Consider the following 144179-nt stretch of genomic DNA (forward strand, 5'->3'; position numbering starts at 1 on the left):
GCCAAGATACAAACCAGAGGAGCTCAGCCCCAGTAACAGAGCCCAGCCAGCACCCGTGGGTGATATTGGAGTAGCAATCAATGATGTTCCTAACAACCGGGGGGCCACCAGGCCCCCCGGCCTTTGTTGTCACCACCACCATCACCCGGTGTGCACCATGGGCACTCACCAGTGATGAGAGGAGGATCCTCCAGCCCAGATGGGCTCAGCTTAGGGCTTCACCCTCCCCTGGCAGGGATTAAATAGGGGAGTGGGTGGGGAAAGCAAAGTGGCCACACCTGGCGTGGGAGGAGACTGCAACAGAGCCCAGGTGCTCTGGGTTTTGAGGGGAAAAAGGGGGAAAATGGGGTGGAAAAGGGGCAGACTGTGAGACCAGTGTTCTTGAGAAAGAATGGATATTAAAATAACATTCAAATAGGAATTATTGGCTTTTAGTAATGGCTAGAGGCTATGTTTCTATGATTGCTAGAGGCTAGTTTCAGGATGTTCCACTACTCTGGGATATTAGATAATTTATTGACAAACCCAAACATGATTTTGATGGGCCAACATTAAGTTCAATAAGCAAAAAAAGAAACCCACACACCTTCTGTTAGGGTAATTGTATAGCCTTATCATTTCAGTTAAACTCTTTATCTCAACCCAGAGGTCTCCTAGCATTCTTTCCTGCTTTCCTCTCTGTGGGTATACTTTGCTCCTGGCACAGAGAAGGTGATCCTTTAGTTGTCACAAAGAAGGGTGACAGACTGCTGACCTTATTCCTGCTCCTTGCCTGCACAAATCTCCAGGGTTTTGGATTGAAGGGCTGGTTTGGGACAAACTTCAGGGATTGCTGGATTTGATCATCACAGAATCAAAGAATCACAGTATTAACCAGGTTGGAAAAGACCTCAGAGATCATTGAGTCCAACCTATTACCCAACACCATCTAATCAACTAAACCATGGCACTAAGTTCCTTACCCAGTCTTATTTTAAACACCTCCAGGGACACTGATTCCACCACCTCCCTGGGCAGCACATTCCAATGGACAATCTCCCTTTCTGTGAAGAATTTCTTCCTAAAATCCTAACATCCAGCCTGGCACAGCTTGAGACTGTGTCCTCTTGTTCTGATGCTGCTTGCCTGGGAGAAGAGACCAACCCCCTCCTGGCTACAACCTCCCTTCAGGTAGTTGTACACAGCAATAAGGTCTCCCCTGAGCCTTCTCTTTGCCAGGCTAAACAACCTCAGTTCCCCCAGCCACTCCTCATAGGGATTGTGCTCCAGACATGACAGTGGATAGCTGCATGGCTACACTCCAAAGGAGTTCAGAGGATCTGGTTGATGGGTTGGACGCGGTGATCTTGAAGGTCTCTTCCAACCTGGTTTATTCTATGTATGTATTCTATGTATGTATCTCCCTCTGCTCATCTTGACCAGAAGGTAAGGTTCTCACCCTCTGTTCTGATGAGACCTGACCTGTAGTGCTGTGTCCAGCTCTGGAGTCCTCAGCACGGGAAAGACACACAGCTGTTGGAGAAGATCTAGAGGAGGCCACAAAAACAGAGGATTGGAACACCTCTGCAATGAGGACAGACTGAGACAGTTGGGGTTGTTCAGCTTGGAGAAAAGGCAGCTCCAGAGACACCTTACTGTGCCCTTTCAGGACCTGAAAGGGGCCTATAAGAAAGATGGGGGACAAACTTTTTAGCAGGACATGTTGTGACAGGACAAAAGGTGATGGTTGTAAGCTAAAAGATGGGAGATTCACATTAGCTAGAAGGAAGACATTTTTCATACTGAAGGTGGTGACACAGTGTCCCAGGTTGCCCAGAGGTGGGGTAGACCCCCCATCATTCCATGGAAAGGAATCATTCCATGTCAGGTTGGACAGGGCTCTGAGCAACCTGGTGTAGTTGAAGACGTCCCTGCTCACTGCAGGGGAATTGGACTAGATGACCTTTAAAGGGTCTCCTCCAATCCAAACCATTCTATGACATGAGTTGGATGTAGGTTTGTATGGGAAGTGCAGTGTTAACAAAGCCCCTCATGGATACAGGAGCTGTAGGAAGCATCATCTGGCTGGTGGAGCAGCAGCCACTGAGACCCTGTGGGCTGCTGCCTCCTACAGACTTGTATTCTCTTCCTGAGAGAGAGGATAATTGCTTTTAAAGGCAACATGAGTTTTTTGGTTGCTGGGGAGGAAACAAAAGAGGGAAAGGTCGTATCTTCACCGCTGTAACTAATGGAATCACAATATAACTAAGGTTGGAAGAGACCCCAAGGATCATCGAGTCTTTCATCCTCAGACCAAGCCCACTGAAGTCATGAAGTTTCTCCCAGACCTACACTACCTAAATGAGGTCAAAGTCCTGTGTCACCTATGGTTTGTTTAAGGAGGGATTTGACGCTGTCTAAGAGTACAAACAAGCAGTGGTTGGTATTGAGGCAAAGCCACAGAGTGTTAAAACAAATGAGCACCCAGGAAGGAGTCCAAGCAGGAAGAACTGGATGTTATTTACTGTAGACAAAACCCCAGGCAGTCAATGAACCATTTTTTCTCTAGTGAGGAATTGTTTGGAAGCCTCCTGGAGATTTTTAAATGACAGCAAATTAAAGCTTCAAACGTGATACACAGTTGGCTTGGCAGTTTCCTGCCCTGTTCCTGCTGCTGTGGCCTCCCTTCTGTGCCCAGCTGCGTGGAAGGGCTTCAATGCTGCTCACACCTCCTCAGCTCTCCCTACTCCTGCCCTGCTGTAGACAGGAATGGGGAAAACACTGGTAATTCACTTTTTATCCTTAGATTAAGATTATTCAGGAAGGGAAAAAAAAGTGATTGGAATGGTTTGATTGCATTAAAAGAAACAACACCACACTTTTTTTTTTTCAGGGGACAGAAACCTTTGCCCTGACCTCGTGGCTATGGGTCAGGGTTTTGCCTGGGGTGAGGTAGGGACCACGGCTGGTGCCACTAGATGGCAATGGAGACACAGCACGGTGGAGAGGGGTTTGTCCCAGCATCTGTGTGCTGGGGAAGAGCAAGTTCTTGGTGCTGTGCAGGGAGCACAGAAGCAGAATGGTGCACTGCATTCCAGATCCCCCTGATGTCTTTTATAAGATCCAAATAAGGGCCAAGGTAAACTTCTAGCATCTAGAAACTGATCTCTCCAGAGAGAAGACATGCCATCTGTGGTCAGGAATTGATGCAGCAGGGGAGAGTTTAAACAAACCTGCAGTTGGATGCTTACAAATATTGATAAATCCTTATTTGAAGCTTTCCCTGCCCAAGCAGGATGAAGAGCTCTGAGCTGTCACTCCAAAGGCAGTTTTGCTCTTTATGATTCCCCTGCTTGTTTTTCCTTTTTTCTTTTCCCCAGGTGTGATCACTGTGATCACTGTTAGTCTGAGCCTCTCACCTCACTCTGGGTGAGGTAAAGATAAATCCTTCAGCCCCACTTCCCAAAACGGCACCATGTCTTCTCTGTGGTACTCATCTTTGTGTTCCACTTCGGTTTGGAGGGTGACCCCTGCTGATCCCCCTTCTCCATCATGTACCATTGTTGCTGTGTTGTCACTCAGGTTTCAAATCAAAAGCAAGCATGAGAGAAATCTGGTCTGGTGGCTCGGGGGAGACCTTATTGCTGTCTACAACTACCTGAAGGGTGGCTGTAGCCAGGAGGGGGTTGGTCTCTTCTCCCAGTCAAGCAGCACCAGAACAAGAGGACACAGTCTCAAGCTGCACCAGGGGAAGTTTAGGCTTGAAGTGAGGAGAAAGTTCTTCCCAGAGAGAGTTGTTAGCCATTGGAATGTGCTGCCCAGGGAGGTGGTGGAGTCACCATCCCTGGAGGGGTTCAAGAGGGAATTGGATGTGACACTTGGTGCCATGGTTTAGTCACGAGGTCTGTGGAGACAGGTTGGACTCGATGATCTTTGAGGTCTCTTCCAACCTTGGTGATTCTGTGTGTGATTCTGTATGAAGGTGTCCCTGCCCATGGCAGGTGGGCTGGAACTAGGTCATCTTTAATGTCCCTTTTAACTCAAGCCATTCTATGATTCTATAATTTTGGGGTGGAGGGGCATGTCAGCACCCCCCCAGCACTGGAGCATGTCCTGAGTTAGAGATGGAGCTGTGTAGCTCTTTCCCTTTCACTGGCAATGTTTTGAGTGGTGGAGGTGCTGGGCTTATTGAAAAGCATGATGGGCAAAGAGCTAATAAGTGACCCTGAAAGGGAGGAAGGGCTGCAATGGGAAGCAATAAAGCTGCCTCTGCCTTGCACAAGCTGGCAGAGGGGTACTTGGCTGCACCAGAGCAATCTGGGCCATGCAAAGAGGGCTTCACAGGTGATTTTCTAGCTGCTTCTCCCCACAGCAAAATTTTTTCTTGACTAGTCAAGATCAAGTGGTGGTGTTTTGCCCATGCAGTGTCAGACTTTACAGGTCTGATTTTCCTCTAGGACAGAAAATGAATTGACTGAGGTCAACTGAGTGAGTTAAGTCGTCAGAGGGAGGAACAGAAGTGAAAAAATAATTAAGCTACAGGAGGACAAAATCTTTACATCCCCACAGGAGATCCTTGTTTGTGTTTGTTGTGCAGCAAAGCTTGCCTGGTTTCCCTGTGGCTATGAAGGATGCTGGGTTTGGAGCACAGCAATAACCCCAGGGTGCTCCGGGCCAGTGGAAAACCTTTTATTGAGCCCAGTGGGCTCTGAATCAGGCTCATAATTAATAACTCTTCTGGCTTGCTTTGAAATCAAACAGCAATAAAGACAGACTGGTGAATGAAAGGAAATGTGTCTGTTTGACCAGTCTGGCAGTCTCAAACCATTACAAGTGGTGATGCTGGTCAGGAGGTGGTGGGGTGGCTGTGGCTCTGCTGCAGCAGTAGTGCTGCTTTTCACAGATTGCATCAGATTGAAAGGAGCCCTCAAAGGTCATCTTGTGCAACTCCCCTGCAGTCAGCAGGGACACCTCCAACTAGATCAGGCTGCCCAGGGCCACATCAAATCTGATCTTGAATGCCTCCAGGGATGGGGCCTCAACCACATCACTGGGCAACCTCTTCCAGTATTTCTCATAGTAAAGAACATTGTTCTTCTGTCCAGCCTAAATCAGTTTCAAACCATTGTCCTTCATCCTATCCCCGCAGGCCCTTCTAAACAGTCCCTCCCTAGCCTTCCTGTAGGTCCCCTTCAGATACTGAAGTGTAGTCAGAAGGTCTCACTGAAGGTTTCTCTATGCTGAACAGCTCTAACTCTCTCAGCCTGTCTTCACAGAAGAGGTGCTCCAGTCCTCTGATCATCTTTGTGGCCCTCCTCTGGACCTGCTCCAGCAGGTCCATATCTCTCTGTTGCTGGGGGTCCCATACCTACCCGTGGTTCAAATTCTACCAACGGTTCAGGGAGGTTTGAGGGTGCAGAATGTGCTGGCATTTACTGTGACCAAATTATCCCCTCTGGAACAGAATAAATGCCAACATTTTCTTCTGTTCCCTTCAAGTTTTCATACTGACCTAGACAAAGCAATTTGAGAAGATGAAAATGAGACCATTCTGCTCCTTCTAATAAGGTGCTGCAATTCTCCAGCCAGGGACCTCCCATTCAATTCCCTGCAGGCATTTAGAAGTCTGTATCTCTCATGAAGGTACAATTTTCAGTGGTGCTACATTATGCCTACTTCATTACCAAGTAACATTCTGTCAGGAAATACAAGGTCCTGAGAAACCTCCTAAAAGTGTCTAGTACAGGATGAGTCCCCCCAAAAACTCTTCATTACATCCCAACCCTTCCACTGAGAGGGAAGCAGAGCTAGGGTAAAATTAATATTGCAGCAGTTCAGTGAAACACCAATGCACCAGTAACTATAGAAACTGGAGCTCCAGACAGGAATGCTCCACATACTAATGTGTCCTGGTTCAAACTAATATGAAAAATGTCATTTCTTACCGTTCTAGCAATTTGCTTTAAAGATACAAAATCTGCTCCAAGTGGAGCAAAGCTTTGAAAGTCAAAGAAATCACAGATAAGGCCTTCCCCCCCCCACCCCCCTCAGCTGAGGTCAGGATTAAAAATCAGGAGCTGTGAGAGAGACTTTAGGGCATTGGCAGATAAAATCTGCTGAGCATTTGTCATCTCAGGAGCATCTGAGAGAAATCTTTTTCATGGGAGAAATAAACTCCCCGTCATCTTCACATGCCTCTGTTCCTGAGGATGGATTGGTGGTGGATTTGCCTTGGGAGATGCAGACAACAGTATTTGTTTTACTTGAAGTGGGGGGAAGAAAGTGAGCCTGATGAACCAAAAGAAAAGGTGGATTATTAATTTTAGCATGAGCAACTTACTTCATTACCTGAACAGTAAGTCTGTAGCAACTCTGAACATGAGCCAGCAGTGTGCAAAGGTGGCCAAGAAGGCCAATGGCATCCTGGCCTGTATCAGGAATAGTGTGGCCAGCAGGAGCAGGGAAGACATTCTGCCCTGTGCTCAGCACTGGTTAGGCCACATCTTGAGTCCTGTGTCTAGTTCTGGGCTCCTCAATTTAAGAAGGACATTGAGACTCTTGAAGGTCTCCAGAGAAGGGCAACGGGGCTGGTGAGAAGCCTCGAGCACAGCCCTGTGAGGAGAGGCTGAGGGAGCTGGGTTTGTTTAGCCTAGAGAAGAGGAGGCTCAGGGGAGACCTTATTGCTCCCTACAACTTCCCCAAAGGAGGTTGTAGACAGGTGGGGATTGGTCTCTTCTCCCAGGCAAGCAGCACCAGAACAAGAGGACACAGTCTCAAGCTGCACCCGGAGAAGTTTAGGCTGGAGGTGAGGAGAAAGTTCTTCCCAGGAAGAGTAATTGGACACTGAAATGTGCTGCCCAGGGAGGTGGTGGAGTCACCATCCCTGGGGGTGTTCAAAAAGGATTGGATGTGGCACTTGAAGCCATGGTTTAGTTGTCATGAGGTGTTAGGTATTAGGTAATAGGTTGGACTTGATGATCTCTGAGGTCCTTTCCAACCTGGTTGATTCTATGATTCTATGAACTCAAGGGCAGGTTGTGGCACAAACCCTGCTGAAAGCAGTGGCTGCAGGAGTCAGCTGAAACTGTGCCCCTTTGCCATTGCTAGCAGTGAGCTGGCACTGCATGGAGATGTGCTAAGCTTCTCTGAAACATCTAAACTCAGAGGAAAAACAAACAAAAAAAAACCCTGCTTGTTGAGCACCATTAGGTTTGTGCTTTTTTACATCAGTCAGGCTCAGAGAGGGGTTGTCCAGCTGGCTTTCCAAAGACCCCATGCAGAAGAGCAACTTCTCCTGGGAAGCACCTCACAGAATCACAGAATCACCAAGGTTGGAAGAGACCTCAAAGATCATCAAGTCCAACCTGTCACCACAGACCTCATGACTAAACCATGGCACCAAGTGCCACGTCCAATCTCCAGCTGCTGAAGAAACCCCATCTGGGACTTTCTGATGCACAGTTCATACTTACATAACAGCATGCAAAAACTTTCTCCTGTTGGGTTTGCTTTGGGTTTTTTTTCAGATGATAATCCCCAGCTCCTAACCAGCAATCTGGGAAGATTCTTTGGGTTAGTGCAAGCCTTCTAATGCTTCCTTTAGCTCTGCTCTAGGGAGACAGAAGACAGAATTCACCAGGTTGGAATAGACCTTTGAGATCATCGAGTCCAATCTATCAGCCAGCACCATCTAATCAACTAAACCATGGCACCAAGTGCCCCATCCAGCCTTATTTTAAACAATTCCAGGGAGGGTGACTCCACCACCTCCCTGGGCAGCTCATTCCAATGGCCAATCGCTCTTTCCATGCAGAATTTCATCCTAACATCCAGCCTAAACCTCCCCTGGCACAGTAATACACTGCAGCCTCTCTCTTTCCTTTTCTCTCCGGGGCACTAAGCAGTGTGTAACCTGCATCTGCATAAATCAGATAAGCAGGAAGAAAACTGATGAAGAATCAGGACACTTTATCAGTGGTTTTCAGGTATCTCACACTTGGTAGGTCAGTAGTATTCTGGACTTGGGAGCATTTCCAGCATCTTATCTGCTTCTTGTCTTGCTCCCTATCAAATGATGCTCTTTTTTTTCTCTTGGAGATAAGTTTCATCTCATTTTTCCATCGCCCTGTTATTGCTATCACTGACATCTCAGTAGCTCTGTGTGAGATGGCTCACGGGAATGCCCAGTTGTGTTTTACATTCCTTGTGACTCCTGTGCATGCTCAAGAAGCAAGAGAGCATCTGGTCCTTCCCCACATTCACCCAAACAGCATGCTCCAGTTCTGAGGATGCTGGGGCTCAGGGGAGTCCCTGCTGCAGCCCAGAGCAGACTGCTGAGCTGCTCAGCCTCTGCCATCAGCCTCAACAAAAAGCAAAAGCCATAGGGAGAGCCACAAATCTTCCCACATCACTCCTGCAATGCTCTCCTGCCCACTCCCGAGGGTGGGCTGTGGATATAGGCAGAACCCAGCTGCTCTCAGCCCTGGGGATACCTGGGGAATCATCTCCCTTCAGAGCATCCCAGAGCCAGATGGGTGGTGATCTTAGGGAGGAACAAGCTGGAGAGCTGGAAGGAAGGAAGGCAATTAAAAGGGGAAAAAAAAAAGTCACTGTACTAGTGTTTTGCTAATCTAATTAGGCAAAAGAAACATCATTAATGCTCTGCATGTCTAATTGATTAACATTCACACTAAGCACACATTAGCTGAGCTTTGTAGCTGTGGATGCCTCTTTGCCTGAAGTTGCTGTGTATCTGGAAGATGCATCTCATTTCTGTCTCTGTGAAATGCTCAGCATCTTTGTGTGACTGTTGGTGAGGAGGGGAAAGAGAGGAGACAGCAGAAAAGCCCAAAGTACAGAATAAGCAGAGGGCCTTGGGAAGTGAGGGTTTGTTATTTCTCCAGCAGTGAAAAAGGAGCAAGGTTTGGTTGATTTATTTGTTTATCTTAATCCCATGACAATTGGAAAGGATTCTGGGTGGGGAAAATAATCTTTGAAGCTTTATTGAGCTGAAAACTTGGAATGGAACAGCTCATTTGCATCATTTGTGGTTAATTGGTCAGTTTCCTATCTACTCAAGAGAACATTTCCTTTGGCTTGCACCAGGAATTTACAGTTCATAAAATGGTAAATGTGAGAATTTTTACTTCTCTTGCTGAAATCCAAGCCATGGATACCTTCACCACCTTCCTGCTCTCCTCCACGCTGGCAGAGCCAAGAATATTCCTGGGACATGACTCATCCCTGGCAAAGGCTGACATCAACATGATTTTTTGCCATAGGATGGGATGATCCATGTCATGGGAATGCCTTTTTTTTTCTCATTGACTGTGGAGGCAACTGCTTCACATGAAGATTGCTACATGGCAGAGATCTGATTCTGATGTAAAATAAACCCAGCTGTTGCACAGTGTCAGCAGGTGCCTTTCCTGCCTTGGAATGGAGTGCATGGATGTCACCCCAGCCCAGCCTAGCCCATCCTATGGTTTATTGGAACTCTGTACCAGCAGTCTGCAGAAGCAGCATCCACAGCTCTCCCTGTTCTGCCCATCTCCTTGCTCTCAACCACAGCTGAGCCCCTCTAGCCAGGCAGATTTTATGAGGCAGCAGATTAATCAGACTGGTAGCACTGTTGTCTAGTAACAACCCCAGGTTTTCTCCCTTGATGTCATTTCCACCATCGCTTTCATGGACACCAAATGCACAGGCAATGGGGGAATTTGAAGCAGGTTTCCTGCCCATCCCAGGGCTGTGTTACACCCTGAAGCCTTTGCCACAGTCCAGCTGCCCCTTGTAGAGCCTGACACATGCCAGCCAGAGCCATTCCCCAGGCTTTAGCAGCTGCTCTTTGGTTTAGGAATAGAAATAAATATATATGACACAATTATTTCTTTGGCACCAAGATACAAATCCTGCTGCATTTCCTCCTTTCCTCATCCTACAAAAAGGATGAAAAATATTATAACTCCAAACTTCCTGAGAGAACTTACCTATAAAGAGTTTAATAGGAGATGGCCTTGATCAACCTGGTCTGGTAGAAGGTGTCCCTGCCAAAGCCAGAGGGGTTGCAATTTGATGCTCTTTAGGGTCCTTCCCAACCCAAACTATGAATCTACAGGTCTAAACTTGGGGGTGGGCAGCTCAGATGACTGTTTGTTTAATGATGGCTTTGCCCTGTTGCCCAGAGGACTGCAGCCAGATCTACCTGGCCCGGTCTTTCCCAGCAGCAGAAAACAGTCCATAAGTCACACATGGCTTATCTGATCCCAGACAGGGAAAAGAAAAGCCCAGAGCAAAGCCAGTGATAGAGTGGCACAGGCATTGCCTTCCCTGGTCATGTGTGGTCCTGTCCCCAGAAACAGTGACATGTGACTCTGGGTCATGCTGGGTCAGTGACAAGCAAGCAGCACAGGCTGTATGTGCCTCAGCTTTTGGTTGTGTCCAGCCCCTCTTCAGGTTGGGAAAAGTGGTTTTACTCTTCAGGAATGGACAGTGAAAAATTTGCAGCATAAATCAATGCAACCACTGGAGTTTTGTACTCACTTCCTAGGTAATCACTGAAGTTTGTTTCTGTTTCTTGGAGGGGGGGGCAGAAAAAAGTTACTTCCAAGAAGCACTTGCAGAAAATTGTGTTTGCAGGATTGTTTTGGCATTCCTGGGCACTCAGGGAAAGTGAAAGGCAAAGCCCCAGAACTGGGCACACTGTGATGTGACTCACAGATAAACTGCTCAATGGATCCATTTCCCAGGCTGCTGCTATTTTTGCTTGGCATTTGCTTATTTCTTTTCCTTTCTTTTTACACGCTTCCTCTTCACCACCCACCTTCCTGGCATCACCTGCTTTGCATTCCAGCAAGAGAGAGAAACCAAAGGCTCAACAGGTTAAAGAAAGATACAGCTGCAAGTGCTGCATTGTGCTGATAAAGTTTATTATTTCTTTGTTCTGGATCCTCGCTCCCAAAATGATGGAGCTCGCTGCAGCGAAAAGCCAGAGCTGAAGAAATAGTTTTCCTACCTGGATGAAGAGAGTAGTTAGGAGATGGGGATGAGTGGGTTTCAAGAAGAACCTTTGGGAACAGCTTTATTAACCCCCCACCTCTTCTGAGCCAGCTGTCCTAGGGGTCACTCTCATCCCCAGCCTTCTCCAGAGCTGCAAGGATCAGCCTGCAGCAGAACAATTCCCAACGGGTATTAAAATAAATTCCCTTCATGTCTCTGTGTCTCAGGAAAAGGCACAAAGCCCCAGACCTGAAGGCTTAGTTCTGTTAAGACACATCTTTTTTGGGGTGTTTTCAGCCTAAAACAGAGCTTCTCTGGATTTGGATGTTCCTGCTTATACTCTTTGATATTTTATGGCTGCCTTGGTTTTTAAAGCAACATCATCTTACCTTCTCCTGCCCAGGATCACAGCAAATCCTCTACCTCTTGAGAGCTTTAGTTACCAGCTTTTGTGGAATTCCTATACAAATCCTGTTAGCTGATTAAAACCAGGCCTGAGCAGCTTATGCCCTGCAGGCTGCAGGGCCAGTGCCCCTCCTTGCTGGTGTAGGGCATGCCCCATGTAGTCCAAGGTGGGGGATGACCCTCCCCAAGCATCTGCCACCCTCACACCGCAAAGGTGGCCACCAACTCTAGCCCTCACCTTCCTGTAATCCCTGAAAGAAATAAGGCAGACAGGAGGTTTTTCATTGTCCCCTGGATTTGCTTGACATCAGGACTAATTGCCATGACAACCTGATTTCTGTCTGCTCTATTAAGCCAGTCTTGGGGACAACGTTCCCCACGAGGGCTTGGGTGTCCCAAAGGTTTTCTGTCATGTCCTGCAGCCCTCCTGGGAACATCTCAGGTACCATGGGGAGGGGGTCCAAAGCAGCACATGTTGTATGTTCAGGCCTCTGAATCCTTCCTCAAATATCAGCCTCTTGTGGCAATTTCACGCTGCAACAATCCACCTTGATGTGCCTCTGGCTTTAAGCTTCTGCTTTGCATTTTGTACTGCAAGCACCGTGAGCAGGAATATACATGCACATGTATAGAGGAAGGGGGAAAAAAAAACCCACACTTCTAAGAGAAAGATCAAGTTATGAATTAAAGATAAGGGAAATGTAATGAGTGTAGAAACCAACTGAGAGCATGCAAATGCTGAAATGGATTGAAGAGGAAAGGCGCTCACGGAGCAGCGCTTGTATTTGTTTCTGCAATTCCCTGTTTACAGAGAAAACACCAAAACACAGTATGCCGTTGCAAAAGAGCAGCATTTAACCTCCCCCATGCCAAGTGGTTTGATGTAGGCTTCTTTTAATGTGCCAGGTGTAATTAAAACTCCTAACCAGCTGCTTGAAGCAGTGAAAACTCATCCTTCCCTACCTGCAGCCCAGCACAGGGTAGAATTGAAAGCAGGCAATTAATAAGACACAGGAGAGCGATCATTCCTGTTAACCTTTTCTCTGTGCACAGCTCTGACAACAGCAACATTATGTGCTTTCCTTACCTTGCTCTGTGCTGCAGCATTCCTCAGCTCACTGCCTGAAGCTTTTTTTCCTTTACACACATGGAGTTCAGTGAATATCTCTGTGGGTAAAGGTGTCTGGCCCAGGCCCATCCTAGCAGAGCCACTGGCAACAGGATAGGATAGGGTAGGGTAGGGTAGGGTAGGGTAGGGTAGGGTAGGGTAGGGTAGGGTAGGGTAGAATAGAATAGAATAGAATAGAATAGAATAGAATAGAATAGAATAGAATAGAATAGAATAGAATAGAATAGAATAGAATTGGATTGAATTGAATTGGATTGGATTGGATTGGATGGGATTGGATTGGATTGGATTGAATTGAATTGAATTGAATTGAATTGACCAGGCTGGAAAACGCCTTCAAGATCATCAAGACCAACCTATCACCCAACACCACCTAATCAACTAAACCATGGCACCAAGTGCCCCATCCAGGCTCTTAAACACCTCCAGTGATGGTGACTCCACCACCTCCCTGGGCAGCCCATTGATGAGCCTAAACCTGCATCCCTGTGCTGTCCCACTGGGTAATTAGGTATTAAAAACCTGGACAGTGCCATTAAATAGATCCAGACTGGAAGTTTTACCTTGGAAAAGGTCAAAGTGAGATCAAAGCTGAACTCAAGAAAACATGAAGACTGGGTATATTAAGTTAAAACTCTGTATCCCATTCAAATGTTATCAAGCCTTGGGAGGTTCAGTGTTGAATTCACATCTGACAATAGAAATCTGTGTTCATTTTCTTAGTTTTAGAAGCTTTAGGCCTGCATTGAAAGATAGGGAAAGGTTGATCTTAGCCCTCATTGCTCAGAACTTGTACAACCTGTCTGAGTTCAATCCTGCTTCCACATAAAGGCTCTTCTGGGTCTGGGCCTCAATATCCAGGCTCATCTCTGACCTCCTTCTATATTGCAATGTCTGCCTGAATCCCCATGGAACTGAAAGGTTTTCCTTGTCTTTGAAAACGTTAAAGTGCAGCATTCAGCACAAGCCATTCCTCCAGGCCAATAACACATGTTGAAAAGAGGGCTCAATTTGTACTGGCTTGGGGGTTTTAGGCATTGTTCCTGCTGAAGAAGGTGCTGGAAACCAGAAAATGAGTAATGAAACCAGTGTCTGAGAGATAAATGCTCTTGTCTCATTCTTACTCACTCATAGTCTTTAAGTTCCTATTGATCCAATGTTCATCAGCTGCTTTTCTCCTAATTAATCTTCTTTGGTGAGTAAACCTTCCTCCCACTGTCTCCCCTACACATGGACTCTTCAGAGGTGCTCTGAATTCTAAGCTGTGGTTAGATTATGATCCATGAAGATTAAAGCAAAAAGAATGTAGTTCAGGGATCCCATAGCTGATGAGACTGGAGGAGATGCCCCCAAATCCCACAAGTTACAGTCCCTTCTTTGTGGCTCTCTGTCTCCAGCAGCTCCAGTTCTGATGTGTGAAAGCCACATAGCATCCTGAAACTTGCTTTCAGGACGCCTTATAAAGGATTTGTCTTCCTGGTCTTTGGGGGCCTACAAGAAAGCTGGGGAGGGACTTTTTAGGATGTCAGGGAGTGATAGGACTAGGGGGAGTGGAAAAAAGAAATAGAAATGGGTAGATTCAGATTGGATGTCAGAAAGAAGTTCTTCCCCATGGGGGTGGTGAGAGACTGGCACAGGTTGCCCAGGGAGGTGGTGGAAGCCTCATTGCTGGAGGCTTTTAAGGCCAGGCTGGATGTGGCTCTGAGCAACCTGCTCTAGTGTGAGGTGTCCCTGCCCATGGCACAGGGGTTGGAACTAGATAATCCTTGAGGTCCCTTCCAACCCTGACAATTCTGTGATTCTAAATATCTGGTCATGGCATCTCAGTATGGTGTTCCATTTACACAGGGAAGCTTGAAGAACAGTGATGCCACTCAGCAGTAATTGGCAGATAATTTTGGAAGAGATCAATGATTAAGTGCAAGGTTAATTTCCTTTCAGTCACATCTGTTTTTCTCTGAGTCACAGGCAAAACATCTGAGAGTGATACAGTAGTGAAGGAAAGGCTGAGTATAGAGGTGCCTTGAACTTCTAGAGGTAGTAAGTAGGAATTGGTTAAGCATTGGAACAGGCTGCCCAGGTAGGTGGTAGAGTCACCATCAGATGAGATGCTCCAAAAGGCATGTGGACATGGCACTTAGGGACATGATTGAGTGGGCATCATGGTGTTAGGTTGATGGTTTGACTCTTTTCTAACTGAAATGGTTTTATTCTATGATTCTGTGTTTTGTCCTCCTGGCTGAGACAGCATCTCACCATTTCTTGGTGGCATTTGTCTTGCTGCCATCACACCTGGTTGTGCAAAGGTTTTCACATGTGTTGGCCTGCAGTGTGGTGAGCTGTGTTTCAGCTGCTGATTTGGATAACAACACCAGAGGGCTGGAGAACCTTCCCTATGGGAAGAGGCTGTCAGAGCTTGGGCTGCTCAGCCTGGAGAAAAGAAGGCTGGGAAGGCTGAGGGAGCTGGGGTTGCTTAGCCTGGAGAAGAGGAGGCTCAGGGGAGACCTGAAGGAAAGTTGTAGACAGGTGGGGGCTGGTCTCTTCTCCCAGGCAACCAGCACCAGAACAAGAGGACACAGCCTCAAGCTGCACCAGGGGAGGTTCAGACTGGATGTTACGAAGAAATTCTTCATAGAGAGAGTGATTGCCCATTGGAATGGGCTGCCTGGGGAGGTGGTAGAGTTGCCAACACTGGAAGTGTTTAGGAGGAGACTTGATGAGGTGCTTGGTGCCATGGTTTAGTTGATTAGATGGTGTTGGATGATAGGTTGGATTCGATGACCTTGAAGGTCTCTTCCAACCTGGTCTATTCTATTCCATTCTATTCTATTCCATTCTATTCTATTCTATTCTATTCTATTCTATTCTATTCTATTCACAAGGGCTTGTAGTGACAGGATGAGAGGGCATGGATTGGAGCTTTAGAAGGGGAGACTTAGTCTGGAGATAAGGAAGACATTTTTTACAGTGAGGGTGGTGAGACACTGGAACAGGTTGTCCATGGATGCCCCCTCCCTGGAGGTGTTCAAGGCCAGGTTGGATGACACCTTGAACAGCCTGGTCTAGTGGAAGGTGTCCCTACCCATGGCAGGGGGGTTGGAATAAGATGATCTTCAAGGTCCCTTTGCAACATAAACCATTCTATCCATCTATGAATCACTGTAATTAGAAGGGAGGAAAAAAGAAGAAGAACAAGAAAAAAAAAACAAAACACCAAACCAACAAAAAAAACCACAACAGCAACACAGTCCTGGGGTGTTCAGGGAAACTGATGAGGCTGGTTTGTGATTTCTCATTGCTGCCTTGATGGGCTCAGGGCTTGCAGTAAATAAACACACACGCACATAAATTCGCATAGTCTACGCTTTCCCCAAAGCTCAGTCTCCAGAGACAGGGTAGAGAAAACCATCATCATTTGATACTATAAGTGGCATAAAACTACTTGACATTTTTCATTGTGAACATCAAGATTGTTTTCTTGCCACTGCAAATCCCCAAGGAGACATCGTGCCTGGTTATCGCCATTCAACACATCTTACAAGGGGGAAAGGGGAGGGAGGCATGTTATAAGAGGGGGCATGTTGTAAGACTGACAAAAATAAAGCTTTCACATGAAGGTAGAAGGCAAATTTACTTCTTGTTTGGCAGGCTCTGGCAACTGACACTTCAACAGCTCTTCATGCATATCGGATGCACACACACACGACTCCAGCTGGGAAAAATAGCTGCCTTCCAGTCTGGAAGAGAACCAGGCACTTGGTGTTACCCGCCTGTTCATGGAGCAGCAGAGCTAAAGTTGCACAAAAGCTGCCTAACTGAGTGCCTTTTAGTCCCAGGAATTCAGAGCTGCCTTTGTGAACCTGAAGCACAGTTTGCATTCAAGTCAATTCATTGGAACATCCCACCCTTGCTGGGCTGGAGTATAGAACCACAGAGGCATAGAAGTGCTTTGGTTGGAAAATGTCGCCCTGCAAGCTGATGGTACAGGTTGGCAGAAGCACTGGGGATGGTGATATCACCTTCTCAATCCAGGAGTAAAGGCAGGGTGAAAGCTTTGTAAGTGGTGACATCATAGAATCATTAAGATTAGAAAAGACCCCTAAGGTCATCAAGTCCAGCTGTCAACCTAACACCACCATGCCCACTAAACCATGCCCACATGTTTTTTGAACACCTCCAGGGATGGTGCCTCCACCACCTCCCTGGGCAGCCTGTTCCAATGCCTGACCACTCCTGCAGCAAAGAACTTTTTCCTAATATCCAATCTAAACCTCCTCTGGCACAATTTCAGGCCATTTCCTCTCATTGTATCACCTGATGATCTCTGAGGTCTTTTCCAACCTTATTGAGTCTAATAGTAGGGAGAAGAGACCAACACCCACTTCACTCCAACCTCCTTTCAGGGAGCTGCAGAGCACAATGAGGTCTCCCCTCAGCCTCCTTTTCTCCAGGCTGAATAATCCAAGTTGCCTCAGCCACTGCACATAAGATCTGTTCTTATGCTCATGGCGTAAGGAGAGTGAGACCTGCTGGGTCAGCCTAGCAAAGCCACGCTGTTTTTGCACCATTACTAGGCACATTTACTGTCTGCCCTCACTAGGCCTGGGACCTAGAAGAGCTAAAACCCACTGTAGGACTTGAGATCTTTCAACTTATCTTGCCCAGTGCTTCATTCTGGTGGAGACTTGCCTTAAACAGGAAAGGAAAATCTAATGAAATTTGGGTAAGAGGATGTAGCTGGTGGGACAGGCTGAATGCTTCCAGAGAGGCTTTTATTTTCTGTGTTCTCTCTGAGGACTTCATCAGTCACTTCATCCCCTGAGCTGGCTGCAATGTCTGGCATTACAGAAGCTGGGGTGATGGTTGGGGTCACCCACCCACAGCCCTGGGTGGCTTGAAAGCAGCTGAATGCCACAGCGGTGGCAGCTAAAGACACTGAACAACCAGTATCTGAAATCATGGAAAATGGGCAGCAGACCTGGCTGACTCCCCTGGGGCTGACAGGCTGTAATCCCAAGGCTTTGCACTGAGTGAATCAGAGGAACAGAATGTGCTTCATTAGAAGATCACCTCATAAGTTATTAATTATTGTTTAGACACACTACCAGACAGTGAAATGTAATCAGCCAGCATTGTGAAACAGCAGCGAGGGAAAACGCGACTGAGCAGCAACAAATTACCAGAGGCATCATAAAACTGTCCCTGTGGCTTTAACTACTCATTTTGCCACATTCACGAGCAGTCCTGCTCTGCAGGGTATATTCCTGCTAAAGGAGAGGCTGCAAGAATCGCTCCTCTCCATCACCCCACCATGACAGCAGGAAGAGCTCCTTGCTGACCTGCTGTGCCTTGGGCCGGGATGAGACCTCCTGGATGGTGGCTCATGGGGAGAAGAGTAACCAAGAACTTTTTTAGTGAGGAATGGACCAATTGTGTTCACTCACAAAGCCAGAGAGTGGCTTTGAAAGTGACCTGCCCAAAAACACTGTTACATGGATTAAAAAACCAAGGAGAATACTCCCAGACCTTCCTTCTTTTGAGTTCCAACTGGCAGCAGAACTTCACTGTCATGAAGAAGATGAAGTTTTCCTCTCTTTCCACTTTATTTCTGTTTGGTTTAAGTCTGTTAACTTGTTCTCAAGGCTTCATTGACTTGACAATAACACTGTTGTGTTAAGATCATCCTTCACAGTTCCTCAGTTCTTCTCCTTAGTGCTGCTGTCATGGGTGAACGAGAGAGTCCTCTAAGTGAGATGATGATTAATGATCATCATTGCTGAGAGCTGTTGAATTTCCCAGTTGGAACTTCATGGCTAATTTGGTTTGGAAGAAGAGCACACAGGACCACCAGGGCTCCTCTCACTTGCATTTGGAAGGTGACCTTTTAATTAAAGGCACCAAAAGAGGATTACCCTGTCTGAGATGCCAGCTCTGAAGGGTGAGTGTGGCAGATGTACAGGCAGGAGGATAAACAGAAGACTGATGCTAAGCTGGCAGCAGAGAGCAGAGAGAGATCTGCAGGGATGGAGACACCCAACCAGACTGGCAAGGGAATGCTCTGCAGCCCCAGGCATTTCTTGCCACAGTCCTTCCTCAAGCAAAACCAGGGAAATCATGGGAAAAACTCAGCTTCTGGATCTCCCATGGAGCTCACCAGGGTTGCAATTGCTTGGGAAAAGCTTATCCTTTCTGATGTGCTCAGCAAAAGTGAAGCCCTGATGTGTTCAAACTTCCAGTGCTATTAAAGTAAATAGAAGTCATCACTACTACTGCTGGGACTCATCTGAAACCCCACCAAAAGAAAAGGCAAAATGTTCTAGTAATTGCTTTTACTGGCTTGTGGCTGTTCAGAGCACTTTTGGAGGCAACACTTAGTGTCTGAGAGCTTTGTGATCCTTTCTCTGAGTCCTCCCTGCACTTAAAATTCAAGATACTCCTTTCTCATTTGGCTGACCTCTTGAGCAGACAGCAAAACCATATACTTGTTAATACCTGTTGGTAATCCTGATAACAGAAGTTCCAAGCCCTTCAGAAGTCTGTTGTTTTCATTTATCATTTTTTTAATGAAGGGATGTGTTCATTACTCCCAGGACTCAGGGAGAAGCTCCATACACAGAGGCTCAGGGTTGGTTCTTAATGTCTCTGTCAAACCACGTTGCAGCTCTGTGCTATAAGGAAAGGAGGGTAGTAAATCCCCCAAGCCTGAAAGGCTGATGCATTAGCTTATTGCCTCCCTTACCCTCCCTTACTAGCACTGTAATCTGATGGAATTAGGAGAGATGGTCCAAAAACCAGGAGAGTGGATTTTTTTCTTCCAAATCCATCCATAGGTACCCATGGACCAATCCTGTACCTCTCCATCTTTGCTGAGGATCTTGTGTGAGAACTGATGCTACTGTATCCAAGCAGCTGCAGAGGAGCATTGCCATGTGTTGCAAAGGGTTATGGTTCCCCGGGGGTGGGGAGGTGTTACTGCAATCACCCTCCCGTGGGAAGCAGCCCCTGTGAAGAAAGATAACGCAGAGGCTGGGCCAAAGCATGTGTTTGGACAGGAGATGGTTTCACAGTTGTAAGAAAGGAGTGTTTAAGGTCTCTGTGACTGCCTGGAAGAGGTGTGAGAGTCCTCACCAGCTTGGTTCCTCTTCCTTTCTCCTATCAGCACTCAGAGTGACTCCATCCTGCAGCTTCATCTGCTTGGCTTCCTTCAGCGGGAGCTGGGCTGCGCTCGCGCCCGTTCACAGCCAGCCTTCTGCTCTGCTTGCTGCTCATGAAGTCACACAGCTTCTTCAGCAGCCAGCCACCTGGTGCCTTTGGAGAAAGAGGAGTAAACCTCAAACTGTTCTCATTTCATTTCTAAGGATAAAAACTGACAACTTTGCTTATGTGTAAAGTCATGAATACGCAGGAAAATCAGAGCCCCCATCAGATACCTGATCCTAACTTAACAAAGACATCGCTGCTCGAAAAGCACTTCTCCTGGACCCCAGCTGTAGTGCAGTCCGTGCCCTCTCCCATGTCCTTTGTTGTGCACTGAAGCTGTCACTTGAGTTCTCTACTAAATGAATGAGATCATACAGAATCACAGAACAAAAGGGCTTGGAAGGGACCTCTGGAGAGCACCTAGTCCAAACACACTGTCAGAGCAGGTTCACCTAGAGCAGATTGCTCTGGATGGCATCCAGGCAGGTTTGGAATGGCTCAAGAGGCAGAGACTCTCTCACATCTGTTCAAGAGGGGATTGGATGTGGCACTTGGAGCCATGGTTTAGTCATGAGGTCTGTGATGACAGGTTGGACTTGATAACCTTTGAGGTCTCTTCCAATCTTGGTGATACTGCGATTCTGTGTGATTCTGTGATCTCTGGGCAGCCTTTTGCAGTGCTCTACTACCCTCACAGTAAAGAAGTTCCTCCTCATGTTTAGATGGAACTTCCTATGTTCACGTTTGTGCCTTTCACCTCTTGTCCTGTCACTGGGCACCACTGAAAAAAAAACAGTGGCTCCATCCTCCTGACATCCACCCTTTAAGTGTTTATAAGAATTGAGAAGGTTCCCCTCAGCCTTCTCTTCTCCAAGCTAAAAGTCTCAAGTCCCTCAGTCTTTCTACCTGCTACTGCAAGCTGGGCAGGGCACCCTGTACCAGCTGGGGGGAGAGGCTTTGTGAGTATTTCCTCACATCCCAGCTGAGGTCCCTCAGAGGAAGAGTGGAAAATCACAAAGCAGGGACTGTTTCCATTTTCCCTTTTGCTATTTATTTTCATTTGCATTTAACAGAGTTTTGAATACTGATTCCAATGTAATGTGCTTCCTAAGTAGCATTAGTGCCGAGTCTAAACCAAACATTATCTGATTAAATCTTGACCCAGATGAGTTTGTCTCCTTTCTGTGTTTCTAAATACATATTTACCATATGTTGCCTCATATGCTGCTTTTCTTCTTTACTGATACTTTGATCCAAACGCTGCAGTCATCATATGTTGCTTTTAGTCACGAGTTAAACAAAGTTTCGAGTTTGTAACCACTTCTACAAGTCTGAAAATTAAATAGCATCAACATCCTGGTCAAGCCTGATGCTGTCACATCTTTCCATCTCCAGAAACAGTGGAGGAAGCCTCAGCAGACACATGCCGCGTTCCCAGCACTGGGTCTGCCCGAGCACGCAGCACCGGGGGCCCTGCAATGCCATGAAAACCAGACCACAGCAGCTCTCTCTCTGCCATGCCCCAGGTCTCCCTGATCCATTAATCCTTTGCACAGGACATGCTCAGGTGGACCACGACCCTGAGCTGCGTGATGGTGCTGCCACCATGGTCAAGGGACAGCCACTGGTGAGGGGCCAGAGGCAATGAATTCAGAGCGCAAATGCACCTTGGATTTCTTGGAGGGATGATACACATCTGCCCCAGGCTGAGGATGATACCTGCTCCTGTTCTGGATAGCTCACCCTGAGGTTTCACCTCCTTTCAAGAGGTAAGCAGCTCCTAGGGCTGCAGCCCCCAGGTCAGGAGACCCCCCCATGGGCTCCCCAAAGCCCCCAGCTCAGCAGTCACAGCACCACAAGCCTTTTAGCAGCTGCTGCACCTCCAGCAGCAGGTCACACTTGAATTCCCTACAGAATCAGCACAGAAATGTGTCAGAATGGAGTAAGGACTTTGGCTAAACTGAAACAGCCTGGCTGGTTTGGGGCTCCTCATCTCCACCTTCCTTTCAAGAAGAACATGGCTCATCTGCTGGGGAGGGCTCCAGTCTCCCACCTCTGCTTCATCACGTCAAATATTCCCATGTAGCTTCTCACCATGCAGCAAACAGCCTCTGCCTCAGAAATGCCTGGTTGCCTCCTTCCCTCTTCTAGTGCTGGAGGCAATGATCAGCAGCAGGGGGGAAATGGAGAGCCAGGAAAGCCCAGGCAGACCCCGGTACCAGAGTTGGAGAGATCCTAAACATGAATCTACAGCAGCAGCACTTCCACCAGCACCCAACTCCATCATCCCCAGCACTCTGGGCTGCTGTGCAAACAGGCTAAATCATTCCAGAGGCTCCATCGGTCAGTGGGAGCTGCAGAAGCAAGAAGACAACCCGGTACAGTTTTCCAGGATGCTAGATATAGCTCTGTCTGCATGCTGGGTCCAGACCAGGGTAGGAATGAGCCCAGGGAGATGTCTTGCTGTTCAAGCTGAGCCCTTCACTTGCTCAGCCATTCTCTCTGTTCTCCTCTTCAAGGCTGATTATAAACTCTTCATGTTAGCTTCAAATAAGTGTCAGTCAGCAGACAGCAGCAAAGCAAGAGCTCGGGGATGTTTTTATTCATTTACAAATGGCAAGCAGAGGGACACCATCTGTTATGCAGATTTACTTCCCCCCCCCTCTTTGTACCAATTGTGTCTGTGTCTGCATCGTGGACACTCCTCTAAGTCTATCTTGCTGTTATTCATCAAATTGATTTAAAAGCCCTAAAAAGAACAGAGGCATCACTGCTTTATCTGCATCTTCCTGAGGTGTTAGCAGCAAGTGCCAGTGAGCTGTGGGACTGGATGTAGCATGTTTCATCCCAGCTTTGTGTTTAGGTATCTGAGGTGCACAAAGGGGGAGTTCATGTCAATAATCCAGGGGCTATTGGAGGTCTGTGAGGGTGCAAACACACAGAGAAGTAGTGATGTTGGAGCTCATGTTTCCAGGTAAGGAAAAAAAACTTTGAGTTTCCACCCCTGGTTTAATTCAGATCAGATCTGTGTGGCTGAGGCTGCATCTCCTCACTCCACAGCTTTTTTTTGGCTCCTATCTGGAGATTTTCAGGCTGTTTGTTTATTCCCAAAGCAAAGCCTTCATCATGCAAGCAAATTACTCACACAGACATGGACAGGTTCCAGCTCTTTCCCCTGTATCAGTCAGCTCAAATCCTGCTGAGCTTCCTGAGGAACCTCTTTTTAGTTCAGGTTTTCAGAGCAAGCATGAGAGGCTTTTTCTGGCCCCCACTTCTAACCTCCTGCATCAAAGTGCCTCGCTTTTCAGACTGGACACAAGGTTTGCTAAGGTGCACGTGTACACATAATATTGCCACTTCTCCACTGATTCCAGTCACATCTGGCAGCCTCTGCAAAACCTTGGAGTAGCTGGAAAATTGAAATCTTTTGTGATGCACATCAATATTTGCACTTTTGAGGGGGAAATGAACAGAAATGCCAGGTTCATATCTATTCTGGCTTGGTGATGGAGTTTATTTTCTTCTGTGAGGATAACAGAAACAAAAGTTATTGCTGATTCAGGAGGTGTTGGGTTATAGGTTGGACTTGATGACCTTTGAGGTCTTTTCCAACCTTATAGATTCTATGATAACTATTCACACTGAATTCCTCTCTCCTACCCCTCTTCATGCTCGCACAAGTTGCCTTAGCTTCAGCTCATTCCTTTCTCCCCTGTTTCCCAGCAACTTAGAGGAGAAGTATTCTCAAGTTCAAGCCCAGTACCAGAAATTATGCAAACATAAGCAGGAGCAGGGAAGTCATTCTGCCCCTGAACTCCACACTGGTTAGGCCACACCTTGAGTACTGTGTCTAGTTCTGGGCCCCCCAATTTAAGAAGGACATTGAGACACTTGAATGTGTCCAGAGAAGGACAACAAGGCTGGGGAGGGGTCTGGAGCACAAGCTTTATGAGGAGAGGCTGAGGGAGCTGGGGTTGCTTAGCCTGGAGAACAGGAGGCTCAGGGGAAACCTTCTTGCTGACAACTACCTGAAGGGAGGTTGTAGCCAGGAAGGGGTTGGTCTCTTCTCTCAGGCAAGCAGCACCAGAACAAGAGGACACAGTCTCAAGCTGCACCAGGGGAAGTTTAGGCTGGAGGTGAGGAGAAATTTCTTCACAGAGAGAGTTGTTAGCCATTGGAATGTGCTGCCCAGGGAGGTGGTGGAGTCGCTGTCCCTGGAGGTGTTCAAGAGGGGATTGGATGTGGCACTTGGTGACATGGTTTAGTTGTCACGAGGTCTTGGGTGACAGGTTGGACTTGATGATCTTTGAGGTCTTTTCCAACCTTATTGATTCTATGATTCTAAAAGGAGCATGAAAATAGAGCAAATTACTTCAGAAGGTTTTAACCCCTATACCATGAAGCTGCCTTGGAGTTTCTGGGAATGGATGCTCAGCACCTCACCACAAGCTGAACTGGGACCTCAAACCATAACCTGTGGGCTAAGTCACTTCAGCTGCAGCTCCATGGTGGTGTTGTGGCAGGCTCAGAGCTGCTCTTGGCTGCTACAAAGATGGTGCCACTAAACACACCTACGAAAGAGCATCCCAAAGGAGTGGGATTCTGTCTCAATAGCAGAAGTTGCTGTGTTTAATTTAAACATTTAACATTTAACATGCTCTCACCCCACGCGAGGAACTGATTATAAACGTAGTGGTTTACGTCTCCTTTCTGCAGAAGAAAACCTTCAGTGGGCAGAAAGGGAGAAGGAAAATAAGTGCTGCTCTTCCTCTCATGCACCCAAATTCCTACATGTTGGCCAGACCATATTATTTATAGTATTTACATACATTATGCATGCCATCCATAATTCTATGCCTTATTGCACTGCTGGCACTGAGCCTGATGCTGGTAATGGCAGCTCTGAGCAGTAATAGCAGGTTCCCTGCAGGTTTATTGCAAACTGAGCTGCCAGATCTCTCCCCCTACTTTATCCCAAAGCAAGGTTGTTTCTTTGCATATCATCACACAAAATCTACCTCACTCCTCTGTGCCAGGGTAAAAATGGCAATCCAGAGTGGGGGTTGCTGCTGGAGGCATGGGAAAGGTGTCATAATACTATTAAAGTCATATAGGACCAAACATCACTGACAGGATGTCAGCAAACACAAGGGATGCAGGAACTGGACTGTTTCAAGGGAGGTTGTGTTTGAGGTGTTTGCTTGAAGCCAAAACCAAGCAGGAGGATTATGCTGCTATTTTCTAGGTTGGCAGTACCCACATAAACACAAGCTGGAATGATTAGCTTGAGATAGGGAGATATATGTACACCGAGTTAGAGGAAGGGGATGGATTTTGGCCCCGCTACTTCTCCACTCATTTTGATTTAGGTGGTGGCATGGGAAGGTGGTGACATCCAAACCCAACCTGCTCATTAGCTGGGATGTGGCAGAAATGAGAAATGTGTGATTTCTGGAGCAGGCCTGGGCAGTGACAGAGACAGCGTGATGGGGCTTGCCTGTGGAGCCTCATCACCAGTTCAGAGGAGACATGGTGCTCAGTGAGGCTGTGCCTCCAGCCCTTCTCTTCACAGCGTTCAATATTCAATATTGGCACTATTCAAACCTCATTTGTCTGGAGATGAGTTTCACATAATGTCTTTCAAGAACAACAGCAGAACCTGTGATTTCCTGAAGAGAAAATCAAAGATGCTGCAGAGAATTCTTGTTATTGTTGGCACATTCTGGGCTCTGTCTGCGTGATCCGAGACGATAACAAGAATGATCATGATTCCTGTTGTCACGAGCAGCACAATACAATGATGATCAATACCAGTGTTTCTGGACAAGTGGGCTCCCAGTGAACTCAAGTCAGGCACTGGGACAGAAGGACAAGGTGCTGTGGCAGGTTTGGATCTGTTCCTTCTTACTCTTCCTGGTGAGATACAGCACGGGTGGAACACTGCAGATCGCTGGGCATTGATTTTTGACAGAGGGCTGGGGACAGGAGTTCTGTATTCACCAGACACTGTTCCCCTTATTTTGGGGAACATTCCCCTGATCCTGCTGGAGGTGGCTAAGGCAAGAGGGGACCCTTCTGCTCAAGTTCATTTTCATAGCCCCCAAACCACCATTTCATATCCTTCTGTGTGCCCTGGACAGTGGATATTCAGGGATTTGGGAGCACATTTCTTTCATTCCAGCTCTACCAGCTTCTTGGAGGCAGCAGGATTGCTCCTCATGGCTCTCTGATGTGGGAGCTGTTGAAGCCCTACCCATGGTAACACCCTAGTCGCTTCAAGGTCTGGGAAGGACATCTCTATCAGCAGCTGATCTTTGCCAAGGAGCTGAGTGCAGCGCAGAAGAGGAAGAAAAGAATTCTCACTGTGAAATAAGTGGTCCCTGGAGGAGTTTTAATAGTAGGTTATCACATGGTGAGCCTGGTGGGAAGGTGGGCAGAGGCTTGTCAGTGAAGATGATTCACTGGGTAACTGTTTTACAGGAGAACTTGCAGCACTAATCACAACTTCTCAGTTGCTAATGGCTTAGAAGAGTTAAACGAAGAGTGAAAATAGCTCCTTGCCTTCTGAGACTTCCATGAGCATCACACTTGCGAGTAAGATGGCAATTAGGCAAATTAAGACTCTATAAAGAAATCTTCCTTCATCTTCTGTAATTGACTTTTACCACTAGAAGAAAGAACTCAACCTATGAGGAGCTGAACATGAGAGTATTGCACCTCCTGGATTAGGAGCATCATTTTCTCCTAAATCTTTTGTGATTAAATCCAGAAGTCAGAACTGGATTAAGATTCATCCCTCAAGCAAAAGTACCTACTTGTACCTCCTGTCCTCAGCTCCCTGCTTCTACCATTCTCTGAGGCTGGACAAAGCCAGGATAAAGCTGTGAGCTGCCACTACAGAATCTAAAGCAGTTATGTGCTGGATACCCTGAGCCAGGTCTCACCGTGGGCAGCAGGAGGGAAGGGACAAACTGTGACAGGACCATGCACTCAGATTTTGGTGTGGGTTTTTTGGTTAGTGGTGGTGGGGTTTTCACATCTGCTGTCTCTTTCTGCTGTCCAAAACTTGCTCTAAAGCAGTTTTACTTACTTTGCCTTTTATATATATATAATATAATCTTGAATATATATCTATATTTATATATATTTTATGTATACAATATAATCTTTGACCAATATGTTGCTTTTTGTACCATCTTACAGTTCAGCCTGAGCCATGTCATGCAGCTAACTCAATACCTACAAGTGCCCTTTCCTTCCAATAAAAGCTGAATGGATAAAGTGATCTCCTCATATTGCAGCAGGATGTGTATTTCATATCTCATAAGTCTCCCCTTTTTAAAGCATATTCTTAAACCTCTTCATATGTCAAACTATCAATTTCTTATTCTAACTGGTATATTAGGCTTGTAAGAGTCATAGAATCATAGAATGATTTGGGTTGGAAGGGACCTTTAAAGGTCACCTAGTCCAACCCCTCCGCAGTCAGCAGGGATATCTTCAGCTAGAGCAGGTTGCTCAGAGCCCCATCAAGCCTGAGCATCAGTGTTTCCATGGATGGGGCTTCCACCACCTCCCTGGGCAATCTGTCCCAGAGTTCTACCACCCTCATAGCAAAGAACTCCATCCTAACGTCCAATCTAAATCTACCCTTCTCTAGTTTAAAACCATTACCCCTTGTCCTATTGCTACATACCCTTATAAACAGTCCCTTGCCAGGTTTCTTGCAGCCCCTTTCAGGTACTGGAAGTCTGCCATATGGTCTCCCTGGAGCTTTCTCTTCTCCAGGCTGAACAGCTTCAACTCTCTCAGCCTGCCTTTGTAGGAGAGGTGCTCCAGCCCTCAGATTTTTTTGTGGCTCCCTCTTGACCTGTTCCATCAGGTCCATGTCCTTCTCGTGTTGAGGGCACCCAAACATCACCCTGCTAATAATCAGGAGGAACCTTCTCATAACTTGCAGAGGCTACAGACTAATGTTAGCATTCTCTCCTTGCACAGCCAGAGGGATGGCAGTGTGGGCTCAGGAGCAGCCCAGGCTCAGGCAAATCCAGAGTGACAGTGCTGTGAAAAATGAGAGGATGTGGGCTCTTAGAGGGAAGAATAGCAGGAACAAGCCAGACTGAAGAGTACAAATAATATGTACTTAGAGCAGGTCACAGTGTTCTTTGGAAGACACAAAGTGCCAAGTTTTTGAGTCTGCTGAAGCTACACAGAGTAGACTTAAAATTGGTGGGGGGCATCCCAGGGAAATCTCCACTGGGAAAGTCTTGGGGGCTGATCCTGCTGCATCCCAGTGGCCTGCTGCAGAGTGGTGAGACACTGAAACAGGTTGCCCAGGGTGGCTGTTGATGTCCCTTGTCTAGAGGTGTTCAAGACCAGGTTGGATGGTGCCTTGAGAAACTTGGTCTAGTGGAAGGTGTCCTTGCCTGTGTCAGGGGAGTTGGAACTCAGTGATCATTAAGGTCCCTTCCAACCCAAACCATTTTATCCTGCAGCCCTGGTCTTTCCAGTGTAAGGAAAGGGTCTGTCTAGGTGTAAGGCACCAAGGCAGAGAGAGCTGTCTGAGCAAATATCCTGTTGTTTGGTGACGTTTGGCCAAGGAGAAAGCCCCACCAGCCCATGGTATTTCCAGCATTGAATAAAAAGACTCACGATAGGAGAGAGCACAAAGCTTGCCTGCTGCTTTGGGTGTTTCCTGAAATTCAGGGTGTTTAATAAAGATTTGGGAGCATTTCATGTGTTTGAGAAAGTCACTGGGAAAAGGCAGTAAAGATTGTTTGTCTGCCAGGGATTTTACCTTGCTGCTTTTTCACTTGCACTTTGGGATTGCCAGGCACGTTGAAAGACGTGAATTATTTGGGAGGGGGGCAGAAAATGTGATTGATCTGTGCTCCTGGGATTCCCTGAAAAATGTTGATGTGGTGTGCTGGGAAAAGGTATGGTGCTGAGCTGGGAGCTGGAGCTGGACTGTTCCCCAGCAGGGAAGGCTGTGCTCCAAGCAGGCGCCACTGAGCGGAGCTCTTGGAAGCGTCGCTGGCAGAGCCAAGGCTGCAAAAGCAGATTAAATCCTTCAGAAACAGAATAACAGCCCCTCTGCGTGTGCTCTGAAGGTGCCAGCACCGCGATTCTCAGCTGCAGCGAGGGCAAACTCTCCCTTTGCACTCCTTAGTCCCTTCTCTTTGTATTTGTTCCTGAAATAAACCAGAGAATTTCCAAAGGGAATCCCTGAGTGCAGCGTCTGAGCTCAGCTGCCTGTGCACTGAACACTTCCTGTGCATGGAGTGCATTTATTGCCATGAGGAATCTGATTTGGACTTGTTGCTGTAACAGCCCAGGGGACCCAAACCCTGCTTTTATCTCTTAAATAGAGCAGTTGATATCTCCTGTACATGTCCAGTTCAGGTATCAGCCTCTGTGTGTTTGAGAAAAAACATCACAGGGTCTATCAGCCACTAGAGCCATGAATGTCAAAGGAGTTTTATCAAAGTAAAGGAGTGAATCTGACCGTGCAACACACAGAAGATAGCATCTGGAAAAGGGGTCTGGACAAACCATTTCCCAGCTGTCTCTTCCCAGAGACTGATCCTTTTTCAGGGTAATTCTTTTACCAATATCATCATACATATCCCAGTCTATTCTGGGTTTTTTTGTTGGTATTTTTTCTGATCACAGAATCCCAGCTTGGTGAGGCTCAGAAGGGACCTCTGGATATCATCTAGTCCAAAGCATCCATCCATCTAAAGCATCCCTGCCCAGGGATCACAATGTCCAGGCAGGTTTGGAATCTCTCCAGAGAAAGAGACTCCACAACCTCTCTGGGCAGCCTGGTCCAGTGCTCAGGAATCCTCACAGCAAAGAAGTTTTCCCTAGTTTAATTTTTAGGTGGAACTGTTTTCTCAAAGCTGGCCAGGGACACAGGGGCTGGGATGTGTGGTCATTGCTCTGCTCTGGGTATGCAATGCCCACTTTGCTGACTCCATGCATCAACATGCTTACACCGTGGTGTCTCAGCAGGTTCCTCTGCCATAAAAATCAGAGGCAATGCATCCCCTGTGTATCGACTGTTTGGAGCTGAAATACTCTCCTGAAATCAGTCCAGGCAAAGGCAATAAATGACATTCAGCTGTTGGGAATCATTTGCTGCTCCCCCAAACCAGCAATACTTTATTTTGTGATATACTGAGTATAGGAAGGGATGCCCTGCCATGCCTGTAAGTAATGGCGCAGTCAATATTGTCAGCAACAAAGCTGCTATATGTCCCTTATTCTGTCACCTCTGTCTCCTTCACTTCCTTGTTTTTCAGGTTCAGCATCCTTAAAAATAGGTGTGCAGGGTTTAAAAATAGCCCTGCACACCCCAGGATTTTGCCTTCCTAACTCACCTTAGATACTCCTGACTTTAGGGAGAGCCTGTCTAAAGTGAGTCCGCTGGGAAGTGACCTTAAAGGCTTGAATCAACCCAACGTTACCTGACTCATTAACCTGCTCTAGCAGGAATCTGGGGCTGGGTGCTTGCACCTCAACAGGAAAAGGTGATGCTGTCTCTTAACACCTGCTTCTTGCAGGGCTTTCTCCCCTCTGCTTTCCATGCCCTTCAGAAAAATCCCACCCAGAGAAATCAGACAGGAATCAGATTAAAATGCAAAACTCCTAGTGGTCCCCAGTTGCAACTGGAAAAAGCAAAGACGAAAAACACTTGGGTCAACATAAAAGGGAGTGAGACAACCTGCGGGCTTCACATCTTGGGCACTGGGGGACCCTCAGCTCAAAGTCCAGGCAGGTTTAATAGATGAGGTCTTTGGGTGACATTTTCCTGCAAGATTTTAAGTAAATGCCTCGCTGTAACATTTGAGATTGGGCTTCTCTGGGTTTCCTTGATTCTTTTCATTTTTAAGCCACAGACACACACATACAAAATATATTAAAATGATCCCAGCTTAACTAAAAGGTCGACTACTTCAGAGACAAACAGCAGGGATTTAGGCTGGAGGCTTTGGCGCACATGAAGAGCGTGGTGCATCTCTGGCTCTGCTTCTGCTTGAGGGAGAATACAGATTAAAACCTTCCAGGGAGCAAGAAGAGATACTTTTGTCATCCATTTCATTATTCCACAGCAGGAAAGAGACTTTCCCCCTCCCCCAGGGCTCACACTAGCAGCTGGGAGAATAAAGAGGTGCTAGGTTGATGTGCTCCAGGGTGAGGTACGTGTGGGGTTGGTGTATTCCATTGGTGTGGACCAGCAGTAGGTGTCCAGCTCTGTAAAAGTGATGCAAGGACATCAGGTAGAACCTGCTGGCCAGAAAAAAACACAATTACCTTCTCCTTTAAAATAAGTGATCCACACTTCCTCATGGAACATGGCAAGGTGTCCCAGAAGACAATTTTTTTGCTCACACCCACTTCTGTGAGGAACAGACAGAGCAGAGCTTTCCATCCATGCTAGTGAGAATGCTTCATGCATAACTGAGACAGACTTGCCAAGGAATTGGTGGAATGTATTAAATTAATTAGCTCATAGGAACATGCTGCTGAAGCTTTTAATGGGATGGGAGCAACCAGCCCATTTGTTGGGTGGTTGGTACCCTCAAAATGCACTTCTATGGAAGAAGAGCTTTGGCTGAGACAAACTCCACCAGCCTGTTAAAGTCTTGGTTGTAAATCAACAGTCACATTGATTCCAGATACCTGATATTTAGGAATGTAATTGGAATTAATTTCTAACTGTGTCTCTTGATGCTCCCTGCCAGTACTTGGCATGGAAGGAATGTGTAGGAGGCAGCACTTGGAAACAGCTGTGGGGACAGAGCAAAGAGATGCAACACTCTCCTCGTTAGCAGCCATGCCTCTGCATTGCCTGTGTACAGAAACATGAGACAACAGAAGCTAAACCAGAGCATTTCTGAAGACAGCTATTGATGTAAACATCTGTAAAATTAGACCAGCAGATGGGTGTCTTTCTTGTGGTGATAGCAATTGCTTTCCACAAAGCCAAAACAAAGTTACAGGACCAGGAAGGGACCAAAACTCCCAAAGGAACTCATTTGTTGCTTCAGGATGAAGTGCTGTAGTGCAGGAGCGTGGGTTTGTGCTTGAGCCATGAGGCCATAATCTCCCCCAACTTGGGGGTTGAGGAGTAGGTGGATACCAAGCACCCAGGAGAAGGCTTGTGTCCCAGATATGGCTCTTCTTCAGTCACCAGTAGGTAAGTACAACCCACCACTTATCTGATGTCTCACTTTTCCTCTTCGAGGTGAGGATACAGTTCTTCACAGAAAGAGTAACTGGCCATTGGGATGTGCTGCCCAGGGAGGTGGTGGAGTCACCATCCTTGGAGGTGTTCAAAAAAGGGATTGGATGTGGCACTTGAAAGCCATGGTTTAGTTAGCCAGGAGGCGTTAGGTATTAGGTAATAGGTTGGACTTGATGATCTCTGAGGTCTTTTCCAGCCTTGTTGATTCTATGATTCTTGATGCATTCCAAGAACCTGTCCAAGGGTCAGGAACAAGGGGTGAGACCGAAGGAGAAGCTCAATCCCAACAAACTCCTCTTGGCTAATGGATATTTCAGATCAGAAGCCTTTAAGTGAAAAGCACATTGGTGTTAAGAGATTATTAGTCATTCTTTGAACGGGTGTGGGATGAGTGCTGGAAAACATTTGCATGAATAATGTGACTAAATAAACCTGATTTTGGTGGGTCTTCCATGGTGACCTTATTGCATGGATTTAAGAGGAGGAAAGTTTTGGGGGGTTATTGACTCTTGGTGGATGGCTGTGGAAAGTTCATTGTTTGCATGCAGAGAGGATTTGGTTGAGTGCAGGATTAGAGGGCAGCTTTTTGTGTCAAAGAGATGAGCAATCTACAGGACCCTGGTGAACACAGCCCCACTGGCTGTTGGCAAGCAGGTACCCAACATCTGCTAAGGAATAAATAGGAAAGATGATGTGTTTGTATAAATCAGTGATTCCCTGACTGGGATTGTCCTAGATATTTCTGCCTTTGTAAAGAGCTTTATCATGAAGACAACTGAGTGGACAAACTGCTCACTGGAGTTTTACCGAGTGAGAGGTTGACTCAGTGCTCCAGGCCCTACCACAGACTTCTCAGGAGGCCCTTTTCATCTGTGGGATCCACTTGTCACTCTTAGCATCACTGTGGCACCCCTGCAACCCCTGCCCCTACAGCAGGGGATCAGAGACTGCCCCACATACACAAATCTAAGGATATGGGAATAAGGGAAAAGTCACTGATGGGGACCAAAGGAAGCAGCTTTCTGCTATCACTGTGGTGCCCTGGCTCTGAGGATGCCCCAGGCAGAGCAGAGGTAGATATTTTTAGGTGTTTCCCCTCATTTTAATGCACTTCTCCCAGCAGTAAATGGGTGGGTGTTTGAGGACTAGCGGGACATAGAGATGTCCAAAGGTGAGGTAGTATTCTTTGTGCCTCTCCTGTCCATGGAGGAGGGAGATGGGGTTGAGGGTGGAGGGTGGTAGTGCTTGGACCCCCTACCAGCCCTCAGCTCCCAGCTTTTACGCTGTCTCTGACTTTGCAAGGGATGGAGAAATCGGGGGGGGGGGGGGGGGGGGGGGGGGGGCTGGGGGGCGGGGGGGGGGGGGGGGGGGGGGTGTGATCCTAACAGGGAGAGGGTACTGCAGCCCAGCCCAGTTTGGAGACCGAATCGGGGTCGCAAAAATCCACCTCCGTGGCAGGGAAGTGAGGAGGGGAACGAGCCGAGAGGATGAACATAGGGCCCGGGGGGCTGCTGTGCTGCTTCTACCAGCTCGGCCGTGAGGGGAGGGGGGGTGCGGGGGGAGGGCGGTGTGTGTGCAGGGAAGCTCCTACCCTGCTAGAGCACATCTGGGCACCGGGGAGCTGCAGGGAGGAGAGAGACGGAGCTGGGGGCTGCATCCAGCAGGGGAATGGGAGGCTGGGGGTGTGTGTGTCTGTCTGTGTCTCGCACACGCACACGCACACGCACGGCAGCCCGGCAGCTGCAGGCGCCTCCTCCCCGCCGCATTAAAACCAGCCAAGTTTCCACGCCGGGGGCAGCGGCACGTCGGGGAGCGGCGGCAGGTCCTAGCTACGGTCCCGGCTCCGAGCTGTGATCCCGGCTCCGAGCTGCGGTTCCCGGTCCGAGCTCCGGTGCCTGGGTCGGAGCTCCGGTGCCTGGGTCGGAGCTCCGGTCTCCAGTTCAAGCTGCAGCCCGGGGTCCGAGCTGCGATCCACGGTCCAGGCTGTGGTCGCGGATCCGAGCTGCGATCCCGGGTCAGAGCCCTGGTCACCAGTCCCAGCTGCGCTCCCTGGTCCGAGCTCTGGTCTCCGGGTCCGAGCTACGGTCCCCGGGTCCGAGCTGCGGTCCTCGGTCCCAGCTCCGGTCCCCGTTCCGAGCTGCAGCCCCGGGGATGCACCTGAACGCCACGGTCCCGGCTGTGCTGGGCAGTCCCCTCCACTTGCAGACCAGCAGCTATGCCAACGCCTCCAACCGCTCCGACCTGCTCCCCAAAGGGCCCGATGAGGAGGACCTGGACGTCAACACGGACATCTACTCCAAAGTGATGGTGACTGTCATCTACCTGGCTCTTTTCTTGATAGGCACGGTGGGTAACTCCATCACAGCGTACACGCTGGTGCGCAAGAAGTCGCTGCAGAACCTGCAGAGCACCGTGCACTACCACCTGGCCAGCCTCGCCTTCTCCGACCTCCTCATTTTCCTCCTCTGCATGCCCATCGAGCTCTACAACTTCATCTGGGTTCATCACCCCTGGGCTTTCGGGGGGGCTGTCTGCAAGGGCTACTACTTCCTGCGGGATGCCTGCACCTACGCCACGGCGCTCAACATCACCAGCCTGAGCGTGGAGCGCTACATGGCCATCTGCCACCCCTTCAAAGCCAAGAGCATCATGTCCCGCAGCCGCACCAAGAAGTTCATCAGCTGCATCTGGATTGCCTCCTTCCTCCTTGCCATCCCCATGATCTTCACCATGGGGGAGATCTATGGCAAGGACCGGGACCCCGACTCTCTCATCTGCACTGCCATTGTGGATGCCTCCTCCTTGAAGACAGTCATCCAGGTGAGGATCCCAGTGGCCAGGGCTTTCTGAGCAACCGGGGCCAGCAGCTGCCTGCTTCCCTGGGTTTAGGTGGCCAAACTTTGTGGAGATGGTCCGGGCTGGGAGGGGAAGGCTGGCTTAGGAAACAGGGGTGTACCAAGCAGCTTTGACAGGCCCAGAATGGGGACAGCTGGAATATGGGAGGATCCTGGCTCTGCTTGCCTATCCTGCACCCCATCCTGTCCCGCTGTTCTGAACAGAGACCCTGCACCAGGGTGAATCCTGCACCATGTTAATCCAGCCCTGGGCTGGTGCAGCTGCCCCAGAACTCCCCTCTCCACACAGCCCCAGACCTGAGGACAGTGCTGTGGACCCTGGGGCTGCCAGGCCCTGCTCTGCTGTGTGCCCGTGTTCTCAGATGGAGGATGCTCAGGTCCTCCCCATATGTGGCAGTTCATTGCCAGAGAACCCACAAACATTCACCTTGCTCTGCATTTTCTACATCTCCCTTCCTTCTGCTGGAAAGCAGCCAGCAAGACAGAGAAATAAACCCACCTCTCCCCATCTCTCAGTTTCTTGGGTTGATCCATTTCATCTGTGTAATGACAGGTCCTGACTGCAGAAAGTTTTGAGAGCAAGGTGTAGCACAGGCAACCAAAAAGGAACTGCATCTTCAAAGCCAGAGGCTGGTGTTTGTGCTGTTTGGGGGAAATCCATATCTGGTGTAACCAGCAGTCCCCTCCTGACTTTGGAAAAGGCTTCACTGGGCTCCACACAGTGTTTAATCTAACACAACCATGTGTGGAAAGGATTTCAGCATCGACACTTGCTGTACTCCAGCACTCTCAGGGGCTGAGGCATTTGTTTACTGGAGCATTAGGCTTGAAAAATGTAAGAGACATGGCAGGAGAGACAAAAAGAGCAAGACTCCACACTCCCTTTACTGCCAGGCTTGCTTGTGATAGCTGCTCAATCTTTTATTTTGAGCATGAATTTCAGGTGGGTTTAATGAGCCACCAATTAGAATTTTAAAGCGAACGTGTGCTGAAGACTTTGAGCTGTTCCCACAGTCAAAGGGAGGCAACTTACACGGAAACAAACCAACCCTTTCTCCCACTAAAAGTGGGTGAGGGCATGCATGCAGGTAGATTTAAACCCAGAGACACAGATGTGTAGAAATGTCTAGAAATGCCTCTGAGATTTTCCCCCTGGACTGCTTCAATAAACAAAACATCCATCCCCCAGCAAAACCCTGGATTCCCACTGCACTTTGTCTCAATTCCTAACTTTCATCCTGAGATGGTGAGGGCTGGATTTCTCCTCTAGGTGCTTTGTAGATTTTGTCAGTGGCAGCCCAATATACTTAACCCAAATTCTCCTCTCTCTCTCTCTCAGGAGACATGAGCCATCTGAGTTGAGAGCAACGTGGCTGATGTGCATTATTTCCACTCATCTTCCTCTTAAGCTGATGCTCGTCGTTACCATGATAGGGCTAAAGCCAGGATTATTTCCTAGCCATGTCATGGGAGATTACAGTTTAAACAACTCTCACCATGTTTTCCAGTCTTGCTGTTATTCAGGCTATACTTTTGTCTTGTTAGCCAAGTAAGAAGTAGGCAGACAGGAGTGCACAGCATGCAAAGTTCACCTGTGGGCTTTTCCTCACGGTCGGTTGTTTGTTGTTGGTTTGGGTTGGGGTTTTTTGGTTGGTTGGTTGGTTTTTGTTGTTGTTCTGGTTTTGTGTTATGGGTTTTTTTCATTTCAATTGTGAATTAGTTTAAAACTAGAAAGAAAGAGGCAGCTGTCAGGGGCTGGGGGTGGAAAAACAAACCCATACCCTCCCACACTGTTCCTTCTCACGGGATCCAGCTACACGAGTAGATTCGCTAAGACAGGGAGGTTGTTTAATGGCTTCACTCCGTTCCTTTGAGAAGAGGGAAGCAGCACACAGTGTGATGCTGGGCTGTGGGATGGGGAAGGCTCTGGAGTGAATAAGCAAAGCATCTGCAAGTCAGTTTGGAAGTGCATTAATGGAAACCGTTGCACAGCGTGTGAGCGGACAGCTTCGCGTCCTAAGCTGCACAGAGGTCTAAAAAAAAAATGACAAATAGTGGGAGAGCTGTGAAGGAAAGGGCAGTGCTAATGTGGCAAGTGATGCACAAAGGTCTTGCCAGTCAGAAATCTGGAGCCTTGGTCTTTCCCAGTGGATTCAAGCCGGGTCTGTGCATCTCTTTGCATTCATTTTCTCTCTTTAAATTAAGCAGAGCGATGATGCACTTGCTCGAGCTGGCAAATCACTTGTAACAAATCACTCAACATATTTCACTCCTCTTCCTGTTTGGCAGAGTGTCTAAAGCAAATTGGGGTGGTTTGTTGGTTGTTTTTTTTTTGGGAAGCCATTAGTTCTCCAAGAGGTTTTATTTGGTGACTGATTGAAAGCCAGTCCCAGAACAGAGCAATTGCAGCCATTTATAGCCCCAGAGCCCAGTATGAGCTGTGGTTCTGCTGGGTTCATGGCAGGAGAACTCTCCTCCCTGAACTGGCACAAGCTTCCTGGGATGAACATTTGAGTGAATTATTTTCACATCTCTGATTTTGTGAAAGCCCTTCTCTGTTTGCCTTGACCAATGAAGTTTTAGCAGGCATTCCTGAGTGAAACTGGATTTTGTGTGAGCAACCAGGTTTCCTTCAGCCAGGAGAGCAAGAAACCATTCCACCAACGCTCGACATCTTTGCTCCTCGCTCATATTAATTTGTACCATGGGAGCTCCACAACAACTGTGAGAAGTAGTTACTGATATTCTTCCAGTAATTACAGGTTGCTCAGTGCAGCACATGCTGATAAGCAGCAAGAGCAGCAAGTGAGATGTTCTGGAGGGTGTCACTGGGTGCCACTACAATCAGTACAGATAGGCACTGCACATCTTGCCTTGTGCCTTGGAGAGGTGAGCCCTGTGTGGCCTCTGATGCTTCAGGGCTATTACCCAGCTTTGTTTATCACTATCCTTGCAGCTGCTTCAATCAGCCTCTGAATCTGGTGGGCTATATATTTTGGTGCTTCTGTCAGTCAGGGATGTCTGGTTTGAATATTGGCATCAGCGTGGGATCTGGTAGCAGGAATAAGTCCATTATAGCCACATTATTTAGGTCTAGTTAACACTGGAGCTGGCAGACATCCTCTAAAACACACTGCAGCCAATTTTAAGGGTTTTTTTTTTTTCCACATAAATTAAACACCTCTTTGAGCCATCTCCATATGAGTAAATTCATGTTTTCATGCCACTCCAGCTGGAGGAGGTTTTAAAAGCCACTCATCATGGAAACAACACGTAAGAGAGCTCCCAGGCAGAATGAGATGCTTCTCCAGTCCCATTGCAGGTCAGGTCCCGTGGGTTTGGCTACTTCACAGCTTTTCTGTGGGCTTTGGGGCCAGCTCCCTCAAAGCAGGACTACTTTGAGTGTCCCATCCCACCACAGGCAGCCCTGTGTGACATTGCCATCATAAACTCTCAGCCTTGTTTCTCATAAAGGTCTGAGTTTTAGTGGCCAGCTGGATGAGCAAATTCATTTTCCTTCATTGCTTCTAGCTTTCTTTGTTAGCTTCATAGATCTTTCCTGGAGAGATGTTTAGCAGACCCGTGGAAAAGAGGGGATTTTGATAGAAACCCTTATAATCCTGGAGCCCCATCAGCCCCACCACACAATCAGGCAAGCCCTCAACCTAAAATTCCAGGATTTTAACTGAGCCTGAGCTGGGCACATGTGTGAGGGGCACCAGATGTGGGCAGCTCAACGTATACAGGAGAGAAAGGAACATTGTTATGCCACTGCCAGGGCACAGTCTGCGCTTGGATGGATCTGCTGAAAAACGTCCCCTAAGTTATGGCAAGTGCCTGGGTAGGCAGGATCTGACTCAGGTTTTATTTGCATGGACAGCTGGTGTGAACCCATTTATTAAAACACATGGCAGCAGGCCCTCTATAAACTGTCACAGCTCCATCAGCTCCATGTTGCTCATTTGATAGGGCAACATCTTGGGAAGCACACTGCAAACTTCTCTGGACCTCCTCATGGATCTGGGTGGATAGCTGCCCCAGCTCTGCTCTGCGTCAGCCTGCCCTTGCATGGCTGCAGCTTGCCTGCCCCTCCAGATCTCTTGTTTATTATGTTTTATGAAGTCTGTTCATAATTCAGATGATTTGTAGAGTAAATAACTCTGCACATGAAACAACAGCTTGCCCAAGAAAGCCCTCTGCTTTATTTCGCCCTACATTTCTTCTTGCAATGCCTTTGAAGGAATGTGCCAGAGAGCCTTAGATCTGAAGGGGATGGGAAGGAAGGACCAGGCATTGGAGCTGAGAGACGCAATATGTAGCCTGGCCTCTTGGCACCCATTGCTACACTCTTCCAGGGACTTCTCTTCAGTTCCAGTTTGTCTGAGAGACCCAAAATGTCATTGCAAACTCTCCATTACACTTTCCTCTGGTGAGAAGCAGCTCAGGAGGGTGGTGCAACGAGCTTCTGCTGTATGGGACACAGCTGGTGGCCAGGGACAGCAGGGCTCTGCCCACTCGCAGATCTGTGGTGCCACATCAATGAGCATGATGAGCATCTCTCCATGGTACATGAAAGTTACAAATCATAAAACCAAATGGCTGAATTTTCTCCAGCTTTGCTGGCAAATTGTATCCAGGGTTAGTCAATGGCTTCAGTTCAGGAATCCTGTGTTTATGCTAAGGCTGACTAGAGGACTTGAAGTTAGTTTCTTTTCCTTAGATCACAGCCAAATTCCTGCTCTGGCTTTTAATAACAGCACTGATTTAAATCACTCACTACAGCTCCACACACTGACAATCCCACCCTTTGGGTCTGGCTGATAAAACATTTGGCTACAGAATCACAGCAACCCAGCATGGTGAGGGTTGGAAGGGACCTCTGGGGATCATCTAGTCCAACTCCTCTGCTAGACCAGGGTCACCCAGAGCAGCTTGCCCAGAGTCACAATGTCCAGATGGGTTTGGAATCTCACTCTCAAAACACACACAGACTATCTGCCCACCAAAGAAGCCCACACCTTGGTGCCACTTCAACTAACCCACATGGCACAACAAATTGGTACCTTTGTGGCAGGACTTTGTCTTGTCAGGTCACAATGCTGTCAGCCCCTTGGGTAGACAAGAAAATGGAATGGAATGGAATGGAATGGAATGGAATGGAATGGAATGGAATGGAATGGAATAGAATAGAATAGAATAGAATAGAATAGAATAGAATAGAATAGAATAGAATAGAATAGAATAGAATAGAATAGAATAGAATAGAATAGAATAGGATAGGATAGGATAGAATAGAATAGACCAGGTTGGAAGAGACCTTCAAGATCATCACGTACAACCCATCATCCAACACCACCTAATCAACTAAACCATGGCACCAAGCACCCCATCAAGTCTCTTCCTAAACACCTCCAATGATGGTGACTCCACCACCTCCCTGGGCAGCACATCCCAAATGAAGATGTTGATGTTTGAACGTGTCTGGATCCATCCCTGCAGTGACAGAAAGAGAGAGACATCCTCTGCAGTGGGGATGCCCATCAGTGGTGGCATGAGCATCCCTAGAAAGCTGCCTTTTTCTCCATGGCTCATGCAGGGAACCCAGGGCTTTAACTCAGGACAGCCCTCCCTGCCTAATCCCAGCCTGTTTACACTGTGGCCCATCTTGCAGCAGGATCTAAATTAAATAAGCTCTTGTGTTCATTGCTTTACATAACGACTTGGCCTGCTGTGTTTCGCCAGTTCTTACATAATTTCGTCTTTATTTTTTTCCCCAATTGATTTTAATTCACTTGATTTCATTTATATTTCTTTTTTTTTTTTTCCCCTCCCCCTTCCTGCAATGTCAGCTGGAGGGATAATAGAGGAACGAGGAAATGTGACTGATCAGTTTAGCTCTTTGCTTTTCCTCTTAGCAGCATTTTGTGAAGGCAGAAGAAACAAAGGTAATCTAGTGGTTCCTCTGCCCAAGGAGAGAAGAAAAGGGAAGGGGGGGGGGGGGGGGGGAGGGAAGCTAAAACAAACCTGCAGCTGCCTTTAATCTTCTTCCAGATCATTTAAAACAGCTATTTAATTCTCTTCTCCCTGCTTCCCCCCCCTGCTCCTCTCCCTTAAAGGCTTTTACTATCGTCTCTGTGCAGCATCTGCTGGAGACTCACAGATGGCACTTTCGCTTCCTGACGTTTGGAAACGCTTCTGTGTCCTGCCCGAGGCGGGAGTGTGATGGGCAGCATCCCACCGCGGGACACGTGGCTGCCTGGCCGAGGGACCGAGTGGCCTCTGGGCTGCAGTGTTGTCCCCGCTGCATTTTCCCAACCGTGAAATTGCCCCTTGCTGAGGGACAGCAGGTGAGCAAAGGTATCTGGAGAGCCTGGGGAGCACGGTGTGGTCCAGGGCTGATAAAATGGGAACATGGATATTAGGAAGAAGTTCTTCACAGAAAGAGAGATTGGCCACTGGAATGTGCTGCCCAGGGAGGTGGTGGAGTCACCATCACTGGAGGTGTTTAGGAAGAGACTGGATGGGGTGCTTGGTGCCATGGTTTAGTTGATTAGATGGTGTTGGGTGATAGGTTGGACTTGGTGATCTCTGAGGTCTTTTCCAACCTGGTTAATTCTATTCTATTCTATTCTATTCTATTCTATTCTATTCTATTCTATTCTATTCTATTCTATTTCTGGTCTGTCATCAGGATAGTGATCCAGCAGCTCCTCTTCCCACATCAGAGGGGCCATGGCACTTCTCAAGCACAGCTTGGCATTGCTTCCACCTCATTCCCTGGGGTGCAGATGGCACTAAGCACAGGGGCTGCTTCTTGGCAGTGAACTGAGTAAATCCTGCAAGGCTGCAGCCTGGATGGTGTCAAGACCTACTTTGGAGCACAGTAAAGTGTTTGCATTAGCCCTGCAATGGGAAAGGGACCTGGCAAGACACAGGCAGCAAGCACCTGTGCCATCCTCTGCCCAGGTTGAGCTGAATAGCTCCCTCCATTCTGTAATTTTAGATGTGATCTCTTACAAAGCCTTGGGGTTGTTTTTAAACCTTCAATTGAAGCTCTCAGGGGAGCTAACTCATCATGTTCCAGCAACATCAGCCCTCACATTTTGCCTCCCATGGATGCCATTTCTTCTGTCCAATTTCAAAGCATCTTAGGTGTTGGATTAAAAAAACTTGGGCTGATGCTAACTCAGCTGAGCTGATGAGTTATTCAGGAAACAAGTGCTTGGGGCTGGTTTAGAAGAGGTGGTGGTGTTGGAGCACTAACCCTGAAGGAGTAGCAGAAATTTCTGAGCTGCTGCATCATTCCCAGTCTTGCCCTGCATTTAAAGTGTCAGTTGTTAAGTTTTCCATGGATGGGAGGGAAATAGCAGTGAGAGAATTTTCTGTCACTGTACCCAAGTGCCCTCTGTGCATCTGTGTGTGGAGATCCATCCTTCTCTTCCTTCCTCGGGGCACCAGAAACCTGTCATCCCCCCTGCTCCTGCCAGGACAGAGGATGCTGTGGGACAGGACTATAGCACATCAGGGAGCATGGCTCTTGTCCTTGGACTTCAGAGGAGGAATGTCTGACGGGCAGGAGGGGCTGGTCATCTGCAGGGGGTTTGAGTGTGTGAGATTTGCTTTTTCAGATCAGTAATTCTCAGTGCAGGGAGTGGCTGACCAAGCATGGCATCATGGGGCTGTTTTTCTCCCAAGGAGGGGGAAAAAAAGAAGGAAATATAATGAGAAAAGTCTTTTCAATTCAACTTCCTTTCTGAGAGAAAGCTCAAAGTTCTTTGAAGCTTTTAAGTTCTCAGAGACTAGAAACATCCATCAGCTGGAGAGAGAAATCAGAGATGAGATTTTCCTAGTGGAAAAATGGGGGGGAAAGAAGAAAAGAGAAAGTAAAAAGTGAAAGTAAACTTTCAGGAAGTCTTCAATCTCTGAAAGGGAGGGAAAGCATCTTTTTTATGCAAAGTACTCTTGAAAAGGATGGAGTACTTCTAAAGTCACACACAGAGCAAAAAGCACATTGAGTATCAGTAAATCAGAGAGGTGCTGGAGTGATGTCTGAGCCAGAGGATGTGCTCTGGGTTTGGTGACATTGATCATGGCCACACTGACAGCTCCAACAGAGCAGCCCCTTGCCATCCTCCCAGGCAGCCTCCCTCCCTCCCTCCCTGATTTACGCACGGCCTGTGGATGTACATCTCCCGAGATGCTGAACCCTCTGCAGTAAATCTCTCTTTATAAAACCTTCCAGGGGTCTCTTTGCCAAACAAATTCCTAAATATATAAAAGAAGAACAGGCAGTGTGAACAGGACTGGGTGTGTAGCCTGATCTGAGCATGTTCCCTTCTCTTGTAAGAAACCTTCTGGTACTTTCCTGACAGTTACTGCTCCCACTAGGTAATCAGGAATAAATTTAGGGCCGCTGCTGTTACAGCCAACTTGCACTCTTGAAGCTGATGATTTACCCTGCTTCAGGAGATCTGATCCTCCTCCAGAGGAAATCAAGGACCTTAGCAAACCCTCCCTTAGCATGTGACATGCTCAAGGAAATCCTGGGATCCTGAAAGCTGCCTGAGGACCTTCATTTCAGGGACCCAGGGTGGACTGGGTTTAATCTTTCCATGCTTTCCCTCTTGCTGAATGCCTTCCCTCTGCCTCCTGCCAACGCTAAGTATGTTTGAAATGGTCAGAAGTTTAAAAACCACAAGTTGCTCAGCTCCTGTGTCTTTGGGGCCAAAGAAAACCTGCTGTCCCTTTGACAGGAGCACTTGCCTGACTTCTGGAGCCTGCAGGATGGTTTCCGTTGCAAGAGAAAGGGCTAACAGAGAGTTGTCTGCTTTGATAGATGCTGGCTTGGGGCCAATGCAACTCTATTTTCTGAGCAGGCAGTGGGACTCCAGGACAAAGTCACAGCCTGTTTGTGCAGGTTTCTGCCATGTGATGGATGGGCTGCTTGCCTTCTCTTCCTGGGCAACTCAGCCCTGCTGATGGGTCCTACCCCGATGCAGTTCAGCCTGACAGATGCTCGCCCAGTGCCTCGGTTCTGCTGCTCAAAGCTTTGCATGGTGTCTAGTAGGAGAAGGAGCAATCCCTTAACCATCTCCTTTTCTTTCTCTTTTAACCTTGAAGAAAGGGATCTGCCAATTGATCAGCTTTCCCCAGACATGCAGAGCAAAGACCTGCTGCCCATCAGCTATGAATGTTTCAAGGCAGGGTGGCATTCCTCTCAGCAGACCCCTACTTTTGATCAGGACTCCAAGGAGCTAGTGATACTGTTATTGCAATGCCACATCCTATTAATTGTAACTTAATTGGCCACAACAACCCCAGGCAGTGCTACAGGCTGGGGTCAGAGTGGCTGGAGGGCGGCCAGGCAGAAAGAGACTTGGGGTTACTGGTTGATAGTAGGCTGAACATGAGCCAGCAGTGTGCCCAGGTGGCCAAGAAGGCCAAGGGCATCCTGGCCTGTATCAGGAACAGTGTGACCAGCAGGAGCAGGGAGGTCATTCTGCCCCTGTACTCAGCACTGGTTAGGCCACACCTTGAGTCCTGTGTCCAGTTCTGGGCCCCTCAGTTTAGGAAAGATGTTGAGTTGCTGGAATGTGTCCAGAGAAGGGCAACAAAGCAGGGGAGGGGTTTGGAGCACAAGCTCTATGAGGAGAGGTTGAGGGAGCTGGGGTTGCTTAGGCTGGAGAAGAGGAGGCTCAGGGGAGACCTTCTTGCTGGCTACAACTACCTGAAGGGAGGTTGTAGCCAGGTGGGGGTTGGTCTCTTCTCCCAGGCAAGCAGCACCAGAACAAGAGGACACAGTCTCAAGCTGTGGCAGAGGAAGTTTAGACTGGATGTTAGGAAGAAGTTCTTCCCAGAAAGAGAGATTGGCCATTGGGATGTGCTGCCCAGGGAGGTGGTGGAGTCCCCATCCCTGGAGGTGTTTAGGAAGAGACTGGATGGGGTGCTCAGTGCCATGGTTTAGTTGATTAGATGGTGTTGGGTGATAGGTTGGACTCAATGATCAAAAAACATCTCTTCCAACCTGGTTAATTCTATTCTGTTCTGTTCTATTCTATTCTATTCTATTCTAATGCAGGTCTGCAGTGCTGAACCGAATGAAAGTGGTCTCGGTACTTGGTAGGAGTGCCATGTCAGTGCCAGAGAACTTGTTTGTTAAGTCCATACCTATCTGAGTTGGTTCAATACCAAATTAACTTGCTTTTCCCTCCTGTTCTATGATTTTTTCCAAAGCCATCTGATAAAAATGCAGCTCACACAGCCACTGGGAGATCTTAGCTCGGTGCTCACATCACTCTATTGATTCCTCTTGCAAAGACCTTACATTTTATCCTCACAGGGATAATTTATATGTTTTAATATACTTGTTTAATTCAAAAGAGAAACTTACAGGATTGAGTTTCCCTCCCCAAAGACTGTTTCACTTTTTTATCACTGTCAGTCATGGGCTTATGACAGTGTCATCCTTCCTTGTTCCTTAGCTCCACATGTGTGAAGTGTGACAAAACACTGGAGGAGGAGGGGGAAGTATAGGTTTGCACTACTAAATAGATATTTTCCCTCCAGATAAAATTGCAGGGGAGGTTGTGCACCTCAAACACTAAACAGACTGCAGGCACTAACCCAAGGGACAAGCTCTGCCCTGGGCTTGGTCTGCTTCACACCATCTTGGCAGCTCTCAGGTGCATCCTGGCTAGCACAGGGGAGCTGCAGGATAGACAATCCTTTGAGAGGAAAAAAACTAATAAATATGCCTGAATTTGATCAAAAAGCATATCACAGCATAACAGGCCTGCAAAGCAGGGCACATGGCCAGCCTGGCACTCCTGGGCCAGCCTGGAGAGCAAGCCATGCCAGGAAACAAATCTTGTAATACCTGAGGCTCTGAGAGGTGTAAAGGAGCTGTGTCAGAGAAAGCCTTTGGGGAAAAGCAGCACTAAATCAACTGGCAAAGTCTTTGGGATAAGTTTGTTGGGGTTTTTTCTGCATGTGGGATTTAAAAGAGGAGCAGATGTGGTGCTGAGGAACGTGGTTTAGTGGTGCCCTGGCAGTGCTGGGTCAACAGCTGGACTTGATGATCTTAAAAGGTCTCTTCCAACCAAAATGATTCTGTGATTCTATGATCTGCTCCAGCAAACCTATACTCTCCTCTGCCCAAGCCAAAGCCAACACAAATAGGATAGGATAGGATAGGATGGGATAGGATAGGATAGGATAGGATAGGGTAGGATAGGATAGGGTAGGATAGGATGGGATAGAATTGAATTGAATTGAATTGAATTGAATTGAATTGAATTGAATTGACAAGGTTGGAAGAGACCTTTGAGATCAGTGAGTCCAACCTGTCACCCAACACCATCTAATCAACTAAACCATGGCACCAAGCACCCCATCCAGTCTCTTCCTGATCACCTCCAGTGATGGTGACTCCACCACCTAAATCAGCCTGCTGAATCACACCACCAGCAGCAGGAAGTTTTCCATTCATGCCAGCTGCACTAAAGCTCATCCCAGAATCCTTAAAATTTCACAGTCTGAAAGTGTTCATATGCCTATTTTTTAATAATAACTTCTCTGTACTCTGAGTTTACTCACTGTTTAGGGCAGAAAAGTGTATGGGAGCTAAGTGGGACTTTAAGGCTCCAGGGCTATGGCTTTGTATCACTAAAATACTGGCCAAAATGTCAGTCTTTAGTAAAAGTGGCAAAGTAAGCTTGCTTCTTGGGAAATTGGGACAGATGAGAGAATTACATTAATTGAGTTGGGGCTGACACTACAAACCCCACTGAGGGGGTTCATTGTCCCCCAAAATGAGTTTCTTGGCGCACCAGTGATGGAACTTGACACTGCCACTTCCCCTCCAGGGAGTCATGCAGACGACCAAATCTCTACGATCCACAGGTAACAGCTCTCACACTTGTGCCTGCTGTCAACAGTGGGACAGTGACTTAAATATGGCTTTTAATTTATTTATAGCTGCATATCCAGCACTCAGTATCATAGTTAATGCAAATAACATTCAAGTTAAATCCCCACTGAGAGGCACATTATGAAGATTAACAGCCTGGCTTTTCTGTTACTCCAATTCATACGGCGCTGATCTGTGCTTGGTGTTCTATAGGCAAGTGTTAAGAATATTTGAACCAAGAAATCTGTATCCATCTTGCAAAAAAAAACACTGCCTGAAAGCCTGCTTGTGGCCCCCCAGCCAAAAGAAAGGGCTGGAGGCATAAAAACCTCTGGGAAAGGCTGACATCCAGGTAGGCGAGAGCTTGGGAAGGTAATCTGCACTGGTCACACAAGAGGCCATCTCTGAGAGGTTTATTTCCTTTAATTATATATCCCACTTTCCTCTTAAAGTAGCTGCCAGGGAAAGTAATCCCACTCAGTCCTAGATGGCACTGAGCATATTCTCATACCCTGCAATCATCTGGAGCTGTTTTGTTCCTTTATGTCTTTGTGTGATGAATTTATCAGGTATAATGCTGTGGGCACAGCATCTTGTTATGGACTTTTTCAGGCCTTTTCCTCTTGTTCTGTTGCCTGATACTAGGGAAAAGTGACCAACCTCCACCTCACTACAACCTTCTTTCAGGTAATTGTAGAGAGCAATAAGGTCTCAACTCAGCCTCCCCTTCTCAAGACTAAACAATCCCAGTTCCCTCAGCTGCTCCCCATGAGACTTGCTCTCTAGACCCTTCTTCAGCTTTGTTGTTCCAACTGCTCAAACTCAGTGCAACCCCTTAGCAACCTGCTCTTTTAATTCCTCTTCTCCAGGGTCATTCTCCACAGAATTAGGGGAAGGCTGGAAGCTAAAGGAGGTGCTGGAAGCTAAAGGAGGTGTTGGAAGCAAGAGAAGAATTTCAGGCTAGAAGCATTGACAGGGCTTCGGAACAGAGTGGATGAGCTGTGTCAGAGGGAGCTGACAGAAAGAGCTGAAAGAAGAGGCATCTGGTTCACTAGTGAGATATATTAATGTTATGGTTCCTTTAGGAGAAGAGAAGAAAGGTAAAGCATGGCAGGAGCTATTTATTTTGAGATTGAGATGGCAGGTGTATTACTGCTTCCCACCTCTGTCTCCCAGCAAATGAGGTCTCCCACCACTGTCACTCCCTGCCTAGCCTGAGTTCTTCTACAAAGGGTTAGAGAGATGTGATCTGTGGGGAATAGCTGCATGACAGGGAGATGATGCAGAAGGCCTTCTGCTTTCATGAATGTTTGTCTTCTCCCCCTCTTTTTATCAGTGGAGATGTTTCAGAGAAGGTGACCACACATGTAGTGATGCTGGCTTGTGTCTTCATTCCTTTGAAACAAGTGTCTGGGAAGAAGAAAAATTGCTGGGCACACTCTAGGGGACTTCTCATGTCATGTTCTGCCCTGTTAAATTCCATCCCTTAAATATTGCCCAGGGAAAAAAAAAACAAAAAGGGAGGAAAAAAAAACCAAACAGAAAAAGAGAAAGGGAAAGGGAAAGGGAAAGAAAAAAGAAACGGAAAAGGAAAAGGAAAAAGGATAAGAAGAAAAAGAAAGAGAAAAAGGAAAAGAAAAAGTGAAAGGAAAAGGAAAAGAAAAAGGGAGAGGAAAAGGAAAAGAAATGGAAAAGGGAAAGGAAAAGGAAAAGAAAAAGAAAAAGGGAAAGAAAAAAGAAATGGAAAAGGAAAAGGAAGAGGGAAAGGAAAAGGAAAAAAGAGAAAAATAAAAAGAAAGATAAAAAGGAAAAGGAAAAGGAAAAGGGGAAAAGAAAAAGAAAGAAAGAAAAAAGGAAAATAAAAAGAAAGGAAAAAAGAGAAAAAAAGCTTTTAAGGGCTCCCAGGGACTGCCACCTCCTTGTGACATTGTGTCTCCTTGCACAAGATCCAATAATGTTTCTGCTTTCTGCTCTCAAGGTTGCTGGCTACTTCCTCATAAAATAATGGAAAACTTTGTTAAACACATCAACTGTTTAGGAAAAAAGTGCAATTTACTCAGTTTCAATTAAAAGGAAAACCAAACCAAAACAAAACAAAACCCTCGAAGCAATAAAAACCCCACTGGCAGCCTGCAAAAAGCAGAAGCAAAGAGGCAAGGGCAGCAGCAGGGCAAGAAATGACAGTTTGATAAACCTCCTGCAGGGTAGTGACAGAGGAGGCCTTTGTGCCTGCACAACAAAAGTGGTTTTCTGTAAAAGCAGCTATTGACTCCGGCTCCACAACTGCAGCTGTGGCTCTGCCCAGAGGCCCTGCGCCGGTGAACAGCTCCACTTCCTCTCATCTGCTCTGCCCTGCTACCCCCTGCCACCCACCTGAATGCAGCTCTTCTCACAAGAGACAGGGACAGTAAATCAAAGCTGTGCCTTCGAATTCAGCCCCCCCCAAAAAATGGCAATTTCAGGGGGTTTATTTTCTGGAGAAGGAGCTGCTTTGGGGGATCTGCGTCACCACTTCTACTGCTCGGCTCTACAGGGCTGGACCGGTGTGGCTGTGACTGGTGGGTTTTGCTGGGGCTGTGTCTGGCAGGGTGCAATCCATGATTTTCCATGTGGATTTGTCCTAATGCTTTTCCTGAGCCACTCTCATGACAAAGGAGAGCAGCTCGTTTTTAAGGCCACGTGTTATCGATCCAGCTGTAGAGATTGTTTTGACTCACAGCCGCTGGATGCTGTTGATACAGAACTGAAGAACAGATGAAAAACCTCTTCAGCAATGGGCTTCTTTCCTCTCTGGGAAGCTGATCCACATCCCAGTGGCTCACACTAAAGCAAAACTTTAATGTTTGGCAGATTTCTCTCTATTTTGTCATCCTGGTCTGGCTCAGGAATAGTGTGGCCAGCGGGAGTAGGGAAGTAGTCATGACGCTGTACTCAGCACTGGTGAGGCCACATCTTGAGCACTTTGTTCACTACAAAAAGGATATTGAGCTGCTGGAGTGGGTCCAGAGAAGGGCAACAAAGATGGTGAAGGGTCTGGAGAACAGGGCTAGTGAGGAGCAGCTGAGGGAACTGGGGATGTTTAGTCTGGAGAAGAGGATGCTGAAGGAAGAACTCATTGCTCTCTCCTTGAAAGGAGGCTGGAGCGAGGTGGGGGTTGGTCTCTTCTCCCAAATATCAAGTGATATGACAAGAGAAAATGGACTCAGGTTGCCCAAGGTTTATGTTGCCTATTAGGGAAAAAAAAAAATCCTGCAAGAGTGGTCAGCCTCATTGTCAGAGGCTGCCCAGTGAGATGGTGATTGTGCCACACAGAACCGCTGCATTGCCTGACTGCCTGCTCCTCTGCAGACCCCACGTTACCTCAGGAGCAATGATGCTCTTCTGCTCAGAGCTAACCTGTGTCTGGGGCCTTTCAGGTCAGTGTCTCAGCAGTGGGGAAACCACTCAGGTGGAGAATGGGTCTGTCTGCCTGGTTGCCTTCACTTATAAACAGACTCTGGTCCCAAGTGCAGGGTTGGTGCTGCAACAAGGTGAAGCTGGTTTGCTACTGTGGAGCAGGGGGAGCACAATGCTTCCAGCTTCAAAACCCTTTATCAGCTTGCCAAGCTACTTTTATTGTGCATGTGTGTTATATCAACACATCTACTGGCATAAATCATGGAATCACAGTGAATTGACTGGGAGGTTTCTGGGAATCCACAAATCTGGTGGTTGTAGGGTGGTTGTAGCCAGGAGGGGGTTGGTCTCTTCTCCCAGGCAACCAGCACCAGAACAAGAGGACACAGTCTCAAGCTGCACCAGGGGAAGTTTAGGCTTGAGGTGAGGAGAAAGTTCTCCACAGAGAGAGTTGTAAGTCCTTGGAATGTGCTGCCCAGGGAGGCAGTGGAGTCACCATCCCTGGAGGGGTTCAAAAGGGAATTGGACGTGGCACTTGGTGCCATGGTTTAGTCATGAGGTCTGAGGTGATAGGTTGGACTTGATGACCTTTGAGGTCTCTTCCAACCTTATTGATTCTATGATTCTATGAATGGGGTTGGCAATCAACAACTCCTTCACCAGTGGTGAAGGGCTGTGCCCAAGGAGTCTGATGAGGAGAAAATCTCCCAAAGCCTTCTAAGGATGAACCTGATGACAATTATCACCAGCAAACATCAAGGGAGAAGCCATGAAAAATGAGTTTTCAGGCTGGGATGGTGGTTGTTTTGTCAGGGTTTTCATACTTTCATTCCTTCTGCCATTGAAGCTTTGCTGGAGATAAGCTATCTCACAGGAAACAGGGCTTTTGTGGCCGGTGACAAAGGAGGGATTGCAAAGCCTGTTGAAGAAAGTAGAGCCTATTATCCCAGCAGCAAGAAATTCAGCTGAAAATAATCATGGCTTTTTAAGGTTTTATTTTCAGCTGCAACTTGTCCCTGGAACAGGCTGCCCAGAAGGTGGTGGGGTCTCCATCTGTGGAGTCATTGAAAACCTGCTTGTGCTCTCACAGCAGGCTTGGACTAGATGATCCCCAGAGGTCCCTTCCAACCCCTGCCATTCTGTGATTTTCTGACTTCTGGCTGCAGCCAAGCTCCTTGGGCTAGAAATGGGGCAAATCAGCAAAGAAATGTGCATCAGACACCCCTAAGAATTCAGCTTGTTCCAAGGCTTACTCACCAAATGCTTCCAGCCTCTGCTTCTGCTCCCAGTGCAGCATTCCAGGGAAAGGAGATGGGGTTTTGGGGCACATGGTTAAGGCAGTAGCTTAGAAATGAAGCGAGGCTGCAGCCCTGCCAGCCTCTCCCAGCTGTTGGGTAAAGTTTTGTGATTAAGTGGATTGAAGGTGAAGGAGACAGCCCTGCCTGGAGCACCAGCATCCATCCCATAGCAAAACTGGGCTGATCAAATAAACAGAGGTTCCCCTGTAATTACTGCTGTTTAGATAACTCTGAAATGCTTATTTTTTCAAAGTAAACCAATTACGTAACCTCCTCCCCTATTTTTGGCTCCAAAAGGAGTCAGTGAATTTCTGGTTTGCAGAGGGGAACATTTGTGCTTCATGCCATGATTCAGGCAACAGTTTTGTACTTTGGAACCTGTGTGTGAATGATTCACGGTGACACATTCAGTGTTGGCAGTGGGCCCCATCTGAAATCCTCGATCCGGTGTGTGGTCCAGGCTCTGCCTCTCCAGAATGTGGGCTTCAGTGGCCCTGGAGAAAGCAGCTGCAAAGGGGCTGATCACAGAAACACAGCGTGGTGGAGGTTGGAAAGAGCTCTGGAGGTCGTCTAGTCCAACCCTAAAGCAGGGTCACCCGCTGCAGCTTGCCCAGGATCATAATGGCCAGGTGGGCTTAGAATAGAATCATAGAATCATAGAATCAATAAGGTTGGAAGAGACCTCAAAGATCATCAAGTCCAACCTGTCACCCAAGACCTCGTGACTACTAGACCATGGCACCCAGTGCCACGTCCAATCCCCTCTTGAACACCTGGCTTGGAATGTCTCCAGAGAAGGAGACTGCACAGCTTCTCTGGGCAGCATGCTCCAGGGCTCCAGAACCCTCACAGGAAAGAATGTTCCTTATGTTCAGATGAAACCTCCTTGCTTCCAGGTTACTCCTGTTGCCCCTTGTCCTATCACTGGGCACCACTGAAAAGAGCCCAGCCCCAGCCCCATTCCCACAACCCTTTAGCTCTTGCTGAATATTGATCAGATCCCCTCTCAGGCTGCTCTTCTCCAAGCTCTAACAGTCCCAGGGCTCTCAGCATTTCCTCCTCATACAGAGGCTCCAGTCTCCTCAGCATCTTCCTAGCCTCTGTGAGTTCCCTGCCTCTCTTGAACTGGGAAAACTCAAACTGGACACAGTACTGCAGATGTGGCCTGATCCCTGGACCCCACCACAGTGCAAGTTAGCCCCAGAGCTGACCTGGGCAATCTTTCATTAGTTACCTTTTGTGGTTAGAGTCCTTGTAGCTGTGAAAAATTTCTTCATGGGTCACTTCACTTTTTCCTTTCATTCTTTTTTTCCTTCCCTTTTTCACCTTCTCATACATACAGGGACTTCATTGCCTAGCCCTGAGCAGTGATGAGGGTGACCATCTCCAAGCTGTGGCAGTCCATGGCTGCTCTCTCTTCCTTCCCATTCCATGGGCATGGACATCAGCCACACTGGCAATAGCCCCCAGCTTTGCATCATGCTTTGGTTCCATGTCAGGCCATGTTCCTATACCCCCAGCTTTGCATCATGCTTTGGTTCCATGTCAGACCATGTTCCTATACCCCCAGCTTTGCATCATGCTTTGGTTCCATGTCAGACCATGTTCCTATACCCACAATGTTTCAGCATGGTTTGGTTCCATGTCAGACCAGGCTCCTACACCTCCAGCTTTGCGTTGTGGTCTGGTTCCATACCAGACCATGTTCCCACAGCCCCAACTTTTCATCATGGTTTATGTGCTGTTTCCCTTGTTTAATGCTTTGAGTATCCTCTGATGTGAAGCTGTGGGGCTGTTGGGTTTTTTTCTTTCTTCTGTTTTAGTGCCAGACAGGTAAGGGCTGGTGTGTGAGCTGCCTCCCCTTCCCCTCCCCTCCCCCAGGAAAGCTGTCCTTGCTGGATTGGATGGAAAATCATTTCCCACCCTCATTGCCCCTGGTTTCTATCGCTGCAAGTGAGAGGAGATGGAGTGGTGTAAAAAGTGTTGTGGAAACTGTGCTGTTTAACTCTCCCTTTGGTGTGTTATCTATCAAAGTAATTACATGTGGCTCAGGAACCTTGGGCTGCTGCAACAATATCATCCTCCAGTTGCTTCTCTATTTCCATCTAATTAAAATGTTATTGTTTCATTCATGTTAGTTTGCATTTTCAATAAGGAGAGGGGGACAGAGGGGCTGATTGGTAACTTATGCTCTGCATGGGTAAAGATGAGCATTCATCACCCCATGTCATAGCCATGCTTTCTCTTTCCTTATGCATCTCGGACATCAAACTGCAAGTGAAGGGGAGAAAGAGCCTGGGTTCTGATGATGCTTGGGCCGTAGGGAGGAATGGTGGCATGCCCTTGCTGGCTGCAGGGGTCGTGGCTGGCTGTACACAAGGTGCATTTTGAGGAATGGGGAAACTTTCATCCCAAAATAAACCCCTGCTTTGGAGTTTATTGGGCTTCCATGTCCTCTTCCCTTTAATTTTCATCATCTATTTTAGCACTGCCATGCATCTGCCTCTGGTGTGTCACTAGAGCACAAGTCTGAAGGAATTGGGATTGCTCTGCACAGAGAAAAGAAAGCTCAGGGGAGACCTTCTATCTCTCTACAATTCCCTGAAAGGAGGTTGGACACAGGTTGGGTTGGTCTCTTCTCCCAAGGAACAAGTGACAGGACAAGAGGAAATGGCCTTAAGTTGAGGCAGGAGTGGTTTAGGTTACAGACAAGGAACAATTTCTTCCCCTAAAAGGTTGTCAAGGCCTTGAACAGACTTGATCACCCAGGGCAGCGATGGAGTTACCATCCTTTGAAGGGATTTAAAAGCTATGTAGATGTGGTGCTGAGGGATGTGGTTTAGTGGTGACCTGGCAGTCCTGGACTGAAGACTTGATGACTTTAACTCTATGACTCCAAGTCAGAGTAGGAAGGAGACCAAAGCTGGGTTTGTACACAAACATTCTCTTTAGAAAGAAACATAATCTGAAGTGATCTTCACCATAAATAATGTGGCAAGGCTGAGCAGGCCCTCAGAACTGTGATTTGCTCCCAAAATGGCCATCATGCAGCAGGCAACACATCCACACCACCCTTGGGAGGCTCAGCAGCCTCAGGCTCCATCATCCTTCCCCATGCCCTGGACATGAAGCACTTTAGCCATGGTGGAGATGGTCAGTGGAGATCTGGGCACGTGAAGGTATTGTCCAGACCTCTATTTTTCTGCCTGAAGGAGGCTACAAGAAATCTGGGAAGGGACTTTTTACAAGGGCTTGTAATGATAAGATGAGGGGGAATAGATTGAAGCTTGAGGAGGGCAGATTTAGACTGGAGATTAGACAGAAATTCTTTCCAGTGAGAGTGGTGAGACACTGGAACAGGTTGCTCAGGGAGGTTGTGGATGCCTCCTCCCTGGAGGTGTTCAAGGCCAGTTTGGACAGGGCCTTGAGCAACCTGGGCTAGTGGAAGGTGTCCCTGTCCATGGTGTGGGGGTGTTGGAACTAGATGATCTTTAAGGTCCCTTCCAATCCAAACCATTCCCTGACTCTCTGATTCTATGAAATGGGAGCAGAGGTGCAATACTCAACAGAGTTGGGTCTGGAGGTGGGGAGCTGGAATCTGACCATTCCAAACCTCCACTGTTCCAAGTGTTTCCAAGCCCTGAAGCACGTGGGCTTTTGTGAAGGTATTTTTAGCAAACCTAAGTTTACCAAAGGTCACAGAGAAGTAGAGCATCAGCATGTGGAAGAGCTGTCATTCTGCTTCCAGTCTAGCAGGAGTAACTCATTGACTTATTTATGAGAGCAGTCAGCTTCCTTCTCTCTGTGTGCAACAATCTGCTTTACCTCTCCCAGCACGGAGGCATAATTTTATTGTCAACAATTCTCTGTTCTTAATAAAACCTTAAAGCAAGTTAAGCAAGATCCAAGGGAAATGGAAATGCTCCCAGATTTGTTTATTATTTTTCATTCTTTCCAAATATTCCACTCTGTCACTGTGTAAACCAGCTAACAGCAATCTCTGCTCTGGCCAAAAGGAAGGGGAGGAAATGATTCTTGAAAGTATGGAGATTGCTAGATAAACCCTTGGCCCCAGCAGTTCCCAGTGGCTGTGCAAGCCTTTGGGTGTTATGTATTTGTTGATTTTCTCCTGTTTTGGATCTAGCTCTTTCTTCCACCTTGGCTCCAGCTCACCATCTCTCTCCATCTCACCAACAACTGGCAGTTAGTTCTCACCCCATCTCTTCTGAGCTGCACCACCAGCTCTTCTTTGTAGGTGCAGCAGAGCCTGAGTGCACAGCAAACTTCAAGCAATTCATTAAATCTCACAAGGTGACATCCAAAGACCTCGTGCTCAGTAGGATAAGCTTAATCTGCTAGCCAGAAAATGTCCATGTCAAGAATGACTAATCTGAGCCCAGGTGATACCTGTGAAATAAAGACATTTGATGTTCCCTGCTGAGAGAGGGGCGGCAAAATGGCAAGAGCTGCTCAATGCATGAAGAAGGAGAGTTCAAGCCATGATAGCCTGTTACAGGAAGGATCTGGACATGCTGGAGTGTGTCCAGAGAAGGGCCACAAGGATGAGCAGAGGGCTGGAGCTCCTCTCCTATGAGGACAGACTGAGGGATTTGGAGCTGTTCAGTCTAGAGAAGAGAAGGCTGCGAGGAGACCTTGTTGTGGCATTCCAGTATCTCAAGGGGGTTACAAGAAAGCTGGGGAGGGACTTTTTAGGGTGTCAGGTAATGATAGGACTAAGGGGAATGGAGCAAAACTAGAAATGGGTAGATTCAGATTGGATGTTAGGAAGAAGTTCTTCCCCATGAGGGTGGTGAGGCACTGGAACAGGTTACCCTGGATGGTGGTGGAAGCCTCATCCCTGGAGGTTTTAAGGCCAGGCTGGATGTGGCTGTGAGCAGCCTGCTCTAGTGTGAGATGTCCCTGCCCAAGGCAGGGGGGATGGAACTAGATGATCCTTGAGGTCCCTTCCAACCCTAACAATTCTATGATTCAATGATATTGATGCCATTGTGTGATGCCATTGTGTGTTGGTGCTATTGGGAGAGATCTGGGAGAGAAAAGGGCAGTGAAGGAATATTTTTGGAGTTACAAGGACTGCCCTGTAAATCCAGTCACAGCACAGACCAGTTACCCAAAGCTGGTCTGAACCTTGCTGGATGTAGGTGTCCCACTTGTGCTTATTTTTCATCTGCACCCAATTAGATGAAATTTCCCAATAAATTATAATGTAGAAAAGGCTTTTTAATGAGCTGTAAAGATGTTAATAAATAACCTTGAAATGCTGAAGTAACATGGTATGAGATCTTCTTTAGAGATACGTTGGATAAGCAGGCTCTGGAATGAGATCACAGCAGGTGGATGACCCTCAGGGTCATGTTGCTTTGAACATGAGCCAGCAGTGTGCCCAGGTGGCCAAGAAGGCAAATGGCATCCTGGCCTGCATCAGAAATAGTGTGGCCAGCAGGAGCAGGGAAGTCATTCTGCCCTGTACTCAGCACTGGTTAGGCCACACCTTCAGTACTGTGTCCAGTTCTGGGCTCCTCAGTTTAAGAAGGACATTGAGACACTTGAATGTGTCCAGAGAAGGGCAACGATGCTGGGGAGAGCCTCCAGCACAGCTCTGTGAGAAGAGGCTGAGGGAGTTGGGCTTGTTTAGCCTGGAGAACAGGAGGCTCAGGGGAGACCTTCTTGCTCTCTACAACTACCTGAAAGGAGGTTGCAGACAGGTGGGGGTTGGTCTCTTCTCCCAGGCAACCAGCACCAGAACAAGAGGACACAGTCTCAAGCTGCACCAGGGGAAGTTTAGGCTGGAGGTGAGGAGAAAGTTCTTTCCAGAAAGAGTAATTGGCCATTGGGATGTGCTGCCCAGGGAGGTGGTGGAATCACCATCCCTGGAGGTGTTCAAAAAAGGATTGGATGTGGCACTTGGAGCCATGGTTTATTGTCAGGAGGCATTAGGTGTTAGGTTGGACTTGATAATCTCTGAGGTCTTTTCCAACCTGGTTGGTTGATTCTGTGATTCTGTGAAAGAAGGCATGAAATGCTGGAGGTGAGTAAATATAGAGGGCCACAAAGCCCTCTGGCTTTGGCTTGCATCATCCAGTGATGCTCTGAAGTCTGATGGTGGGGTTCCTGGATGAAGTGGGCACTGGAGTTGTGTTTGTGAGGAGGTCAGCCTGATTTCATTGATTAGATTTTGATGGGACATCAAATAATGCTTTCCAGGAGTCTGAGCAGTTCAGAGCTGGTTAGTCAGGGCAGTGTAGTTATGACTGCCAATCATCGACAGGGGCTTGACTGAAACACCCCAGACTTGAGGAGAAAATGTCCTTGTACTTCATCAATATCATTATTTCCATGAAAAATGCCAGTTCTTATTATACAATTGCCTGTAATAATTGTCTCTCAAGCTGTCATTACCCAGGAGTCAGCTGTCACTTGCATGGATGTGCTTCTGGAGATGTTTTTCCTCATTGTAATGAAATTGCCCAGCAGAGCATTGCTGCAGCATACAGAGATAGCCCCAGGGCACACAGGAGGGTGATACATCTCTGCCTTGGCTTTCCCCAGATGCTGGCCTGGCCTCTCTAGGCTGCAGTGGCAGAAGGTGATCCTCCTTTCTGCTCTTATTCATTCCTTAGTGCTTGTCCCAGGGAAACTAGGGTCAAAGATCACAGAGGTGCAGTTGCCCTCGGCGAGCGCTGCTTCCAGCGCTCATGGGCTGGAGACACCATTGCTCTATCCTCTCTTTCTACTGGAGGGCCATTCATCCTGCACTTGGGAGAGCAATGGAGTTTGTGGCTTTGTAGTGAAGGAAATCATTTTCTGAGGGAAAAATATGGTTGGGTGAAACCAAAAAGAAAGAAGAATGAATAAGGAAATTTATCAGGGAGGAGATAAACAAAGCCATTAATTTAGGCTTTGACCTACAGCTCTTTGGCTGCAAATAAAACATCTAGCTTGAGCTGAGGTGAATCACTTCCATTCATTTTTGGCTTATAACTCATCTTTTTCTTCTTTCTTTTTCATGATTTTTTTTTTTTTTTTGCAGCTAGGGACAGTTCTGAAATAAAACAGAAGTTCAGCACAATGGGGTTTGTTGTTGTTGTTGTTGTTGTTTAATACTTTGAATTGAAACATGTCAGTGTTTCCAGAGAGAAACCAAGGCTTGATTTGAAACCCCTGGAATGGTTCACCATCTCTCTCCTATTTCAGGTTTTTTTCCTCTTTTATGTCAATACTGTCTATTGAATTTTAAACATGAACCCTGGAGTAGCTTTTGGGTTCCTTCCAGAAATTAATTTTTCATCAAATTCCCCACTCTCAGAAGGAGAAGAATTGTCAATAGCTGCTGTCCGCTTAAGCAAGGGCAGCATCCGGAGCTCCTGGGCTTGTAACTCTCCATCCTTTCGCATCAGCCGTCACTTGGGTGAGAAGTGGGAGTTCACAGAATCACAGAATCACCAAGGCTGGAAGAGACCTCAAAGGTCATCAAGTTCAACCTGTCACCACAGACCTCATGACTAAACTATGGCACCAAGTGCCACATCCAATCCCCTCTGGAACACCTCCAGGGACAATGACTCCACCACCTCCCTGGGCAGCACATTCCAATGGCTAACAGCTCTCTCTGTGAAGAACTTTCTCCTCACCTCCAGCCTAAACTTCTCCTGGCACAGCTTGAGACTGTGTCCTCTTGTTCTGATGTTGGTTGCCTGGTTGCTCTAGCTTGAACCAGGGACCTCCAGAAGTAGGAGCACAGCTGTTAGTAGTTGCCTCACCCCTGGAAACATTCCAGGCCAGGTTGTTCGGGCTCTGAGCAGCCTGATCTAGGTGAAAGTGTCCCTGCTGGCTGCAGGGAGGTTGGACTAGATGGGCTTGAAAGGTCCCTTCCAACCCAACCCAGTCTGTGATTCCGGGTTGCCACTTTCTTCAGAGGCTTCATTCTGTCAGAGAGGTCCTACAAGACACAACTTTTGCAGTGAGGGTGTGAGCAGCAGCTACTCACAGGTGACAACACAGAATTGAGAGGCTTCAAGGGGCACAAGATTTGGTCTTTCACTTAAGCATGGCAATCAGGATTGCTGCAATTATTAGAAACACCTTCCAGGACAAAGGCATTTTTCAGCTGTTTGTGTAACTCCCATTTACTCAATCTTTGTACTTTCTATTACCTTATGAGAGGCTGTAATAAGTGCACAAAGCTTTTAAATCCTCCAAGTAGCTCTTCCTGCTTTGTTTGTTGCTTTTGGAGGTGTTTTTTTTTGCACAGCTTTCACTGTCTCCCTGTGATGAGTCAAAACACATCTCATTTGGCTTCATCAAACCCTCAGCCAGGTTCCACTTCTTTTAAGCATTTCAGTTAATGCATAAATAAACATATACATAAATTGCCCCTTAAAAGTTAGGTGCAGTCTTGTTGGCATTCTCTCTTGATTCATTTTCTTTAAAGTATCTGCCTTCCAGGGCTGTCTTCTTTTTAGTTTGCTCTAGTTCCTTCACTGCTGAAGATCAAATGTTTTTCCTTGTTTGTGCCAGGTATATACCAAGGAGATCTTGGTGGAAGAGTATTTAATAAGATCTCTGCTAGGCTCTAAATAAAAGAATCCAGCCAGCACTCAAATGGCTGCTGCCTCTCCCTCTTTAAGTTTGATTCAGGCTCTTTATTTTCCTTCTCAGGTCATGAAACTGAATGTGTCATTAAAGATCAGGCTAATCTTGCTTATTTGTTTTTTCATCTGTGTGATCCTTGCTTTATCAACAGCTGTACAGCAGAGCAGAACTTCTGAATGCCTTTTGGACAAACGCCAGGCAGGTTCTAGCTCGTGAAACATTTTGACACACTCCAATTGGGTTTGGATTCCAAAAGATCCTAGCCCTTGAAATGCTTTGACACACTCAAATTAGGTGTGAACTCCAGAGTTAAAGCTGGTCCTGGTATCATGTGCATGCACTTGTACCAAAAGCATCTCTTCATGCAGAAGGAGAAATGATCAGAGAAGGAGGTTTCACAATTACCCCCAAAAAAGCTTTTGGGGATCCAACAGCCTTGAGGCTTGTAGCAACAACAGCTGTAGAAACCTGGATGTCCTGCCCATGGGTCTGGGGCTGGTGACCTGTGTATCTCAGCAGCCTTGTAGAAGGTGTGAACCTGCTAAAGTGGTCAAAGTGGGCATAGCTCTGTCATTGTAGCTATGGTTTTCCAAATCAATCAGTGCAGGAATTAGAAGGGAAAATTATCATAGAACCATAGAATCAATAAGGTTGGAAAAGACCTCAGAGATCGTCAAGTCCAACCTGTCACCCAACACCTCATGACTAACTAAACCATGGCTTCAAGTGCCATGTCCAATCCCCTCTTGAACACCTCCAGGGATGGTGACTCCATCACCTCCCTGGGCAGCACATTCCAATGGCCAATTACTCTTTCTGGGAAGAACTTTCTCCTCACCTCAAGCCTACACTTTCCCTGGCACAGCTTGAGACTATGTCCTCTTGTTCTAGTGCTGGTTGCCTGGCAGAAGAGACCAACCCCCACCTGGCTACAAGATCCCTTCAGGTAGTTGTAGAGAGCAAGAAGGTCTCCCCTGAGCATCCTCTTCTCCAGGCTAAATTAATAAGAATAAGGTGAAATGAATAAGGATAAGGTAACATGGAGAAGAGAGATGTTTTCAAAACCAGAGTGGGTATCTCAAAGGGGCATTGGAGTGTGATTGAAGCTGGATATGAAAAGTAGCTCTACAAACAAACAGCAAAGATAATACCACATAGAGCTGGATCTAATGAGAGATAATGGAAGGTAACCAGCAGCAAGCCCTGTAAGATTCAGAGGGTCAAGGAAGAAAAAAGAGAAGGCAGGAGAAATGCACCTTGGTGTGGAGATGTCTGGACCTGGGTGATCCATCTGTAGCACCTTGCTTGTGCAATCAGGAGCAGCAATGTCTACAACATCCCCAAGTTAAAACACCCACAGCAGCAATAAAGTGATGCAAGCAAATCTTCTGGGCTGGCTGAGATATGGCTTTGGCAGTTGTCCTCTTCCCTCTCACTCACATGTTGATTGTAAACAACAGCCCAGCAGGGATTTGAGTTTTGAGACTGTTTAATTTCTACCTTAAACAAAATCAAGTGATGCTTCCCTGAGCTGGTAATTCAATACAAGCTAAATGGAGGGAATGACTCACACTGGTGCTTCCCATTCCCACCAGCCTTACCTGCAGGGCTTTACCTTTCCCAGCTCAGTTTAATTTCATCAGCCACAGAGGAAGCAGCATTTGCATCATTGCTTACACCTATTTTTTGAAGCCACTTAAAAGATGAGAGACAGTTAGAAGGAAAATATGTTGCTCTTCGTGCTTTGCCCACACTGCCACCCTTGCTGAGCCTCGCTTGCTGCTCTCTGAGGAGACATTATTGTGGCATTCCAGTATCTTAAAGGGGCTCCAAGAAAGCTGGGGAGGGACTTTTTAGGGTGTCAGGGAGTGACAGGACTAGGGGAAATGGCAAAAAAAACTAGAAATGGGTAGATTCAGATTGGATGTTAGGAAGAAGTTGTTCCCCATGAGGGTGGTGAGAGACTGGCACAGGTTGCTCAGGGAGGTGGTGGAAGCCTCATCCCTGGAGGTTTATAAGGCGAGGCTGGATGTGGTTCTGAGCAACCTGCTGTAGTGTGAGGTGTCCCTGCCCAAGGCAGGGGGCTTGGAACTAGATGATCTTTGAGGTCCCTTCCAACCCTAACAATTCTTTTATTCTATGATTCTGTGACCCATTGATGATAGGTTGGACTCAATGATCTCAATGGTCTTTTCCAACCTGGTTAATTCTATTCTATTCTAGTCTAGTCTAATCTAGTCTAGTCTATTCTATTGCTTCATGAGAAACATCAGTTTGGTGGAAAATGAACACTCACTTCTGTTCTTGCACAACTTGATTGAATATTCCTCCTCCTCTCCAGCTTAATTCAGTGCCAGTGGGATAACTGAGGTCGTGGGTATTTTCATTTCCATGACTCAGTTTCAGAGTCAGCAATGTGGTCAGTTAGAAGAGTCACTTCTCCAAGGCACCACAAATCCCTTTCAACAGCCATGAGCATCACTAGTGGGTCAAATTCTCTCTGCACCTCTGAAAAGTCATGGGCAATCTAAGTTATGCTTTATTCATTTATAATATCTGTTCATTTATTATTCATTTATAATATCTGTGTACTCAGTCTGCCAGCCTGGTATCTCAACTCCTATATGGATGTAGTCAAAGCAGTACTACCCAAGAGTTAGGTTGAGGTATGGCAAGTCAGACTTTCCAGGGTCACCTTAAGACTTCACTGAAAAGCAAGCCTTGCTAGAAAACAGAGAACATCATTGTGATAATGCTTGTGAATAAGACAGATCAGATCTACTTATTTTCCACCTCTGAAAAGCAGGAATAAAAATGGTCTTGTACCCAGAAGGGAATAGATAGTTTTGTGTAATGAATCACTTAATGTCTTTGTCCATAAAACACTGAATAAATATAATGTGCCTCCACCAGTTCAGTGCTATGTTTGCTGCTCTCCATGAAAATTCGTTGCAGTACCTGAGCACTGAGCACTAATGAGGATTCTCTGCACTCAGAAGGTTGAAATTAGAATATCACAATTACCAAAGCACCTTCCATTAGATGGAATTATTTATCAGAACCTGTCACTTGAAAGGCTCTCTGTTTTTAGTGGATCTGAAATCAAGAAGTTTCAGGCTGGAATGGTTCCAGGCATGGGACATCTACCACTTCTGTGGGCAACCTGGGCCACTGTCTCATTACTATCATTGTAGAAAAATTCTTTCTCCCATCTAGTCAAATTCTCCCTCTTGTAGTTGAAACCATCACCCCTTGTCCTGTCACTACAGGCCCTGCTCAAAAGATTGTTTCCACCTTTCTTATCAGCCCCTTTAAGTACTGAAAAGCCAGGCTGAACAACCCCAACTCTCTCTGCCTGACCTAACAAGAGAGGGGTTCCAGCCCTCACATCACTGCTGTGGTGTCTTCTGGCCATGCTCCAACAGCTTCGTGTCTCTCCTCTGCTGAGGACTCCAGAGTTGGATCCAGCACCGTGGGCTGGATCTCAGCAGCATGGAGCCTCTCTCCACTCTGCTTCCCACACTTCTGGGGATGCAGCCCAGCACACTGAGAGCTTCTGAGCTGCAAGCACATGAGCTTCTGAGCTGCAAGCACATGTTGCCAGGTCATGTCCAGCTTTTCATTCATAAGTACCCCCAGGTTCCTTCCTTAGCACAGAACCCTCTAGGTTGAAGTGGGATATTTATGGACAACAGACTGAGGCTGACACTGTCACCCTGTCACAAGCCTGTGGTCAGGAAAAGGTCAGGTCAAACAATCAAGCTCACAGGGTAAAAGCCACAAAGCATCAAAAAGGTGCTTGCTCACAGATCCCCAGGCACCTCTTTCCAGCAGAGATCTCACCCATGCCAAGGTGGGGTTGGTGCTCGCAGGGACAGCATCTTCTCACTGTATAACTGTCAAAGCCTAAATGTTCTGCCTGCCCAAGGAGAGACCAGACACAGTCATGCTGGCTGCAGCAGCAGCTCATGCTGGCAGCTGCCTGGAGAGCTGCTTCCACGCTTTGCAACCAACCTTTCCTCATTTCACACCACAATGGACATGGCACATGCTAAAACAATAGCAGTGGTGTCCAACAGCTTCTACATGAGAGCAGCTTTTTACAAGCAGCCATAAGGAAAAGGGTCAAAGGATGGCTTTTGTCACCCAGCTTTGTTCAACAGCAGCATCAAACATAACATGTCAGCTCAGAGGCAGGGTAGCAAAGCCAGATGCTTCCCATGCTCCAAACAAAAGGTGCTTCATTTCTCTGTGCTTCTTCTGAAACCAGCTTCTAGCAGTGAATTAAAAATAAAGTAACATAAAATAAAGAAATAAAGACTAAATACTCACTTTGGGCTATGAATATTTATGGCAATATTGGACTTGCAAATCTAAAGTAATTTAAATGTCAAAACTGGTGTAAAGTCTTTCCTTTGGAGGATAAGTCAGGGAAAATTGATCTTGATTACAAGTCACAACAGTGGGAAATTAGCATCTTAGGGCACCAGTGATAAACACTTCTGTGCACCCCCACCTGAAGCCAGGTATTCTGCAAAGATGAGAATTCATTTCAATAAAAAAATAGCCCCTTAATTAGCCAGTTAGATAATTAACAGGGAAATCCTTGTTGCATTCATGACACTGTGATTATTTTGTCTTGCTGAATCACCTCCTCTTCTGAGAGGCCTCTACCTCCACAGCTGCTTGGAGAGGAATTGCTTCTCCCTGGGCCCGAGCCTTGCGTCAGTGAAGCTTGCCTTAGGGATCAAAGCAGCAATTTTCACCCTTGAAATCCTTGTGCCTAGAAAAGGGAATTATTTTAGTTAACATGTAGCAAAGGCCAGTGTAAGCAAGTGCCAGCAAGGTCACCTGCAGTGTCTCTGTGAGCAGAGGATGATGCTAGCAGCAGCCACACTAAGGAATGTAAGTTCCTGGGTTCCTGCAGAGATTTAGCTCCTGATTCATGCATTGCAGCAGTCCCAGTGCTGGAATTTGATTTCTACCCCAGCTTCTAGGTCAGTGTTTTTCATCCACTCCTTCATGGACCCTCGTGGGTGTGTGAGAAAGTTAAACCTGAAAAACATCTCTCCTGTTACCAGGCTGCAGATTGCTAGAGAGGAGTCTGAACTGCTGTGGGGAAACAGAGATTTCTCTAAAGCTGCAATCAGAACCATGCAAGGAACTGCAATTTATACCTTTGCAGGCAGCCACAGCTCCACACTGAATCCAAGGAGTTAATTAACCCAGCACCTCAGACTTGCCTCATCCATCAGACTTTCAGCCAGTCTCAGATGCTGGCTGCAGCTTTGGGGTGAGGTCCAAAGAAAAGTATAACAGAAATTTGTAACCCCACAGACAAAACACCTTCCTCATGCCAGGCATCTGGTGCCTGGATTAAGCCTTCAAGCAAAGCAGGTTACATAAAGACCATGCTCAGTAATAACTCCTCAGCAGCTACACCAGAAACAAATCTGACATTTGGCCTATTAGTCTCATTTGCAGTCTTATCCAACAGCATTTGGTCCCACATGCTCATTTTGCACTTTGAAAAACAGGAAAATCAATTTTTTTTTGAGGAATTGAAATGCATTTCAGGCCTGGGCTTTGCTGGGGTTTTACAGATGAGAGCCCTGACTGCTTTGATATGCTTTGCCTTGGGATCATTTGCTGAAAGACTGTGGAATGTGCTGCCCAGGGAGGTGGCGGAGTCACTGTCCCCGGAGGTGCTCAAGAGGGGATTGGATGTGGCACTTGCTGCCATGGTTTAGTAGTCATGAGGTGCTGGGTGACAGGTTGGACTTGATGACCTTTTCCAACCTTACTGATTCTATGACTCTATGATTTGGAGTTATGGTAGATTTCCACAACTTCCTCCAAGAAGGCTGAGGAGGGACTTTGCAAGGGCTTGCAGTGATAATGGATTTAAGCTGGAAGAGGGGAGATTTTGACTGGGTGTTAGAAAGAAACTCTTCAGAGTGAGAAACTCTGGAGTGAGACACCAGAACAGGTTGCCCAAGGAGGTTGTGGATGCCCTCTCCCTGGAAGTATTCGAGGCCACCTGGTGCAGTGGAAGGTGTCCCTGCCCATGGTAGGAGGGTTGGAACTAGATGATCTTCAAGGTCCCTTCCAATCCAAACCACTCTATGATTCCAGATGCCCAGTCAGGCTTTGGACCTGGAGCCCACTGATCCCTGACCTGTTTAACACACTGGCTTTTAATCAACCAAAAAAGAAGCATGGCTTTCATATCTGCTTCCCTCTCTACCTACGCTAGATTAAGGATTTCTCTCTCTGTCATCACCTTTCCTTGCTCATTGCTTTGAGCCAAAATGGAATTCCATTCTGTCCCTACTATATGTGGATTTACCTGCTGATTTACCTTCAAGGTTTTGTGTGGTGGCTTGTCAGAGATTGAAAGCAGCACATCCCCTGAGCTCCTTGGAGATGCCAGGTCTTGTCTGCAGCCCCTCTGTCTCATCTTCCTGGCAAATGGCTTTTCACCAGAAACATGTCTCCATCTCACCTCCTCAGGTTGACACCTGTAATTCTACAGTGAGAGCAGCAGAGTGCATAATATTACTGTAAAAATATTAAATAGGCCCTCTGATGTAGTCTGGGAGTCTGTGCATGAATAATTCCCTAGGGGAGCTCATGATTTCCAGGGATGGGATGGCCACCACCTCTCTGGGAAAGCTGGGCCATGGTCTCACCACCATCAGTGTAAAAAAAAACCTCTTCTATCTAGTCTAAATTTTCCCTCTTTTAGTTTAAAACCATCCCCCCTTGCTCTGTCACAACAGATCCTGCTAAAAATTCTGTCCCCACCTTTATTATCAGCCCCTTTAAGCACCAAAAGGTCACCAGAAGGTCTCCCTGGGCCTTTTGCTTCTCCATGGTGGCTGTAGCCAGGAGGCAGTTGGTCTCTTCTCCCAGGCAACCAGCACCAGAACAAGAGGACACAGCCTCAAGCTGCACCAGGGGAGGTTCAGACTGGATGTTAGGAAGAAATTCTGCACAGAGAGAGTGATTGCCCATTGGAATGTGCTGCCCAGGGAGTCACCATCATTGGAGGTGTTTAGGAGGAAAGTTGATAGGCTGCTTGGTTTAGTTGAGTAGGTGGTGTTGGATGACAGGTTGGATACAATGATATTGAAGGTCTCTTCCAACCTGGTCTGGTTTATTCTATTCTATTCTATTCTATTCTATTCTATTCCATTCCATTCCATTCCATTCCATTCCATTCCATTCCATTCCATTCTCTGGACCCCAACTCTCTCAGCCTGTCCTCACAGCAGAGGGGTTCCAACCCTCCCATCATTTCTGCGGCTTCCTCTGCCTCTGGCTCCACATACTTCACACTGTATTCCTGTCTTTGTCCCATTGGCACACTGGCATTCATCTTTTGAGCTGAGGGATGAAATGCCATTAATGGTGGGCACACAGCTAGGGTGTGATAAAGGAAGAAAAACAAACCTGGCTTTGTGTTAGATTTGTGTCTTGCCCACAGCAATACTGAGAGGGCAAAGTAAAATGGAAAGCCCCAAAGGACTTGGGCAGCCTGAAAGAGCTGTTCTGTGAAATACAAATGTGCTTTTCTCCTTCAAAAATAGAAGAACTGCAGAGAAATGGCTGAATTTTCCTCAGGTTTAGTGAGAACATAAAGAACCTGAGACCTCCATGAATAGTCCCATGATGATAAATCAGGAGAATAAGCCTATAAATACCAGTGTGCTTCTTGATTTGCCTTGGTCACAGTGCTCAAGCACAACACAGGGAGATAATTTCAGCCTTCCTCAAGACTCTACCTAGTCCACACTTTTCCTTTGTAGCTCATCCAATCATCCTGATTAAGAGATGCATAGTTGGGTGTCACAGAGAAGCAGGAAAGAGATTCAGGAGCCATGAGCAGCCACTCAGTGCTACCTGACCTCACTTGTTTCCGAAACAACATCTTGAAGGAGAGATGGAGATCTCTCCAGCTCACTTCAAAGCCTGATAAGAAGAGGGAACAGGTATTGCTGTCTGGAAAGGTCTGCCATGGAAATAGGGACTTCAAGAGGGTCTTACAGCATTGACTTACTCAAGAGAAAGTTAAAAGCCTGCACTGCTAAGTGTCACTGCTCTACAGAGGTTTTGAGTTGATCAGATGTTAGGCTGGGCTGGGTGCTGGGTGCTGCCCATGGCTGTGGAGCTACTTTAGGCTGCAATTAATTAGTGTACACTACCAAAAAACCCACCTAGACAAAAGATGTGTGCTGCCACAGCTTAATCATGCAGCTTGGGGAGGAACAGCAGTGTTCCCTCTGTAAATTGAGGAGTGCTCCAAACTTCAGCTTTAAAGTTCAGACCCCCAGAGAGATTGTTAGATTTTTAATTGCTACCTTAATCAACATGTATTACTGCTAACCAAAGCTCCTCATGGATTTAAAATTCAACCCATTTGTCAACTAATAATTATTTTAAGCAGACAAGCTGTTATTTTATGAGCTTTATTAATGCAACTTTGCAGCATGTGTGAAATATTACAAATAGCCTCAGAAAATCTGAGCCCGAACCACGATTTGACAGATAAATTAGTCTTGGCCGTCATCTCCATTGTATCTCTGGCATCTACAGCACCTCATCTACCTCCACCTCACCTGACAGAACCTGCAAAACCAGCACCAGGTCCAATGTGTTTTTCAGTAGCAGAATGGTTTGTTCTTTCCATCTGTTGGCTTTTTTTTTCCCTAACTGACCCTCTTTTGAATCCTTCTGCAGTCTCTGTGCCTCGTGCATCAGCCTGAAAGTTTAGTTGCTGGCTTGGTTTATAGCAAAGTCTCTGTCTTAAGTCTTTAATATGGTCCTAGGGGATTATAGAGGCATTTTGGTTGGAAAAGATCTTTAGGATGTTCAAGCCCAACCCAGCACTAAAGCACGTCCCTCAGCACCACATCTCCACCGCTTTTAAACCCCTCCAGTGACAGGGACTCCACCACTGCCCTGGGCAGCCTGTTGCAGGGCCTGACAGCCTTTTCAGGGAAGAAACAGGCAAAAGGACAGACACAAAGCAACTGCATATCCTGGATTTCTTCCCCATGAGGGTGGTGAGACACTGGAACAGGTTGCCCAGGGAAGTGGTGGAAGCCTCATCCCTGGAGGTTTTTAAAGCCAAGCTGTGAGCAACCTGCTGTAGTGTGAGGTGTCCCTGCCCATGGCAGGGGGGTTGGAACTGGATGATCCTTGAGGTCCCTTCCAACCCTAACAATCCTCTGATTCTATGATTAGGATTACTCAGATGTCAGAAGCATTGGGCACTGTATGAACATCTATTAAAGGGCTGACAAGCAGCAGAAGTGGAGAAAACAAAATCTATTGTGATGGGCAATATCCCTTTGGCCAAAAGAAGTAGGAACCCAAATACCAGCAGGTAGTGAGAGCTGAAATCCAACTGGGAAATTATTGAAAGCATGTTTCCAACTTGCCATTTGAAGCTGAATTATTCTTTTCCCCTTCAGTGGAATATCACTGCTGGAGAGGGTGAGGGGGGAATGGTAGACAAGGCCTGGCTGTTCAAAGGGAAAATCAAGAACATTATTCACTGAGATTTTGTTTAACCAAAAATATTGTCCTAAATAGTGCTGTGGATAACAGGACCTGAGGAGCAAAGCTGAGGCCAGCCACCTGACAGCATACAAATCGACTTCATTCTTGTTTGCAAGCAAAATTGGGTAAATGTAATTAATTTACCTTGTAGCTCAATGTACCCAACTGCAGGAAACTAAGAAGGAAGATTTCCTGCAGGAGGAAGAGGGGGAAAGAGTTGAAGCTTTCAGGTTAATGATGACATGACAGAGGATCATGGCTGTAGCTGTCACTTTTTTCCTTCCTCCCTCACCAGGTATGAGGAGGCAGCAACCACCCTGGGCCAAAATCTTTCCAATTTAGCTTCCATATATTCCTCCTAAATCAGTGGAAGGAGGCCCTGGGTCAACTGAAGTGAGATGTGCCAGACCCCCAAACCCATCATCATGAAGTGCAATCCTTGGGGGCTTTTTTCTTGTGCTTGGGGGTTCTGGAGGAAACTGGCTTCTTCATTTTTTTCAGTAAGCATTACTTCATTCTTCAGTTTTATTGAGGGATAAAGCTGAATATCTATGCTGTACAGCAAGGCATTCTGAAACAGACAGTGGCAAACCTTAGAACCTTCCCATTTCCTCATTCTCCAACCTCTTATTTCCAGGGTTTCCTGAGTTTCAGAGGTTTTCTCAGCTGTTATTTCCAGGATTTCCTGAGTTTCAGAGGTTTCCTCACCTGTTATTTCCAGGGATTCCTGAGTTTCAGAGGTTTTCTCACTCTTTGGGAGCTGAAATCAGAAGAAACATTCAGATTTGATGTCTAAAGCTCAGGAAAGGAGGAGGTTTTCTCTTATAATGAAGAAGGTTCTCTGGTATTTAGCAAGGTAATGAAGAGCTCTGAGATGCCCCAAGGAATCTGACACATAGAATAGAATAGAATAGGAATAGGAATAGGAATAGGAATAGGAATAGGAATAGGAATAGGAATAGGAATAGGAATAGGAATAGGAATAGGAATAGGAATAGACCAGGTTGGAAGAGACCTTCAAGATCATCGCATCCAACCCATCATCCATCACCATCTAATCAACTAAACCATGGCACCAAGCACCCCATCCAGTCTCCTCCTAAACACCTCCAGTGATGGTGACTCCACCACCTCCCCATTCCAATGACCAATCATTCTCTCTTTGAAGAATTTCTTCCTAACATCCAGTCTAAACCTCCCCTGGCACAGCCTGAGACTGTGCCCTCTTGTTCTGGTGCTGGTTGCCTGGTACTACCCCTGTGTACAATTAGGAATGACAAGCTTTCTGTCAAGCACCTCTGTATGAATCACACCCTTCTGCTACTGCTAATCACCAATCTCAAAAATACTTTGGGCCACAGGAAAGTAACTATGCATAGAAATGAGGTGAAATGATGGCTTCAGGCATCCAGTCAAGCTCAGGAATGCCACCATTACTCAGCACTGTGACATCTTTGCCAAGCCATCATGAGCAAGAAAGCCATTTGAGTTGTTCTGCATCAGATGTCATTTTCTGTGAACAAATGTTTTCTCCATGGAGGGAGATTTATGAATGGAGAAGGTGGGGGAATGTTTTTGCCATAGAGATATGATGGATTTTTTTTGTCAGTGTGCAATTAATTTCCATCTGGTCTGTATCTGATTAACTCCTGCAGAGTATGTGATTAATTTGACTTCTCGAGATCATTAGCTGCTCTGCATCCCCATTATAGTTCATCAGTGTGGGACCACACAAGGGCTTGAAAATGTTACACGTGGGTTATTCTTAACATCTTAATGCCCAGTGACTGGTCATTCTTTCCTGATGGCCATGGATCTAAAGAGGGAAGGCATGTTACCAGGAAAACATCACTGCTCTGGAGCAAACACAAAATGCTAATGGAAACAGAGTTTAAGCAGATCCTCCTCCTGATCTCAATGCTAGAGCTAAATTAAGCCCTTTGGAAGAGTTGAGGTCTGGTGTCGGCCAGTTGGAGACAACATCAGAGGCATCCAGCCAGCACAGAAGGAGAGGAGGAGACCACCAGCTTGCCAGTGAATCATGGAATCATAGAATCAATAAGGTTGGAAAGGACCTCAGAGATCAAGTCCAACCTATCACCCAGCACCTCATGACTAACTAAACCATGGCTTCAAGTGCCACGTGCAATCCCTTTTTGAACACCTCCAGGGACAGTTACTCCACCACCTCCCTGGGCTGCACATTCCAGTGGCAAATTACTCTTTCTGTGGGGAACTTTCTCCTCACCTCGAGCCTAAACCTCCCCTGCCACAGCTTGAGACTGTGTCCTCTTGTTCTGGTGCTGGGTGCCTGGGAGAAGAGACCAACCCCCACCTGGCTACAACCTCCCTTCAGGTAGTTGTAGAGAGCAAGAAGGTCTCCCCTGAGCCTCCTGTTCTCCAGGCTAAGCAACCCCAACTCCCTCAGCCTCTCCTCATAAGGCTTGTGCTCCAGACCAGTGGTCCCTGCATGCACTAGGAAAGTCCCTCTTTTTTTGAAGTAGGTTGCAGGTTCTTGCACCTTGTGGCTCTCAAAGTATAGCACAGGCTGTCACCATAAGCCTTGTGGTTAACATACCTTTCCTTCTGGTAGAAACCTCTAATTTTGATAGAAACATCGAATTTGTGATAGAAACATCTGACTTCTGATAGAAAGATCTACCAATACCAAACCTGAAACAGCTAAACAGAAGAAAGCAGCCAGAGCTCATGCACAAGTCATTTACATCATCTTCTAAGCTGTCTTTTGAGGGGCTTGCTTTCAATGAACAAAGGCAGTAAATGGATGTGTCAGGACAGAGGCTTGCCAGTCCTTGCCATGCAATTCAGGACCAGTCTCATTGATGTTAATGGCTGCAAGGCAGCAGCATCATGAGGACAGGGCTTGGTCACTTGGGAGCATCCTTCAGCTCAGTCTGAGAGTTTATCTTCAGTCTTGCATGCTTCCTTTCTCCACCTAAGCAACAGTAGCTGCAGTCCTATTCCCAGACCCTGTCCAAAGCATGAAGCAAACTGGGACTCCTGAAGAGGTCCAAAATGCTCAAGTTTGGCCCATTTGAGCTGAAAATCAAGAAATTCTGCTGAGCTGTTTAATCAGAGGTGGACTGGGCAGGCTGTGCTTGAGGCTTTGGTTTCTTTTCCCCTGAATGACAGATACTGGCTGTCCTGCTTGTTTCTCTATTTAGATCAGGCTCACACTCACATCACTGCTCTGATTCCCAGAGGTTTAGCTGCTTGTGGTTGCCATCCATCTCCCTGTGCCTGTGCAGCTGGGTGCCATCTTCAAGGTTGGCTTCTGTAACTTGAGCTGATTGTACATTTTGACACCAGCTGCCTGTGAGCAACGTTTCAAGCATCATAACCTTTATTGAAATGTCTGGGCTTGACATTTTACACTTTGGAAAAGGCCCTGCTGTCAGAGAGTGAAGGTGCTCCTCATCTCTCTGGGCTGTTCTTGCAGCTCTCAGAGGTGAATAGGGAACTCTTTGAGGTGAGATTGAAGCAGTGCACACCATGATACTCTGTTACCTCATTGGAAAAGCCCTCTAAGATCATCAAGTCCAACCAGCAACTCAACAGCACCATGCCTGCTAAACCATGTCCCAAAGTGCCATACTCACACATTTTTTGAACACTTCCAGAGATGGTGACTCCACCACCTCCCTGGGCAGCCTGTTCCAATGCAGGACCACACTTTGAGTAAAGAAAATTTTCCTAATATCCCTTCTGAACCTCCCCTGGTGCAACTTGAAGCCATTTTCTCTTGTCTTAAGGTGTATGGAATCCATACTGACCCATAGGTGGGGCAGAAGAGGCAGGGAGCTTATGGTGTGAGAACAGCCAGAGGCTTTTGTGGGTGTTTCTCAGTGTGTTTTAAATGGAAAATAGTAGTTGGAGTTTGTTAATCTTTCCTTTGGTTATTCATTAAGTTAATGAGGGAATATAGTGTGCCATCATCAGGACCTCCACCAGGTATTTCCATGGTTACAGGTCAAGGGGAGAGTCACTTCACTCAGCTGATGGAGTCCCACAGCAATGTGCCTTGTGCCACGCTGTCTGGTGGTGCGAGGGATGCAGGATCCGACCACGTCCACAAGCAGAAGCCAAGTGAGCCTGCACAGGGCACCTAGGGCTACCTATCCATGTCACCAGCCGAGGGTGACAGCTGTGTCACACCAAATCACTCTGTCAGAGCTGCCTGAGATAGCAGCCACCAGAAATAAAACGTGACAGGCAAACCTGCCGGAGTTAAAACTGGCACCGTGTAGAGCTCGAGCTCAATATGCTGTCAGAGCTCCAGATCTACACACAGGCTTCAGCACTTGGCTTTGTTCCTATTTATCCAGGATCTGTGTCCTCACACCAGGGTGTTCTTATCTGAGATAAGGACCAGTGCCCACATCCTGCAGAGCAGGTCCCCGCTGGTGTTGGATCCTCATTTCAGGTTGCTTAGTTTATTCTCTCACTCCTATGCTCTTTTCAGCTTCCTCCTGCAGGTTTAAGGTAGATATTTCTTAAATGAGAGAGGAAAGATTGGAAAGGTTGGGGGGGGGGTTTCCTATTAAAAATCTACACTCTGAAATAATATAGTCTGAATATAATAAACCCCCTCACAAAAACTTCAGAAGAGCTGAATTCCAATTCCCTTCCTAGGCTGCAGCTTTTCAGCTTTCACCTTTCTCCCTGGACCAGGCTCCAGCTACCAAAGAGGTTGCTGTTTTCTTCCATCACTCCCAAACACAGACCTCCCCTGCCCTCTACTATCTAAGGAATGGCATTTAGCTGATAACAAATAGATGCTTGGCATGGGAATTTGGGAAGCAGTGTGAAGATGGGGTTTAATTAGATGGTAATTTATTTACTGGGGGGGGAGTGGGGTGGAATCAACCCTTCGGATTCTTCATCAGCTACATCCTGTGAGCATCAAACACTGAGTGCCATTGCCAAATGCTCCTTTTGGCATGCCAATGCTCTGTGCCTTTCCCATTCCTGCTTTGTCTTTCACAGGTTCATGTGTCCAGGAATGTGGCTCTGGGCTTATTAGAGGCTGAAATTATCCACTGAGTGGTTAAAACCCTGCTAATTCCAGCCCCTGAGAGAGAGAACTGGTAATTTGGTGAAGTACATTTAGTCAAATAAGATTTTTTTTGGCAGCTGTATGTTGATGTGGCAGAATGTGCTTTTCTGATTGACATATGCTAACAATGCTGCCTCCACAGTCAGAGGGAGGATAATTTACTTTTTTTTTTCATTTCCATTGGAAATGAAGTGAGCCAGAATGGGGCAGATTGTTAAATCCCAGCTCCGTGGCTTCATTGATGTGCTCAAAGCCACAAATCAAATGATGCCCTCCATCCTCAGCCCTCTCCATCATCACTTCCAGGAAACCACTGAAGACAGATCTCCTCCTGAGATCGTTTTCAGCTCCTTTTGGGTTTCTCAACCTTTTCTTCAGGCATGTCCTCAGCGGGGGGCTGGACCAGAGAGGAGTCTCTGCACTGATAGTCCTCCCCAGCAGGAAGTGGAAAGGCTGGCACAAGCTCAGAGCATTTCCCAGCTGCAGGCAGGCGTACTGCAGGGACATGAACTATGAGAGATGTTTAGCTGATCTGAGTGAGGTTTTACCAGCTCACCATCATCAACCCTTCTCTCCATTTTGATTGTCCTCCTCATACTCCTGGTGAGGAAGGGGAGAAATTTGCTCTGAACACCCCAGCTGACTGCTGGAAGGGACCACATCTCCAGAGACCTGATGGAGACCATGAGTCTGGATCTGCTCTCACCTCATTTATCAGGCAGCAAGGGAACATCTCTGTTGTCTGACCCAAAAGTGCTGTCATAATCCAGAGCTAAAATGATCCCTCAGGCACTCCCATGTCCACTACAAGGGTTTTGCCCTTGCTAGTTCCAGGGATCCCAGCTTGGTGGGATGCAGTGGCAAGGCAGACCACACTCTGCTGCTGCTGGGCCAGCATCTCACACTTCATTTGTTGTGTGGGACTCTATTGCTTGCAAAAAAAAAAGCACCAACTCTTGGGAGAACACAAGATGTAAGATCAAAAGTCTCTGCCAAGCTCAGCAAAGGAACATTTTTTCTCATCAAAACTCTTACAATGAAAATATTATGAATAATTCTGATTCTGGGCTTTTTTATTGCAAATAGATTCAGTGGAGGGGGTTAACTTGCTATTGTGTCTCCAGGAAGAGCCTTTAGCCTAAGTTTTTACTCACCTAAGCCCCCCAGAGAGTCCCTGCATGAAGTTATGTGCTCATCTTCTCCATCACCATTGTGAGTGAGTTGATGTCTGCTTTTAGTGGTAACCCAGGGAAACCACAGCAGCCAAATCATCTGAGGGACAACTTGGGAAAAGCAAATCACGTCAGCATGGAGCTCAGCAGAGCCAGGGGAGCAGTCTTCTCTATAAAAGATTTAGGAAGGGTCACAAACCCAGGCCTGGCTTCTGCTTCTGTGTTGCTTGGTTTTTCTGGTGCCTTCCTGTGTCTCTCCTTTGCTCCTGTTTGGAAGGAAGAAGAAAACTCACATCATACTGAATTCTCTAATCTCACCCAAACTCTGATTTTTGATGAGCTGACCAAGAGAGGCTGATAGCTGCATTGTTTTTTTTTCCCCTTCCAGAACTGTGGCTTCATTTCCATGAATTTCCATTTGCCTTCTCATGAAGCCCCAGCCCCAGATTTGCTCTGTCTTCTGTGTCCTGCAAAACCCTGTGCAGTTTCAATGCTTCATGTTTCAGCTGGAATTAAAATCACCTTTGGTTTAGAGGTCTAAGATAAAGCTAGGATGAAAAGTGTGTCACTGTGAGAGATCCAGGGAGGCTCAATGTCTGGACAAGGCAGGGCCCTCAGGGCCAATATGATGGTGCTGGGAATGTCAGCATCACTACCTTGGGGGACTGGGAACATGGTATACCTCAGAGGACAGTGTGAGTCACAGAGGGTCTCTCTGCTATGTCTTTGCAGCCATCAAGCGATTCCTTCATGGGGACTTGAAGGCCATGCCTTCTAGGCAGAGATTTCTGCTGAGATCCCACCCTCAGCACCATCCACATCATCACCATCCTGCAGAGTGCAGGCAAAGAGTGTTTCAGGGCTCTGAGTGTCACAGTGCTGGAAGGCACAGTTGTGGCTCTGCACAGACAAAGCATAGCTGAGTCCTGAGGACTAATCCCATCCCACAGATGCTGCCAGCCTGGTGCTTGAACGGCTTTTAGGACTGCACTGATTAGAGGAGCGACAGCAGCATGAAGTGGGTTAGTGTTTCATCCTTTCCTGCCAGGGGCAAACATCAGAGTATTGGATTTTCTTCTTTTCATGCAGATTTAGCACACAGTCACAGGGCTGGGGATGCTGGGGATGGTTTTTTCACACTAGAGAGCAGCCAGTGCTAAGCCTTTCTGTGCACAGCGTTGCTCTTCTGCTTGTTGCTCATGCTGAGTGCCACCATCCCTTGTGGTGCTGAGCAGACACTTTGGATCTGGTGGGTGATGCCAGCACTCCAGTCTTAATGGAGATAACAATCAGACAGAACTGTTCCACACAAGCTGTCCTTTCCATAAACCCTAGGACTTTCAAGAGGAAAATTAACCTGGACACTATCTAAATCCTCCTTCCCAGGGCCAGAGTGATCATAGAATCACTTCAGCTGGAAAAGACCTCTAAGATGATCAATTCCAAGCATCAACCCAGCACCAGCTTTTTTCAACACCTCCAGGGATGGTGATGCCACCAGCTCCCTGGGCAGCCTGTTCTAATGCCTGACCACTCTTTCAGTAAAGAAATTTTTCCTAATGTCCAACCTAAACCTCCCCTGGTGCAACTTGAGGCCATTTCCTCTTGTCCTATTACTTGATACTAGGGAGAAGAGACCTGCAGCCAAATATAGAATCACAGAATCACAGAATCCATAAGGTTGGAAAAGACCTCAAAGATCATCAAGTCCAACCTGTCACTCAACACCTCATGACTACTAAACCACAGCACCAAGTGCCACATCCAATCCCCTCTTGAACACCTCCAGGGATGGTGATTCCACCACCTCCCTGGGCAGCACATTCCAATGGCTAACAATTCTCTCTGGGAAGAACTTTCTCCTCGCCTCCAGCCTAAACCTCCCCTGGCACAGCTTGAGACTGTGTCCTCTTGTTCTGGTGCTGCTTGCCTGGGAGAAGAGACCAACCCCCTCTTGGGTACAACCTCCCTTCAGGTAGTTGTAGACAGCTGTAAAGCAATCTAAGGACCCAAAGGATCCCATAGTCATTCTCTGACAGCCATAGTTAGTTTCATGACACTGATGCTTGGAGTTTCAGTGTTGTAATAAATCCTATTAAAAACCTGTCCAAGTCTGCTCTAGAAGACCTTTGAGTGTCGAGTCTTGGACTCCCAGACCAGCTCCTCTTGAAGCAGAGAGGGGAGACACTTTCCACCAGCTTTGAAGAGCTTTTAGAGGCATCAGCTCCAGCAGTGTGCAAAGTTGCCTAGAGATGAAGCAACACTGGGCTGTGTCCTGGCGTCCAGATTTGCACACCCCAGCAAGCAGCTCACCAGGAAGAGCTAAATAGTGAGGGTTTGAAGTGACACTGCACTGTGTCCTGGGGTCCACACTTGCACACCCCAGCAAGCAGCTCACCAGGAAAAGCTAAATAGTGAGGGTTTGAAGTGACACTGCACTGTGTCCTGGGGTCCACACTTGCACAACCCAGCAAGCAGCTCACCAGGAAAAGCTAAATAATGAGGGTTTGAAGTGACACTGCACTGTGTCCTGGGGTCCAGACTTGCACAACCCAGCAAGCAGCTCAGCAGAAACAGCTAAGTAGTGAGGGTTTGCAAGAGGAGGATTTGTTTTCCCAGCCTTTATGGTCCTCCAGAGTTTGTGTTTGCAAATAATTCTTTCCACAAATGAAAACCTTCTTCTTCTGGGGAAAATATCAATTTTCTTTTCTTTTTTTTTAACTGTATGAGAGTTGTGGTACAAAGAAAGACATTGGGGAAAGAAAACATCTTTAAATGAAGCCTTTGCTGGAAAGCAGGCAATTGTCACACTTTTACTGTAACAATTCATAAATAGAAAGTCAATGTTAAAAGGGAAGTCAACTGCTAGACAATTTCCTAGGCTCTTTAAAGACTGCACAATGCAATCATGGAATGAATTAAGGCTTTAAAGAAAGCTGAGAAAAGGCTTTTTGAGTCTTGTGCAATTATATTAGGCAAGACTAATTTATAGCTAAGGCAAAGGTTTTGAATGAAGGCCAAGAAACTCTGAAGCTCAGGTGATGAAGTGAAGCATTTCCACAGCTAAGTGTTTCCTTTTGCTGGTGTGCAAACATTGTTCAGCAGTAGGGAAGGAGCACCAGCAGCTAAAGATGCAGAAGGAGGAGCAGGCAATTACAGGGCTTGTTTGTGAGTCTGTTCCAGTAAGTCTGAGCAGGTCACTTCACTCCTGTGTGCATCCAGCTGCTTTGTGAAGGTTAAACCCCAGAATCCCAGTATGGTGGAGGTTGGAAAGGACCTCTGGGGATCATCCAGTCCAATCCCCACTGCTAAAGCAGGGTCACCCCGAGCAGGTTGCCCAGGATCACAATGTTCAGGTGGGTTTGGAATCTCTCCACAGGAGGAGACTCTACAAACTCTCTGGGAAGCCTGCTCCACCGCTCAGTCAAGAAGTAATGATGATTTTCCTTATGTTTAGGTGGAACTTCTTGTGCTCTAAATAAGTGAAGCAGGCTCTTTGCAAGCACAAATTACTCTGTCAGTGAAACCACAAGGTTTTTCTTCAGCTGAGAACTTGGTCTCCACTGCTTAATGACTCTACTGCTTAATGCTATTCCTTAGCATCTCACAGTGGCTCCAAACTCTTCCATATATGCAGGAGGTTGTGAAATCTTTTAGAAGCTTTGAAAGCTGTTAGGTGTGTAACAAAAGAGGCCATTAAGAGCTTGTAATGGTGGGGTATATCTAAGAATTTCCTCAGTCCACAGAGGAGCTCTATTATTATTACCAGCACAAACCAGAGATGATGTTCTCACCACGTGGGTTGCGAGAGACGAAACCCAGCTGGTAACTCTTGCTAAACACATTGAGCTCTGGAGTGCAAAGCTGAATAGAGACTTGATCCATCTAAAGAAAACTTTGGCAACAACAACACTGCCTGTCTTCACCAAAGGAGGAATTGCATCTTTCTCAAACTTAGGAACAAAGAAACTCAAGTTCTTCTGATTGCCAGTGCACCTGCACTCCATATGCTTATGTGCTTCTTATTTATTCCTTTTATGGATTCCCCTGTAGCATCTTGGGGGTGTTGTTGGATTCTTTCTCCATCTTTCCATTCATGTCTGGCATTTCTGAATCCCTCCAGGGCAAAAAGAAACCCACAAACCCATGCATCTGTACTAGATACTGTGTGTACAGCAAATGCTTGTACACTGGTCCTGCATGGATGAGTGGGTGGAGAAGGGATGTCTCCATCTGAGCAGATGGAGCACTCATTTGTAGATTAGGCTTCCTTGGGTTTGCAGTCTGCACTGGGACATGGGGGTGGCTTGTGGTGTAGGGTTGCATCTGTGTTTTAGACCCCTGAGATGCAACAGAAGTGGCTCTTTGGGGGAGAGGGACATCAGCCTGCCTTCTAACCCTTCCCCAGGGCAAAGTTCCCTGTTGGGTTTAGTAGTCTTAGCTTTTTGTCACTTTATTGCTGTTCATAAAACTGCTTCCAGGCTGATTTGCAGACACAGTTTAATTCTTCTGAATGCTTTGAAAGTCTAAAAATGCAAGGGGCTTTTGATTTGTCTCACATTTACTCAGTGATGTTCTGAGCCTTCTCTGTACAGCAAAAGGATGAACCCTGCAGGCAGCTGCCCCCTACATACTGCAGGGAGGGTGAGCACAGCCCCTCATCATCCCACCACAGCACCTCATTATCACACCATGTCCACTTACTATCCCACCATGGCCCTTCACCATCCCACCACAGTCCCTCTGCCACAGCCACGCAGCAAATCCTGCATGTGCCTCCATTTAGAATAGAATAGAATAGAATAGAATAGAATAGAATAGAATAGACCAGGTTGGAAGAGACCTTTGAGGTCATCAAGTCCAACCCATCATCCATCACATCTAATCAACTAAACCATGGCACCAAGCACTCCATCCAGTCCCTTCCTAAACACCTCCAGTGATGGTGTCTCCACCACCTCCCTGGGCAGCACATTCCAAAGATCAATCTCTCTTTCTGTGAAGAATTTCTTCCTAACATCCAGCCTAAACCTCTCCTGGTGCAGTTTGAGACTGTGTCCTCTTGTTCTGGTGCTGGTTACCTGGGAGAAAAGACCAACCCCACCTGGCTACAACCTCCCTTCAGGTAGTTGTAGACAGCAATAAGGTCTCCCCTGAGCCTCCTCTTCTCCAGGCTAAGCAACCCCAGCTCTCTCAGCCTCTCCTCATGGGACTTGTGCTCCAAACCCCTCACCAACTTTGTTGTCCTTCACTGGGCACATTCCAGCAAGTCAACATCTTTCCTAAACTGAGGGGCCCAGAACTGGATGCAGGACTCAAGGTGTAGCCTAACCAGTCCTGTGTACAGGGCAGAATGACCTCTCTGCTCCTGCTGGCCACACTGTTCCTGATACAGGCCAGGATGCCATTGGCCTTCTTGGCCACCTGGGCACACTGCTGGCTCATGTTTAGCCTACTATCAACCGGTAACCCCAAGTCCCTTTCTGCCTGGCTGCTCTCCAGCCACTCTGACCCCAGCCTGTAGCACTGCCTGGGGTTGCTGTGGCCAATGTGTAGAACCCGGCACTTGGATGTGCATTGAGCTCCTCTCCAGTAGGGTTTCTGGCCATCCCCATAAAGCCCTCCCAAAGCTTCCCTGCCTTTATTTGACACAAACAGTGGCTTCCCCTTGATTCAATCACTGCTTAATTCGATCCTCCATTTAATTTTATCGAAACTGTAGTAATCAAATCATTTGCACTAAACCCATTACAACTTCCACTTGTTTATTCTGATCAATTTTAATCCTTTAAAGGCACAAGGTTTATTGAATAACTTGGTTACAAGGTAATAAAATGCTGTCATTAAATCAACAAGGAAAGGGCAGAACACACACACACACACAAAAGAAAGTTAAAAAAGATCCCAAGGAGTGCTCATAACAAAGAGAGGGGGGAAAAAACCACAATAGCAAGCTGTTATTTAGAAGTCACAGTATGCATAATGAAAGCTAAGAAGCATCCTGCTGTTCAGGAGATGAAAAGATCAATGGCATGTTTTGGTTGAGACATTTCTGGCAATGAAGTGCACTGCAAAGGAGAAGACAGCATAATTGGATGTGAGTGAGTTTGCCTTTCTGGAGTGTTGACCCACATGAATGAGCATATGTCAGGGGTGTTTGAGTTTTCCCTCTGTGCAATAAGCCTTCAAAAGCCAAAATCAACAGAGAAAAAGAGAGAAAGGGGGAAAAAAAAACAGATTTCCACTGCAGGCTGCTTCTCTGTTGCTTGGAGAAATAAAACACAATCTCCTGCTCCACTGATCACAGGACCACAGGACGTCAGGGGTTGCAAGGGGCCCAAAGATGTTAATCAAGTCCAACCCCTCCTGCCAGAGCAGGGCCATACAATCTAGCTCAGGTCACAGAGGAATACATCCAGACAGGCCTTGAAAGTCTCCAGAGAAGGAGACTCCACAACCTCTCTGGGGAGCCTGTTCCAGTGCTCTGTGACCCTTACAATAAAGAAGTTCCCCCTTGTGTTGAGATGGAACCTCCTGTGCTGCAGCTTACATCCATTGCTCCTTGTCCTATCCCAGGGAGCAAGTGAGCAGAGCCTGTCCCCTCCCTCCTGACCCCCAGCCCACAGACATTTATAAACTGATCCTTCTCATCCTTTGACCGTGCCCTGTCTCTCCCCTGCAGGTCAACACTTTCATCTCCTTTGTGTTCCCCATGGTGGTCATCTCCGTGCTCAACACCATCATCGCCAACCAGCTGATGGTGATGTTCAAGCAGGCTGCCCAGGAAAACCAGGTCTGCACCATCGGCGGGCAGCAGACGATGCTCAGCATGTCCATGGAGCCCAGCCGTGTGCAAGCCCTGAAGCACGGCGTCAGGGTCTTACGTAAGTACTCGCCTCAGCCAGGCTTGGCACGGAACTGGTGACAAGTGGCTAAGGAAACAGGATTTGAAGACTGACAGGTTGGAACAGGGAAACAGTTTCACCCAAAGCTTTTGTGGGTTTTGGGTTTTTCTTTTAATGAAATCTTCATCTCTTTTTGGAAAGCTAAATGGCCCCCCCAAACACTGACAAGATTGTCCAAGTCTTGTCCCAGAGCTTCCAGTAGAATCATCACAGAATCATAGAATCAACCAGGTTGGAAAAGACCTCCAAGATCATCAGTCCAAACTATTACCTAATATCTAAAACCTCATGACTAACTGAACCATGGCTTCAAGTGCCACGTCCAATCCCTTCTTGAACACCTCCAGGGACGTGACTCCACCACCTCCCTGGGCAGCACATTCCAATAGCCAATTACTCTTGCTAGGAAGAACTTTCTCCTCACCTCAAGCCTAAACTTCCCCTGGCACAGCTTGAGACTGTGTCCTCTTGTTCTGGTGCTGGTTGCCTGGGAGACCAACCTCCACCTGGCTACAACCATCCTTCAGGTAGTTGTAGCCAGCAATAAGGTCTCCCCTGAGCCTCCCCTTCTCCAGGCTAAGCAACCCCAACTCTCTCAGCCTCTCCTTATAAGGCTGTGCTTGAAGCCTCTCCCCAGCCTCATTGCCCTTTTCTGGACACATTCAAGAATCTCAATGTCCTTCTTAAATTGAGGAGCCCAGAACTGGACACCTGAACAGTACCTGAAAGCAGTCTACAGGAAGGATGTAGAGAGATGGGGAGAGACTGTTTACAAGGGCCTGCAGTGACAGGACAAGGGGCAATGACTTCAGACTAGAGAAGGGCAGATTTAGATTGGATATTAGGAACAAGTTCTTCACTGTGAGGGTGGTGGAACACTGGAACAGGTTGCCCAGGGAAGTGGTTGAGGCCCCTTCCCTGAAGATATGCAAGGTGAGGCTCAATGAGGCCCTGGGCAGCCTGATCTGGTTGGGGATGTCCCTGCTGAGTGCAGGGGATTGGATTGGATGAGCTTTGGAGGTCCCTTCTGGCCTGGACCATTCTATGATTCTATGATTTTGGAAAATAAGAATAGAATAGAATAGAATAGAATAGAATAGAATAGAATAGAATAGAATAGAATAGAATAGAATAGAATAGAATAGAATAGAATAGAATAGAATAGAATAGAATAGACCAGGTTGGAAGAGACCTTCAAGATCATCATGTCCATCCTATCATCCAACACCACCTAATCAACTAAACCATGCAACCAAGCACCTTATCAAGTCTCCTCCAAGTTTGTTTGCTCTCTTGGTCCTTCCTTTCTTCATCTAATTACTTGCTGAGTTGCCAACAGTTTTCTGTGGAATGTTATCCTTTATATTCCACTATTTTCTTTTCCTCCAAGAGTCATTTCCCTGAATCCTAACTCTCCTTTAAAAGATTTGGGTTTTTTCCTTACCCCCACATCTAAACACATTTCAGACAAATTCCCAAGCCCTATTCTGGAAAATACCTTCATTCATATTTCACACCCAATAAAGGGCTCACATTTGCACTTGCAATGTCTCAAACACCATTGACAGCTGGGAGCAGAAGTGGCCATTTATCAATAGCTCAGGTGGGTATTCATAATTTCATGGAGAAACTAGACAGAAATATGACCTCCATGGATGAAGACAGAAAACAATTCAATTCTATGACCTCCATGGATGAAGACAGAACAAGATTCAATTCTATCATCTCCATGGATGAAGACAGCAAGAGATTCAATTCTTTTTCATTATTCCAAACAACCACATTTAGGGCAATCACAAATAATCCCTTTCTTTTGCCTTTTCCTGTTGACATATAAAGCTACAGAACAGAGCTGCTCCACACAAAGGCTCTCCAAAAAAGCCAAGCTAGCCCAGCATGTGAATGATTTGGTGAACAGCAACTTAAGCCTTGTGTGGATCACCTCACTCCTTCTTCTGTAGAGGTTTGGTTCAGGCAATGGTTAAATTAAAGATCCTGCACCCAGGAACTGAGCTGTACTGCAAAATGCTGGATGGCTTAATTAAATAAGCTGAGGAAAAAACATAAGTAGCTTAAACTGAGAGATGATAAAGTAAAAGCTGTTTAAAAATAGTACCCAAGAGAAACTGACAAAGTCAGTCCTGGTTTTGAGCTGTGACAGTCCTCATGCACGCTGGATGGTGAGAGTTTGTTAGCAGAAAGCTTTTCATGGTGAAACCCTTGGTAGCTTTTGTCCAAGAGCACATTTTTAACGAGGAAAGGAATCCCTAGAGAAGGCACCAAGAACCTCCCCGAGGTTTTCCACTTGTTTTTAGGAGGGATGTGTCCCACGCAGTGCACTCTGCCCATGCCATAGACAAGCACCGTGTGCATCCTGGCTTTGAACACCAGGAATTCAGGGAAATGCCTGCTGAGAAAAAGAAGAGAAAAACTCCAAAGACATTTAACACCCCTTTGATTGTCTTGTTGGGCAGTGTTTGTCTGCTGTCTGTGCATACCAGTGAGCCATCATCCGTGAGGGGGATGAGGAGTGAGCTGTGCTTCAGCACTGAGCTGTCCGGGACAGGGCGGTGCAGGTCCCTCCGTTCCCTGTGATCTTTTTCTGTCTCATAACACTTCTGCCTCCTGCCATTAAGTAAGAAGCTGCCTTTTCTCACTTGTGCTACAGCTTCTCACACCTCTCTCTCTCCTTTTAGTATTGTATCCTTTAATGCCAAGAAGAGAGAGCCCTTCATGAATAATACGAGAGAAGCCTAAATTGACACCCACAATTCCCTGGGCATCAGGTGCTGGGTGCTGGTGGAAGATCTCCCCTCACCAAGAGGTCCACATTTACTCTGTAGCACTGAAAAAACAGCCCTTCTTTCTTTCAACAACAATCTTTATGTCCTTCTCCAGGCTAATTTTTGCTTTTCTAATGTGCTGCAAAAGCTGAGAAAATAAGTTTGCAGAAGTGAGGGCTCCAGTTTGGAGCTTGAAAGGGTACAAAAGTGGGTCAAACGTGGAGCACTGGTGTACAGCTCACAGCGTCACAGAATTGTCAGAGTTGGAAGGCACCTCAAGGATCATCTAGTTCCAACACCCCGCCCCTGCCATGGATGCAGAGATTATGTGTACCACCCCAGCAGCAGGACTGAGTTCCCTTCCCTGCTGGGAAGGCAATGGGAGAGTGACCCCCCCAGCTCCTTTTCTGGACTGAGGAAGATGCAGCAGATAAGAAGGTCTCAGGTCTGTCTGTGATTCACCACATCATGCAGAAAGGCTTTATTTTGTTTCAATCTAGCAAATGTGACTGAAATCCTGCTCCATTTCATTTCTCAGGGGTGCTTGATTACTGGAGGTGCTTGATTCACATTTCCTTTTGTCATCTCTTCCTCACAAGCTGTGGGGGTTGCTTTTTTTTTATAAACCAGGCCCCTGAGCTGTCTGAAAAGCAGTAAAAAATACACAAGGATGTACATAATTTATCCTGAAATCCACAGCAGCCAAACCCATGTGCTCTGTCTGGGCTAGTTTATAGAAGGAAAAGAAAAATTGTCTCTGCTAATAAAATTGTTGGCACAAAATCAGAGCTTTAGGAGGGTTAAAGTAGTTTCCATTTCCAAAAGTGAAGTTCAGCCTGAAGTACAGAGAGCTTAGTTTTGGTTTCAAGGGTGAATTGTTTCAGAACTTGTAAAGCTAGGGCTCAGAAAAGAAATTTTTGCTGATCATGGTCTGTAGAGCTGCTGGGGGAAAGCAGAACAGCAACCCCCTTCCTTCCTTCCTCCAGATCTATGGAGATTTTCTCTTTATTTACACTTAAGTAGGAGCTAAGTGGGGTCAGGCAAAGAGCTTCATACAAAACACCCACAACATCATTCTCTCATAGAATCATAGAATCAATAATGTTGGAAAAGACCTCAGAGATCATCAAGTCCAACCTGTCACACAACACCTCATGACTACTAAACCATACCAATGCCACATCCAATCCCCTCTTGAACACCTCCAGGGATGGTGACTCCACCACCTCCCTGGGCAGCACATTCCAATGGCTAACAACTCTCTCTGGGAAGAACTTTCTCCTCACCCTGAGCCTAAATTTCCCCTGGCACAGCTTGAGACTGTGTCCTCTTGTTCTGGTGCTGCTTGCCTGGGAGAAGAGACCAACCCCCACCTGGCTACAACCTCCCTTCAGGTAGTTGTAGAGAGCAAGAAGGTCTCCCCTGAGCCTCCTCTTCTCCAGGCTAAGCAATCCCAGCTCCTTTAGCCTCTCCTCGTAGGGCTTATGCTTGAAGCCTCTCCCCAGCCTCCTTGCCCTTCTCTGGATGCACTCAGGTGTCTCCATCCTCATCTTTGGTATCATTAATCTATTTTCTTGGCTCTGTCTGATTTTGGTGATGTACAAAATAATTAGAGAGATCAGGATCAAGGAAGGTGTCAGCCCTGCTGCCTGGGAGGCACCTCATTAATTCTTCAGCATGTGATTTCTGACTGTAGTTCCCTCTCTGCTGGCAGCATTCACCAGGTGAGAGGATCCAAATCCAGAGAGCTCCAGCTGCTGGCAGCTTCCCATCTCTTTTGTGAGGATAACGGGGCACTGTCTGCACCAGTGCCAAAACATACCTCCTGCCAAGAGATTTCCTACCCTCCTTCATCCCTCCAATGTTCCTTCCATTTCTCCAATTATAAACCACCTCCAATTTTCATTACTGTTCCTTGTCTATAATGTAGTGATGCAAATCTGAGACTCTTGGACACTGTGAGGCTTCACAGAGGTGTTAATATTCTCTGGTTGCATCGCCTGATATGCCAACAATTTGGTAACGTCTTAAATCCACCTTAACCACTCTCACCTTTCAGAATAAGCAGCCTTCAGCAGGTAAAACCTCATCTGTGCTGCCCAGACTACTGCATCCTATACCTAGATAGAGACAGTCATAGAATCATAGAATTGTCAGGGTTGGAAGGGACCTCAAGGATCATCTAGTTCCAACCCCTGTGCCATGGGCATGGACATCTCATACTACAGCAGGTTGCTCAGAGCCACATCCAGCCTGACTTTAAAAACCTCCAGGGATGAGGCTTCCACCACCTCCCTGGGCAACCTGTTCCAGTGTCTCACCACCCTCATGGGGAAGTTCTTCCTAACATCAAATCTGAATCTACCCATTTCTAGGTTTTTTGCCATTCCCTCTAGTCTTATCACTCCCTGACACCCTAAAAAATCCCTCCCCAGCTTTCTTGGAGCCCCATTCAGATACTGGAAGGTCTCCTCGGAGCCTTCTCTTCTCCAGACTGAACAGCCCCAGCTCTCCCCATCTGTCCTCATAGGAGAGGAGCTCCAGCCCTCTGCTCATCCTTGTGCCCCTTCTCTGGACACATTCCAGCGCATCCAGATCCTTCCTGCAATGGGGGCTCCAGAACTGGATATAAATCTTTTCCCTCTTAGCCTCACACTTCCAATCAGCAGCTCAAAAATCAGGGCATACTTGAGTTTGGCTCAGGCTGAAAGCACTGTTTGGCCAAAACATCATCTGGCAAGGGGAGAGTTTGGTGACATGGGCTAATTGTCCCCATCAATACACCAGCCTGCAGCCCATTCTCCTCTGAGCAGCCCTCAACACCTCCCTGATGGCCTGTAAGCTCAGTTCCTGCCATGGATGGAAGGAAGGAGTTATTGAATGGCTCAGCTGAACTCTGATAACAGCATTGAGACAAATTGATGGACATCAAGGGGAGGATTTGCAGGTCCCTGGCTGGACATTGCCTAAGCCAATTAAAATGTAATCAGTTCTAGGTAACACTTGCCTCATTACAGAGGCTGCTTAGTGAACACAATTAGAAAGCACTTAGAGAGGTTTAAGTAATTAAAAGAATATCCTTCAGTCTCCCACAGCTGGCTGGGTGATGCCTCAGTGGGATGCTTTTTAGGAGAGGAAGTCAAACCACAATTTGGGTTTGTGTTGGTTTTTTTTTTTACTGAACATCTAAGAGTTTTTAAATGATGGCTTTTGGATCTCAGCATTTCTTCAAGGAATACCAGAAGCCAAGTATTAATGAAGCATCCATGCAGGCTGTAACTCATTAATTAATGCATTAATAATTCCCCTTCTGGACAAACTGTTTTGAAGAGCTGATTCATTTTCTCCTCGCTGATGTTCCAAGCAGTTGTACTTCATCATTCCCATATTCTAAGGAAACCAGATTTGTCCATGAATCATTTCTTTTACAAGAAAGGAACTAAATCCATGGCAAGTTTTATCCCTAATAAAAAAGTCTGAGCAGCTCCAAGTGGATTTCAGCAAAACCCCTGTGACACTAAGTGTGAGTAGAAGCTGAGTTTAACAGCCAAAGTGTCACACTGGAATTTGGGAGGATAAATCAGCCATCTAACAGTTGTATATCTTTCCCAGAGGTGTTTGTATGTATGGATTTACTTTCCAGCCTGCCAAGGGACAGAAAGAGAGTGGTATCAGAGTGCTCTGCAAACACCCTTTGAGGAGCAGCAAGGCACGATGGCTGCAGCTCTTGTGACAAGGAGACTTTTTTTCTCCTCTCCCAAGACATGTCCCCTCTGCTGGCACTGCAGCTTAAGCTGGCAAGCTATTTCTGCTCTGATCCAGGCTCCTGTTGCTGCATCTCTGAAGACAAATCTAGGGCTGGTCGTGGCCAACAAGCAGATTTTCCAGGTGTTAAAGCCCATCAGCATGAGATTAAAAAGCTAACTGATGTGTTTTTAAACATACAGTCTCGCCAAGGCCTTAGTCACTGCAGAAGCATACAGCAAATGCAGCCCCAGGGTCCCTCAGGAGAAATCAGTCTGAGAGGAACAAAGAGGGGAAAGAAGAAGGGGGATGCAGAAGATGCCAGTTTGGGTATATTTGATCTTTCCAAATAGAAAGAGCCTTGAACCTGGTAATAAAAAGATGAGAGTCCTTATCTAGCCTCCAAAACACCTTGAATACTGTGTTCAGTTTTGACCCCTCACTCCAAGATGGACATTGAGGCACCAGACCAGGTACAGAGCACAGGGGTTTTGTAGCTACCAAATGTTCCATGTTTTCCATGGTGTCTAAATGAGCTGAGGGCTCCCTAGGTTCATTGCTGTTTATCCCCAGTTTCTCCTTCTTTCCTCTCCTGAGCGTTACTGGTGCATACTGCTGGTTCCCAATCTCCAGTGGTTGTTATTGACTTTTATGGAAATCCTTTCTTCTGCAGCCTTGTGACTCAAATACCAGCATAAGCAGTCTTGATTTTACTAGGCTCATACCCACCCTTCCAGCTCCACAATCTCTGGTTTGATGCCCATTGGTACAAACACTGTCTATGACCTGTCAGGTGGAGCACCATGGTGATATAAACAGTGCCTTAAGGTTTAACTGGGCAGTGCCAGATACAGCTACACTTGCCTCAGATTTGACCAGCTCTCATCTCAGACAGCATGGTGACACTTGTTGCCCCTTTTATGAGAGCTGCTCTTGGAATGGCATCAACTAAACAAGTTTATAAGCCCCAGAAGCTTTAAACAGGAGAGGATTGTTTCTCCAGAAAGAAGCATTAAAGCAAATCCCTGATATGAGCCCCATAACACTGTCATAGACACTATTGGTACCAGCTGGAGCATGTGTTCCTTGGGCAGCATCAGAGACACATGGCTCCTGATGAGCTGGAATGCAGAAAAGGCTGGGAGATGTTGTTCAGATGGGTCAGTACAGACCCAGACAGCTCCTCACTGAAGAGATCAACAGGTGGAGGCAGGGAGCCTTTCAGTACTTAAAGGGTCAGATTAAAAAAGGGACAGTCTTTTTAGCAGGGCCTGTTGTGACAGGACAAGGAGTGATGGTTTAAACTAAAAGAGGGAGGTTTAGGATACATATAAGGAAAAAGAGCTTTTATGATGATGGAGATGAGACAGGTTGCCCAGAGGTGGTAGATGCCCTGTACCCGGGGCCATTTCAAATCAGGTTATTTGGGGCTCTGAGCAACCTTCTTTAATTGCAGATGTCCCTGCTGACTGCAGGGAAGTTGGACTGGATAAGCTTTAAAGGTCCCTTCCCACCCAAACTATTCTATGATTCTATGATTTGCTCAGACGTGACAACACTTTGTTCCTCAGCTGTATGTGTTTCAGTTCCCCTTCATATGCAGAGCAGAAGAAATAAATTGGCCAAAATAATCTGAACAAGACTATCAAGGAAGAATCATACAATCAATAACGTTGGAAAAGACCTCAAAGATCATAAAGTCCAACCTGTCACCCAACACCTCATGACTACTAGACCATGGAACCAAGTGTCACATCCAATCCCCTCTTGAACACCTCCAGGGACGGTGACTCCACCACCTCCCTGGGCAGCACATTCCAATGGCTAACAACTCTCTTTGGGAAGAACTTTCTCCTCACCTCAAGTCTAAACTTCCCCTGGCACAGCTTGAGACTGTGTCCTCTTGTTCTGGTGCTGCTTGCCTGGGAGAAGAGACCAACCCCCTCCTGGCTACAACCTCCCTTCAGGTAGTTGTAGACAGCAATAAGGTCTCCCCTGAGCCTCCTCTTCTCCAGGCTAAACAATCCCAGCTCCCTCAGCCTCTCCTTGTGGGGCTTATGCTTGAGGCCTCTCCCCAGCCTCGTTGCCCTTCTCTGGACACATTCAGGAAGGATGGATCTCAGCTTCTCTGAGTGCCTTAACAACAGTGGAGACAGGTAAAAGAGGGAGCAGCTTCTCTTTTCCTGCTGAAGCAAGTTGGAAAACACCAGCCAAATGCCTTGTACTGCAGCAGATCCCTGGCATCCCAAATGAGTTGGCAGCAGAGGCACATCACCCATCGTTGTCCCACAGCTCTGGGTCACACCAAGCCTCAGATGGCCTTAAAAGAAGGGTGTGGGAGGGTGAGAATCCCTCCTGAGTGTGGCTCCTGTGCTCAGCCCAACCAGCCACCAAGCCCTCACCATGGTCCTATTGCACGTGATACGTTGCTACGTGCTCACGCCAACACAACGTGAGTTTTGTGAGACATTGGGCACAGGATACACACAAGGTAGAACAAAATACTCAGTGTGATCTAATATAATTTAACCTCCAGGATTGCTTCCACATCCAGTTTAGACTGAAAATCAAGGCTGGCACAGTTTAAATCTTCTTTTGCACAATGAAAAAGATGTCACTCAAAATGGATGTTCCCCTCCACAAGGCTTCCTGTGCCATAAACAAACAAGGGCTTGTCCTCCAGTGTTCCTCCTGCCTCTCTTCCTTGGGATGTGGTCCAAATGGGCAGAGAATACAGCTATTATTGGACAAAACAGAAAGGCACAGGATGTACTAATGCAGGATTTAATATACATTTAAATTTGGAGGTTGCTTTAGAAAGGAAATGAAGATGCAGCTCAGTGCAAGGATCATTCCCTGGCACCCCCAGCACACTGAGGTCAGCTTGCTCAGACCCCTTCTCCACTCCCCAGTCTTGGGCTGATCCACAGCTTTGGCATCTTGTTTGCTCCAATGTCATAAGTATCACAGAGCAGCCCTGCTCCTAATAAAACCACCTTGAATTAATTAAGAATGAGGGATGGGTCTGGTTTATTTTTAGTTCAAAAAATAGAAGCAGGAAATCTTCAGCCACACAACCACCATCCTGAACAGTCCCCCCATCAAGCACTGGGTTAGATCCTTCCCCTGCAGCTCTCAGCTCCAGCAGGCTGACCTGCTCTGTCTTACATCACCAAAGAACCCCCTATGTGAAGCCTTTGATGATGAAGAACATGTCCTAGGAGCTGATAACAATAATTAAAAGTCATTTTGGTAGCCACTTTGCCCAGCATTCGGTTTACAACTCATTGATTTTGATAAGTGTGTGCTCAGAGAGGTACAAGAGAGCAGCAAAAGACACCAAAAGAGGAGATTTTCATTCCACATTAGGTGAGGGCACATCTAGAATATTGTGTTCAGTTCTGGGCTCCCCAGTTCAAGAGGACCAGGGATCTACTGGAGAGAGTCCAGTGGAAGGCCACAAGGATGTTTAGGAGACTGGAGAATCTCTGTGAGGAAGAAAGGCTGAGAGCCCTGGGGCTGTTTAGCCCTGAGAAGAGCAGCCTGGGAGGGGATATTCTCAATGCCTATAAAAACCTAAAGAGGGGGGGTCAAGAGGTCTGGGCTCATTCCAGTGCCAGCCAAAGTCAGGACAAAGGGCATCATGTACAAACTGGAACCCAGGAGGTTTCACTTGAACTTAAGGACAAACTTCTTTGCCGTGAGGGTGCTGGAGCCCTGGAGTAGGCTCCCCAGAGAGGTTGTGGAGTCTCCTCCTCTGGAGAAACTCCAAACCCATCTGAACTTTGCACTCCTATGCAACTTGCTCTGCTTGACCCTAGTTTAGCAGGGTAGTGGGGCTATATGATCTCCAGAGGTCCCTTCCAACCCCCACCGTGCTGGGATTCTGTATCAGACGAAAGTTAACACATCTCTGTATTTCATATTCATCCCTGGGGAGCAGACCCATCAGGGCAGGATTGCCACCCTAATTCTGCCTGATCCCTTGTATGATAAAATCAAACCACACAGATTAAGGGTGACAAACACAGTTCAGGATCTTCTAATCTGCACAGCAGAGGCTGGGGGCACAGAACCACACAGAGTGCTGCCCAGCTGGGGTTTCCTGATCAGAGCAGGAGCGTTCCCAAAGCACTTAGCTATGTGTTTATTTGATAGAGGTTTAATTACAGAGTGCTTGCACACAGAAGCACCACACATGGCTTCAGTATTTGTTTGCTGAGCTTAGCAGATCTTTCTCTCAGTATGTGTGTTTGCTGCTGTGGACCCCTGCCTCCCTATTTTTTTTTTGGCACAGCACCATCTGAGCACAAGCAGCAGAGATCCTTTACGAGGAGAAAACCACTTGCATTTCACATGGTGGTAAATTTAACAGGCAGATGTGCAAAACTCTTAAAATAACTCCTAAAATTGGCTGCAGGAAGAATCCAGACCCTGCTGCTCTGAGAGAGCCACACGCGGGGGCAAACAGCTGGGATGTGCCAGTGCATGGAGGTTCCTGCAAAGATTCTGGTGTATACAAATGAACTTGTGCTGGAAGCCATTTGGGAAGCTGCTTTCACAGCCTGAAAATCCAACTAATCCTGCACAGGCCCTGGGAATGCAGACAGACTGGAGCTGTGCTGTTGGCTTGTCGCTGCTGGACAGAGATGGAAAGGCTGGAGACTATCACTTTTCCTGTGGCCCCTGGGAGCAATCCTGCTCCATGCAGGGCAAACCCAAGGCCCAGCCAACAGAGAAATTAATTTCTGAAGGTGGCCAAAAGCAGGTGCTGAGAAATGTGAAAGAGGCAGGCAGGCATTCAAAGCTCCCTCCTGGCTTCCTGGCTGCCCTCCCCACTTTTCCCGTGACACGTGTCATTTAGGAGCTGTCCCCTTCAAAGTGCCAGCACAGCTCCCCAGGGCAGGATCAGGCACGGGTCAAATCCATTTCCTTGATGGTGTCTGAAGAGCTGAGGACTGTCTAGTGATGAATTACATCTGATATCATAATGACCATATAGCAGCCAAAGATATTCCAGTTGAAGTAATGAAGTCACTTGGACGAGAGAGTGAAAACCGAGCCTCCAGCCCTCTTTCCAAACCAGGTCCCTTCAGCTGCCTAAAACTTTACTGAATAAATGGCTTTTGCATCATTCCTGGAAGATGCTCTCAAACACCAGGCAGGCTAAAAAGAATATAACCATCTCCATTGTTAGTTATGTGGTTAATAAGAGATAGCACATGGAGTGGAAGTAAGGCTGTGAGTACAGAGCTGTACAGCAGGAATTGGTTCATTTCTGTACAAATTAGGCCATGACTCTGCTAATGATGACACCTGCAAAAACAGGACACAGACATTTCCCTTCCCATTGTGTTCCTGAAGTCTCCCCCAGTGCCTCTTGGCTGAGTAATGTGGCTTGCAGCCACAGCAAGACTTGGTCCCCCTGAGCTGTGTTTTTCAAGAGAAACACATCTGCCTATCTCCTCTATAGCATCATTCCTGTGCCATGACAATGTCTGGGTTTGAGACCTATCCAGATACAGATTTTCAGTGCCAAGGCAGAAGAGGAGCAGCCTCTGCTTCCAAGTGCCAAACCCACATTGCAGGGATGCTGTGGAGCTCTGTAAGAGAGCTTTGCTGCTTCCAAGCCCTTATACAGGTCACCTAAAGGACAAGAGTGATGTGGCCCTTCTTCTCTGCAGAGCAAATTTGGGATGAAAAATTAGCATCATTATTATATTTAGCCTTGCTTTTCTCCTTGTCTTTTATTGTGTTACATTTTAACTGAGATTTCTTTATTTCCTGCTAAGACTCTGCCAGAATCCTGTCATTTCATACAGAGCACTGCAAAAGGAAACAAATCTTTCCCTTGATTGCCTGATAGAGCTGCTTTTTAATCTAGGTTGACAAACTCACTCCACCAACAGCACTTTTTATCCCTCAGAACTGATACACTTTGTTTTCCACTGTTTGATGTCCCTCAGCTAGAATCTGGGAAGTTAAAAACCACCTTGTCTGTCTCTGCTTACTCTTGAATTAATCACTTTTATTATGGCAATATCCAGACCCAAACATCTTGTAATCACTGTCTCAGATGTTGCACAAACACAGGGCAAAAAGGAAGAGCCCTGCCACCAGAAAGCAGCTCCTGAGGCTGTTTAAGGATGCCAGCACCATGGGGACCGCTGCCAGTGGCTCCACAGAACAAACTAATGGGATTATGGTGTCCCTGGCTCCCTGTCTACCTGGATAAGAAACATACACTAACTGTCCCTACCAGCACTTTGGACAAAGGAGCCAGCGCCACAAGGGCATGAATGGAATGGAATGGAATGGAATGGAATGGAATGGAATGGAATGGAATGGAATGGAGTAGAATAGAATAGAATAGAATAGAATAGAATAGAATAGAATAGAATAGAATAGAATAGAATAGAATAGAATAGAATAGAATAGAATAGACCAGGTTGGAAGAGACCTTTGAGATCATCGAGTCCAACCTATCATCCAACACTACCTAATCAGCTAAACCATGGCACCAAGCACCCCATCCAGTCTCTTCCTAAACACCTCCAGTGATGGGGACTCTACCACCTTCCTGGGCAGCACATTCCAGTGACCAATATTTCTTTCTATGAAGAACTTCTTCCTAATATACAGCCTAAACTTCTCCTGGCACAGTTTGAGACTGTGTCCTCTTGTTCTGGTGCTGGTTGCCTGGGAGAAGATACCAACCCCCACCTAGCTACAACCTCCCTTCAGGTAGTTGTAGAGAGCAATAAGGTCTCCTCTGAGCCTCCTCTACTCCAGGCTAAGCAACCCCAGCTCCCTCAGCCTCTCCTCACAGGGCTGTTCTCCAAACCCCTCCTCAGCTTTGTTGCCCTTCTCTGGACACGTTCCAGCAAGTCAACATCTTTCCTAAACTGAGGGGCCCAGAACTGGACACAGTACTCAAGGTGCTGCAAATACAGCTTCATTTAAGCTGGTGTCTGAATTAGACAGCAGCAGCACTTGACCTGTCCCATACCTTTTCTGTTGTTGCTGTTCATTCTGTCACTGCCCCCTTGCTTACTGCTGGTTTCTATTATTTCTGTTTTGCTTGCTTTTACAGACATTTCCAGGCTGGCTGTCCCTCAGGGTTATTCATTCTTTGCACAACAGCAATAACAGAAGGCAATGGGGCTTTGGGCAAACAGTTTACAGCAGTGCACACCACACAGACTGGTTCTTTTCTCACCCCCAGGGACAGAATTTCTCACCAAAGGTAATGGGTTTGTTCCTACCTTGCAGGTGCTGTGGTGATTGCCTTCGTGGTCTGTTGGCTCCCTTATCACATACGGCGTCTCATGTTCTGCTACGTCCCCTCCAGTCACTGGACAGAGTGAGTCACAACGTGGGGAACAAGCTCCCCTCCCATGCTAAGACAGGGTGTGGGGTCAGGCTGGGGATGGAGCTGCTGGGGATGGAGGTGGGGATCTGGGAGCAAAAGTGTCTTCCCCATGAAGCTGTTGGCTTGATTTTAGTTTGGGATTTCTTACCACGTTTGCAGCCCAAGTATGAGAGTCCCAGTTTCATCATCTACATCCCCCAGGTGTGGGTGAAGGATCACAGGATCACACCATCCCAGCTTGATGGCAGTTCAAAGACACCTCTGGAGATCATGTAGTCACAGAATCACAGAAACATTCAGGTTGGAAAAGACCCTCAGGATCACCAAGTCCAACTGATAACCCTGCTCTGCAGTGTTCACCCCTAAACCATATTCCCAAGCACCACGTCCAAACTGCCTTTAAACACATCCAGGGCTGGTGAGTCCCTGGGGAGCACATTCCAGTCCCTGACCACTCTTATATAAAATCTATACAGGATGGTCTTTTAAAAACATTTCTATTGGATATTAGTACTTAGTCCAATCCCTTTGCTAAAGCAGAGTCACCCAGAGCAGATTTCCCAGGATCAAATCCAGGCAGGTTTTGAATATCTCCAGAGAAGGAGAGCAAGGAAGTGTTAGCTTGAATTAAACTGCACCAGCATGCCCTGCCTTCTGCTGGGGCTGGGACCACAGATTCACCCTGGATGGATGCTCACCTCCAACAGTCCTTGATGAAACAACAATTTGTCAGGGGGGTTTCATGCACCCAAAGTGGATTGCTGTCTCTGTGGCAGAGAAATCCACCACCAGCCCTGTGATGAACACACAGTTCAGCCCCATGATGCTGCATTTCCTTAGTGACAGGTGGGAAAACAACTGCTCTGCTTACTGTGTCTGGGGCATGTTAGTAACTGAAGTTTGCAGGGAATGGATCAAAATTCAGTGCTGGTAGTTGTCATTGATCAGAGAATGTTCAGATTCCCAGAGAGTGTAGGGATAACTGCATGCCTGCCCTGAATGCCCATGTGCTGCTCACACTTGTGCACAGGCATACAAACAGCCATGCCGGGTCAGGTTCCTCAGCAAAGCAACCCCAGAACTGATTATTCATTTTAAATAAGCAATGAAGGATGAATGCTGCCTGGGGATGCACATCTAGGTAGCCTGAGACACCATGAGACATGATCAAGTGTCATTCCTATCATAGAATCATGGAATGGAAGGGGTTGGAAGGGGTCTCTGGAGATCATCCAGTCCAATCCCCTGCTAAAGCAGGGTCACCCACAGCAGGTGGCCCAGGATCATAACTTCCAGGGGGGTCTGAGATCTCTCCAGAGGAGACTCCACCACCCCTCTGGGCAGCCTGGTACAGTGCTCCAGCACCTTCAAAATAAAGAAGTTTTCCCTTAAGTTCAAGTAAAACCTCCTGTGTCCTAATTTGTACTGATTGCCCCTTGTCCTGTCACTGCACACCACTGAACAGAGCCCAGCCCCATCCTCATGGTCTCCACCCTTTAGCTACTGATCATCACTGAGGCTGCTCTCCTTCAGGCTAAACAGCCCCAAGTCTCTCACCCCCCCCTTGTGAGAGATGCTCCAGACCCTTCAGCATCTTCATGGCCCTCTGCTGGACTCGTTTCAGCTCCTTGTCTCTTTTGAAATGAAGAGCCCAGAACTGGCCCCAGTTACTCCAGATGTAGCCTCACTATAGCAGAGTGGAGGGGGAGGACAACCTCTCTCAACCTGCTGGTCCTGCTCTTCTTAATGCACCCCAGGAGATCCTTGGTCTTCTTGGCCACGAGGGCACATTGCTGTCCATCAGCACTCCCAAGTCCTTCTCTGCAGAGCTGCTTTCCAGCAGGGCAGCCCCTCACCTCTACTGATACATGGGGTTAAGTCCCTCTTCTCTCAAGGACCAGGCCTGGCTGCTGCAATAAGCAGGGAAGGAAAAACCAATCTACAAGATGTTAAAATTTCATCAACCCCAAGCACAGAGGGCAGTAATTTAAGATCTAGCAGCCTACTGCATGGAATTGTACATCCATCCAGAGTAAAAACCCAAACCTGCCTGCAATCATGAAAACACAGCTCTAGGCACACACTGGGACAAACTGGTGTTCCTTGTTTGCTGTCCCATATGAAAAGCACTTAAAGCAGCCATCAGTTGTGTAGTGACTGCGTTCACACTGAGCAAGGGGGGAAGAGGAGCCTGTCTGCTGTTAAGTGTGAATTTATGCATTGTGCTCACACTCACATATTTCTATTTCTCCTTTTAAAAGCCATGAGCAAAGCCCTGAATTTGCAGGCATATTATGAATGGTGAGCTACCAGCAGGGCAGCTAATAAAGAGCTTGCAGCAGCTTGATGTGTGCATTTATAAAGGCATGTGCCTGCCCCTGAAGAAGAGAAATGTTTGCTCTGCTAATTCTTTACAACTATAAAGAGAAAACTCTGCTTGCAAGAGCTGGATGGGCCATGCAGGACTTGGCAGAGTTCAGGGGGTGTGAAGGGATGGGTGATGTACTCCAGCACACATCTATTTATCTTGTGCTAGACAGTGCTTAGACTAACAAAAAGGTCTGCAATTTCCACAGAGATAAATGATCCTGGGGAACATCTTCCTGAAAATGAGGCCCACGTTGTTTAGAAGCCCTTTAGGAGCTCGGAGCTGTTGGTCTCAGTTGTCCTAAGGAAAGATGTTTCCAAAATAATAATAAAAAAGAATATTTTTTTTTCTTAAACCTAATCTTTTTCAATCAATTCTGGTTGAAAATACCATGTTTTGATGGTCAGGGTATATTTCAAAAGAGTGTTATCATCAGCTTGCCCTTACAATAGGGAAGGCTGTCCCAGATCATGGACAAATCTCAACCCAGGGACCCATTGAGTGAGCTCTCACTGCTGAGGGGGAGGAGAGAACTGCATCTGTTACCAGATCTTGGCTCTTCTGCAGGCTCTGTAGACCAGAAGAGCAGCCAAAAAGTCAAGCTAATGTATATGCATGACACAGAAGCAAATTTCCATCTGGCCTCTCCGTTTCATGCGTGTCTACTTGCAAAGGCAAAATGAACACAAGAGGTAAATATCACGCCTGGAGCCAGGGCATACGTAAGCTTCTAACTGCTAGTGACTGGGGCAACACCTTTGTAGAGGCATTTGACCCCCAGCTGGCCAGTCCCAGCTGAAAATGCAGAGGTTCCCCTGGTGGCTCATGCACTGGCTCAGACTTGGAAGCCCACATCCCCTGCCAAGAAAGTTTAGCTGAAAAAGCAGTTCAGCAGCTCGTGTTTTTCTCATCCTTGTGACTTTGAATTCTTTCCATTCTCCACACTCTGCTTAGCCTTCTCTTTTTTTTTTTCTTCCCATTCATCTGTTCTTCCAGTTTCCTTTACAACTTCTATCACTACTTCTACATGCTGACAAACGTCCTCTTCTACGTCAGTTCAGCCATCAACCCCATCCTCTACAACCTGGTGTCGGCAAACTTCCGCCAGATCTTCCTCTCTACCCTCACACTCCTGTGCCTGCCGTGGAGGAAGAAGAAGAAACGCTTGGCCTTCACCAGGAAATCCAACAGCATCTCCAGCAACCACACGTTCTCCAGCCAGGTCACGAGGGAAACGACATACTGAAGCCAAAGGAGGAAGGGAAATGCGTTTAATCGTGGCGTCAAAACTTGAGAGAGGCCTCTGTGAACTTCCATGCATGGTCTCCAAATTCACATGGAACAAATGTGTTCAGCAAAGTCTTTTTTTTTTTTTTTTTTTTTTTTTTTGGTTGGGAAAAAAAAAATAGGCTTTGTTCTGCCAGTGACGTTGAGGTTCTTTTGAAGCATCGGCCTTGCCTCTTGTGAGTAATGTCTACACGTTGTGTACCTTCAGTCTGGCGTAGATCCAGGTGCAGTGCTAACTGGGAAGCCAATATATGTTAAACTTCAGCAAAACCATACTGCATTTCATCCTTTTCTCAAGGCAGAGATGCCATGTTCACATCCAAGGCTCTGAGGGCACCTTTTGGTGGCACCCAGCGGAGGGGCTGAGGAGAAGGCGGCAGTCTGGAAGAGAAAGGGGAGCTTTTGGAGGATGGACGTGCTCATCTAGGGATGTTCAGTGAATGAGGAGAGAAAACTCAGGGAGCCAGGTGGTTAGTTTAGAAATATGTCTAAATGATGATTAATGTGACCTAGGTGCTCAAGAGAGCCTCTCTGGCTCCTTGAAATTAAATAACAACAGCTGATGCCTTACCTAGATTGGGGTGGCTGTGGCCTGGGGGGAATGGGGGTCACCATCCACATTAGGGCATACATAGTGCCTGGCACAGTGAGCCACCCTCTCACTGAGATTGGTACTGCAGCACCAGGAAATAACAAAGACTTTGACCAAGTCAAGAATGCAGAAACTGCCCAGCCAGAGTGCTGAAAATGAACACAAATAGAAAATCTTACCTGTTGCCGTACAGCCACATCTTCTTTTTCACCAGGGAGGACACTTAGCTGGCCTGGTGAGAAAACTCCATGCTCACAAGGGCTCCAGGCTGCTGAGCTAAGAGCAGCCTGCCCCAGTTCTGTGGGACCTTCAGGTTTTTCCTGTTCTTATCCCAGTTTTACTTGCTTCTTCACCATTTTCACGAGGCTGAGGTTTCATAGGTTGAGTTGCAGACAGCAGAGCCTCTTGTTCTCCCTTTTGTTCCTTTTTGCTACCAGACCTTTTGGCACACAGATCTGCACAAAAAAATCTTCAGATGGTGCAAATGAAGAGCACAAGAAGGTCTAAAGCAGGGAGTCTTAGCTCTAAAGCAATTTTCTTTTAACAAGCCAGAGGAACCAAAACAAGAGCTGAAAATTCTCTTTGAAATATCTCAGCTGGCCAGGAGAGGTAGTGTGGGCTTTTTACCCATCTTGGTCCCACCTCTAACAGCCCACTAGATGATTCAATAAATGGCTCCAGAGCCTTTAGCACCAGAAACAGTTCTATGGTTCTATGGTTAAATCTCAGGCCTCTGGAACAAGCTAAAGGGCTTTCCCTGCTCTCACATCACCAGGTGGTGATCTGCCTGAACCTGGAACCAACCAATCACCCTGTGCAGCTTCTGCTGTGATTTTGCTGATGGTGACCTTGCATCCCCTTTCACATCACTACTTCTCTAGGAGAGCAGGGCTTGCCTCTTGATGATCACTACGAGTTACTTGGCTCGATTCAGCCTTCTGGGCTTTGCCCATACCTTGTCTCTCTTCAACTAATGAGCATCCTTGCTATGTAACAGAAGTCTTAATGCTGAGGATGTGGATCTGGCCCCAGTGAGCTGTCACACAATGATGGAGGACAGTGACTGATCCACTGGGTACCAGTGATTTTTCCTGCTACAGATGGTGTACCTCATGGGTTAGACCCTACTGGGATCAGTACCTAGAGAAAGCTTATTTGTAGTGCATTTGCTGTGAGTTATGAGTGATGGTTGCCTTCTTCCAAGACATTATAACCTGCAGTTGTACAGAGCTAGCTCCCATGGTAGACCTGGCTCCCATCAGCCATGACCTCCAACCGCATCTTCCAGGGATGGGAAACTATTTTAATGCCTAGTACAGAACCGCTCCAAAAGAAAGGGCTCAAAATAGAATCAGTGAAGCTTTAGCTTCTTCTGATTCAGCCAAATTACAAACTCTGTTTTGTCATGCCTTCTTTTAATTTCTTGCCCTGGCTGTACCAAGCAGAGGGCAGAGATTATATTTGACAAAGCACTTTTGTTGCTCATGAACAGTTGGCAGGAAAAACAGGTAATGGTCTCTTTGGAAGGAAATCTGTGAGAACCCAGCAGATATTTTCTCTGTGTGTGTGTGTGTGTGTGTGTGTGTTAGAAATGACTTGGGCAGTTTGGAAGGAGAAGCTCGAGAAGATTTGTACATATTGCCTTGAGGAAGTCCAGGAACAATGAGCAGAAGAGGAGTCTTAATGTCACACACTTAACATTGGCCTTCCAGGCAAGACACTTTTAATGTTTCTGGAGAGAACAGAGATTATTTAACTCCTCTAAACAGAGTCAGCAGCTGGGAGGTGGTTTCTGAAGCCTCCTACAGAAGCTGTAACTGCATGTTGCTTTGACATTCATTAGGATTTAACATCCTGCAAGCCCCAGTTGCTTTTGAAATGTTCAACATTATTAATGCACTTGTTCAACACCAACCTGCTGAAATGTGCTTGATTCTCTTAGAAAACACTGTACCAAAAAAAAAATGTTGTTTCACATAAAATGCTTGGCTTCAGTTTTCATTCCCCAGATCCACTGGCAGCTCACAGAACATTTGATCACAGCTCAGAGAAACTGGTAGGTTTATTTTTGGTTTGATGTGAATATGGGAACAAGCTGGAGTAAAAATGAACTTACCATAAACTCTTTCTGCAGTGTTTGTTGGGCCACTCAGGTCCTGAAGAGATGGCTTGATTTGAGGGGGTTTATCCAAGGGGTTTGCTGGCTTCTACAGCTCTGTTCCTGCACTTGAACACGGGAGCAGATCTGAGTCTATGGCCTTAATCTGAGATTGCAGCTCAAAGCTACCTCTTCCGCTGGCCAAATCTGACCACCTTAGGCTAAGAAGTCTATGTTACAGCTGATTTCATCCTGTCTCCCAGCCTCTCCTAGTTTCAATGTATTCAACCTAGAGATGTCCTTCCCTTGAGCTCAGTGATGATACCTCGTTGCAAGACCCCATGGTTCTGTAAAGGAAAACATCATACCACAGAGAACAAAAAAGGTACAAACTGCCCAGCACATACCAGAAAAACCTTTTAACCACGGCTGAACTACTAACCCAACAAGGTTTAGCTTTAAACCTAATCGAGTAGAAGTGGGTTTTGCCGTTAGACAAAATGCCTGCTCCCATCCTTGGCATTCCTGTTCTTGGCTGAGCTCTCCGCTGGGGCAGAGAGGTGTGCCGGGGGGCAGCACGATCTTCATCTATGCACATTTCCTAGAAGTGTTTTCAACTGTTTGTTTAACTACACAAAAAAAAAAAAAAAAAATGAAAAGGAAAGGAAAAAAGGGAAAAAAAAGAAAGAAATCTGTTGAACCCACAGATCTGCAGGGCTCCCATCAGAAAGGAGGCGACCAAATTACCTCTTCAAATATTATGTAGAGGTTTCGTTTCCCTTCGCAGCGTTCGTGTCAGGGCCATCCCTTTGGCAGCATGTGAAATCAGACTTACAAAGTCATTGTAGTATTCAGAAATGTCCCCCAGACAGGACTGTCTCACCAAAGGCCCAGCACATGTCAGTGTCTGAACGCTCTGCTGAGCTTGTCTTTGTTGTAAAGTGCATGAAACCTCGCTCCAGTGACTGTGCCCCTGAAGGAGAAACCTAAATGGAGAAGTCGGTGGGGAAGGTTAGCAGGACACGTGTTGTAAAGATGCCAATAGCAGGACCTTTGCATTTATAGCATCAAACATGCAGTGAAGTAAACCCCAAGGTGTGTGCTGCTGCTGCAGACAGCTCATGTTGTAGGTTTGAACCCATCATCTGTGCGGCTGCCATCGCTACCTGTCCTCAGGAGGGACAGATGCCCACACGCCACGAGAGCGCCGGAGCTTTCCTGTGCGACGCCTTGTTAGCCTGGTACCTTCCTGGTTGTGTTGCTTGGTGGCTGTCTAAACAAAGCTGTATCTGCTCAAGCTCTGTCTGGTTCTTAACATTACAGCTCAGCCAAGTTCTTCTGTTTTCAGTCTGGATTCATTTAGGACCAAAATTGCTAATCCAAAATGTCATGCTGCTGTGTCCTGGTTTTGTGATGAAGAGTCCCTCCCCAGCTGTGCCACCTGATTGTCCTGCACATATTGTATTTATGGCAGATATTTTTTCAAGTGCACCTTTTTATTTTCTTTTCTCTTTCTCCTCTTCTCTCCTCTCCTCTCCTCTCTTCTCCTCGAGTCTCCTCTCCTCGAGTCTCCCCTTCTCTCTTTTCTTTTTCCTTTTCCTTTCTTTTCTTCTCTTTTATTTTATTTTAACCTTTTCTTCTTCTCTTCTCTTCTCTTCTCTTCTCTTCTCTTCTCTTCTCTTCTCTTCTCTTCTCTTCTCTTCTCTTCTCTTCTCTTCTCTTCTCTTCTCTTCTCTTCTCTTCTCTTCTCTTCTCTTCTCTTCTCTCTCCTCTCCTCTCTTCATACAGAATGTTGATGTGCTTTATTTTCTGTGACCTGTTGCACAACAGGGGGGAAAACATGAATGTTAAGAGCATGTCAGTATCGCCTTTGTAATATTTTCTGTGACAAAGGGAAGAAAGAGGGTGCAAAATCCATTTATGTAGCAATGGGAAACACTCTTTCAGTGTAACATGCTGTTATTGATACTCTACTTACTGCTCAAACTGTAATGAAATGGTTACTTCCTGACATAGCCTTTGTACTGTATGCTACTTTATTTTATTTTGTCATTTCTTGATCCTAAGAAATAAATATCCAAATTTAAGGCTTGGGCTGGTTATGCTTGAAATGAAAGCTGTACCTTTATCATACAGCCTCCTTACCTGCCCAGGCTGTCTGGCTGTGGTCTAAACCAGTGAACTTCCATCAGCCTTGAACTGGTCTTCGCACCTCCTCTGCAGGAGGGCCACAATGCCTCTCCCACAGCCTGCAAGCACAGGATACTCAGCACAACCCAGCATCCAAGTAGCCAAGACCCAGCTGCTGCTTGTGTCTGCAAGCTGGCAGACATATGGGGGAAAAGACTTGCTAGGTTTGGGGGAAACTCCCATCAGTGAAGTTTGCCCTGAGAAATCCCTCCTGAGACCTTGGCAAAACCAGAGGGTCCATGCTGGTTTATAGCCCTGCTGTGCTGTTAGGAGCAGCAAATGGAGAGCATCCCTTTGGTTATACCCTGGGCTTTGAGCATGTGGTAGGCACAAGCCTGAAGTATGGAACTGGAGATGTGGGCTTCCAGAAAGGCCTGTGCTGCACAGAGAACAGCTCCTGTGCTGAGATCCAGGTGGCACCACAGAAAAGTCTGGCTGTTGTCTGAACTCCTGCCTTGTTTGTCTTCACCACTTGCTTTTCCCCTTTTGCAGGGCAATTTTATCTTGGCTATTATTTCTGCAGCTCTGGCCAGAAAACTGAGTAGATGAGGATTTGATTTCACTAGGAGCTTATGTGCAGCAAAGGAGACAACCCTCACCTCAGAGAATTTGTTGCTGAAAACCAAAGCAGGTTTACTGTGCCTTAGCAGTGAGTTTTCCCTTCTTACCTTCCCCTCTTCTGCATGACCCATGGCCTCTCCAGCATCTATTTTCTAACAGAGATGTAATTTTGTGGGAACAGAACACTTGGGTATCAGCCACGATATTAAAGTGGCTTTATACTTAATGAGCAAAAATCAGTCACCTCCACACTGCCTGCAGCTCCTGGTTAAAGATCTGTAGTGAAATAGCTCAGCTGAGCACTAGGAAAATGCACCAAATATTCATTGCTTTTTAGCCACTCAGCCCTGTTGCTCTTATTTCTGGCAGAGAGAAGCTTGCTTGGAAAGCAGCAACAAAATGCAATTCAACTATTTGGAATCATTCACACCTGGAAAATTCATCTCCTAAAATCTGGCTGAAATGCTCCACTTGGTGCTTCCAGAAGCAGGAGCTTCTATTGTCCTTACATCTTCAGTTATTAAAGAATCAAATCATTTATTCCATGGATTCTTTTCTTCAGCCCTGCTCAGATAAAAGGTGCATTTTTCAGTCCAGTGCATGTCTTTAGCAATGGAAACCCACAACATGTGGCACTGTCCCTGTTTGCTGGCTGCAGGAGATCTTTGTGCACTGGAGACACCGTTGCAGAAATCCAGACCATGTCATAGAATCATAGAATTGTCAGGGTTGGAAGGGACCTCAAGGATCATCCAGTTCCAACCCCCCTGCCATGGGCACCTCACACTACATCAAGTTGCTCAGAGCCACATCCAGCCTGGCTTTATAAACCTCCAGCAATGAGGCTTCCACCACCACCCTGGGCAACCTGTCCCAGTGTCTCACCACCCTCATGGGGAAGTTCTTCCTAACATCAAATCTGAATCTACCCATTTCTAGTTTTGTTTCCATTGCCCCCAGTCCTATCACTCCCTGACACCCTCAAAAGTCCCTCCCCAGCTTTCTTGTAGCCCCCTTCAGGTACTGGAAGTTCACAATTAGGTCTCCTCGGAGCCTTCTCTTCTCCAGATTGAATAGCCCCAACTCTCTCAATCTGTCTTCATAGGAGAGGTGCTCCAGCCCTCTGTCATCATCCTTGTGTTCAAGCTGGAGTGAAAAGCAGTGCTTCTGCTCATGATTACCTTGGCTCAGGGCTGGCCCCTTAAAAAAGCAAAGCTCCCAGGAACCAGAGCTCTGAGCTCCTCCCATGCAACCCTCCTACCTTGTGTCATGCAATTGAGCACCACAAAAATGCTGGGGAGGGTCAATGAATTTCTTCTTCCTTTTCATCAAGCACAAGACCTGTGCCTCCAGCAACAAGAAATGCTTTTAATTTGCCCTCTATTTCTCTCATTTCAGTTATAAGACCAATTTCCATAGTTCACCCAGTTCACAGGCGCCTTTTGAAACAAACGCTACAGTTTAGTTAATGGCTTCATAAAACTTAATAAACATCCACCCCGAAGGTAATTTATTTAAAATGCCTTTAAGTCCTCCTCTGCCTTATTGGATGTGTTTGAACTGTAGATCAGGTTGCAGTGTGCTCGTGAGGGTGTTGAAGCAGGAAGGCAGCGCGGCGCCGTGATTGTGACAGGTCTCCCGTGAGCTGAGCAGCACAAAGCAGAGCAGGAAGCCACTTTGGGCACTCAAGTGCAAACCCTCTCCAGAGGTACACAGAATCATAGAATTGTTAGGGTTGGAGGGGACCTCAAGGATCATCTAGTTCCAACCCCACTCCCTTGGGCAGGGACATCTCACACTACAACAGGTTGCTCAGAGCCACATCCAACCTGGCCTTAAAAACCTCCAGCAATGAGGCTTCCACCACCTCCCTGGGCAACCTGTGCCAGTGCCTCACCACCCTCATGGGGAACAACTTCTTCCTAACATCCAATTTAAATCCACCCATTTCTATTTTTTTTTCCATTCCCCCTAGTCCTGTCACTCCCTGACACCCTAAAAAGTCCCTCCCCAGCTTTCTTGTAGCCCCATTAAGATACTGGAAGTCCACAATAAGGTCTCCTCGGAGACTCCTCTTCTCCAGACTGAACAGCCCCAAGTCCCTCAGTCTGTCCTCATAGGAAAGGAGCTCCACCTCTCTGATCAACCTTGTGGCTCTTCTCTGGACAGCTTCCAGCATGTCCAGATCCCTCCTGTAATAGAAGCTCCAGAACTGGACATAGTACTCCAGGTGGGGTCTCACCAGAGCAGAGTAGAGGAGGAGAATCACCTCCCTCAACCTGCTGGCTATGCTACAGCCAGCACAGACATGGCCTCAAGTGCTTTGGGGTGGCCAAACCAAAGTGCTGGGATTGTTCCCTAGGAGAAAAATCCACAGAGGGTAAGTATGCAGCAGTTAACTCAGGTTCTGCTGCTTGCTGGGCTCGCTCAGCCAAATGCCACAGGGAAAGGATGGTCAGAGAAAGTTTAGGACAGATCAGCTGTACCCACCAGGGAGCTGCAAATACTAACAAGAGAGGAAACACAATTGTTTCATTCTTGAAGACAGCCAGCCCAGATTCTGCTGGTTGCTGGGCTTGCTCAGCCAAATGCCACAGGGAAAGGATGGTCAAAGAAAGTTTAGGACAGACCAGCTGCACCCATTAGGGATTGCAACCACTAAGGAGAGAGAACACACAAATGTTTTGTTTTTGAAGAGAGGCTTGCTGAAAGCAAAATTAGTGAGAAGAGTCAAAAGAACTTAAATTAAACATCTCAGAGGTGGTCAGGATATCATCACTGCCATGAGTACCACAGCCACACACTTACCTGTGCATACCCTCACTATAAATTCTTGATCTTTCCTAAAAACTCTTCCTTTTTCTTCACAGTAATGGCTGGCTTAGCTGGCTTGCATCACCAGTGACATGATATTTAATTACACTTGGCTGCTTCTCTGCGAAATCCTGAGGAAATGGGAAGCAAACTCCTTCACCCTTTTAAGGTAAAAATGTCAAACCATCTTGTAAAGCAGGAAGGGACCCCTCTGCTCTCATGCTGCTGCTGCTTGCACAAAGATGTCACAGCTTTGCTGGAAGCTGCAGTTACATAAAGCAATGATGATGAAGGCAAAGCCTGGGAGGCAAAGCCTGGGAGACCTGCTTCAAGATCTGCAAAGGTGCAGCGAGAATAAAGAACTCCTCTCTTGTGAGTGACATTAGTATCTTGGATGGACCATTTCATCTTCCCTTAGCTTGGTGAAATGCAGTGTGAAGATGAAAGGACAGACACACCATAGTTTGCCATTGCATCAGCTTCAGTTGCATTAAGGGCTGAACCAGTTACCCTGGGATTTCTTTGTTCCTTTCTTCTGGTTCTCCTTTCTCCTGTCTTTGGAAGCTGCTGGGTCAGGAGGGTATGTCCAACGCTTCTGCAATGCAGCTTTCAGCCCCAGGCACCACTAAAACACATCACGGTCACCCAGGAGGTCTGATTGCTCTGTATCTCATCACTACTCCTTAACTATGTCATCTCCAATGGAAACATTCACTGACTATCTCTTTCCTTTATAAACATCTCAGGGCTGAGCAGGTATCAACACCAGGCCACACAGCTGTGTGCTTCATCTCCCTGACAAAGACAAGCAAGGGAAGAGTCGCAGGGCCAGAGCTCTTAATAACTGGAGTGTGGGTTGCACAGCATGAAACTAGCTCCTCTGAAATCCCATTTGGTGTGGATTGGTCCCTCTGGGCTCAGCCAGAGAGCAAGCACTCAGCAATTCCTGCCATCCCTTACCTGCATGCTGTACACAGCTACTTGTGGACCAAACATTTCACAAACAGGATGTAATAGCAGTCATTACTGAGATTTAATGGTGCTGGAACACTGCTAACAACCTAGCACACTTCATATAGCTGTTGGACTCAATGATCTTAAAGGTGTTTTCCAACCAAAACAATTCCATGGTTCTGTATTTTCATCACTGACACAGAATTCATGCAGAGAGAACTTAAGGGATTCACTCAAGGACTGTAATGAAAAATCTTCTTGTAGACCAGAGATTCAAACCCCAATGTTCCCAGCACTGTCAACTCCAATTCATCTCTCCCTTCATGCTGCAGAAGGGGGTAGCCCATGAGCAATTTTAAGCCTCTATTCCACAAGCAAAAGAAGCCAGTGTTCAACCATTTCAAAGCAACTTCTCACTGGTTGTCAGCAACAACAACAACCTTGGCACCTGTCAGCTTTCAAAGCATTCTTGATGCTGCTGTTATCCTTGGTGTCTGCTTCACACAGCTTGCAGGAGAAGGTGAAGCACTGGGTTCTGAATTCCAAACATGCCCAAACAGGAACAAACTCCATTAAGTGGAAATGACCTTAGTGGTGCCACGGAGAGCTGCAAGGGAGTCTGTGGCGCTTGATGTTTTCAACATCCTAGTTCTCCAGTCCACTTGCAAAGCAACTGTCAACAGCATTTTTAGAAGAGCTCCCACACAGAGGACACCTTCTGACAAAGTCCCTCACTGCTGCAATAAATCATGCTTTGTCTCCCGCCAGGCTGGCACTTGGGATATGATTAGTTTTTCTTTACCAACCTCACAAGCATGAAATCACTTTTTATGGTGGGTTATTTTTTTGTGTGTGACCATCTCAGAAAACCACCTTTATGTAGCCAATGGTGTTTCCTGACTCAGAACTTGAGATTTACCTCTCTCAGTACGCTGGGCTTGATCTGGGTTTTGGTCACAACAACCCCATGCAGTGCTACAGGCTGGGGTCAGAGTGGCTGGAGAGCAGCCAGGCAGAAAGGGACCTGGTTGACAGCTGGCTGAACATGAGCCAGCAGCGTGCCCAGGTGGCCAAGAAGGCCAATGGCATCCTGGCCTGCATCAGGAACAGTGTGGCCAGCAGGAGCAGGGAAGTCATTCTGCCCTGTACTCAGCACTGGTTAGACCACACCTTGAGTCCTGTGTCCAGTTCTGGGCCCCTCAGTTTAAGAAGGACATTGAGACACTTGAAGGTGTCCAGAGAAGGGCAACGATGCTGGGGAGAGGTCTCGAGCACAACCCTATGAGGAGAGGCTGAGGGAGCTGGGGTTGCTTAGCCTGGAGAAGGGGAGGCTCAGAGGAGATCTTATTGCTGTCTACAACTACCTGAAGGGAGGTTGGAGCCAGGTAGGGGTTAGTCTCTTCTCCCAGGCAACCAGCACCAGAACAAGAGGACACAGTCTCAAGCTGTGCCATGGGAAGTTTAGGCTCGAGGTGAGGAGAAAGTTCTTCCCCGAGAGAGCTGCTAGCCATTGGAATGTGCTGCCCAGGGAGGTGGTGGAGTCACTGTCCCTGGAGGTGTCAAGAGGGGATTGGATGTGGCACTTGAAGCCATGGTTTAGTTAATCATGAGGTCTTGGGTGATAGGTTGGACTTGATGATCTCTGAGGTCTTTTCCAACCCTATTGATTCTATGATTCTATGAATTAGGATAAGTAACAGCTACAGGGATTTTAAACCTGGTCATTGTTAACACCTGGTCACTGCTGACACCACAGCAAGGCAGCCAGACCAGGTCATTTTCTTGCCCAGAAAAGTGAGCATCCTTCCCAGGGTGGCTTGGTGTAGCAAGACATGTAACTGCAAGCCTACAGGAAAATAAAAGAAAATACACATTCATGGAGCATTTGTGAGCCTAGATGAAGGCCCACAGGCACAACTGGCATAAATCAGTTTGCATCTGCTAAGAAACCCCCGTGGTGGTTTTTAAGTGACCCAGTCCAGTTTGTTTGTTTCTCTTTTCTGAGGCTTTTTTTCAACAGATATCATTTAGCAGGGGAAAAAAATGAAGAGTTCATTATATTAGCAGCTCCACAGCCAATCTCAAATGCCAGAGGTGCTGAACAGATTAAACCAAAAATCACAGTTCCTAGCTTGTGTCTGGAAAGCACAGAGACTCCAGTCCTGATTTTGATTGAATACAGGATTGTATCTCTTGCTTATTGCATATATTACAACAGCAAGGAGGGAAAGTGTTTATCACAGCATGCCTCAGTGCTTTTTAATATACTCTTTATCATCTAGAGCTCCCTGGCATGCACAAAACACCCTTGCACATTTCACTTTGTATCTTAATCAGTCTTCATGGACTTTGGGAGACAGAGAAAAATAGATGCTCCCATGCTGCCACCCTCACTCCATTCATACACCATTAAATCCAGCTCCTCATCAAACACCAATGTGCTCGGCTTAGCAAAGCTAACTGGTAGAAAACCCTCTCCCCCCTTGCCCTGAGGTGATATGAGCTCTGTGAGATCAGCCCCGTTGTTATTAACTGATTCCTGGGGGAGAAGTGCTGTCTTCTGCCGGGAAAACATTTCATCATCAAGCTTGAGGAAGACTAAGCGGAAGGGTGAGTGGCAGCTTTATATCTGCGGTGAGCAGGGAAGCCAAAGCTACCCACAGACAAACAATGAAACAGACATTTTGGAGGACTACCTCTGCTCACTCATCAGTCTGGAAGGCAAATGTAAAATTAATGAAGCTCTGTGCAGTGAGGTAGAGGCTGAAAAGGTTTCTTGCTCTGTCTGGCTCCCCACTGCAATGCACGCTGACCCAAAAACTCCAACTTCTCCACGCTTGGCTTTGAGGAAGATTGTGCCACCTCAGCTTAAGATGCAGGATAAAAAGTACAAAGGACTCCAAATGTCTTCAGAAAGCGTGGGCAAGAGAAGTGCACAGCGATAATTCTGTTTGTTCTCTGTGTTTCTATATACATCATGCCATCAAAAGGATTTGCAGACTTTTCCCAGAGAGAAGACAGTTGTGTTAGCAGCGTCAGCATGCAACAAAAAAAACCCACTGGAAAATGGGGTGGAGAAAAGAAGAAGAAGAAGAAGAAAGGAAGAAGAAGAAGGAAGAAGAAGAAAGGAAGAAGAAGAAAGAAGAAGAAAGAAGAAGGAAGAAGAAGAAGGAAGAAGAAGGAAGAAGAAGAAGGAAGAAGAAGAAAGAAGAAGAAGAAAGAAGAAGAAGAAAGAAGAAGAGAGAAGAAGGAGGAGGAGGAGGAGGAGGAGGAGGAGGAGGAGGAGGAGAAGGAGAAGGAGAAGGAGAAGGAGAAGGAGAAGGAGAAGGAGAAGGAGAAGGAGAAGGAGAAGGAGAAGGAGAAGGAGAAGGAGAAGGAGAAGGAGAAGGAGAAGGAGAAGGAGAAGGAGAAGGAGAAGGAGAAGGAGAAGGAGAAGGAGAAGGAGAAGGAGAAGAAAATATTCTGCTCCTGTCTGATTCTCACATCTCTACAAATCAGCCAAAAGCTTTTCTCTTCAACCAAAATCTCACTTCCACTTGTTTACAACAATTCATCCCCCTGTGCTATTCATTTCCCTTGAAGATTGCCTCCAGGGTTCAGGGTCTGCCTCCATTCCACATCCATCTCTCCAGGAGGCACCACAGGGTTTGAGGATTGGTTGCCCAGATCGACACAAAAAGTCTGTTTCATGTAAGAAGGGACTGTGAGTCACAGCAAGGCTTTGATGAGCCCAATGCACTTCCTTAGCATTGGCACCACAGTACTGGAGAATTAGGAGGTATAGGACTGACAGGAAATACTGAATCAGATGATAGGATGGGAAAACTGTTTCATAGGGGCAACAGCTGATAATATCATAGTATCATAGTATCAGTCAGTGTTGGAAGGGACCACAAGGATCATCTAATTCCAACCTCCCTGCCATGGGCAGGGACACCCCACACTAAATCAGGCTGGCCAGAGCCTCATCCAGCCTGGTCTTAAACACCTAAAACACAAAAACACATAAAGCTGAGGGCTGAGGTTATTGTGGATTTATTTGAAACTGACCCCATTTTGGGGGGGGCACAAAATGCAGTTTGTCAGGAAGAGAACTAAGACCACGATCAAAAGGATCTAGAGGGGGAAAAGGTCTGGTCAGGCGGTGTGCCCAATGCAGTGGGATGAAGGAAGCACATAGGTACAACCCCATCGAGGTGCTCAGTAAAGCTTCCCCCCACTGAGCATCAGGGAAAAGCAAAGAAGCAAAGAGTTAAGTTTGCTCACATCTCCCAGCAAATGCCTGTTCCCACAATAGCTGTCTCTTTTTTTGCCAGAGTTCTGTATTTTTTAACTGTTCTCAACTCTCTCCTAGAGCAATTACTCCAAAGTGCAACTGAGGACATTTTCCCTTCTGCTCAGATGAAATTCACTTCTATTCAGCTTGGCAATAGCTCCTTGGACCACCTAAGAGCATCTCCTTTCTTTAGTTTCTAATCTGCACATACCCAGTAACAGGGAGAGCTGCTAAGACACTTGGAAAATCAGTGGGAGAAGAGAGTAGAAGGGGATAAAGAGGATCTGAGATGGTGCTGCAGAGGCTGAGGGATGGAACACTCACCTGGCTTATGGGAGAGAGAACTGGGATAGCAAGGAAGGAGCTAAACATTCACATCTGAGAAAGTTTGCAGGATTATCTGCTGCCAAAGACAGCTCCAGAGCATGTCAAACTTACTTACCAGTACTTACCAGTACTCCCCTTCCCACATCCATCTTTTCAATCACGGACCTTTTCACATCCATCCCTGCTCTCCAAATGTTTAATTTTGGGGGGAAATGGTGAGCCCCAGACCCTTAAAATGAGGGTGTGTTTAGATGGGTTTATAGCCAGGTGGGGGTTGGTCTCTTCTCCCAGGCAACCAGCACCAGAACAAGAGGACAGAGTCTCAAGCTGTGCCAGGGGAGGTTTAGGCCAGATGTTAGGAAGAAGTTCTTCACAGAAAGAGAGATTGGCCATGGGAATGTGCTGCCCAGGGAGGTGGTGGTGGAGTCACCATCCCTGGAGGTGTTTAGGAAGAGAGTGGATGGGGTGCTTGGTGCCATGGTTTAGTTGATTAGATGGTGTTGGGTGATAGGTTGGACTCGATGATCTCAAAGGACTTCTCCAACATGGTTAATCCTATCCTATCCTATCCTATCCTATCCTATCCTATCCTATCCTATCCTATCCTATCCTATCCTATCCTATCCTATCCTATCCTATCCCATCCTATCCTATTCCATTCCATTCCATTCCATTCACATCTTTCCAACCAGCTTCTTTTCTGTAGGATTAACAAGCAGAAGTTTGACTTCAGCAGCTGTGGATACACCCCATGGATGTTTGCACTGAGGATAATTTGTGTTTCTGTTCACATCCAAGTATCTGCTCTATGAAATGGCTTGAGTCAATTCTGCACTTCTACTGTTTGTGAGCAGAATTATTTCTGGCTTATTGGCACCGTGGGGAGATTTATTCCTAGCTTTGTTGTCTTTAATAAGACTGCAACTTTAATAAGATTTAAATACTGAGGCATACAGTACACAGATTTCAGAGCAATTTGTTTGCTGGTCAGGGCACAAAAGGGGAAGCACTTCAATTGAATTGAATTTTAGCTTCTATCTCCTATTCTAGCAGCATCAATGAATGGCAGTCTAAAATACAGTGCAGCTCCAACCATAAATATTCAAGCCAGAGGTCCTTATTTTCCCTTAAACTCTACTAGAAAATTCAATGTTACAAAAGTCAAACCCTGAGACCTCATCATAACCAGATGTACCCAGAAACAAAAAAAGAGCTGTGATGCAGAAAAGTGGATTTCATCTCAAATAAATCATGCTATAGACCAGAGTTAATGCATGAAATTTGCATAGATACATTGGAAAGCAGATCCAGACAGGCCAAATTGCCATTGCACAACCAGGACCTGGTGAAGCTGCTGAGGTGCTGCTGACATTGTAGCCCTGTTATAGGGATCATGAGCAGCCACGTGTGAGTCTCCTCATCTGAAGGAGAGCACTCCTGCAAGCAGAGAGCAGCTTCTTTTTGAGCATCCTTTTGAGAGAGGAGCTCACTTTTCAGGTGAAAAGGTTGACTTCTCTAACATCTCTAATTCTGGTTTCTCATCCAAGAGGGGACTCTGGCAGACTCCAGCTCATTTCAGAAGTGTCACAACCTCCTCCTCAGCAGTAGCTGTAATAGAGAATATGAATGTAAGGGTCATAGATAGCTGGGGAAAATCCATCATCAGAGATTTCTGATAATCAAAAGAGAGGTTGGCAGTTAATGTTCACACATCTCATGTGAGCAGTCCAAACTTTCAGCACCACTGGTAGACAAGGGCCAACCTTGGCAACATTACATTTAACACCATCTCCTTTGCAGAAAAGGGGACTGAGCTGCAGAGAGCCAGGTTTTCAGGCAGGGTACCCAAATCTGAACCAGACCTCCATGAGCTGTTGCTGGCTGTATTGAAGGTCTGTGGTTGAGGGCAGCACAAGCTCATATACCCTGAGGCATCCCTGAGCAATCCCTGCTCAGATGCTTAATGCCATCTGACAGTGGGGAGGTGTGGTGCTGTGCAGCAGTGTCAACTCTGTCTGTGTGGAGCATGAGTGATGGGAAAAGAAGAATAAAAGGCCAGGTCTGGCTCTGTATCTCAGTCTTGTCAAACTTAGAGATGCTCTAGCATCCTGGTGCATGAACCTTCTATTTCCTCTTCTCTGCTCCCATTCTCTTAGCTGGCAGATCACCATCCCAGTGTCAAGCACATCTCAGCACAAGACAGACATGGATTTGTTGGAGTGTGTCCAGAACAAAGGCACAAAAATGATCAGAGGGAGGGCTGGAGCACCTCTCCTGTGAAGAAAGGCTGGGGGGAGATGGGGTTGTTCAGCCTGGAGAAGGAAAGGCTCTAGGGAGACCTTATTGTGGCCTTTCAGTGCTTAAAGGGGCTGATAAGAAAGATGGGGACAGACTTTTAATAGGGCCTGTTGTGACAGGACAAGGGCTGATGGTTTAAACTAAAGGAGGGAGATTCGGACTAGAGAGAAGAAAGAGATTGTTTACACTGAGGGTGGTGAGACACTGACCCAGGTTGCACAGAGAGGTGGGAGCTGCCCCATCCCTGGAATCATTCCAGGTCAGGTTGTCTGGGGTTTTGAGCAACCTGCTCTGGTTGAAGATGTCCCTGATGGCTGCAGGGGGGGTTGGACAGGTTTAGAATTCTTCTCCAACCCAAACCATTCTGTGATTTTATGATCCCTTTTTAACCACACCAGGAGTCTGCAGTTTGACCTCCTCAGGAAGAAGGGAGCTGGAGACCAAGACACCCTGAGCCAAGGCTCCCATCCTTAGATGCAGAGACAGAAGGCACTTCAGGCTATTTGTTAAGAGGGTTCATGCAAACAGCTGCACAGGGAGGGGGAAAGGAAGAAAGGGTGTCTTGCAAACCCCAGGACAAATGGGAAGACAAAGGTAATTCAATTACTCTGCACAATGATGTTACCAAAAAGGATGAAGAACTTAAGTAGATAATTGCTTATCCTTTGTTTTCATTGTGGATTCAAAACTAATACAATTATTTGTGCAGGTGATGTCTCAGTTCTGATTCACAGGGCGGGGAGCAGTACTTCTTGTGCTTATGAACTGTTAATTCAACATGACAGGTCTGACCTGAGAGCACTAATAATGTTGTCATCTCGGTTGTCTGTTGGCACAAAGCTGGACCAATGTGTTTTGTCTCACTAATTCAGGCAATTTTGTGGAAGCAGAGATCTCTTGGGTGCCACCTGTGTACAAGAAGAATTTCTTTCCTTTTCCCACTTTTGATTGATTGATTAATTGATTTCAAAGTCACTTTCCCCATAACTTTAGGCTGTGTTCTTCTTGCCCTCCTTCCCTCTGGTTACACCACCTAAATCTTTTCTATGTTATAGCTGCAGTGAGGGAAGAGATATGAGCAGAGAAGTCTTTTCTATGTCATAGCTGCAGTAAGGGAAGAGATGTGAGCAGGGAAGTCTTTTCTATGCCATAGCTGCAGTAAGGGAAGAGATGTGAGCAGGGAAGTCATCTGCAGAGTGGACTTTGGAGCGCAGTTAGACAACTTGACCATGGCTGAGTCGTTCACTTCTCTGTCTCCTGTCTTCTCCTGTCAGCAGTAGAGAATGGTTTCCTTTCTCCCCCAGTTTTCCCTCATACACAAACAGCATAAACCCCACTCATATGTTTTCCATTTGCTCCTTCCCATGAGAAGCAGAGCTTGTGCTAGGGACCCTCCTTCTCGAGCAGTCCCAGTTTAAGATTCCAAACACTCCCACACACCCCTGCCAGGTGCTCTCCTTTTACATAAGCTGCAGCTCAACCACAGCCACCTGTGCTCCATGCTGTTGTGGTCCAGAAAGAAGAACATTCCAGGAGCCTGAGCAAGCCTCCAAGTCTGAATGACCTTGAAAGATCAATCCCTCAGGGAGAGGGGGGCTCAGCTATTCCTTTCCTGTATCTTCCTGTGATTTGCTTTGTTCCCTGCCACGAAAAGCTTCCCACTTGTCTGCTCTGTCCTTCCACCAAACAGAGACTTACAGTGAAAAGAGTGGACTGTTAGCACAGCTGCTGCAGGACATAGTGTTGAGTTCAACATCTTCAACCTCCTCCAGAAACACAGCTTTGCTGTAGGGGCCACATCAAACACTTGTGGCTGTCCAGATGGGTCTCTGAGGGAAGGCTGGAGGGAACAAATGCTGGGTGTCATCAGTGGCTGGGTGCCTGCAGAAAACAGCTCCTTTGCCTTATTCATCTCTGTGGATCCACCTCAGTACCTTCTTTTAATTCTTGGTCTGAATAGTTCCATCTAGCACTAGGATTCTTTACTTAAAAGCATATTGCTTTAAATGAAGGGAAACAGAAATGGAAGAGAGAATCCTCTTTACTTTCAGACCTCTGTCTTGAAACTTTTGCTCGATAATCCGACTCACCAGCAGAGATAAGCATACGCTTGGCTTCTGGAATACCAAGGGGAGGACAAAAGCTCTTTCTGTGTGCTACAGCTGCTGCCTCATGATCTTCACTGCTGGGAACAGCTTCAGTTATTACATCAGACTTCCCATTCCCCCTTCCTGCCCCAAGCTGAAGTCATTATCATGTTGTTGGATGAAATGGGTGAGAAGCAAAAAACCTATGTACATGCAGTGGGAATTCATTGTTGTGGTAAGCAGCTTGGCTGGTTCTCTTTTCCAGCTGGTAACTATCCCTCACAGACCAATACTGTGGTACCTGGGACTTCCTGGAGATGCACAGATCATCCCAATCACCTCGCCTGTGCAGACCTCCAAAGCTCTTGTCAAATCACCAGCGCTCCTGGGAAGTTACTTGATCCTAAAACTCTGGAGCAGGGATCACAATAGATTCTCCACAGCAGCCAAATGAAACTATTCCCAAACACAGATCAGACACAAAATATCCTCTAGGAAGCAGAGCTGTGGGATGCTGCTTCTCACAAACTCCTCCACTCCAGCTGACAGCGGATGCTGAAATAAACTTGCTCAGATGTCACCCTGAAGCCTGGAAGCAGGCCAGTGGGAAGGGATGAGGTGTGGGGGTGGATGAGGGGGAATGTTTTCTTTTTTTCTCTTTGCAGACATCCAGTTTCACCACTGACAAGCCTGACAGGTAGAAACCAATTAAAAAAAAAAAGAAGTCCTACTCACAGGTGCCCAGTTGCTTTGGAGAAGTTCTTCAGTTCTCCCCAGCCTTTTGTAGTAACTTTAAAGTTCTGACACAAAGTCAAATGAGCTAAAGCAGGTTTGCCTCCCTGGTGTCACAGACCTCTTGCTCTAACAGGGACTGGGCTGAAGTCTTTGTCAGCTAATGAGGGAAGGCTGATGAGAAGATGAGCAAGACCTCTGCAAGATACTAAGCTCACCCCTGAGGATGATGCCCACTCCCCCTTGCTGTGATGTGAATCCATGGGAGATCTTATGCTGTGAAGCTTTTCAGAAAGTTTCCCCCTTAATCATAATAATCAGAGAATTACAGAATGGTTTGGTCTGGAAGGGACCTTAAAGACCATCTAGTTCCAATTGCCCTGCCATGGGCAGAGACACCTTCCACTAGACCAGATTGCTCAAGGCCTTGAACACCTCCAGGGATGGAGCATCCACAACCAACCTGGGCAGCCTGTTCCTGCATCTCGCCCCCCTCACTGTAAAGAATTTCTTTCTAATCTCCAGTCTAAATCTGCTTCAATCCACTCCCTCTCAACCTATCACCAGAAGCCCTTGTAAAAAGTCCCTTCCCAGCTTTTCTTTCAGGTCCCCTTTGGGTACTCTAAGACTGCTATAAGGTCCCCCTGGAGCCTTCTCTTCTTCAGGCTAAACAGCCCCAACTCTCGTAGCCTGGCTCCATAATGAGAGACACTTCTCTGCAAGGAGCCACCATGGTCTTGTGATCAAAGCCAACATCCACCACTGCTCTAACCCACCTTGCTGCAGCGCAAAGCTCATTAACCCAGCTTGCATTTATCACCAGCCACACTTGGGGTCAACATTGTGAAATCCTTGGCGAATCACACTGCAAGGTCCCCTGACCCCAGCTTACTCATTCCTTCCCTAAAAAAAAAAAAGGACCTGCAGAGCAATGATAGACAGAAGGTCTTATTTGCCAATGCCTCTTAGTCTGCACTCATGAATTTTCATCCTGATGCCTTCCTCATAGGACTTTCAGAAAGCCAAACTGAACTTATTGAATGTGACAGGAGATAACAGTGCCTTATAATAATGGCACTTTTTTTTCTTCATCATGAAAACTATATAATGTAGGAACCTCAAGCTTGGTGATGGGCAAAGGGATGCCTTCCTAGGTCACAGGCTCTAATGGAAGAAGCTAGAGCTCTGCTTACCCTCGTTACATCCCACAGAAAGAGAATGACCCAGGAGGCTAACACTGACATCCAGAGTATCTCACAATTCAATTAGCATCATAGTATCATCAAAGAAGAAATGAGGATGGCAGCAGAAATGCACTGGAGTGCATCTCCCTTCTGAGAGACATCCTGCTAAGATGGAGAGTGAACAAAATGTCTTGCTCTAGCTTGTTACTTGAAGATATTCCTGGAGATGGACAGTGAACTGTTGGATCATGCCAACGAGGGAATCTTCCTCCATGGCCAAGATTCATGAGACCCAAAGGAATCAGTTGCTGAAAAGCTGCCCATGGTCAAGGGGAAGATTTCTGCCTACATCTGCCTCTCTGAGATGTATATGGGTCACCATGTAGCAAAGGGACAGGAAATGTATCAGGTTGGAACACAGAGGGCTTGAGAACAGAGGAATTGAATCCATGTGCACATGAGTCCAGGAGCTTGGCTGCACAGCAGCTCCCAGGAGTGCCTGCAATCCACGTTACAAGCAGAGGAAAGAATGGCTGCACCTTTTGTTAGAAGAAAATCAAGCAGTTTGCTGAAGATTACAGCCAGGGCAGGAAGTAATATCATCCCTGAGTTCTGCTTTGTGCATGGAATCACTGGTGCAGAGATGGCAGTATCCCAAAGGATTGCTCACACACTTCTTTTCTGCCTTTCAGCCCCATCATTCTCCAGTGCTCTCAGTTTGCTTCCCTCGTAACCTCTCTGCTCCAACAATAATGAAACTTAGGTTCTTGCCATTGCACTTCAATTTGCTGCACAATCTAAATAGCACTCTTGGAAACTGATACAGAGAGTGTGATGTTTGAAAGCAAGAAATGATGAAGGGACCTACAGCCAGCCCTCAGAACTACTCCTGGGCTTAGCACAGCCAAAATGTGACCACAAAAGGATTATCTTTGGAAAAGGGAAGAGAAGACACTCCTACAAACTAAGCTCCAAAAAAACCCAGACACTGGAGCATGTCTTATGTTACACAAGCATACAGAATCACAGAATGGTAGGGGCTGGAAGGGACCTCTGGAGAACCTCTAGTCCAATCCTCCTATCATCATAGAATCATGAATCATAGAATCAATAAGGTTGGAAAAGTCCTCAGAGATCATCAAGTCCAACCTATTACCTAACACCTCATGACTAACTAAACCATGTCTTCAAGTGCCACGTCCAATCCTTTTTTGATCACCTCCAGGGACTGTGACTCCACCTGGGCAGCACATTCCAATGGCCAATTACTCCTTCTGTGAAGAGGAGGATCAGAGAAGGATCACCCAGAGCAGATTGTACAGGATGGTGTTCAGGTGGGTTTTGAATGGCTTTAGAGATAAAGACCCCACCACCTCTCTGGGCAGATTGTCCCAGTGCTCTACCACCCGCACAGTAAAGTTCCTCCTCATGTTCAGATGGAGCTCCCTATGTTCAAGTTTGTTTCCTCCTGACAGCTCTCTATTCCAGCCTGACAACAATAAGCCAGAGCAAAAGAGATGTCAAAAAGTGCAGCTGGTTCTAGGTGCACTCATTCAGAAAGCATTTCATGAAGCCGCTTGTAGAAGGACATTGTGTGAAATTAATTGTACTGCATTTAATTAGCTCTCTGTCTCTTTTTCAGGTCTGCTGCATGCATATTTCCTTTCTTCCTGTTCAATTATTCTGCATTACTGTCTTTCAGCTGCTTTTTTTTCATTTAGCACTGTAGCTAATTCTGTAGCTGGTTGTTTACTTAGGAAAGTGGAACTGAGGCAATTTGTACAGGAAGAAAAAAAAAACCCTTCTGTGCTACAATATTCATTTCCAGTGGTAGCCACCAGACACAGACCCATCCTACCTCCCCAAACAGCTAAAATTACTCCTGACTGCACTGAATGAATCAGGGCTGCAGCCTGGCTTAGATCTATGCAAATCCTTCCTCCTTGTTAGCCTTTTAAAATCAGGAGGAGCTGGTCTTGATGGTCTTCAATCAAAGCCAAACAAGTACACGTAGCCACCTTTGGATACAGAGTCTGATTAAGGTTCAGCTCATTAGCAAGCACAGTGGAGCTGTGTTAATCCCACTCTTTAGGCACTGTATCCTGGATGAGTAGAAGTTCATATTCCTGTGCTGGACTGCTTGCTATTCTCAGTACTCAACTTTCAACGTAACATGGTGTCTTTCACCAGGCAAAAAGATACCTTGGCATGAGGAGAAGCAGAAACAAAGGAATCACAGTGCCATGGAATGGAAGGGATTGGAAGGGACTTCTAGAAATCATTCAGTCCAACCCCCCCAAGAAGTGATAGCATTAACATGAATATACCACGTCCATCTACTGATGGCACTGGCAGCAGAAGAACCAGAGGTGGAATAAAGCAGTGAGCTCTTGCTGATTGAGGGCTTGGCATGGGGACAGACTCTCTTCAGTGGTGCCCAGTGACAGGACAAAGGGCAATGGGCACAAACTAGAACAAAGGAATTTCCATCTAAACACAATGAAAAGCTTTCCTGTGAGGGTGCTGGAGCCCTGGAGCAGGCTGCCCAGAGAGGTTGTGGAGTCTCCTTTGGAGAGATTCCAAACATGCCTGGATGTTGTCATCCTGGGCAACCTGCCATGGGTTGACCCTTCGAACACAAGCCCTATGAGGAGAGGCTGAGGGAGCTGGCATTGTTTAGCCTAGAGACGAGGAGGCTCAGGGGAGACCTTCTTGCTCTCTACAACTACTTGAAAGGAGGTTGTAGCCAGGAGTGGTTTGGTCTCTTCTCCCAGGCAACCAGCACCAGAACAAGAGGACACAGTCTCAAGCTGCACCAGGGGAAGTTTAGGCTTGAGGTGAGGAGAAAGTTCTTCACAGAGTTGTTAGCCACTGGAATGTGCTGCCCAGGGAGGTGGTGGGGTCACCATCCCTGGAGGTGGTCAAGAGGGGATTGGACGTGATGCTTGGTGCCATGGTTTAGTAGCCATGAGGTCTTGGGTGACAGGTTGGACTTGATGATCTCTGAGGTCTTTTCCAACCTTATTGATTCTATGATTCTTTAGCAAGGACTCGGACTGGATGATCTCCAGAGGTCCCTTCCAAACTCTACCATTCTGTGTGTTTGGGATGCTCAAGCCCCAGGTTGATGGCTGATGAGATGACGTGTGCTATAATACAATCATACATTAACTTCTGCTTAGTCAGCATATCCCAGTGTGCAGCATTACATCCCTGGAAGCAGCCCAACCTTCAACCATCTCCTTTGGATGACAGTGACACTGAAGACAGACAGTAGCATACTGACTAACAAGCTGATGGCAACAAACCCTGGACAGCTTCATTTCGCATCCACGCTGAGTCTGCTCCCCTTCTAGCCCTCACTCTTTGAAAACTTGACTTTGGTGGCCTCTTGCCTATTTCTTCCTTCTCTCAGTTGAGCTACAATTTCTTTTGAGATGTAGATATTGCCATTAAAAACAAACAAACAACAGAAAACAGCTGAAACCACTCTCAGATGTAAAGCCAAGCTTCCAAAGCCAGAATTTCTGCAGAAGGGGAACAGGTATCTTGAATCACTTTTGCCAGAATCTAACTGTGATGTACACAAATACCCAAGTGTATTTGCTGGTGAAGAAGAGAAGTGAGTCCAGGTAACAGGACTTGAAATTGCATTAATGCTCTCTTTTCATTGCCAGTAAGAATTAAAGCTTCAGGGCAAAGGTCTGTTCTTGGCCTGGATTTAATTGTGATCATCCCTTATCAGCTCTGGTCATTCTCCTCATCAGACTCCAGATGCACATGTAAGAACACATATTAGCCTTCCCCTGCTACTTGAGTTGTCCTTGCACCACTGAAGCACCAGTTTTCAGGACAGCATCAGTGGGATGCCAGAGGGCAGTTTAAATGAAGCTGGACAGAAGCATCCAGCCAGTTAAAAAACTGCCAAGTTACAGCCACATGAAATAAATGTTGATGTGGCTGGAAGAAGAGCACATCCTAACATCAGAGAGGATTTAGAGACATGAGGAAACATGTTGCTCAAATTCCAGCCTGGGGAAACCACCACCTATTTTGTTCACCTGGTTTTGCCTACAGATCTGCTTTTTCTTTTCATATTGATCACTCAGCTCCGTTATGCACATCCTTAATCATGCTGCCTCTACACTGCCCGATTGTTTGGGTTGGTTTTCTCCTCTCTGTGCCTTCACAACCTGCTTTCTGAGTCTCCCATCACATGTGAGGACTAAATGATACTGACAATGGGATTCTTCAAGGCAAAATTTGATCATGCCTGTTCCTGCCCCATTCTACCTGAAGGGAGGTTGTAGACGGGGTTGGTCTCTTCTCCCAGACAACCAGCACCAGAATGAGAGGACACAGTCTCAAGCTGGGCCAGGGGAAGTTTAGGCTTGAGGTGAGGAGAAAGTTCTTGTTAGCCATTGGAATGTGCTGCCCAGGGAGGTGGTGGAGTCACCATCCCTGGAGGTGGTCAAGAGGGGATTGGATGTGGCACTTGATGCCATGGTCTAGTAGGCAGAGATGTTGGGTGACAGGTTGGACTTGATGATCTTTGAGGTCTTTTCCAACCTTGTTGATTCTATGATTCTATGATTCTATTCCAAGCATGTTAGTTCAGACGTGGAAGCCTCAAACTAGCATTTACTGCCACAAGTTCTACTGAAACCTGAAGCCAAACACACAAGGAGCCTTTATTCATGAGTTCCAGCAAGTGCTAGTAAGCACAGCCTAAACCTCAAACTCAGAATCTAAGGAGAGCTTTTGTAACACATAAATACTCCTGGTCAGCAGCACTGAATGTGGTGCAAACATTGCTGCAAGAGACCAGCTTGTGATTCTGGGTCACAGCCAACCGAATTCAAAGGATGATTTCCTATCATCTCTGATAGGCTTTGGGATCAGGCCCAATTTGCCTTAAATCAGGCATCTGGCACTTAAATCGACTAAAAGCTTCCTTAGTTTGTGGGTTTCCAGTCAGGCTAGCAGCAATATGTTGTGCAAAGAGAAAGCTCTTGTGCAATATTCCTTCCTGGCTATAGCTTTGTCCCAACATGACAAATTGTTTTCAAATAGACTCACGTGATATAATTCTATTAGAGATGCTCTGTGCATGTTCCATGATGGGTCTTTCTACTTTAAACTCCTTCAGGAAGCATATTTTCCATTAAGTGTATTGATTTTTACATATACAAATATATATCAAAAGCTATATGTTTAAAGAAAAAGTACTACAGAGCCTCACTCTTCTTCTTCTCTTTTTTTCTTTTTATTTTTTTTCTTCTTTTTCTTTTCCTTTCCTCTTTTTCTTTCTTCTTTCTTCTTGTTCTTATTTTTCTTCTCTTTTTCGTCTTCTTTTTTTTTCTTTTTTCTTTTCCTTTCCTTTTTATTTTTTCTTTTTCTTCCTTTTCTTTTTCTTTTCCTTTTCCTTTTTTCTTTCTTTTTTTTCTTTTTTTTTTTTTTCTTCTTTTTCTTTCTTTTTCTTTTTTTTTTTTTTCTTTTTTTCTTTTTTTTTTTTTTTTTTTCTTTTTTTCTTTTCTTTTTTCTTTCTTTTTTTCTTTTTTTTTCTTCTTTCTTTTTTCTCTTTTTTTCTTTTTTTTTTTCTTTCTTTTCTTTTTTTTTCTTCTTTTTTTTTCTTTTTTTTTCTTTTTTTCTTTTTTTTTTTTTCTTTTTTTCTTCTTTTCTTTTTTTCTTTTTCTTTTTTTTCTTTTTCTTTTTTTCTGTTTCTTTTTCTTTTTTTTTTTTCTTTCTTTTTTTTTCTTTTTTTTTTTTTTTTCTTTTTCTTTTTTTTTTCTTTTTTTTTTTCTTTTTTTTTTTTTTTTCTTTTTTTTTTTTTTCTTTTCTTTTTTCTTTTTTTCTTCTTTTTTCTTTTTTTTTTCTTTTTTTTTTCTTTTTTTTTTTTTTTTCTTCTTTTTTCTTTTCTTCTTTTCTTTTTTTCTTTTTTTTTTCTTTTTTCTTTCTTTCCGTTTTCTTCTTTTTTTTCTTTCTCTTTTTTTCTTCTTTTTTCTTTCTTTTTCTTTCTTTTTTTCTTTTCCTTTCTTCTTCTTCTTTTCTTCTTTTTTCTTTTTCTTCTTTTTTTCTTCTTCTTCTTTTTTCCTTGTTTTCTTTTTCTTGTCCTTTTTGCTTCTCTTTTTCTCTCTTCTTTTTCCTTTTTCTCTTCCTTTCTCTGTTTTTTCTTCTTCTTTTCTTTTCTCTTCTTTTCTTTTCTTCTCTTCTTTCTTTCTTTTTCTCTCTCTTTTCCTCTTCTGTCTTTTTCTCTTTCTTTTTTCTTTTTTTTCTTCCTTCTTTTTTTCTTTCTTTTTTCTCTTTTTCTTTTTCCTCCCTCTTTCCTTTTCTTTTTTTTCCTTTTCTTGGGTTCTTCTTCTTTTCCTTTTCGTTTTTTTCTCTTCTCTTTTCCTTTTCGTTTCTTTTTTTTTTTCTTCTCTTTCTTTTTTTTCTCCTCTTTCTTTTGCAAGGATAGAGAAGGAGGAAATAACAACAATAACAAAAATTGGCACAACTGGTAATATGTTAGAGGAAAGGAGAGATAAAACCAATTCCAAAGAAGCTGAGGTAAGCCAGGAACAGATCACCCCAGTATGAAATCTGCCCTTGTTTTATTTACAGAAGAGTCCTGCCACAGATTTGTTTGTTCAGCTGAAATCTGGTTTGCACAACCTGATTGGCATAGCTGACATGTTCATCTTGGCTGTGCAAGAGAAGGTTGTCAACTGTGCTTCAATGCACGTGGGCTTGGCTGACTTAATAATCAGAGACTCCTACATGTTGAGAGGATCTTGACGAGACCCTCCTGACCCTGCTCTTCCATCATGCTCTGCTAGCTTCAGGGGCTGGATGTTTCAGTTCTTATACACATTGGACATTCAAACAGCTCCTCAGCTGCGGCTGGTTTGTTAAGAACAAAAGGACACAGCTTCAGAAGAGGAGGGACTGAGCCCTCTGCTGCCAAGAGGCTCTCATCTTAGTGTGTGTATCACTAACCCACACTTAGCTTTTTTCACACTGGGATGCTCGTGCACAGAATAAAATGTATGCATAAAACCCCTGGCACTCGTTACCTAGAGGATCTGGGTTTGGCCAAGAATATCATGCAAGGAATTTCATGTGTTAAATTCTCTGGATCCCAGTGAGAAAAGGCAGTCCCTAATATTTACTCCCTTTCCCCTTCATTCTCAATGACCCAAATAGTTTCTGTCATGTCTTGTTGATAATCTGACTGTGATAAAACCTCTCTTAGTGTTATTAATCTCTCATGCAGAACCATGTGAGCAGAGCCCTCAGACCTCCCAACTCCTGTTTCAAGAGCCTTTGGAAGCAGTTCTCCCATTGCATCTGTCCCACAGACCAGGCTGCAAATATGAGAGCAAAATGTTAATATGCAGAGGGAATTACTGCAAATTCTATCTACTAATGTCAGGTTTGTGACTACCAATTATTACTGTATCAAAGGCACCCATAACTACTTCAGCTTTAATTATATTGATTAAACAACACAGGCACAAAGCAAGAGGATTTAATCGATTGCTGAGCACAGCAAAAGGCTCTTTCTTCATCTGAGGAAGATCCCTAGATGTAATTATAAAGATGCAGGCTGGCCCACAGTGCCCAGACTATGTTAGGGCAATGGGCTGCCCTTTGCAATTTCCATCATCTGTCAGGCTTGTCTCCCCATGTTCTTCCCTCTCCCAGATTTGTAGTGACATCCACAGCAGGAGCTGCTGCACCCTTGAGCTTTCTGCCACTCAGTGGCTGCTTCTGATGTGAATTGGATGCACTGGGCAGTCCTGGGGGAGGCAGGAGGGCAGGGAAGCAATTAGCAATCAACCTGCTACAAGGATGAAACCATTTAATCTCCAGTAGCTGTGTGGAAGCAGTTGGAATGAGTGTCATCTTCAATGAGGCTCCTCCTTATTGCTCTCTTTTGGAAGGAGGACTGGAGGGCAAGGGTGAATTGAGCTATTTCTAGGGGGGGGTTGCTGTTTATTTCATCTCTTCAGCCTCTCTTCTCAGCAATGACAGGCTATGATGTACAGCAAGGGCAGAAATGTGTGAAATTATATAAATGGAAAAAGATGTCAGGCCAAAGTGTTCTGCAGAAGAAATGGAATCTGAGTCACTGTATCTTCTCTCAGCATCTTTCTTTGCTTGACTCTTGACCAAATGGCCTGACACCCTGATACTGCTTTTCCTTCCCTGCTCCTGGAGAAGGGTTTTTTTCCAGTAGTGAGCTGGTTTCTGGTGTTTGTGCTGGTTCTGTTCAGTGTAAAACTGGTGTTTGCCTCGAAGGTGGAAGCACTGCTGGTGCCTTTAGAAAGCAGGGACATGAAATATGTATGAGCCATGGGCATGCAAAGTCCCTATCCTGGCACAGCCCATGAGTAAGAAAAGCTGGAAAATATTGATGCTAGCTGCTGGTAGAGTCACAGAATCACCAAGGTTGGAAGAGACCTCAAAGATCATCAAGCCCAACCCATCACCACAGACCTCATGACTAAACCATGGCACCAAGTGCCATGTCCAATCCCCTCTTGAACACCTCCAGGGACAGTGACTCCACCACCTCCCTGGGCAGCACGTTCTAACGGCTAGCAACTATCTCAGCGAGGAACTTCCTCCTCGCCTTGAGCCTAAACTTCCCCTGGTGCAGCTTGAGACTGTGTCCTCTTGTTCTGGTGCTCCTCACAAGTATTATTTAGTCTGCTGTAGCACCCAGAGACAGCAGCAAAGCCAGAGTGTGTATGGGTTTGATGTTGCCTTAACATGGATAGTCCCTTGCCTACATTTGGTTTTCATAGTCCCCAGGATCTCCAGGTCCAGAAGAACCAGGCAAAAGTTGCATTTTGGGCTCATCACTGTGCCAACTGTGTAAGTTTGCTCCTTCCACAGCTTGAAGAGAAGTCAATTTCTCTTCTTGAGTAGCAGCATAATTTTTATTGAGTCTTCACAATAAAGATTCCATTGTTCAGTCAGTCTTATTGTTTCTGGAAAAGGAGTGCTTGTCAGTGCTGCTGTGGAGTGGTATTTTCTCTGGATTGGGACTGAATGAAAAGTCTAAATTAACAGTCTGCTAGAGAAAAAAAAATGAGGAGATGGCAGCAGCTGTGATCAATCTGCCTCTCTGTGGAAAGAAAAGTGGAGTTTGCTGCTGATTTGCAGGTGGTAGATCTGGGTCTCAGACCAGCATACAGTATGCCAAATGGAGGTGCACTGGGGTCCAGGGGATTAAGCAGCTGTAACTGCACTGGCAAGAGGATGCAAATCTTCTATTACAATCAAAATGTAATCAGCAAAATTACTTCCACCTTGCTGTTCCTCTGGTTCATGGGTGGAAGTTGAGGCATAAGACATTCCCTGTAAGCATGAGGAAACATTTTTTGTGAGGGTGGTGGGACACTGGAACAGGCTGCCCAGGGGGCTTGTGGAGTCTCCCTCTCTGGAGGTATTCAAAACCTGCCTGGATGCATTCCTGTGTGACCTGGTGTAGATGATCCTGCTCTGAAAGATAGAGGGGTTTGGACTGGATGACCTTTTGAGGTCCCTTCCAGCCCCCAACATTCTGTGATTCATGATATGGCTTATTCTTAGGATAAAGGAGAACAGTCTGTATGACTCCAGGAGAATGCTTGGGGAAATTTCCCAACATAGTGCCTCATTTTGCATTGGATTCTCTCTTAGCAGGTGAAGGAAATTCCCCCATCACAGAGGGATGTAATGGTGCCATAGCAGTAATCACTGGCAGTGATCTGTAAGATGGGAGGCAGCAAGTTGCCCCAAGCCTAGGGATCTTTGACTGTGAGCACCCTGGGGAGACAGGGCTGCAGAGTCTGTCCCAGACAGAGACATGCTGTGGGATCTGTGCACCAATGAGTAGCCCAGACTCTGCAATCCTAAATTCAGTGGGACACGAGGGGATGGAAGAGAGAGGCAAGGCCAAAGCGCTCAACTTTTCCCCACAGAGTTGTCTCTCCACCTAAACTTTATCTCTAGAAAAAAAGGGGAATACGGGATTGAAAGAGCTATGGACAGAGCTTGGGATCCAGCAGAGCCATGTGATGTGTCAGCGATTCTCTTCTCTTTGACTTCCATGTCAGTTTGTCATTTCCTCTGCTCAGGAAAGACAAAAGAATGCTTTTCTTTTCTTTCTAAGACAGAAAGAGAGGAATGCTGTTCTGCTCTTGTAGCCAATCTCATACAACATCACATCTGATGTGATAGCTGGCAGTGAAAGTGGGGCACCCTGCTGCAGCAAGTGACTTTAAAGTCCTTTGCAGTGTCCACGAAAGCACTGTGCTCACACACCTAATTCAGATTTTTTCTGGGTGGTTGCATACAGAATCTCCCTTTCTCCTTGTCCTCTGTTGGCATCCTCTGTTTGGCCCTCTGCTCCCTTTGACCCAGCCAGCCCATTCTCATTTAAAGGCTGTAAACCTTCTTGAGTTCACTGCCCATGGGCTGGATTGGTGGCACTCTGAGGATTCCTCTCTGATAGCCATTTTCCCCCCTCACTGCTCCTCTCATAGATGATCAAGAGAAGGCAGGGTGGCACAGGAGCAAGCAGCCACCCAGCTGCCACCAGCAAGTGCCTACATCAAACCTGCAGGCAACAGCCAGCCTCTGTGCAGTGGCTTGGGAAATCTTGGTGGAGGAGGAGAGCTTTTAAGTAAACCCTCTGCAAAACTTGGCAGGAGGATGCAGCCTGGTATGAAACCCTGAGTTGTGTCATGGTGCCTCCTCTACATCACATCACGTTGCATTAGCTTAAGCCCAGCAGCAGGACTGGGCATTACACAGCATCATGGTGGATTAACTTGGATTTGTCCTCAGTGTCTGTGCATCATATGATAATGGTTTGCTGTCAACAGAGGTGGTTGGGGAAAAAAAAAAGACAACTATTACTGCAGACATAATGAAAGCAGAGAAAGTGGGAATGATCACATTTCCTGCTTCTTGTTAGAGGTCTGCTGGGGCTCAGGGAGTGGCATGCACAGGATGAACATGGCAAGGAAAAAAATGGGAAAGGAGCAATTAAGGGAATTCAGAATTGGAGGGAGGCAGGGCAGGAGGGGGAAGAATTGCCACAGAAGTTGAGATAGGATAGGATAGGATAGGATAGGATAGGATAGGATAGGATAGGATAGGATAGGATAGGATAGGATAGGATAGGATAGGATAGACCAGGTTGGAAAAGACCTTTGAGATCATCAAGTCCAACTTATCATCCAACACCATCTAATCAACTAAACCATGGCACCCAGTGCCTCATCCAGTCTCTTCCTAAACACCTCCAGTGATGGTGACTCCACCCCTCCCCAGGCAGCCCATTCCAATGGCCAATCTCTCTTTCTGTGAAGAACTTCTTCCTAACATCCATTTTCTTCTTCCTAAAATCCATTTTCTTCTTCCTACATTTGGAAAGATCCTGCTTCTTTTTTTCCCTCCCTGAAACTACATGCCAGCAAGTAAATAACTCTTCACGAAGATGCTGTTTGGAAAGAGCATCCTTTAGAAGCTCTATCTCGACAGACAAGCACTTATTTGGTTTACAGGAAGAACAAGGTGCTCATTGGGAAAGATGGAAATTTTAGCCACTGTATTTGTGTCTTCCAGGCTTCTCATCAAAGGAAGGAAACTTGATTTAGCACTGGAATGCTGTGTATGAGTCACCTGTAATTTAGCTATCACTGATGTAGAGAGGCATGAAGCATAAATGGCCATGGAGTAAAAGCCAGTGTACAATTGATATTTCTCTGTCAGAGATAATGATGGTAACAGGACACAGCTGATTTTTAAAGTGATCTCACTCTTGGAGAAGCAGCAAGAAACTTGTTAGACCACATCTTCTGCAGGCATATTTTCAGCATGTGTCTACGCAGAAGACGTCAGAGGAATAGATTAAATAGCACAGGTTTCAAGCATTCCACCTGACAAGCAAGTCTTGTGGTCAGGATATTTGACTGTGAGGTAGGAGAAGGTGCATCCTGGCTCTGCAAGAAATGCTCCCACTGACCTTTAACATCTCATTTATCCTCCTGCTGCCTCCAAAATAAATGAAATGAGAAAAATCTTAATATTGTTGCCTAACCTCCAAAGGGTACTATGGTGATCAATGCATTCACGTTTCTAAGGCACCCAAGCAGTGCCATGGCTACAGCCTTATTAGACCCAAGACAAATGCTTCAAGCTTTGGCCCATCACTCACCCATGGGTCACCAAGTCAATCCCTACCCTATAAATGGAAGTGACAGTCACAGGACAAATTGCAGGGCCGTGGGAGAAATTAATCTGTCGTGTGCTCCTGACCTGTCACCTGCCCTCTGCTCACAGATGCATTTATTCCATCCTTCCCCATCTTTACAAGCTCCAACCTGCCAGCATTTGACAACTGAATCCCAGCTTTCATGAGAAATATTTAGGGAACTGCTGTGTGACAGCTGCAAGATGAGCACTGCTCTAATTCCACAGTGCTCCGGTATCAGTGCAGCAGGGGGGGAAGCATCTCCTGTCTTCTTTTTAACTCTGTCTAAATTGCTGCTTAAAGAACATTCCAGGGAAAACCCTGCAGCCACCAACACCCAATTCCATTCCCAGTGCCACAGAATAAGCTCTCATATGTTATCAATAAATGGAGGGAGAATGTAATAACTCTGGAGAGAAATGTTGTTCAGAATGAATTCAAGTGGACTCAGATGGAATAATTCAGCACAAAAGGATTGCTGCATCTACCCTCATCACCAGCTATTTGTAGCAAGCACAGCAACAGCCATAGTACCCCAAGGCAGTGCTGTCAGGATCAATGATGTCTTTAATTAATCCAGCCACGGCAAAACCAAAGGAAAGAAGACTCTGCATTCAATATTTCCTTTGCATTTTGTGTATACCACCAAAAAGGAACTTTGGAGAAGGCAGTGGTATTTGGGTACCCAGACACCCACCTGCAACTCCAACTACCTTAGAAGCCCTGCTGAGATGGGAAGGAGCTGTCTGCACCAGAGAGGTGTACTCTGTGATTCATAGATGTCACACATTCAGGTCCTAGTCTTTTACGAGCCTGACTAGTCACAAAGATGCTATCAACCCTTGGGTAAGTAAGGGCTGACCTCCATCAAACTCAGGGTGTCACTCCCTTTTTATGAGGACATTTGCTGGTGTGCACTCAGTACCTAGGCTTTGCTTCCATTTCTCTGAAGGAACCTAATGAAATGCATTAATCTCTCAGCCTCTAGTCCCCAGCTTTTATTTTTAATTATCTCCTCTGCCTTGTACATGGAAGGGCTGGAGAAGTGAAGCTGCCTGGGGCCAAAATTTCATTTGGGTGGATCACACACCTAAACAAACCTGCTGAGCCAGTTGGCAACACTAGCAGCCCGGAGAAAGCGCTGCAGATGGCTGCACAACCTCAGGTAGACCAGAACATTATTAAACATCATCTTGGAGTAGTGACTGCTTTAGAAACTAGAAGTTTATTAGGCTCTATAATGACACTCCAATCTCCAGCAGTTGACAGAACAAGCACAAATTCATCTTCTGGCTGACTGAGCAACCCACTGCTCCTCTCCTGCTGACAGATCTCAGCTGAAGCACATTTTCTGTTTTCTTGGCAGATAAGTCAAGGATTTTTGCCATCTGAGCTGTCTCAGGCCAAATTAACTCATTGCCACATACATGCCTGCCCAGCTCAGGACACTGGGCACATTATCTCAGTGCCAGGGAGCACATGCTAACTAATGGGTAAAAGAGGAGCTCTCGAAACCCAAGTGACCCCCTTTGGAGATGTGTGATAGGAAGTGGTGTGGTGGACAGGGCTGGAAAGCAATCCCAGCCCTGTGCAATTGAGGGCACTGAAAAAAAAAATATCAAAGAAATTGTGTTCAGTTTTGTTCCTGCACATACCTGGGTCTGCAGACTTGCACCCAGCCACACACGTGCACATTTGCAGCTGTTTGTGTGTGTGCTGGAGCACATCCATCCAAAGCAGCTAAGCAGAGAACACAGCACTGCATTCAGGTGGGTTGGCTTATGAGGACATTCTGCACCATATACACATTTAGAAGAAAGAAACTGAGTGACAGGAAGTATTTTCCCAAGTGATCCAGGCTGCCCAAATGCATTTTCCTTTACTCAGGAGATTTTTTGTAGACTACATTTGGTGTTGGTTTCTGATGGTTTTCTGCATGATCACAAAGGGTACAGATGTACTCTTCTCCCAGGCAACCAGCACCAGAACAACAGGACACACTCTCAAGCTGCACCAGGGGAGATTCAGGCTGGATGTTAGGAAGGAGTTCTTCACAGAAACAGAGATTGGTCATGGGCTGCCCAGGGAGGCGGTGGAGTCCCCATCACTGGAACGGTTTAGGAAGAGACTGGATGGGGTACTTGGTGCCATGGTTTAGTTGATTAGATGGTGATGGATGATAGGTTGGACTTGATGATCTCAAAGGTCTTTTCCAACCTGGTTAATTCTATTCTATTCTACAATTCACTTTTCATGACCTATAAGCCTATTAGAATTTCAAAACCATACACTTCAAACTCTGTGCTCCTGTACCCTGGGGCTTCAGGAATGGTGCAATCAAGATGGCCTGCATCAAGAATAGTGTGGCCAGCAGGAGCAGGGAAGTCATTGTGCCCCTGTACTCAGCAATGGTTAGACCACACCTTGAATGCTGTGTCCAGTTCTGGGCCCCTCAGTTTAAGAAGGACATTGAGACACTTGAACGTGTCCAGAGAAGGGCAACGAGGCTGGGGAGAGGCCTCGAGCACAGCCCTATGAGGAGAGGCTGAGGGAGCTGGGGTTGTTTAGCCTGGAGAAGAGGAGGCTTAGGGGAGACCTTCTTGCTGTCTACAACTACCTGAAGGGAGGTTGTAGCCAGGTAGGGGTTAGTCTCTTCTCCCAGACAACCAGCACCAGAACAAGAGGACACAGTCTCAAGCTGTGGCAGGGGAAGTTTAGGCTCAAGGTGAGGAGAAAGTTTTCCCCAAGAGAGTTGTTAGCCATTGGAATGTGCTGCCCAGGGAGGTGGTGGAGTCACCATCCCTAGAGGTGTTCAAGAGGGGATTGAATGTGGCACTTGGTGCCATGGTTTAGTAGTCATGAGGTCTTGGATGACAGGTTGGATTTGATAATCTTTGAGGTTTTTTCCAACCTTGTTGATAGCTTCAGATGGCTACAAGTACCAAACCCATGACCTCCAAGAGGCTTAAGGAGTTTCTCTGCTTTGAAACTCGACAATGTTTTGCCAGAAGCAGCAGCCTGCGCTTGATACAAATCACAGTTTAACAAGCTGTGTCTGGAGAAACCTCTTGCTACCGCCACTTCACACCTCGTTTTCACGTCGTACAGGGCTCACTGCAGGAAGCAGGGCTCTCTCAGACTCCTTAGCTTTCTGTGTTTCTCAACAGCAGGCAGAAAGGTAGATCTCGCTGGAGAGAGCACACCCAGGAGGTCCCGACAAAGGGTTTTTCATCACGGCCACTGCCTGCTGTGTTTCTGCGGTGAAAACTGGAGCTTAGTGTATGTTCTTCATAAATTAATGCCAAAGAAGTCAGCCATCAACCACATCTCACCCTAATGGAAAGAGCCCTAAAAAGCTGTGGATGTTGACTAATCACACAAGAGAAAAGGGCAGCAGGTCAATTAGCCAACCCAGTAATTATTAACTCAGTATTTGTTTCTTCACTTTTCTGAAGAAAGGCAGCAAGACACCAAGATAAAAATCAAAATGCAGAACCGAGGCAATCCTTAAGCCTGCATTTCCGTGTCATTCACTCTTCAATTTGCCTCGAGCTGCCACCTGTAAGAAACAAAGTCCTCGTGTGAATCTCATTTCACTGAAACCCACACCATGTGCAGAGGGATCCCCATCCTGCTGCGTGTGGGTGGCTGGCAGCCACTGAAGCTGGTTCCACTTCTAAACACCTGCTGGTGGTTTCGGCAGCTTCATCTGCAGGTTTCTTGGCTGGCTGCTTGACTGGGTTTTTATAACTTGTCATCCCTGTGAGATGAGGATGGTCCCATCCTGCCATCCCCATCTGTTTGAGGTTCCAAGACTCAGTTGTCCCTTCTTTTCACAGCATAAATCTGTGCAGTTCAGTCCCTTCGCATCTCTCCCGCTTTCCCTACGGGAGTCCCACAGTAACAGTCACTGCACAGACTTGTGCTGAGAGGCAGGACCTGCCGAAGACCTCGCCTTAATTTTGTGAGTGGACAACTGAGGTAAGGAAAAAGGGTCTACAATCTCACTCGTGTCTAAGAGCTAAGCTTAATGACAACCCATCTCTTTCATCCTGGCCTGGGGGGGGTCTTCCCTGAAACCCGTTTTCTGAGTTGTGGTGATGAAGGGATGACTGAAAAAAATCACCCTTTAGTTAACTTCCTCCTTTTGGATCCTACCCTGCTACCCTTCCCCAGACGGGACAACACTTAGCTCTGCAATTCATCTCCCTTAAAGATGAATTACATCTAGGGAAAGAGCAAGTCACTAATCAACTTGAGAGCAGAGAGAATTTGGCCTTTAGAAGAGGATGGAATGAAAATGGGGAAGAGGAGGATCTCCAGGGAGTTTAAAGTGTCTGTCAAACACACACCAAAGCTCCAGTTAAGTGGGCTGGGGAAAGTTTAATCGGATGGCATTATCCCAAACTGAATTCATTTGCTAGTGTATAATGTTAATGAACCAAGGCTGCTCTTGCTGAAAATAGAGTATGAATGTGCATTATTTTGAGTGCATGCATTAGCCACCACTAGTTCCTTAATTAGTTTTTCAAAGGCTGTGTCTGAACAGAAAGGTTATGGAATAATAAGTGATAATGGACACTTATTTGGTGCTCTTTCCTAATTTACAGGACATGAAAGGAATGGTAAAGGGAAATCATTTCTTTTCATCAAAGGTATCCATGTTGTGAGCAAAACGAAGCAAGTATGTTTTCCACAAATGATCTGAAACTCTCAGATCCAGACAAATTCAGCTTTGATAAAGCTGCCTTTTCAAGGGACAATTTGCCTGCCAAAAAGGGAGTGTCTTTCTCATTCAGCCTTTGGAACCTGCCAGCTCCGCTGTAATCCACTTGACTGATGTTCCAGTTCTCTTTAAAGAGCAGATCTGAATCTAAACTGCTTCACGTGTAAGGACAAAAGAAACAGCGAAGTTCCAAGAACTGAAAGCCATCAAGGCGCTGGTGAATGCATTGATGCCCACGAACGGCTGTGGAGCTACAGGGCAGGCTTTCATGGAGCAAGCAGGCTGATTGATGGAAACACAAAAATGGGCAGGCTCTTAGACAAAGACAGTGTCAGATTTCCTGCAGAAAATAGGAACAGCTCCTGAAAGATGTTTTTTTACTAGCAAAGACCTTTGAATTTTCTTAGCAGTGCTCAGAAAAGCTGGGACAATGATTTACCTGCAACAGGAGACCGTGAAGCAGTCTCCTGACAAAGGGACTGAAAGATGCACATCTTTTTTTCTTGTCTGCTAATAGGGAACCTCACTATGTGAGGGGGAAGAAATGGCTTGGAAATGAGGCACAAAAGCAGAGATTTAGTGAATGATGAGAGCAGACTCAAGGGGCCTCCAGGTAAAACCAGTGTAATTAGTATAACATCATATGACTAAACAGCTCCTGCTCCACCACCACCATTTTTGCACCCCTCCCAGAGCCGAGGGCACGACCCTCACCAGCCAAGCTACCACACAGAGGAGTTCAGCCCCAATAAGGAGGTGAGGGTGGTACTGGAGGGTACCATCAATGTTCTGCCTACCTAACCGGGGGGCCACCAGGCCCCCCGGCCTTTGTTGTCACCACCACCATCACCCGGTGTGCATCGTGAGGACTCACCAGCGATGAGAGGAGGATCCCTCAGCCCAGATGGGCTCAGCTTGGGGCTTCTGCCTTTCCTGCCGGGGATTAAAAAGGGGAGTGGGTGGGGAAGGTAAAGTGGCCACATCTGGGGTGGGAGGATACTATAACAGAGCTCAGGTGCTCTGGGATTTGAGGGGAAAATGGGGTGGGGGAGGGACTTTTGGGGTGTTGGTAGGACAATCCATTCCCTCTCATCACATCACAACTAGCCATTTCCTGTGCCCCCTCTGAGGATCTCTCAGTGGCATGGTTGGGGTTGTTTCTATGGGCTGTTGATTGGCCTGATTGAAAAACTCAGATTGAGATTTTTGTAAACATTGTTTGCTATTGCACAAACACCTAAAGAATCCCAGGGCTGTGTCTCAGATTCATAAGAGAGTTGGATGGTACCTTACCAAGCAACACAAGTATCATCAGCTTCCACTGACATGGTTTATGGCTTGATAATAAATGACTTCATCATACAGCAGTGGCCATTCCTGTTTTTATGAACCTGTTTTCTGCATGAGAGATCCTTGAGGACCTTTTCATGCTAAAAATATGTGAAATTCAGGCCCATTCCCTCGGGTATGTCACAGCTGTTCTGTTCACATCCATTTCATCCAAATGGCCTGAAGTTGTACCAGGGGAGGCTTAAGTTGGTTATTAGAAGAAATTTCTCCACTGGAAGGGTTCTCAAGCACTGGAACAGAATCACAGAATGTCAGGGTCTTGAAGGGACCTTGAGAGATCATGTAGAGGAACCCCCCCCTGCCCAGGCTGCCCAGGGAGGTAGTTGAATCATCATCCCTATAGGATTTTAAGAGATGCAGAGATGTGGTGCTGAGGGACATGGTTTAACACCAGGCTTGGTGGAGAATGGCTGGACTGGATGACCTTAAAGGTCTTTTCCAACCAAACTGGTTCTATGATTTCTTTCACCCTCATATATAATCTCTTTAACCTTCACTCCTTTCGCTCTCCCTTCCTGATTCAGCCATTGGAATGTGCTGCCCAGGGAGGTGGTGGAGTCACCATCCCTGGAGGTGTTCAAGAGGGGATTGGACCTGGCACTTGGTATCCATGGTTCAGTAGTCATGAGGTCTTGGGTGACAGGTTGGACTTGATGATCTTTGAGGTCTCTTCCAACCTTATTGATTCTATGATTCTATTATTCTGTGATTATGAACTGTTGACAAAGCAAACTGTCTTTTGACTGAACATACACCAACAATGCAAATGCCTACATTTAGTCCACATAATTGTGCCTCAACATGATGGTGAAAGACTTAATTTTGCTTCTAAGGGCTCCACCTGCACACAAAGACTCTCTGTGCCACAGCTCTTTTCATGTGCTTTATTGCTCAGAACAAAATGTAAACACCACGGTCTCCATGTGGTTGTGCATTTCATTAGATCTCATTTCCATACTTCAGGTTTGCTAGCAAGCCATACCCTGTGATTTTACAGCAAAAGGAAAATATGAGACTAATCTGTCAGCCCTGTCACTGAAAAACTGACACATTGCACTACCTAGAGAATTGCCCTGAATCAGACAGTTAGTTAAATTGCAGTGTATTTAATTATTGGTAAACTTACCAGATACAGTAGCACAGAGCAGTCAAAACCCCTTCAGAAATCATTTTGTCTCTGGAAGGCTGCTCTCTTCTGTCAGGGTGGTGTTTGCTGCATTCAAACTTCTCACCCTGGGTCAGCAGAGTCTTTTATGCAGACAGGGATTACTGCATTCTCTGCACCTTTACTCACCAAATGCTGATGCCACGATGAATGGAGGCTCTTTTTGCCTCAAAGTCTGGGATATAAATTAAACCCAGAAGGAGACTAATATCATCCCAGGCTGTCCTGAAGATCATGAAGGGACAGTGAGGCTTACTGAGATGCTCTTTCATTTCAACCAGAAATTTAATGTTTTCCAGAAGTCTAGAACCAATCTCTGACAAAAGCTTTATACAAATTGGGTTGGTTGTGGCTTTTTTCCTTTCCCTTGGGTTTTGGGTTTTGGGGTGGGGTTTTTTTTTTCTGCTTTTCTGAAGGATTCCTTTCCAGTGAACCTGCTTTTTCTATCAGAAATGTTTCTGAGCTGCTCCTGCCCACAACCATGACCCAGACTTCTTTAAAGAAAGGAGGGGTTGTGCAAGGAGGAAAAAAAATAAACCAAACATCTGCAGCTGTATCTGTCAGCCAGATGCAGAGCTCCCTGAAAAACCCTGGCTACTGGGGACTTTAGAGATGAATCATGGCCACCTGCAACTGGGAAACAGGGAGTCAAACCACCAGACTGAAGCATGCAGAGCCCTGCCACAGGCTTCTGTCCTTGCTCTCACAGTTAGAAGGCTTTTTATCAGCTGCCAGAAGAGTTCATCACTCCAGACAGATGCTCATGACCCTTTCACTCCTAATTCAGGATTTTAAAAGAAGAGAGGAGAAGAAGGGTTAGAAAGGGGGGACAAAATGGGAATCCCTTCTTAAATTCAAGTGATTAAGGTGCTTCCTGCTTCCACCTGTCAAGTGAAATGCCAGTGGGTAGTACCAGACAGAAGATGCTTTCTCCCAGAGTGTAAGGACTGGGAGATACAGATTCAGTGTTTGTTCCTACCTGACTACAGAACCTCCTGTGCTGCACTTTTTCTGGTCTTCTTTTGCCACACAACTAGAGAATTCCTGGCAAAGAAAAGTCTTCCTTGAGGGTGACCCTGGTGGGTTATCTCTGATGCATACTTGGGTTTTGGCCAGCACCTAGAGAAGCTGAAAGAATGTCCTGCAATAGAGTAAATAAGATCTTGCTGTCTTCAGATGTCTTCCCAGCCATGTGTCAGCCAAACTTAAGCAGGTCAAATGCCAGGTAAATGGGTGACATTTCACATCTGTGATATCTGAAGTAAAACTACAGGATGTGATGTCCCTTCTGGCTTTAAGCTACCCTGTAATATGACTATAAAACAGTCCTTGGTCAGAGCTGTCACATTATTTCACACAACATCAGGATGGTGCCCAATGGATGTGGGGAAATGGTCTTGCCAGAGGAACTCAGTTCCCCAGATCCTATCTCTCAGTCCCTTCAGCAGCATTTCTTTTCTGGGAAACCACTTTTGGTTTCTAAACACTAACTGCTGTACCTTTTTTGGTGAGTAACCCTGAGAAGGAAGAAAACATCTGGAAACTTCATTTAACAAATCTAATCAGTCAGACTGGTTTTGGGGCTGGATGTTCTCACTGGAACACCTCCAATTCCTTACTCAAGGCTCTTTTTGTCTCCTCAGGGGAAACATTATAGCAGTACTGATGTCCTGATGGATTAGACAATTTCTTAATAATTAATGACAGTTTCCCTGTGCAGCTTGGTCAGCATCCCACTAAACAGCACAAAACAAGTGAGGTAGCAACTGAATAGTTCACCAGTAGGCAATGCAAGGCAAGAGCTCTGAGTCCTCTTGAACTTTGCTGTGCACCTTCCAGTTCCTCTTTACGGTTACCTTTCTTTTTTAAATAGCTCATTAAAGATCACCCTAAAATCAGCTCAGAATTTTGCTCTCAATAATATCCTCTGAAGTGCTGTGCTTTATGTTCAGGTGCAATATACTGTAACAGCTCTGGAGGGACTTCATCTCTGCAGTGTCCTTCCTACCCAGAAGGTGTGTGGGTGGGGAAGGGATGACTGCCCTCGAGGGAGGAGCTAAACCTCTCCAGAAGGCAAGTCAGAAGAGAAGCCTAACACCAGTTAGATGTTAGATGGCCATTCTTGTGGCCCCTGGTCATCCAGAGAAGGTCCACAAGAATGATCAGAGGACTGGAAGACCTGTGGTATGAGGAAAGGTTGAGAGAACTGTGTTTGTTCAGCCTTGAGAAGAGAAGACTTAGGGGAGACTTTATTACCACGGACTGGTACACAAAGCATGGCTACCAAGAGGGTGGACACTCCCTTTTTAGGATAGGATAGGATAGGATAGGATAGGATAGGATAGGATAGGATAGGATAGGATAGGATAGGATAGGATAGGATAGGATAGGATAGGATAGAATTAACCAGGTTGGAAAAGACCTTTGAGATCATCCAGTCCAACCTATCACCCAACACCATCTCATGAACTAAACCATGGCACCAAGCACCCCATCCAGTCCCTTCCTAAACACCTCCAGTGATGGGGACTCCACCACCTCCCTGGGCAGCACATTCCCATGGCCAATCACTCATTCTGTGAAGAAAGCCTAAACCTTTATTCTTTACAAAGAGTCCCACAGAAAAGACAGGAGCTAATGGGTACAAGTTACTGCTGGGGAGATTCCCATTGGACTCCAGAAGGAAATCTTTCCCCATAAGAACAGTCAGCCACTGGAATCATCTCCCAAGGGAAGCAGTGGACTTGCCTACACTGGACAGCTTCATGGTTCAGCTTGACAGAGTGCTGGGCCAGCTCATTTTAGCTAGGCTATTACTTACAAGGATTGGATCAGATGATCCTTGGGGTCCCTTCCAACCTGCCATTCTGTGATTCAATTGCCCTATGGAAATAGCTCTCCATTTCTCTCAGCTGAGTATATGGAGACTGAAGTTCAGCCTCCTAACTGAAAAGCTGTCTGCATATGCCTAAAGTGAAGGTATCCCCACATCCCCACAGCCTGGGAAAGGAAAAAGTGCACTCATCCTGCCCAGGCTGAGCTCAGGCTACATCACCATGGTTTCTGGGCTCCTGCAGCAGCATCAGGGTCTGACATGCAGATGAAGAGATGCAATGTTGCCATCAGAGTGGCACTGCCTTATTAAATTAGTGAGGTGATGCTGTTTTCCTGAATGTTACTGAGAAATACACAGAACCACAGAATGGTCTGGGTTGGAAGGGACCTCCAAAGGTCATCTAGTCCAACCCCCTCTGCAGTCAGCAGGGCCATCCTCAACTAGATCAGGTTGCCCAGAGCCCTCTTGAGCCTTACCTTGAATATCTCCAAAATTACTTGAAGAAATAATAAAATAGACTTTACACATAGAGAGAGAGAGACTTTAGATGTGTATAAGGATAATGTATGGAGTCACCATCACTGGAGGTGTTTAGGAAGAGACTGGATGGGGTGCTTGTTGCCATGGTTTAGTTGATTAGATGGTGTTGGGTGATAGGTTGGACTTGATGATCTCAAAAGTCTTTTCCAGCCTGGTTAATTCTATTCTATTCTATTCTATTCTATTCTATTCTATTCTATTCTATTCTATTCTATTCTATTCTATTCTATTCTATTCTATTCTATTCTATTCTATTCCATGCCATGCCATTCCATTCCATTCTATCTTGAAGGTCTTTTCCAACCTGGTCCGTTCCATTCCATTCCATTCCATTCCATTCCATTCCATTCTATCTTGAAGGTCTTTTTGAACCAGGTCTGGTCTATGCTATGCTATGCTATTCCATTCCATTCCATTCCATTCCATTCCATTCCATTCCATTCCATTCCATTCCATTCCATTCCATCTTGAAGGTCTTTTTGAGCCTGGTCTGGTCTATTCTATGCTATGCTATGCTATGCTATTCCATTCCATTCCATTCCATTCCGTTCTATCTTGAAGGTCTTTTTGAACCTGGTCTGGTCTATTCTATTCTATTCTATTCTATTCTATTCTATTCTATTCTATTCTATTCTATTCTATTCTATTCTATTCTATTCCATTCCATGAAACATCTTCAGAAGCACCAGGTGTTGGTTCCCATAAACCTTGCTGACACATTTTCACTCTTGCATTTAGTCAGGTGAAGCTAGGGGTCCCTTCTTTATCCTGAAGAACACTAGCCACACTAGATAGCCAAGCACAGTGAAGCAGAGATCTGCTGCTCACTGCAAAAGAAAAGCAAATTGCAGGTGAAATTGGAAAAGGCTGCAATGTTTCATAGCTGCTTCCCAGAGTATTTGCTATCTAAT

General features: G+C 46.4%; 1 protein-coding gene across 1 annotated transcript; it reads left to right on the forward strand.

Annotated features, from left to right (window-relative positions):
* Positions 1-33867: 33867 nt before the first annotated feature.
* On the forward strand, positions 33868-100394 carry NTSR1 (neurotensin receptor 1). The gene is made up of 4 exons (XM_009909958.2): positions 33868-34781; positions 82530-82731; positions 96552-96642; positions 100016-100394. The coding sequence occupies exons 1-4, from the start codon at positions 34113-34115 to the stop codon at positions 100263-100265; spliced, it is 1212 nt and encodes a 403-aa protein (XP_009908260.1). The 5' UTR covers positions 33868-34112; the 3' UTR covers positions 100266-100394.
* Positions 100395-144179: the final 43785 nt, after the last annotated feature.

This window comes from Dryobates pubescens, chromosome 26 (genome assembly GCF_014839835.1).
Source record: "Dryobates pubescens isolate bDryPub1 chromosome 26, bDryPub1.pri, whole genome shotgun sequence".
In the NCBI taxonomy this organism is placed as follows: Eukaryota; Metazoa; Chordata; class Aves; order Piciformes; family Picidae; genus Dryobates; species Dryobates pubescens.

Coding starts and splice junctions, on each gene's coding strand:
- NTSR1 (XM_009909958.2), top strand. CDS start 34,113: ATGCACCTGAACGCCACGGTCCCGGCTGTGCTGGGCAGTCCCCTCCAC. Junction 82,732..96,551: donor GCACGGCGTCAGGGTCTTAC/GTAAGTACTCGC, acceptor CCTACCTTGCAG/GTGCTGTGGTGATTGCCTTC. Junction 96,643..100,015: donor CCCTCCAGTCACTGGACAGA/GTGAGTCACAAC, acceptor CTGTTCTTCCAG/TTTCCTTTACAACTTCTATC.